This window comes from Protomyctophum bolini, assembly GCF_963924005.1.
Source record: "Protomyctophum bolini genome assembly, chromosome: 8".
In the NCBI taxonomy this organism is placed as follows: Eukaryota; Metazoa; Chordata; class Actinopteri; order Myctophiformes; family Myctophidae; genus Protomyctophum; species Protomyctophum bolini.
The window spans coordinates 29,379,044-29,487,648 of record NC_137869.1 but is presented as its reverse complement, the minus strand read 5'-3'; the positions used below and the strand labels follow the sequence as shown (position 1 = coordinate 29,487,648).

At 39.3% G+C, this 108,605-nt stretch overlaps 2 protein-coding genes across 2 annotated transcripts in view; one reads left to right on the top strand and one right to left on the bottom strand.

Annotated features, from left to right (window-relative positions):
- Window positions 1-49,863: 49,863 nt before the first annotated feature.
- Window positions 49,864-97,450, top strand: hcn2b (hyperpolarization activated cyclic nucleotide-gated potassium channel 2b; the record flags this gene model as incomplete). Its single annotated transcript, XM_080769538.1, has 8 exons — window positions 49,864-50,654; window positions 52,084-52,507; window positions 61,886-62,047; window positions 66,543-66,761; window positions 87,380-87,526; window positions 87,682-87,922; window positions 90,645-90,809; window positions 96,438-97,450. 8 exons carry the CDS (start codon window positions 49,864-49,866, stop codon window positions 97,448-97,450), a joined length of 3,162 nt encoding a protein of 1,053 aa, XP_080625664.1.
- A 10,212-nt stretch (window positions 97,451-107,662) lies between these two features.
- polrmt (polymerase (RNA) mitochondrial (DNA directed)) overlaps window positions 107,663-108,605 on the bottom strand; it is a gene marked incomplete at its 3' end in the record, with an annotated part of 63,518 nt that continues 62,575 nt past the window's right edge. Inside the window, exon 19 of the mRNA XM_080770514.1 lies at window positions 107,663-107,712. Coding sequence (XP_080626640.1) covers window positions 107,663-107,712 — 50 coding nt within the window. The remainder of the gene's footprint in view (window positions 107,713-108,605) is intronic.

Below are 108,605 nucleotides of genomic sequence, written 5' to 3'. Positions count from 1 at the left end.
CATTTTTCATCATTTTTGAACATGGGCTATAGCCCCTACCGTACGGCATACTATAGCACGCCGTTTTTCATCATTTTTGAGGATTTGAAGAAAATTCAAAATTTCAAAAAACATGGGTTATAGCCCATTGTTTTTTGAATTTTTGAAAAAAATGTTATCCTCATTTTTCATCATTTTTGAACATGGGCTATAGCCCCTACCGTACGGCATACTATAGCACGCCGTTTTTCATCATTTCTGAGGATTTGAAGAAAATTCAAAATTTCAAAAAACATGGGTTATAGCCCATCGTTTTTTGAATTTTTGAAAAAAATGTTATCCTCATTTTTCATCATTTTTTAACATGGGCTATAGCCCCTACCGTACGGCATACTATAGCACGCCGTTTTTCATCATTTTTGAGGATTTGAAGAAAATTCAAAATTTCAAAAAACATGGGTTATAGCCCATCGTTTTTTGAATTTTTGAAAAAAATGTTATCCTCATTTTTCATCATTTTTGAACATGGGCTATAGCTCCTACCGTACGGCATACTATAGCACGCCGTTTTTCATCATTTTTGAGGATTTGAAGAAAATTCAAAATTTCAAAAAACATGGGTTATAGCCCATCGTTTTTTGAATTTTTGAAAAAAATGTTATCCTCATTTTTCATCATTTTTGAACATGGGCTATAGCCCCTACCGTACGGCATACTATAGCACGCCGTTTTTCATCATTTTTGAGGATTTGAAGAAAATTCAAAATTTCAAAAAACATGGGTTATAGCCCATCGTTTTTTGAATTTTTGAAAAAAATGTTATCCTCATTTTTCATCATTTTTGAACATGGGCTATAGCCCCTACCGTACGGCATACTATAGCACGCCGTTTTTCATAATTTTTGAGGATTTGAAGAAAATTCAAAATTTCAAAAAACATGGGTTATAGCCCATCGTTTTTTGAATTTTTGAAAAAAATGTTATCCTCATTTTTCATCATTTTTGAACATGGGCTGTAGCCCCTACCGTACGGCATACTATAGCACGCCGTTTTTCATCATTTTTGAGGATTTGAAGAAAATTCAAAATTTCAAAAAACATGGGTTATAGCCCATCGTTTTTTGAATTTTTGAAAAAAATGTTATCCTCATTTTTCATCATTTTTGAACATGGGCTATAGCCCCTACCGTACGGCATACTATAGCACGCCGTTTTTCATCATTTTTGAGGATTTGAAGAAAATTCAAAATTTCAAAAAACATGGGTTATAGCCCATCGTTTTTTTAATTTTTGAAAAAAATGTTATCCTCATTTTTCATCATTTTTGAACATGGGCTATAGCCCCTACCGTACGGCATACTATAGCACGCCGTTTTTCATCATTTTTGAGGATTTTAAGAAAATTCAAAATTTCAAAAAACATGGGTTATAGCCCATCGTTCTTTGAATTTTTGAAAAAAATGTTATCCTCATTTTTCATCATTTTTGAACATGGGCTATAGCCCCTACCGTACGGCATACTATAGCACGCCGTTTTTCATCATTTTTGAGGATTTGAAGAAAATTCAAAATTTCAAAAAACATGGGTTATAGCCCATCGTTTTTTTTATTTTTGAAAAAAATGTTATCCTCATTTTTCATCATTTTTGAACATGGGCTATAGCCCCTACCGTACGGCATACTATAGCACGCCGTTTTTCATCATTTTTGAGGATTTGAAGAAAATTCAAAATTTCAAAAAACATGGGTTATAGCCCATCGTTTTTTGAATTTTTGAAAAAAATGTTATCCTCATTTTTCATCATTTTTGAACATGGGCTATAGCCCCTACCGTACGTCATACTATAGCACGCCGTTTTTCATCATTTTTGAGGATTTGAAGAAAATTCAAAATTTCAATAAACATGGGTTATAGCCCATCGTTTTTTGAATTTTTGAAAAAAATGTTATCCTCATTTTTCATCATTTTTGAACATGGGCTATAGCCCCTACTGTACGGCATACTATAGCACGCCGTTTTTCATCATTTTTGAGGATTTGAAGAAAATTCAAAATTTCAAAAAACATGGGTTATAGCCCATCGTTTTTTGAATTTTTGAAAAAAATGTTATCCTCATTTTTCATCATTTTTGAACATGGGCTATAGCCCCTACCGTACGGCATACTATAGCACGCCGTTTTTCATCATTTTTGAGGATTTGAAGAAAATTCAAAATTTCAAAAAACATGGGTTATAGCCCATCGTTTTTTGAATTTTTGAAAAAAATGTTATCCTCATTTTTCATCATTTTTGAACATGGGCTATAGCCCCTACCGTACGGCATACTATAGCACGCCGTTTTTCATCATTTTTGAGGATTTGAAGAAAATTCAAAATTTCAAAAAACATGGGTTATAGCCCATTGTTTTTTGAATTTTTGAAAAAAATGTTATCCTCATTTTTCATCATTTTTGAACATGGGCTATAGCCCCTACCGTACGGCATACTATAGCACGCCGTTTTTCATCATTTTTGAGGATTTGAAGAAAATTCAAAATTTCAAAAAACATGGGTTATAGCCCATCGTTTTTTTAATTTTTGAAAAAAATGTTATCCTCATTTTTCATCATTTTTGAACATGGGCTATAGCCCCTACCGTACGGCATACTATAGCACGCCGTTTTTCATCATTTCTGAGGATTTGAAGAAAATTCAAAATTTCAAAAAACATGGGTTATAGCCCATCGTTTTTTGAATTTTTGAAAAAAATGTTATCCTCATTTTTCATCATTTTTGAACATGGGCTATAGCCCCTACCGTACGGCATACTATAGCACGCCGTTTTTCATCATTTTTGAGGATTTGAAGAAAATTCAAAATTTCAAAAAACATGGGTTATAGCCCATTGTTTTTTGAATTTTTGAAAAAAATGTTATCCTCATTTTTCATCATTTTTGAACATGGGCTATAGCCCCTACCGTACGGCATACTATAGCACGCCGTTTTTCATCATTTTTGAGGATTTTAAGAAAATTCAAAATTTCAAAAAACATGGGTTATAGCCCATCGTTTTTTTAATTTTTGAAAAAAATGTTATCCTCATTTTTCATCATTTTTGAACATGGGCTATAGCCCCTACCGTACGGCATACTATAGCACGCCGTTTTTCATCATTTTTGAGGATTTGAAGAAAATTCAAAATTTCAAAAAACATGGGTTATAGCCCATCGTTTTTTTAATTTTTGAAAAAAATGTTATCCTCATTTTTCATCATTTTTGAACATGGGCTATAGCCCCTACCGTACGGCATACTATAGCACGCCGTTTTTCATCATTTCTGAGGATTTGAAGAAAATTCAAAATTTCAAAAAACATGGGTTATAGCCCATCGTTTTTTGAATTTTTGAAAAAAATGTTATCCTCATTTTTCATCATTTTTGAACATGGGCTATAGCCCCTACCGTACGGCATACTATAGCACGCCGTTTTTCATCATTTTTGAGGATTTGAAGAAAATTCAAAATTTCAAAAAACATGGGTTATAGCCCATTGTTTTTTGAATTTTTGAAAAAAATGTTATCCTCATTTTTCATCATTTTTGAACATGGGCTATAGCCCCTACCGTACGGCATACTATAGCACGCCGTTTTTCATCATTTTTGAGGATTTTAAGAAAATTCAAAATTTCAAAAAACATGGGTTATAGCCCATCGTTTTTTTAATTTTTGAAAAAAATGTTATCCTCATTTTTCATCATTTTTGAACATGGGCTATAGCCCCTACCGTACGGCATACTATAGCACGCCGTTTTTCATCATTTTTGAGGATTTGAAGAAAATTCAAAATTTCAAAAAACATGGGTTATAGCCCATCGTTTTTTGAATTTTTGAAAAAAATGTTATCCTCATTTTTCATCATTTTTGAACATGGGCTATAGCCCCTACCGTACGGCATACTATAGCACGCCGTTTTTCATCATTTTTGAGGATTTGAAGAAAATTCAAAATTTCAAAAAACATGGGTTATAGCCCATCGTTTTTTGAATTTTTGAAAAAAATGTTATCCTCATTTTTCATCATTTTTGAACATGGGCTATAGCCCCTACCGTACGGCATACTATAGCACGCCGTTTTTCATCATTTTTGAGGATTTGAAGAAAATTCAAAATTTCAAAAAACATGGGTTATAGCCCATCGTTTTTTTAATTTTTGAAAAAAATGTTATCCTCATTTTTCATCATTTTTGAACATGGGCTATAGCCCCTACCGTACGGCATACTATAGCACGCCGTTTTTCATCATTTTTGAGGATTTGAAGAAAATTCAAAATTTCAAAAAACATGGGTTATAGCCCATCGTTTTTTTAATTTTTGAAAAAAATGTTATCCTCATTTTTCATCATTTTTGAACATGGGCTATAGCCCCTACCGTACGGCATACTATAGCACGCCGTTTTTCATCATTTCTGAGGATTTGAAGAAAATTCAAAATTTCAAAAAACATGGGTTATAGCCCATCGTTTTTTGAATTTTTGAAAAAAATGTTATCCTCATTTTTCATCATTTTTGAACATGGGCTATAGCCCCTACCGTACGGCATACTATAGCACGCCGTTTTTCATCATTTTTGAGGATTTGAAGAAAATTCAAAATTTCAAAAAACATGGGTTATAGCCCATCGTTTTTTGAATTTTTGAAAAAAATGTTATCCTCATTTTTCATCATTTTTGAACATGGGCTATAGCTCCTACCGTACGGCATACTATAGCACGCCGTTTTTCATCATTTTTGAGGATTTGAAGAAAATTCAAAATTTCAAAAAACATGGGTTATAGCCCATCGTTTTTTTAATTTTTGAAAAAAATGTTATCCTCATTTTTCATCATTTTTGAACATGGGCTATAGCCCCTACCGTACGGCATACTATAGCACGCCGTTTTTCATCATTTTTGAGGATTTGAAGAAAATTCAAAATTTCAAAAAACATGGGTTATAGCCCATCGTTTTTTGAATTTTTGAAAAAAATGTTATCCTCATTTTTCATCATTTTTGAACATGGGCTATAGCCCCTACCGTACGGCATACTATAGCACGCCGTTTTTCATAATTTTTGAGGATTTGAAGAAAATTCAAAATTTCAAAAAACATGGGTTATAGCCCATCGTTTTTTGAATTTTTGAAAAAAATGTTATCCTCATTTTTCATCATTTTTGAACATGGGCTGTAGCCCCTACCGTACGGCATACTATAGCACGCCGTTTTTCATCATTTTTGAGGATTTGAAGAAAATTCAAAATTTCAAAAAACATGGGTTATAGCCCATCGTTTTTTGAATTTTTGAAAAAAATGTTATCCTCATTTTTCATCATTTTTGAACATGGGCTATAGCTCCTACCGTACGGCATACTATAGCACGCCGTTTTTCATCATTTTTGAGGATTTGAAGAAAATTCAAAATTTCAAAAAACATGGGTTATAGCCCATCGTTTTTTGAATTTTTGAAAAAAATGTTATCCTCATTTTTCATCATTTTTGAACATGGGCTATAGCCCCTACCGTACGGCATACTATAGCACGCCGTTTTTCATCATTTTTGAGGATTTGAAGAAAATTCAAAATTTCAAAAAACATGGGTTATAGCCCATCGTTTTTTGAATTTTTGAAAAAAATGTTATCCTCATTTTTCATCATTTTTGAACATGGGCTATAGCCCCTACCGTACGGCATACTATAGCACGCCGTTTTTCATAATTTTTGAGGATTTGAAGAAAATTCAAAATTTCAAAAAACATGGGTTATAGCCCATCGTTTTTTGAATTTTTGAAAAAAATGTTATCCTCATTTTTCATCATTTTTGAACATGGGCTGTAGCCCCTACCGTACGGCATACTATAGCACGCCGTTTTTCATCATTTTTGAGGATTTGAAGAAAATTCAAAATTTCAAAAAACATGGGTTATAGCCCATCGTTTTTTGAATTTTTGAAAAAAATGTTATCCTCATTTTTCATCATTTTTGAACATGGGCTATAGCCCCTACCGTACGGCATACTATAGCACGCCGTTTTTCATCATTTTTGAGGATTTGAAGAAAATTCAAAATTTCAAAAAACATGGGTTATAGCCCATCGTTTTTTGAATTTTTGAAAAAAATGTTATCCTCATTTTTCATCATTTTTGAACATGGGCTATAGCCCCTACCGTACGGCATACTATAGCACGCCGTTTTTCATCATTTTTGAGGATTTGAAGAAAATTCAAAATTTCAAAAAACATGGGTTATAGCCCATCGTTTTTTTAATTTTTGAAAAAAATGTTATCCTCATTTTTCATCATTTTTGAACATGGGCTATAGCCCCTACCGTACGGCATACTATAGCACGCCGTTTTTCATCATTTTTGAGGATTTTAAGAAAATTCAAAATTTCAAAAAACATGGGTTATAGCCCATCGTTCTTTGAATTTTTGAAAAAAATGTTATCCTCATTTTTCATCATTTTTGAACATGGGCTATAGCCCCTACCGTACGGCATACTATAGCACGCCGTTTTTCATCATTTTTGAGGATTTGAAGAAAATTCAAAATTTCAAAAAACATGGGTTATAGCCCATCGTTTTTTTAATTTTTGAAAAAAATGTTATCCTCATTTTTCATCATTTTTGAACATGGGCTATAGCCCCTACCGTACGGCATACTATAGCACGCCGTTTTTCATCATTTTTGAGGATTTGAAGAAAATTCAAAATTTCAAAAAACATGGGTTATAGCCCATCGTTTTTTGAATTTTTGAAAAAAATGTTATCCTCATTTTTCATCATTTTTGAACATGGGCTATAGCCCCTACCGTACGTCATACTATAGCACGCCGTTTTTCATCATTTTTGAGGATTTGAAGAAAATTCAAAATTTCAATAAACATGGGTTATAGCCCATCGTTTTTTGAATTTTTGAAAAAAATGTTATCCTCATTTTTCATCATTTTTGAACATGGGCTATAGCCCCTACTGTACGGCATACTATAGCACGCCGTTTTTCATCATTTTTGAGGATTTGAAGAAAATTCAAAATTTCAAAAAACATGGGTTATAGCCCATCGTTTTTTGAATTTTTGAAAAAAATGTTATCCTCATTTTTCATCATTTTTGAACATGGGCTATAGCCCCTACCGTACGGCATACTATAGCACGCCGTTTTTCATCATTTTTGAGGATTTGAAGAAAATTCAAAATTTCAAAAAACATGGGTTATAGCCCATCGTTTTTTGAATTTTTGAAAAAAATGTTATCCTCATTTTTCATCATTTTTGAACATGGGCTATAGCCCCTACCGTACGGCATACTATAGCACGCCGTTTTTCATCATTTTTGAGGATTTGAAGAAAATTCAAAATTTCAAAAAACATGGGTTATAGCCCATTGTTTTTTGAATTTTTGAAAAAAATGTTATCCTCATTTTTCATCATTTTTGAACATGGGCTATAGCCCCTACCGTACGGCATACTATAGCACGCCGTTTTTCATCATTTTTGAGGATTTGAAGAAAATTCAAAATTTCAAAAAACATGGGTTATAGCCCATCGTTTTTTTAATTTTTGAAAAAAATGTTATCCTCATTTTTCATCATTTTTGAACATGGGCTATAGCCCCTACCGTACGGCATACTATAGCACGCCGTTTTTCATCATTTCTGAGGATTTGAAGAAAATTCAAAATTTCAAAAAACATGGGTTATAGCCCATCGTTTTTTGAATTTTTGAAAAAAATGTTATCCTCATTTTTCATCATTTTTGAACATGGGCTATAGCCCCTACCGTACGGCATACTATAGCACGCCGTTTTTCATCATTTTTGAGGATTTGAAGAAAATTCAAAATTTCAAAAAACATGGGTTATAGCCCATTGTTTTTTGAATTTTTGAAAAAAATGTTATCCTCATTTTTCATCATTTTTGAACATGGGCTATAGCCCCTACCGTACGGCATACTATAGCACGCCGTTTTTCATCATTTTTGAGGATTTGAAGAAAATTCAAAATTTCAAAAAACATGGGTTATAGCCCATCGTTTTTTTAATTTTTGAAAAAAATGTTATCCTCATTTTTCATCATTTTTGAACATGGGCTATAGCCCCTACCGTACGGCATACTATAGCACGCCGTTTTTCATCATTTCTGAGGATTTGAAGAAAATTCAAAATTTCAAAAAACATGGGTTATAGCCCATCGTTTTTTGAATTTTTGAAAAAAATGTTATCCTCATTTTTCATCATTTTTGAACATGGGCTATAGCCCCTACCGTACGGCATACTATAGCACGCCGTTTTTCATCATTTTTGAGGATTTGAAGAAAATTCAAAATTTCAAAAAACATGGGTTATAGCCCATCGTTTTTTGAATTTTTGAAAAAAATGTTATCCTCATTTTTCATCATTTTTGAACATGGGCTATAGCTCCTACCGTACGGCATACTATAGCACGCCGTTTTTCATCATTTTTGAGGATTTGAAGAAAATTCAAAATTTCAAAAAACATGGGTTATAGCCCATCGTTTTTTTAATTTTTGAAAAAAATGTTATCCTCATTTTTCATCATTTTTGAACATGGGCTATAGCCCCTACCGTACGGCATACTATAGCACGCCGTTTTTCATCATTTTTGAGGATTTGAAGAAAATTCAAAATTTCAAAAAACATGGGTTATAGCCCATCGTTTTTTGAATTTTTGAAAAAAATGTTATCCTCATTTTTCATCATTTTTGAACATGGGCTATAGCCCCTACCGTACGGCATACTATAGCACGCCGTTTTTCATAATTTTTGAGGATTTGAAGAAAATTCAAAATTTCAAAAAACATGGGTTATAGCCCATCGTTTTTTGAATTTTTGAAAAAAATGTTATCCTCATTTTTCATCATTTTTGAACATGGGCTGTAGCCCCTACCGTACGGCATACTATAGCACGCCGTTTTTCATCATTTTTGAGGATTTGAAGAAAATTCAAAATTTCAAAAAACATGGGTTATAGCCCATCGTTTTTTGAATTTTTGAAAAAAATGTTATCCTCATTTTTCATCATTTTTGAACATGGGCTATAGCCCCTACCGTACGGCATACTATAGCACGCCGTTTTTCATCATTTTTGAGGATTTGAAGAAAATTCAAAATTTCAAAAAACATGGGTTATAGCCCATCGTTTTTTGAATTTTTGAAAAAAATGTTATCCTCATTTTTCATCATTTTTGAACATGGGCTATAGCCCCTACCGTACGGCATACTATAGCACGCCGTTTTTCATCATTTTTGAGGATTTGAAGAAAATTCAAAATTTCAAAAAACATGGGTTATAGCCCATCGTTTTTTTAATTTTTGAAAAAAATGTTATCCTCATTTTTCATCATTTTTGAACATGGGCTATAGCCCCTACCGTACGGCATACTATAGCACGCCGTTTTTCATCATTTTTGAGGATTTGAAGAAAATTCAAAATTTCAAAAAACATGGGTTATAGCCCATCGTTTTTTTAATTTTTGAAAAAAATGTTATCCTCATTTTTCATCATTTTTGAACATGGGCTATAGCCCCTACCGTACGGCATACTATAGCACGCCGTTTTTCATCATTTCTGAGGATTTGAAGAAAATTCAAAATTTCAAAAAACATGGGTTATAGCCCATCGTTTTTTGAATTTTTGAAAAAAATGTTATCCTCATTTTTCATCATTTTTGAACATGGGCTATAGCCCCTACCGTACGGCATACTATAGCACGCCGTTTTTCATCATTTTTGAGGATTTTAAGAAAATTCAAAATTTCAAAAAACATGGGTTATAGCCCATCGTTCTTTGAATTTTTGAAAAAAATGTTATCCTCATTTTTCATCATTTTTGAACATGGGCTATAGCCCCTACTGTACGGCATACTATAGCACGCCGTTTTTCATCATTTTTGAGGATTTGAAGAAAATTCAAAATTTCAAAAAACATGGGTTATAGCCCATCGTTTTTTGAATTTTTGAAAAAAATGTTATCCTCATTTTTCATCATTTTTGAACATGGGCTATAGCCCCTACCGTACGGCATACTATAGCACGCCGTTTTTCATCATTTTTGAGGATTTGAAGAAAATTCAAAATTTCAAAAAACATGGGTTATAGCCCATCGTTTTTTGAATTTTTGAAAAAAATGTTATCCTCATTTTTCATCATTTTTGAACATGGGCTATAGCCCCTACCGTACGGCATACTATAGCACGCCGTTTTTCATCATTTTTGAGGATTTGAAGAAAATTCAAAATTTCAAAAAACATGGGTTATAGCCCATTGTTTTTTGAATTTTTGAAAAAAATGTTATCCTCATTTTTCATCATTTTTGAACATGGGCTATAGCCCCTACCGTACGGCATACTATAGCACGCCGTTTTTCATCATTTTTGAGGATTTGAAGAAAATTCAAAATTTCAAAAAACATGGGTTATAGCCCATCGTTTTTTTAATTTTTGAAAAAAATGTTATCCTCATTTTTCATCATTTTTGAACATGGGCTATAGCCCCTACCGTACGGCATACTATAGCACGCCGTTTTTCATCATTTCTGAGGATTTGAAGAAAATTCAAAATTTCAAAAAACATGGGTTATAGCCCATCGTTTTTTGAATTTTTGAAAAAAATGTTATCCTCATTTTTCATCATTTTTGAACATGGGCTATAGCCCCTACCGTACGGCATACTATAGCACGCCGTTTTTCATCATTTTTGAGGATTTGAAGAAAATTCAAAATTTCAAAAAACATGGGTTATAGCCCATTGTTTTTTGAATTTTTGAAAAAAATGTTATCCTCATTTTTCATCATTTTTGAACATGGGCTATAGCCCCTACCGTACGGCATACTATAGCACGCCGTTTTTCATCATTTTTGAGGATTTGAAGAAAATTCAAAATTTCAAAAAACATGGGTTATAGCCCATCGTTTTTTTAATTTTTGAAAAAAATGTTATCCTCATTTTTCATCATTTTTGAACATGGGCTATAGCCCCTACCGTACGGCATACTATAGCACGCCGTTTTTCATCATTTCTGAGGATTTGAAGAAAATTCAAAATTTCAAAAAACATGGGTTATAGCCCATCGTGTTTTGAATTTTTGAAAAAAATGTTATCCTCATTTTTCATCATTTTTGAACATGGGCTATAGCCCCTACCGTACGGCATACTATAGCACGCCGTTTTTCATCATTTTTGAGGATTTGAAGAAAATTCAAAATTTCAAAAAACATGGGTTATAGCCCATCGTTTTTTGAATTTTTGAAAAAAATGTTATCCTCATTTTTCATCATTTTTGAACATGGGCTATAGCTCCTACCGTACGGCATACTATAGCACGCCGTTTTTCATCATTTTTGAGGATTTGAAGAAAATTCAAAATTTCAAAAAACATGGGTTATAGCCCATCGTTTTTTTAATTTTTGAAAAAAATGTTATCCTCATTTTTCATCATTTTTGAACATGGGCTATAGCCCCTACCGTACGGCATACTATAGCACGCCGTTTTTCATCATTTTTGAGGATTTGAAGAAAATTCAAAATTTCAAAAAACATGGGTTATAGCCCATCGTTTTTTGAATTTTTGAAAAAAATGTTATCCTCATTTTTCATCATTTTTGAACATGGGCTATAGCCCCTACCGTACGGCATACTATAGCACGCCGTTTTTCATAATTTTTGAGGATTTGAAGAAAATTCAAAATTTCAAAAAACATGGGTTATAGCCCATCGTTTTTTGAATTTTTGAAAAAAATGTTATCCTCATTTTTCATCATTTTTGAACATGGGCTGTAGCCCCTACCGTACGGCATACTATAGCACGCCGTTTTTCATCATTTTTGAGGATTTGAAGAAAATTCAAAATTTCAAAAAACATGGGTTATAGCCCATCGTTTTTTGAATTTTTGAAAAAAATGTTATCCTCATTTTTCATCATTTTTGAACATGGGCTATAGCCCCTACCGTACGGCATACTATAGCACGCCGTTTTTCATCATTTTTGAGGATTTGAAGAAAATTCAAAATTTCAAAAAACATGGGTTATAGCCCATCGTTTTTTGAATTTTTGAAAAAAATGTTATCCTCATTTTTCATCATTTTTGAACATGGGCTATAGCCCCTACCGTACGGCATACTATAGCACGCCGTTTTTCATCATTTTTGAGGATTTGAAGAAAATTCAAAATTTCAAAAAACATGGGTTATAGCCCATCGTTTTTTTAATTTTTGAAAAAAATGTTATCCTCATTTTTCATCATTTTTGAACATGGGCTATAGCCCCTACCGTACGGCATACTATAGCACGCCGTTTTTCATCATTTTTGAGGATTTGAAGAAAATTCAAAATTTCAAAAAACATGGGTTATAGCCCATCGTTTTTTTAATTTTTGAAAAAAATGTTATCCTCATTTTTCATCATTTTTGAACATGGGCTATAGCCCCTACCGTACGGCATACTATAGCACGCCGTTTTTCATCATTTCTGAGGATTTGAAGAAAATTCAAAATTTCAAAAAACATGGGTTATAGCCCATCGTTTTTTGAATTTTTGAAAAAAATGTTATCCTCATTTTTCATCATTTTTGAACATGGGCTATAGCCCCTACCGTACGGCATACTATAGCACGCCGTTTTTCATCATTTTTGAGGATTTGAAGAAAATTCAAAATTTCAAAAAACATGGGTTATAGCCCATCGTTTTTTGAATTTTTGAAAAAAATGTTATCCTCATTTTTCATCATTTTTGAACATGGGCTATAGCTCCTACCGTACGGCATACTATAGCACGCCGTTTTTCATCATTTTTGAGGATTTGAAGAAAATTCAAAATTTCAAAAAACATGGGTTATAGCCCATCGTTTTTTTAATTTTTGAAAAAAATGTTATCCTCATTTTTCATCATTTTTGAACATGGGCTATAGCCCCTACCGTACGGCATACTATAGCACGCCGTTTTTCATCATTTTTGAGGATTTGAAGAAAATTCAAAATTTCAAAAAACATGGGTTATAGCCCATCGTTTTTTGAATTTTTGAAAAAAATGTTATCCTCATTTTTCATCATTTTTGAACATGGGCTATAGCCCCTACCGTACGGCATACTATAGCACGCCGTTTTTCATAATTTTTGAGGATTTGAAGAAAATTCAAAATTTCAAAAAACATGGGTTATAGCCCATCGTTTTTTGAATTTTTGAAAAAAATGTTATCCTCATTTTTCATCATTTTTGAACATGGGCTGTAGCCCCTACCGTACGGCATACTATAGCACGCCGTTTTTCATCATTTTTGAGGATTTGAAGAAAATTCAAAATTTCAAAAAACATGGGTTATAGCCCATCGTTTTTTGAATTTTTGAAAAAAATGTTATCCTCATTTTTCATCATTTTTGAACATGGGCTATAGCCCCTACCGTACGGCATACTATAGCACGCCGTTTTTCATCATTTTTGAGGATTTGAAGAAAATTCAAAATTTCAAAAAACATGGGTTATAGCCCATCGTTTTTTGAATTTTTGAAAAAAATGTTATCCTCATTTTTCATCATTTTTGAACATGGGCTATAGCCCCTACCGTACGGCATACTATAGCACGCCGTTTTTCATCATTTTTGAGGATTTGAAGAAAATTCAAAATTTCAAAAAACATGGGTTATAGCCCATCGTTTTTTTAATTTTTGAAAAAAATGTTATCCTCATTTTTCATCATTTTTGAACATGGGCTATAGCCCCTACCGTACGGCATACTATAGCACGCCGTTTTTCATCATTTTTGAGGATTTTAAGAAAATTCAAAATTTCAAAAAACATGGGTTATAGCCCATCGTTCTTTGAATTTTTGAAAAAAATGTTATCCTCATTTTTCATCATTTTTGAACATGGGCTATAGCCCCTACCGTACGGCATACTATAGCACGCCGTTTTTCATCATTTTTGAGGATTTGAAGAAAATTCAAAATTTAAAAAAACATGGGTTATAGCCCATCGTTTTTTTAATTTTTGAAAAAAATGTTATCCTCATTTTTCATCATTTTTGAACATGGGCTATAGCCCCTACCGTACGGCATACTATAGCACGCCGTTTTTCATCATTTTTGAGGATTTGAAGAAAATTCAAAATTTCAAAAAACATGGGTTATAGCCCATCGTTTTTTTAATTTTTGAAAAAAATGTTATCCTCATTTTTCATCATTTTTGAACATGGGCTATAGCCCCTACCGTACGGCATACTATAGCACGCCGTTTTTCATCATTTTTGAGGATTTTAAGAAAATTCAAAATTTCAAAAAACATGGGTTATAGCCCATCGTTCTTTGAATTTTTGAAAATAATGTTATCCTCATTTTTCATCATTTTTGAACATGGGCTATAGCCCCTACCGTACGGCATACTATAGCACGCCGTTTTTCATCATTTTTGAGGATTTGAAGAAAATTCAAAATTTAAAAAAACATGGGTTATAGCCCATCGTTTTTTTAATTTTTGAAAAAAATGTTATCCTCATTTTTCATCATTTTTGAACATGGGCTATAGCCCCTACCGTACGGCATACTATAGCACGCCGTTTTTCATCATTTTTGAGGATTTGAAGAAAATTCAAAATTTCAAAAAACATGGGTTATAGCCCATTGTTTTTTGAATTTTTGAAAAAAATGTTATCCTCATTTTTCATCATTTTTGAACATGGGCTATAGCCCCTACCGTACGGCATACTATAGCACGCCGTTTTTCATCATTTTTGAGGATTTGAAGAAAATTCAAAATTTCAAAAAACATGGGTTATAGCCCATCGTTTTTTGAATTTTTGAAAAAAATGTTATCCTCATTTTTCATCATTTTTGAACATGGGCTATAGCCCCTACCGTACGGCATACTATAGCACGCCGTTTTTCATCATTTTTGAGGATTTGAAGAAAATTCAAAATTTCAAAAAACATGGGTTATAGCCCATCGTTTTTTGAATTTTTGAAAAAAATGTTATCCTCATTTTTCATCATTTTTGAACATGGGCTATAGCCCCTACCGTACGGCATGCTATAGCACACCGTTTTTCATCATTTTTGAGGATTTGAAGAAAATTCAAAATTTCAAAAAACATGGGTTATAGCCCATTGTTTTTTGAATTTTTGAAAAAAATGTTATCCTCATTTTTCATCATTTTTGAACATGGGCTATAGCCCCTACCGTACGGCATACTATAGCACGCCGTTTTTCATCATTTTTGAGGATTTGAAGAAAATTCAAAATTTCAAAAAACATGGGTTATAGCCCATCGTTTTTTTAATTTTTGAAAAAAATGTTATCCTCATTTTTCATCATTTTTGAACATGGGCTATAGCCCCTACCGTACGGCATACTATAGCACGCCGTTTTTCATCATTTTTGAGGATTTGAAGAAAATTCAAAATTTCAAAAAACATGGGTTATAGCCCATCGTTTTTTGAATTTTTGAAAAAAATGTTATCCTCATTTTTCATCATTTTTGAACATGGGCTATAGCCCCTACCGTACGGCATACTATAGCACGCCGTTTTTCATCATTTTTGAGGATTTGAAGAAAATTCAAAATTTCAAAAAACATGGGTTATAGCCCATCGTTTTTTGAATTTTTGAAAAAAATGTTATCCTCATTTTTCATCATTTTTGAACATGGGCTATAGCCCCTACCGTACGGCATACTATAGCACGCCGTTTTTCATCATTTTTGAGGATTTGAAGAAAATTCAAAATTTCAAAAAACATGGGTTATAGCCCATTGTTTTTTGAATTTTTGAAAAAAATGTTATCCTCATTTTTCATCATTTTTGAACATGGGCTATAGCCCCTACCGTACGGCATACTATAGCACGCCGTTTTTCATCATTTTTGAGGATTTGAAGAAAATTCAAAATTTCAAAAAACATGGGTTATAGCCCATCGTTTTTTGAATTTTTGAAAAAAATGTTATCCTCATTTTTCATCATTTTTGAACATGGGCTATAGCCCCTACCGTACGGCATACTATAGCACGCCGTTTTTCATCATTTTTGAGGATTTGAAGAAAATTCAAAATTTCAAAAAACATGGGTTATAGCCCATTGTTTTTTGAATTTTTGAAAAAAATGTTATCCTCATTTTTCATCATTTTTGAACATGGGCTATAGCCCCTACCGTACGGCATACTATAGCACGCCGTTTTTCATCATTTTTGAGGATTTTAAGAAAATTCAAAATTTCAAAAAACATGGGTTATAGCCCATCGTTCTTTGAATTTTTGAAAAAAATGTTATCCTCATTTTTCATCATTTTTGAACATGGGCTATAGCCCCTACCGTACGGCATACTATAGCACGCCGTTTTTCATCATTTTTGAGGATTTGAAGAAAATTCAAAATTTCAAAAAACATGGGTTATAGCCCATCGTTTTTTTAATTTTTGAAAAAAATGTTATCCTCATTTTTCATCATTTTTGAACATGGGCTATAGCCCCTACCGTACGGCATACTATAGCACGCCGTTTTTCATCATTTTTGAGGATTTGAAGAAAATTCAAAATTTCAAAAAACATGGGTTATAGCCCATTGTTTTTTGAATTTTTGAAAAAAATGTTATCCTCATTTTTCATCATTTTTGAACATGGGCTATAGCCCCTACCGTACGGCATACTATAGCACGCCGTTTTTCATCATTTTTGAGGATTTGAAGAAAATTCAAAATTTCAAAAAACATGGGTTATAGCCCATCGTTTTTTGAATTTTTGAAAAAAATGTTATCCTCATTTTTCATCATTTTTGAACATGGGCTATAGCCCCTACCGTACGGCATACTATAGCACGCCGTTTTTCATCATTTTTGAGGATTTGAAGAAAATTCAAAATTTCAAAAAACATGGGTTATAGCCCATCGTTTTTTGAATTTTTGAAAAAAATGTTATCCTCATTTTTCATCATTTTTGAACATGGGCTATAGCCCCTACCGTACGGCATACTATAGCACACCGTTTTTCATCATTTTTGAGGATTTGAAGAAAATTCAAAATTTCAAAAAACATGGGTTATAGCCCATCGTTTTTTTAATTTTTGAAAAAAATGTTATCCTCATTTTTCATCATTTTTGAACATGGGCTATAGCCCCTACCGTACGGCATACTATAGCACGCCGTTTTTCATCATTTTTGAGGATTTGAAGAAAATTCAAAATTTCAAAAAACATGGGTTATAGCCCATTGTTTTTTGAATTTTTGAAAAAAATGTTATCCTCATTTTTCATCATTTTTGAACATGGGCTATAGCCCCTACCGTACGGCATACTATAGCACGCCGTTTTTCATCATTTTTGAGGATTTGAAGAAAATTCAAAATTTCAAAAAACATGGGTTATAGCCCATCGTTTTTTGAATTTTTGAAAAAAATGTTATCCTCATTTTTCATCATTTTTGAACATGGGCTATAGCCCCTACCGTACGGCATACTATAGCACGCCGTTTTTCATCATTTTTGAGGATTTGAAGAAAATTCAAAATTTCAAAAAACATGGGTTATAGCCCATCGTTTTTTGAATTTTTGAAAAAAATGTTATCCTCATTTTTCATCATTTTTGAACATGGGCTATAGCCCCTACCGTACGGCATACTATAGCACACCGTTTTTCATCATTTTTGAGGATTTGAAGAAAATTCAAAATTTCAAAAAACATGGGTTATAGCCCATTGTTTTTTGAATTTTTGAAAAAAATGTTATCCTCATTTTTCATCATTTTTGAACATGGGCTATAGCCCCTACCGTACGGCATACTATAGCACGCCGTTTTTCATCATTTTTGAGGATTTGAAGAAAATTCAAAATTTCAAAAAACATGGGTTATAGCCCATCGTTTTTTTAATTTTTGAAAAAAATGTTATCCTCATTTTTCATCATTTTTGAACATGGGCAATAGCCCCTACCGTACGGCATACTATAGCACGCCGTTTTTCATCATTTTTGAGGATTTGAAGAAAATTCAAAATTTCAAAAAACATGGGTTATAGCCCATCGTTTTTTGAATTTTTGAAAAAAATGTTATCCTCATTTTTCATCATTTTTGAACATGGGCTATAGCCCCTACCGTACGGCATACTATAGCACGCCGTTTTTCATCATTTTTGAGGATTTGAAGAAAATTCAAAATTTCAAAAAACATGGGTTATAGCCCATCGTTCTTTGAATTTTTGAAAAAAATGTTATCCTCATTTTTCATCATTTTTGAACATGGGCTATAGCCCCTACCGTACGGCATACTATAGCACGCCGTTTTTCATCATTTTTGAGGATTTGAAGAAAATTCAAAATTTCAAAAAACATGGGTTATAGCCCATTGTTTTTTGAATTTTTGAAAAAAATGTTATCCTCATTTTTCATCATTTTTGAACATGGGCTATAGCCCCTACCGTACGGCATACTATAGCACGCCGTTTTTCATCATTTTTGAGGATTTGAAGAAAATTCAAAATTTCAAAAAACATGGGTTATAGCCCATTGTTTTTTGAATTTTTGAAAAAAATGTTATCCTCATTTTTCATCATTTTTGAACATGGGCTATAGCCCCTACCGTACGGCATACTATAGCACGCCGTTTTTCATCATTTTTGAGGATTTGAAGAAAATTCAAAATTTCAAAAAACATGGGTTATAGCCCATCGTTTTTTGAATTTTTGAAAAAAATGTTATCCTCATTTTTCATCATTTTTGAACATGGGCTATAGCCCCTACCGTACGGCATACTATAGCACGCCGTTTTTCATCATTTTTGAGGATTTGAAGAAAATTCAAAATTTCAAAAAACATGGGTTATAGCCCATTGTTTTTTGAATTTTTGAAAAAAATGTTATCCTCATTTTTCATCATTTTTGAACATGGGCTATAGCCCCTACCGTACGGCATACTATAGCACGCCGTTTTTCATCATTTTTGAGGATTTGAAGAAAATTCAAAATTTCAAAAAACATGGGTTATAGCCCATCGTTTTTTGAATTTTTGAAAAAAATGTTATCCTCATTTTTCATCATTTTTGAACATGGGCTATAGCCCCTACCGTACGGCATACTATAGCACACCGTTTTTCATCATTTTTGAGGATTTGAAGAAAATTCAAAATTTCAAAAAACATGGGTTATAGCCCATTGTTTTTTGAATTTTTGAAAAAAATGTTATCCTCATTTTTCATCATTTTTGAACATGGGCTATAGCCCCTACCGTACGGCATACTATAGCACGCCGTTTTTCATCATTTTTGAGGATTTGAAGAAAATTCAAAATTTCAAAAAACATGGGTTATAGCCCATCGTTTTTTTAATTTTTGAAAAAAATGTTATCCTCATTTTTCATCATTTTTGAACATGGGCTATAGCCCCTACCGTACGGCATACTATAGCACGCCGTTTTTCATCATTTTTGAGGATTTGAAGAAAATTCAAAATTTCAAAAAACATGGGTTATAGCCCATCGTTTTTTGAATTTTTGAAAAAAATGTTATCCTCATTTTTCATCATTTTTGAACATGGGCTATAGCCCCTACCGTACGGCATACTATAGCACGCCGTTTTTCATCATTTTTGAGGATTTGAAGAAAATTCAAAATTTCAAAAAACATGGGTTATAGCCCATCGTTCTTTGAATTTTTGAAAAAAATGTTATCCTCATTTTTCATCATTTTTGAACATGGGCTATAGCCCCTACCGTACGGCATACTATAGCACGCCGTTTTTCATCATTTTTGAGGATTTGAAGAAAATTCAAAATTTCAAAAAACATGGGTTATAGCCCATTGTTTTTTGAATTTTTGAAAAAAATGTTATCCTCATTTTTCATCATTTTTGAACATGGGCTATAGCCCCTACCGTACGGCATACTATAGCACGCCGTTTTTCATCATTTTTGAGGATTTGAAGAAAATTCAAAATTTCAAAAAACATGGGTTATAGCCCATTGTTTTTTGAATTTTTGAAAAAAATGTTATCCTCATTTTTCATCATTTTTGAACATGGGCTATAGCCCCTACCGTACGGCATACTATAGCACGCCGTTTTTCATCATTTTTGAGGATTTGAAGAAAATTCAAAATTTCAAAAAACATGGGTTATAGCCCATCGTTTTTTGATTTTTTGAAAAAAATGTTATCCTCATTTTTCATCATTTTTGAACATGGGCTATAGCCCCTACCGTACGGCATACTATAGCACGCCGTTTTTCATCATTTTTGAGGATTTGAAGAAAATTCAAAATTTCAAAAAACATGGGTTATAGCCCATCGTTTTTTGAATTTTTGAAAAAAATGTTATCCTCATTTTTCATCATTTTTGAACATGGGCTATAGCCCCTACCGTACGGCATACTATAGCACGCCGTTTTTCATCATTTTTGAGGATTTGAAGAAAATTCAAAATTTCAAAAAACATGGGTTATAGCCCATTGTTTTTTGAATTTTTGAAAAAAATGTTATCCTCATTTTTCATCATTTTTGAACATGGGCTATAGCCCCTACCGTACGGCATACTATAGCACGCCGTTTTTCATCATTTTTGAGGATTTGAAGAAAATTCAAAATTTCAAAAAACATGGGTTATAGCCCATCGTTTTTTGAATTTTTGAAAAAAATGTTATCCTCATTTTTCATCATTTTTGAACATGGGCTATAGCCCCTACCGTACGGCATACTATAGCACGCCGTTTTTCATCATTTTTGAGGATTTGAAGAAAATTCAAAATTTCAAAAAACATGGGTTATAGCCCATTGTTTTTTGAATTTTTGAAAAAAATGTTATCCTCATTTTTCATAATTTTTGAACATGGGCTATAGCCCCTACCGTACGGCATACTATAGCACGCCGTTTTTCATCATTTTTGAGGATTTGAAGAAAATTCAAAATTTCAAAAAACATGGGTTATAGCCCATCGTTTTTTGAATTTTTGAAAAAAATGTTATCCTCATTTTTCATCATTTTTGAACATGGGCTATAGCCCCTACCGTACGGCATACTATAGCACGCCGTTTTTCATCATTTTTGAGGATTTGAAGAAAATTCAAAATTTCAAAAAACATGGGTTATAGCCCATTGTTTTTTGAATTTTTGAAAAAAATGTTATCCTCATTTTTCATCATTTTTGAACATGGGCTATAGCCCCTACCGTACGGCATACTATAGCACGCCGTTTTTCATCATTTTTGAGGATTTGAAGAAAATTCAAAATTTCAAAAAACATGGGTTATAGCCCATCGTTTTTTGAATTTTTGAAAAAAATGTTATCCTCATTTTTCATCATTTTTGAAAATGGGCTATAGCCCCTACCGTACGGCATACTATAGCACGCCGTTTTTCATCATTTTTGAGGATTTGAAGAAAATTCAAAATTTCAAAAAACATGGGTTATAGCCCATCGTTTTTTGATTTTTTGAAAAAAATGTTATCCTCATTTTTCATCATTTTTGAACATGGGCTATAGCCCCTACCGTACGGCATACTATAGCACGCCGTTTTTCATCATTTTTGAGGATTTGAAGAAAATTCAAAATTTCAAAAAACATGGGTTATAGCCCATCGTTTTTTGAATTTTTGAAAAAAATGTTATCCTCATTTTTCATCATTTTTGAACATGGGCTATAGCCCCTACCGTACGGCATACTATAGCACACCGTTTTTCATCATTTTTGAGGATTTGAAGAAAATTCAAAATTTCAAAAAACATGGGTTATAGCCCATCGTTCTTTGAATTTTTGAAAAAAATGTTATCCTCATTTTTCATCATTTTTGAACATGGGCTATAGCCCCTACCGTACGGCATACTATAGCACGCCGTTTTTCATCATTTTTGAGGATTTGAAGAAAATTCAAAATTTCAAAAAACATGGGTTATAGCCCATCGTTTTTTTAATTTTTGAAAAAAATGTTATCCTCATTTTTCATCATTTTTGAACATGGGCTATAGCCCCTACCGTACGGCATACTATAGCACGCCGTTTTTCATCATTTTTGAGGATTTGAAGAAAATTCAAAATTTCAAAAAACATGGGTTATAGCCCATTGTTTTTTGAATTTTTGAAAAAAATGTTATCCTCATTTTTCATCATTTTTGAACATGGGCTATAGCCCCTACCGTACGGCATACTATAGCACGCCGTTTTTCATCATTTTTGAGGATTTGAAGTAAAATTCAAAATTTCAAAAAACATGGGTTATAGCCCATCGTTTTTTTAATTTTTGAAAAAAATGTTATCCTCATTTTTCATCATTTTTGAACATGGGCTATAGCTCCTACCGTACGGAATACTATAGCACGCCGTTTTTCATCATTTTTGAGGATTTGAAGAAAATTCAAAATTTCAAAAAACATGGGTTATAGCCCATCGTTTTTTGAATTTTTGAAAAAAATGTTATCCTCATTTTTCATCACTTTTGAACATGGGCTATAGCCCCTACCGTACGGCATTTGTAAGTGTAAGGCTTAATTGGGTCGTCCACTCACAGTTAACAGTCTTTGTATTGAGTTTGTGCTTGAAATGTAGGCCTACTGTAATTCTGCAAACTGGTAATAAATATTTCAATCAATCAATCAATCAAAATTGACATTTCAACTATTGATCAGACGCTGTGCATTGACGACACCTAGTGGTCATTCATTTTAATTGCATGCATGCAGAGAAATCACAACATTGTGAGACGCACTGGGTCGTTGCCATGTTTTGCCACGGAAACCAGCGACCTGCCTTGTGTAAGTAAGTAAGTAAATTTTATTTATAAAGCACCTTTCTTAACAATGTTACAAAGTGCTGTACAGTGACACAATAAAATCAATCATAATTAAAACAGGACAGTACAACAAGCAAATAAGAACAACATAATCAAGTCAAATAAAATCAGAAAAATGTTCCCGAAATAAAAACGTTTTCAGTGGACGAAGCCAGGCTTCATACGAGCAGACGTGGCAACGCGATCGAAACACAGGGGCAATCTCCCGTTGGCCGAGAGGTTGGAACTCACGGGCCAATGGGAGCCTGTGTCGTGTAATTTCTCCCTTTACACTGACTATAATTCTATCTATTTGAGACAGAAACGGCTAAGCAATACGGCAGGCTGTAGGCTGTAGTCAAAAGCACCGGACGAATGAAGGCAGGCAGAGAGTGTTCTGAAGTGTAGTGTAGAGTCGATCATTTTATTGCAACCGAGACCAAGACAGAGAGCTTCGCCATTGTCCCTGAGCCTGGAGCTCAGGGACTCCCTCGTACTGAACCGCTGCCGCGGCCAGTTTAAGACTCCGTAAACGTTGCATTTTACAGGACATATATACAGTGTTTTTGCATAGACACAGATATACGGAGGTGGAGACTGAAACTTTACATACCGGTATTCATCAACATATTGCCACTTGGTAAGCAAAGGTCTCTCCTGGATACAATAGAATGCTAAGTTCCCTATCACACCTGGCCAGGCCAAGCTACTTGACTAAGGCCCACGACACCTTGACTTTAAATATCAAAGACAGGCCTCTGCAGACACAGTGACTGCAGATAGTGACAGTTGACTTATTTAGCATGCCCTTAGCACAGTGACCAAATGTATAAGTCGGACATTTTAACATGGCTTATATATGAATATCATGAAATATAGATACCACACCTGCATGCTTTTGGGCGGCCAATAAGGGCAGGGGTAAAACAGAGAATTGTTTCCGGATCCTTAACATCAACTAGCACAGAAAAGCTGTGTTGTATTAACCAGCAGTTAGCTCAGTCTGATGAGTGTCTGTGTTTGTGATCCACAGGTCCAGGGTTCAAATCCCACATTATTCATGTGTCTCTGTGATTCTTTGCTTTGCACACTGACTTTCAGAAGGACAACTTTAAAGCAGCACAGAAATTCCCAATGATTGTGTGCCTCAGTGGACCAACGGATAAGTCAAATGATATCCGTAGTATACCTAGTAGAAGTGTGCCGGTTCGAACCCCGACATACTCAAATCTTTACTGACACTTTGCATTCCACACTAACATCAACTAGCACAGAAAAGCTGTGTTGTAGTAACCAGCACTTAGCTCAGTGTGATGAGTGGCTGTACTTAGTTGTGATCCACAGGTCCACGGTTCAAATCCCACATTATTCATGTGTCTCTGTGATGCTTTGCTTTGCACACTGACTTTCTTGAATAAAAAATAAAAACTCAAAAGCACCAGGAGACATCTGCTGAATGCCCCAAGGTGCCTTGGCTCAATGGTGTGGAGCGCTTGACCCAGTTGCCAGCTTCAGACAGTTGGCCGGTTCAAGTCCCATGTCATGACATCAAGGTGCTGGAGGACCATCGGGAGTTCCTCCTACAGCTCAATGCTGCAGTAATTTGAACTTTTCAAGGCTAGAATAAAAAATAAAAACTCAAAAGCACCCGGAGACATCTGCTGAATGCCCAAAGGTGCCGTGGCGTAATGGTGTGGAGCGCTTGGCCCGTTACCTCTGCTACAGTCAGTTGGCCGGTTCAAGTCCCATGTCATGACATCAAGGTGCTGGAGGACCCCTGAAGAACATTTTCAATGTCCATCTAAATTCTAAAAGGCTTGTTAAATATGAGTTCCCGGTAATTCCTTACATGCCAGTGTGGCGCAGGTGATAAACCGGGGGTTTGTAAACAGGACATTCAGGGTTCAAGTCCCCTGAAGAACATTTTCAATGTCCATCTAAATTCTAATAGGCTGGTTAAATATGAGTTCCCGGTAATTCCTTACATGCCAGTGTGGCGCAGGTGATAAACCGGGGGTTTGTAAACAGGACATTCAGGGTTCAAGTCCCCTGAAGAACATTTTCAATGTCCATCTAAATTCTAAAAGGCTGGTTAAATATGAGTTCCCGGTTATACCTTACATGCCAGTGTGGTGCAGGTGATAAACCGGGGGTTTGTAAACAGGACATTCAGGGTTCAAGTCCCCTGAAGAACATTTTCAATGTCCATCTAAATTCTAAAAGGCTGGTTAAATATGAGTTCCCGGTTACACCTTACATGTCAGTGTGGCACTTAGCTCAGTGTGATGAGTGGCTGTACTTAGTTGTGATCCACAGGTCCACGGTTCAAATCCCACATTATTCATGTGTCTCTGTGATGCTTTGCTTTGCACACTGACTTTCTTGAATAAAAAATAAAAACTCAAAAGCACCAGGAGACATCTGCTGAATGCCCCAAGGTGCCTTGGCTCAATGGTGTGGAGCGCTTGACCCAGTTGCCAGCTTCAGACAGTTGGCCGGTTCAAGTCCCATGTCATGACATCAAGGTGCTGGGAAGGACCATCGGGAGACGGTGCTCTCTCCCCCTGTTTCCTGAAAAGTAACGGTTGGGGGTTATGCCGTACGATATAGGCTATAGCCCACCGTCCAAAATGATGAGAAACGAGGATTATTTTTTTTTCAAAATTTCAAAAAACATGGGCTATAACCCATCGTTTTTTTATTTTTTTCATTTATTCCGCAATTTCCGCAAATTGCGGAAATTGTGGAAATGGAAATCGCGGAAATTGCAAAATTGCGGAAATTGTAATTGCGGAAATTGCGGAAATGGTAATTGCGGAAATTGCGGAAATGGTAATTGCGGAAATTGCGGAAATGGAAATTGCGGAAATTGCGGAAATGGAAATTGCGGAAATTGCGGAAATTGCGGAAATTCTAATTGCGGAAATTGCGGAATTGTGGAAATTGCGGAAATTGCGAAATTGCGGAAATGGTAATTGCGGAAATTGCGGAAATGGAAATTGCGGAAATTGAGGAAATGGAAATTGTGGAAATTGCGGAAATGGAAATTGTGGAAATGGAAATTGCGGAAATTGCGGAATAAATGAAAAAAATAAAAAAAAAACGATGGGTTATAGCCCATGTTTTTTGAAATTTTGAAAAAAAAAGTTATCCTCGTTTCTCATCATTTTGGACCGTGGGCTATAGCCTATATCGTACGGCATAACCCCCAACCGTTACTTTTCAGGAAACAGGGGGAGAGAGCACCGTCTCCCGATGGTCCTTCCCAGCACCTTGATGTCATGACATGGGACTTGAACCGGCCAACTGTCTGAAGCTGGCAACTGGGTCAAGCGCTCCACACCATTGAGCCAAGGCACCTTGGGGCATTCAGCAGATGTCTCCTGGTGCTTTTGAGTTTTTATTTTTTATTCAAGAAAGTCAGTGTGCAAAGCAAAGCATCACAGAGACACATGAATAATGTGGGATTTGAACCGTGGACCTGTGGATCACAACTAAGTACAGCCACTCATCACACTGAGCTAAGTGCCACACTGACATGTAAGGTGTAACCGGGAACTCATATTTAACCAGCCTTTTAGAATTTAGATGGACATTGAAAATGTTCTTCAGGGGACTTGAACCCTGAATGTCCTGTTTACAAACCCCCGGTTTATCACCTGCGCCACACTGGCATGTAAGGTATAACCGGGAACTCATATTTAACCAGCCTTTTAGAATTTAGATGGACATTGAAAATGTTCTTCAGGGGACTTGAACCCTGAATGTCCTGTTTACAAACCCCCGGTTTATCACCTGCGCCACACTGGCATGTAAGGAATTACCGGGAACTCATATTTAACCAGCCTTTTAGAATTTAGATGGACATTGAAAATGTTCTTCAGGGGACTTGAACCCTGAATGTCCTGTTTACAAACCCCCGGTTTATCACCTGCGCCACACTGGCATGTAAGGTATAACCGGGAACTCATATTTAACAAGCCTTTTAGAATTTAGATGGACATTGAAAATGTTCTTCAGGGGTCCTCCAGCACCTTGATGTCATGACATGGGACTTGAACCGGCCAACTGACTGTAGCAGAGGCAACGGGCCAAGCGCTCCACACCATTACGCCACGGCACCTTTGGGCATTCAGCAGATGTCTCCGGGTGCTTTTGAGTTTTTATTTTTTATTCTAGCCTTGAAAAGTTCAAATTACTGCAGCATTGAGCTGTAGGAGGAACTCCCGATGGTCCTCCAGCACCTTGATGTCATGACATGGGACTTGAACCGGCCAACTGTCTGAAGCTGGCAACTGGGTCAAGCGCTCCACACCATTGAGCCAAGGCACCTTGGGGCATTCAGCAGATGTCTCCTGGTGCTTTTGAGTTTTTATTTTTTATTCAAGAAAGTCAGTGTGCAAAGCAAAGCATCACAGAGACACATGAATAATGTGGGATTTGAACCGTGGACCTGTGGATCACAACTAAGTACAGCCACTCATCACACTGAGCTAAGTGCTGGTTACTACAACACAGCTTTTCTGTGCTAGTTGATGTTAGTGTGGAATGCAAAGTGTCAGTAAAGATTTGAGTATGTCGGGGTTCGAACCGGCACACTTCTACTAGGTATACTACGGATATCATTTGACTTATCCGTTGGTCCACTGAGGCACACAATCATTGGGAATTTCTGTGCTGCTTTAAAGTTGTCCTTCTGAAAGTCAGTGTGCAAAGCAAAGAATCACAGAGACACATGAATAATGTGGGATTTGAACCCTGGACCTGTGGATCACAAACACAGACACTCATCAGACTGAGCTAACTGCTGGTTAATACAACACAGCTTTTCTGTGCTAGTTGATGTTAAGGATCCGGAAACAATTCTCTCTGTTTTACCCCTGCCCTTATTGGCCGCCCAAAAGCATGCAGGTGTGGTATCTATATTTCATGATATTCATATATAAGCCATGTTAAAATGTCCGACTTATACATTTGGTCACTGTGCTAAGGGCATGCTAAATAAGTCAACTGTCACTATCTGCAGTCACTGTGTCTGCAGAGGCCTGTCTTTGATATTTAAAGTCAAGGTGTCGTGGGCCTTAGTCAAGTAGCTTGGCCTGGCCAGGTGTGATAGGGAACTTAGCATTCTATTGTATCCAGGAGAGACCTTTGCTTACCAAGTGGCAATATGTTGATGAATACCGGTATGTAAAGTTTCAGTCTCCACCTCCGTATATCTGTGTCTATGCAAAAACACTGTATATATGTCCTGTAAAATGCAAGGTTTACGGAGTCTTAAACTGGCCGCGGCAGCGGTTCAGTACGAGGGAGTCCCTGAGCTCCAGGCTCAGGGACAATGGCGAAGCTCTCTGTCTTGGTCTCGGTTGCAATAAAATGATCGACTCTACACTACACTTCAGAACACTCTCTGCCCGCCTTCATTCGTCCGGTGCTTTTGACTACAGCCTACAGCCTGCCGTATTGCTTAGCCGTTTCTGTCTCAAATAGATAGAATTATAGTCAGTGTAAAGGGAGAAATTACACGACACAGGCTCCCATTGGCCCGTGAGTTCCAACCTCTCGGCCAACGGGAGATTGCCCCTGTGTTTCGATCGCGTTGCCACGTCTGCTCGTATCAAGCCTGGCTTCGTCCACTGAAAACGTTTTTATTTCGGGAACATTTTTCTGATTTTATTTGACTTGATTATGTTGTTCTTATTTGCTTGTTGTACTGTCCTGTTTTAATTATGATTGATTTTATTGTGTCACTGTACAGCACTTTGTAACATTGTTAAGAAAGGTGCTTTATAAATAAAATTTACTTACTTACACAAGGCAGGTCGCTGGTTTCCGTGGCAAAACATGGCAACGACCCAGTGCGTCTCACAATGTTGTGATTTCTCTGCATGCATGCAATTAAAATGAATGACCACTAGGTGTCGTCAATGCACAGCGTCTGATCAATAGTTGAAATGTCAATTTTGATTGATTGATTGATTGAAATATTTATTAACAGTTTGCAGAATTACAGTAGGCCTACATTTCAAGCACAAACTCAATACAAAGACTGTTAACTGTGAGTGGACGACCCAATAAAGCCTTACACTTACAAATGCCGTACGGTAGGGGCTATAGCCCATGTTCAAAAATGATGAAAAATGAGGATAACATTTTTTTCAAAAATTCAAAAAACGATGGGCTATAACCCATGTTTTTTGAAATTTTGAATTTTCTTCAAATCCTCAAAAATGATGAAAAACGGCGTGCTATAGTATGCCGTACGGTAGGGGCTATAGCCCATGTTCAAAAATGATGAAAAATGAGGATAATTTTTTTTTCAAAAATTCAAAAAACGATGGGCTATAACCCATGTTTTTTGAAATTTTGAATTTTCTTCAAATCCTCAAAAATGATGAAAAACGGCGTGCTATAGTATGCCGTACGGTAGGGGCTATAGCCCATGTTCAAAAATGATGAAAAATGAGGATAATTCTTTTTTCAAAAATTCAAAAAACAATGGGCTATAACCCATGTTTTTTGAAATTTTGAATTTTCTTCAAATCCTCAAAAATGATGAAAAACGGCGTGCTATAGTATGCCGTACGGTAGGGGCTATAGCCCATGTTCAAAAATGATGAAAAATGAGGATAACATTTTTTTCAAAAATTCAAAAAACAATGGGCTATAACCCATGTTTTTTGAAATTTTGAATTTTCTTCAAATCCTCAAAAATGATGAAAAACGGCGTGCTATAGTATGCCGTACGGTAGGGGCTATAGCCCATGTTCAAAAATGATGAAAAATGAGGATAACATTTTTTTCAAAAATTCAAAAAACGATGGGCTATAACCCATGTTTTTTGAAATTTTGAATTTTCTTCAAATCCTCAAAAATGATGAAAAACGGCGTGCTATAGTATGCCGTACGGTAGGGGCTATAGCCCATGTTCAAAAATGATGAAAAATGAGGATAACATTTTTTTCAAAAATTCAAAAAACAATGGGCTATAACCCATGTTTTTTGAAATTTTGAATTTTCTTCAAATCCTCAAAAATGATGAAAAACGGCGTGCTATAGTATGCCGTACGGTAGGGGCTATAGCCCATGTTCAAAAATGATGAAAAATGAGGATAATTTTTTTTTCAAAAATTCAAAAAACAATGGGCTATAACCCATGTTTTTTGAAATTTTGAATTTTCTTCAAATCCTCAAAAATGATGAAAAACGGCGTGCTATAGTATGCCGTACGGTAGGGGCTATAGCCCATGTTCAAAAATGATGAAAAATGAGGATAACATTTTTTTCAAAAATTCAAAAAACGATGGGCTATAACCCATGTTTTTTGAAATTTTGAATTTTCTTCAAATCCTCAAAAATGATGAAAAACGGCAAGCTATAGTATGCCGTACGGTAGGGGCTATAGCCCATGTTCAAAAATGATGAAAAATGAGGATAATTGTTTTTTCAAAAATTCAAAAAACGATGGGCTATAACCCATGTTTTTTGAAATTTTGAATTTTCTTCAAATCCTCAAAAATGATGAAAAACGGCGTGCTATAGTATGCCGTACAGTAGGGGCTATAGCCCATGTTCAAAAATGATGAAAAATGAGGATAACATTTTTTTCAAAAATTAAAAAAACGATGGGCTATAACCCATGTTTTTTGAAATTTTGAATTTTCTTCAAATCCTCAAAAATGATGAAAAACGGCGTGCTATAGTATGCCGTACGGTAGGGGCTATAGCCCATGTTCAAAAATGATGAAAAATTAGGATAACATTTTTTTCAAAAATTCAAAAAACGATGGGCTATAACCCATGTTTTTGGAAATTTTGAATTTTCTTCAAATCCTCAAAAATGATGAAAAACGGCGTGCTATAGTATGCCGTATGGTAGGGGCTATAGCCCATGTTCAAAAATGATGAAAAATGAGGATAACATTTTTTTCAAAAATTAAAAAAACGATGGGCTATAACCCATGTTTTTTGAAATTTTGAATTTTCTTCAAATCCTCAAAAATGATGAAAAACGGCGTGCTATAGTATGCCGTACGGTAGGGGCTATAGCCCATGTTCAAAAATGATGAAAAATGAGGATAATTTTTTTTTCAAAAATTCAAAAAACAATGGGCTATAACCCATGTTTTTTGAAATTTTGAATTTTCTTCAAATCCTCAAAAATGATGAAAAACGGCGTGCTATAGTATGCCGTACGGTAGGGGCTATAGCCCATGTTCAAAAATTATGATAAATGAGGATAACATTTTTTTCAAAAATTCAAAAAACGATGGGCTATAACCCATGTTTTTTGAAATTTTGAATTTTCTTCAAATCCTCAAAAATGATGAAAAACGGCGTGCTATAGTATGCCGTACGGTAGGAGCTATAGCCCATGTTCAAAAATGATGAAAAATGAGGATAACATTTTTTTCAAAAATTCAAAAAACGATGGGCTATAACCCATGTTTTTTGAAATTTTGAATTTTCTTCAAATCCTCAAAAATGATGAAAAACGGCGTGCTATAGTATGCCGTACGGTAGGGGCTATAGCCCATGTTCAAAAATGATGAAAAATGAGGATAACATTTTTTTCAAAAATTCAAAAAACGATGGGCTATAACCCATGTTTTTTGAAATTTTGAATTTTCTTCAAATCCTCAAAAATGATGAAAAACGGCGTGCTATAGTATGCCGTACGGTAGGAGCTATAGCCCATGTTCAAAAATGATGAAAAATAAGGACAACATTTTTTTCAAAAATTCAAAAAACGATGGGCTATAACCCATGTTTTTTGAAATTTTGAATTTTCTTCAAATCCTCAAAAATGATGAAAAACGGCGTGCTATAGTATGCCGTACGGTAGGGGCTATAGCCCATGTTCAAAAATGATGAAAAATGAGGATAACATTTTTTTCAAAAATTCAAAAAACGATGGGCTATAACCCATGTTTTTTGAAATTTTGAATTTTCTTCAAATCCTCAAAAATGATGAAAAACGGCGTGCTATAGTATGCCGTACGGTAGGGGCTATAGCCCATGTTCAAAAATGATGAAAAATGAGGATAACATTTTTTTCAAAAATTAAAAAAACGATGGGCTATAACCCATGTTTTTTGAAATTTTGAATTTTCTTCAAATCCTCAAAAATGATGAAAAACGGCGTGCTATAGTATGCCGTATGGTAGGGGCTATAGCCCATGTTCAAAAATGATGAAAAATGAGGATAACATTTTTTTCAAAAATTAAAAAAACGATGGGCTATAACCCATGTTTTTTGAAATTTTGAATTTTCTTCAAATCCTCAAAAATGATGAAAAACGGCGTGCTATAGTATGCCGTACGGTAGGGGCTATAGCCCATGTTCAAAAATGATGAAAAATGAGGATAATTTTTTTTTCAAAAATTCAAAAAACAATGGGCTATAACCCATGTTTTTTGAAATTTTGAATTTTCTTCAAATCCTCAAAAATGATGAAAAACGGCGTGCTATAGTATGCCGTACGGTAGGGGCTATAGCCCATGTTCAAAAATTATGATAAATGAGGATAACATTTTTTTCAAAAATTCAAAAAACGATGGGCTATAACCCATGTTTTTTGAAATTTTGAATTTTCTTCAAATCCTCAAAAATGATGAAAAACGGCGTGCTATAGTATGCCGTACGGTAGGAGCTATAGCCCATGTTCAAAAATGATGAAAAATGAGGATAACATTTTTTTCAAAAATTCAAAAAACGATGGGCTATAACCCATGTTTTTTGAAATTTTGAATTTTCTTCAAATCCTCAAAAATGATGAAAAACGGCGTGCTATAGTATGCCGTACGGTAGGGGCTATAGCCCATGTTCAAAAATGATGAAAAATGAGGATAACATTTTTTTCAAAAATTCAAAAAACGATGGGCTATAACCCATGTTTTTTGAAATTTTGAATTTTCTTCAAATCCTCAAAAATGATGAAAAACGGCGTGCTATAGTATGCCGTACGGTAGGAGCTATAGCCCATGTTCAAAAATGATGAAAAATAAGGACAACATTTTTTTCAAAAATTCAAAAAACGATGGGCTATAACCCATGTTTTTTGAAATTTTGAATTTTCTTCAAATCCTCAAAAATGATGAAAAACGGCGTGCTATAGTATGCCGTACGGTAGGGGCTATAGCCCATGTTCAAAAATGATGAAAAATGAGGATAACATTTTTTTCAAAAATTCAAAAAACGATGGGCTATAACCCATGTTTTTTGAAATTTTGAATTTTCTTCAAATCCTCAAAAATGATGAAAAACGGCGTGCTATAGTATGCCGTACGGTAGGGGCTATAGCCCATGTTCAAAAATGATGAAAAATGAGGATAACATTTTTTTCAAAAATTAAAAAAACGATGGGCTATAACCCATGTTTTTTGAAATTTTGAATTTTCTTCAAATCCTCAAAAATGATGAAAAACGGCGTGCTATAGTATGCTGTACGGTAGGGGCTATAGCCCATGTTCAAAAATGATGAAAAATGAGGATAACATTTTTTTCAAAAATTCAAAAAACAATGGGCTATAACCCATGTTTTTTGAAATTTTGAATTTTCTTCAAATCCTCAAAAATGATGAAAAACGGCGTGCTATAGTATGCCGTACGGTAGGGGCTATAGCCCATGTTCAAAAATGATGAAAAATGAGGATAACATTTTTTTCAAAAATTCAAAAAACGATGGGCTATAACCCATGTTTTTTGAAATTTTAAATTTTCTTCAAATCCTCAAAAATGATGAAAAACGGCATGCTATAGTATGCCGTACGGTAGGGGCTATAGCCCATGTTCAAAAATGATGAAAAATGAGGATAACATTTTTTTCAAAAATTCAAAAAACGATGGGCTATAACCCATGTTTTTTGAAATTTTGAATTTTCTTCAAATCCTCAAAAATGATGAAAAACGGCGTGCTATAGTATGCCGTACGGTAGGGGCTATAGCCCATGTTCAAAAATGATGAAAAATGAGGATAACATTTTTTTCAAAAATTCAAAAAACAATGGGCTATAACCCATGTTTTTTGAAATTTTGAATTTTCTTCAAATCCTCAAAAATGATGAAAAACGGCGTGCTATAGTATGCCGTACGGTAGGGGCTATAGCCCATGTTCAAAAATGATGAAAAATGAGGATAACATTTTTTTCAAAAATTCAAAAAACGATGGGCTATAACCCATGTTTTTTGAAATTTTGAATTTTCTTCAAATCCTCAAAAATGATGAAAAACGGCGTGCTATAGTATGCCGTACGGTAGGGGCTATAGCCCATGTTCAAAAATGATGAAAAATGAGGATAACATTTTTTTCAAAAATTCAAAAAACGATGGGCTATAACCCATGTTTTTTGAAATTTTAAATTTTCTTCAAATCCTCAAAAATGATGAAAAACGGCATGCTATAGTATGCCGTACGGTAGGGGCTATAGCCCATGTTCAAAAATGATGAAAAATGAGGATAACATTTTTTTCAAAAATTCAAAAAACGATGGGCTATAACCCATGTTTTTTGAAATTTTGAATTTTCTTCAAATCCTCAAAAATGATGAAAAACGGCGTGCTATAGTATGCCGTACGGTAGGGGCTATAGCCCATGTTCAAAAATGATGAAAAATGAGGATAACATTTTTTTCAAAAATTCAAAAAACGATGGGCTATAACCCATGTTTTTTGAAATTTTAAATTTTCTTCAAATCCTCAAAAATGATGAAAAACGGCATGCTATAGTATGCCGTACGGTAGGGGCTATAGCCCATGTTCAAAAATGATGAAAAATGAGGATAACATTTTTTTCAAAAATTCAAAAAACGATGGGCTATAACCCATGTTTTTTGAAATTTTGAATTTTCTTCAAATCCTCAAAAATGATGAAAAACGGCGTGCTATAGTATGCCGTACGGTAGGGGCTATAGCCCATGTTCAAAAATGATGAAAAATGAGGATAACATTTTTTTCAAAAATTCAAAAAACAATGGGCTATAACCCATGTTTTTTGAAATTTTGAATTTTCTTCAAATCCTCAAAAATGATGAAAAACGGCGTGCTATAGTATGCCGTACGGTAGGGGCTATAGCCCATGTTCAAAAATGATGAAAAATGAGGATAACATTTTTTTCAAAAATTCAAAAAACGATGGGCTATAACCCATGTTTTTTGAAATTTTGAATTTTCTTCAAATCCTCAAAAATGATGAAAAACGGCGTGCTATAGTATGCCGTACGGTAGGGGCTATAGCCCATGTTCAAAAATGATGAAAAATGAGGATAACATTTTTTTCAAAAATTCAAAAAACGATGGGCTATAACCCATGTTTTTTGAAATTTGAAATTTTCTTCAAATCCTCAAAAATGATGAAAAACGGCATGCTATAGTATGCCGTACGGTAGGGGCTATAGCCCATGTTCAAAAATGATGAAAAATGAGGATAACATTTTTTTCAAAAATTCAAAAAACGATGGGCTATAACCCATGTTTTTTGAAATTTTGAATTTTCTTCAAATCCTCAAAAATGATGAAAAACGGCGTGCTATAGTATGCCGTACGGTAGGGGCTATAGCCCATGTTCAAAAATGATGAAAAATGAGGATAACATTTTTTTCAAAAAATCAAAAAACAATGGGCTATAACCCATGTTTTTTGAAATTTTGAATTTTCTTCAAATCCTCAAAAATGATGAAAAACGGCGTGCTATAGTATGCTGTACGGTAGGGGCTATAGCCCATGTTCAAAAATGATGAAAAATGAGGATAACATTTTTTTCAAAAATTAAAAAAACGATGGGCTATAACCCATGTTTTTTGAAATTTTGAATTTTCTTCAAATCCTCAAAAATGATGAAAAACGGCGTGCTATAGTATGCCGTACGGTAGGGGCTATAGCCCATGTTCAAAAATGATGAAAAATTAGGATAACATTTTTTTCAAAAATTCAAAAAACGATGGGCTATAACCCATGTTTTTGGAAATTTTGAATTTTCTTCAAATCCTCAAAAATGATGAAAAACGGCGTGCTATAGTATGCCGTACGGTAGGGGCTATAGCCCATGTTCAAAAATGATGAAAAATGAGGATAACATTTTTTTCAAAAATTCAAAAAACGATGGGCTATAACCCATGTTTTTTGAAATTTTGAATTTTCTTCAAATCCTCAAAAATGATGAAAAACGGCGTGCTATAGTATGCCGTACGGTAGGGGCTATAGCCCATGTTCAAAAATGATGAAAAATGAGGATAATTTTTTTTTCAAAAATTCAAAAAACAATGGGCTATAACCCATGTTTTTTGAAATTTTGAATTTTCTTCAAATCCTCAAAAATGATGAAAAACGGCGTGCTATAGTATGCCGTACGGTAGGGGCTATAGCCCATGTTCAAAAATTATGATAAATGAGGATAACATTTTTTTCAAAAATTCAAAAAACGATGGGCTATAACCCATGTTTTTTGAAATTTTGAATTTTCTTCAAATCCTCAAAAATGATGAAAAACGGCGTGCTATAGTATGCCGTACGGTAGGAGCTATAGCCCATGTTCAAAAATGATGAAAAATGAGGATAACATTTTTTTCAAAAATTAAAAAAACGATGGGCTATAACCCATGTTTTTTGAAATTTTGAATTTTCTTCAAATCCTCAAAAATGATGAAAAACGGCGTGCTATAGTATGCCGTACGGTAGGGGCTATAGCCCATGTTCAAAAATGATGAAAAATGAGGATAACATTTTTTTCAAAAATTCAAAAAACGATGGGCTATAACCCATGTTTTTTGAAATTTTGAATTTTCTTCAAATCCTCAAAAATGATGAAAAACGGCGTGCTATAGTATGCCGTACGGTAGGAGCTATAGCCCATGTTCAAAAATGATGAAAAATAAGGACAACATTTTTTTCAAAAATTCAAAAAACGATGGGCTATAACCCATGTTTTTTGAAATTTTGAATTTTCTTCAAATCCTCAAAAATGATGAAAAACGGCGTGCTATAGTATGCCGTACGGTAGGGGCTATAGCCCATGTTCAAAAATGATGAAAAATGAGGATAACATTTTTTTCAAAAATTCAAAAAACGATGGGCTATAACCCATGTTTTTTGAAATTTTGAATTTTCTTCAAATCCTCAAAAATGATGAAAAACGGCGTGCTATAGTATGCCGTACGGTAGGGGCTATAGCCCATGTTCAAAAATGATGAAAAATGAGGATAACATTTTTTTCAAAAATTCAAAAAACGATGGGCTATAACCCATGTTTTTTGAAATTTTGAATTTTCTTCAAATCCTCAAAAATGATGAAAAACGGCGTGCTATAGTATGCTGTACGGTAGGGGCTATAGCCCATGTTCAAAAATGATGAAAAATGAGGATAACATTTTTTTCAAAAATTAAAAAAACAATGGGCTATAACCCATGTTTTTTGAAATTTTGAATTTTCTTCAAATCCTCAAAAATGATGAAAAACGGCGTGCTATAGTATGCCGTACGGTAGGGGCTATAGCCCATGTTCAAAAATGATGAAAAATGAGGATAACATTTTTTTCAAAAATTCAAAAAACGATGGGCTATAACCCATGTTTTTTGAAATTTGAAATTTTCTTCAAATCCTCAAAAATGATGAAAAACGGCATGCTATAGTATGCCGTACGGTAGGGGCTATAGCCCATGTTCAAAAATGATGAAAAATGAGGATAACATTTTTTTCAAAAATTCAAAAAACGATGGGCTATAACCCATGTTTTTTGAAATTTTGAATTTTCTTCAAATCCTCAAAAATGATGAAAAACGGCGTGCTATAGTATGCCGTATGGTAGGGGCTATAGCCCATGTTCAAAAATGATGAAAAATGAGGATAACATTTTTTTCAAAAATTAAAAAAACGATGGGCTATAACCCATGTTTTTTGAAATTTTGAATTTTCTTCAAATCCTCAAAAATGATGAAAAACGGCGTGCTATAGTATGCCGTACGGTAGGAGCTATAGCCCATGTTCAAAAATGATGAAAAATGAGGACAACATTTTTTTTCAAAAATTCAAAAAACGATGGGCTATAACCCATGTTTTTTGAAATTTTGAATTTTCTTCAAATCCTCAAAAATGATGAAAAACGGCGTGCTATAGTATGCCGTACGGTAGGGGCTATAGCCCATGTTCAAAAATGATGAAAAATGAGGATAACATTTTTTTCAAAAATTCAAAAAACGATGGGCTATAACCCATGTTTTTTGAAATTTTGAATTTTCTTCAAATCCTCAAAAATGATGAAAAACGGCGTGCTATAGTATGCCGTACGGTAGGGGCTATAGCCCATGTTCAAAAATGATGAAAAATGAGGATAACATTTTTTTCAAAAATTCAAAAAACGATGGGCTATAACCCATGTTTTTTGAAATTTTGAATTTTCTTCAAATCCTCAAAAATGATGAAAAACGGCGTGCTATAGTATGCTGTACGGTAGGGGCTATAGCCCATGTTCAAAAATGATGAAAAATGAGGATAACATTTTTTTCAAAAATTCAAAAAACAATGGGCTATAACCCATGTTTTTTGAAATTTTGAATTTTCTTCAAATCCTCAAAAATGATGAAAAACGGCGTGCTATAGTATGCCGTACGGTAGGGGCTATAGCCCATGTTCAAAAATGATGAAAAATGAGGATAACATTTTTTTCAAAAATTCAAAAAACGATGGGCTATAACCCATGTTTTTTGAAATTTGAAATTTTCTTCAAATCCTCAAAAATGATGAAAAACGGCATGCTATAGTATGCCGTACGGTAGGGGCTATAGCCCATGTTCAAAAATGATGAAAAATGAGGATAACATTTTTTTCAAAAATTCAAAAAACGATGGGCTATAACCCATGTTTTTTGAAATTTTGAATTTTCTTCAAATCCTCAAAAATGATGAAAAACGGCGTGCTATAGTATGCCGTACGGTAGGGGCTATAGCCCATGTTCAAAAATGATGAAAAATGAGGATAACATTTTTTTCAAAAATTCAAAAAACAATGGGCTATAACCCATGTTTTTTGAAATTTTGAATTTTCTTCAAATCCTCAAAAATGATGAAAAACGGCGTGCTATAGTATGCCGTACGGTAGGGGCTATAGCCCATGTTCAAAAATGATGAAAAATGAGGATAACATTTTTTTCAAAAATTCAAAAAACTATGGGCTATAACCCATGTTTTTTGAAATTTTGAATTTTCTTCAAATCCTCAAAAATGATGAAAAACGGCGTGCTATAGTATGCCGTACGGTAGGGGCTATAGCCCATGTTCAAAAATGATGAAAAATGAGGATAACATTTTTTTCAAAAATTCAAAAAACGATGGGCTATAACCCATGTTTTTTGAAATTTTGAATTTTCTTCAAATCCTCAAAAATGATGAAAAACGGCGTGCTATAGTATGCTGTACGGTAGGGGCTATAGCCCATGTTCAAAAATGATGAAAAATGAGGATAACATTTTTTTCAAAAATTCAAAAAACAATGGGCTATAACCCATGTTTTTTGAAATTTTGAATTTTCTTCAAATCCTCAAAAATGATGAAAAACGGCGTGCTATAGTATGCCGTACGGTAGGGGCTATAGCCCATGTTCAAAAATGATGAAAAATGAGGATAACATTTTTTTCAAAAATTCAAAAAACGATGGGCTATAACCCATGTTTTTTGAAATTTAAAATTTTCTTCAAATCCTCAAAAATGATGAAAAACGGCGTGCTATAGTATGCCGTACGGTAGGGGCTATAGCCCATGTTCAAAAATGATGAAAAATGAGGATAACATTTTTTTCAAAAATTCAAAAAACGATGGGCTATAACCCATGTTTTTTGAAATTTTGAATTTTCTTCAAATCCTCAAAAATGATGAAAAACGGCGTGCTATAGTATGCCGTACGGTAGGGGATATAGCCCATGTTCAAAAATGATGAAAAATGAGGATAACATTTTTTTCAAAAATTCAAAAAACAATGGGCTATAACCCATGTTTTTTGAAATTTTGAATTTTCTTCAAATCCTCAAAAATGATGAAAAACGGCGTGCTATAGTATGCCGTACGGTAGGGGCTATAGCCCATGTTCAAAAATGATGAAAAATGAGGATAACATTTTTTTCAAAAATTCAAAAAACGATGGGCTATAACCCATGTTTTTTGAAATTTTGAATTTTCTTCAAATCCTCAAAAATGATGAAAAACGGCGTGCTATAGTATGCCGTACGGTAGGGGCTATAGCCCATGTTCAAAAATGATGAAAAATGAGGATAACATTTTTTTCAAAAATTCAAAAAACGATGGGCTATAACCCATGTTTTTTGAAATTTTGAATTTTCTTCAAATCCTCAAAAATGATGAAAAACGGCGTGCTATAGTATGCCGTACGGTAGGGGCTATAGCCCATGTTCAAAAATGATGAAAAATGAGGATAACATTTTTTTCAAAAATTCAAAAAACAATGGGCTATAACCCATGTTTTTTGAAATTTTGAATTTTCTTCAAATCCTCAAAAATGATGAAAAACGGCGTGCTATAGTATGCCGTACGGTAGGGGCTATAGCCCATGTTCAAAAATGATGAAAAATGAGGATAACATTTTTTTCAAAAATTCAAAAAACGATGGGCTATAACCCATGTTTTTTGAAATTTAAAATTTTCTTCAAATCCTCAAAAATGATGAAAAACGGCGTGCTATAGTATGCCGTACGGTAGGGGCTATAGCCCATGTTCAAAAATGATGAAAAATGAGGATAACATTTTTTTCAAAAATTCAAAAAACGATGGGCTATAACCCATGTTTTTTGAAATTTTGAATTTTCTTCAAATCCTCAAAAATGATGAAAAACGGCGTGCTATAGTATGCCGTACGGTAGGGGCTATAGCCCATGTTCAAAAATGATGAAAAATGAGGATAACATTTTTTTCAAAAATTCAAAAAACAATGGGCTATAACCCATGTTTTTTGAAATTTTGAATTTTCTTCAAATCCTCAAAAATGATGAAAAACGGCGTGCTATAGTATGCCGTACGGTAGGGGCTATAGCCCATGTTCAAAAATGATGAAAAATGAGGATAACATTTTTTTCAAAAATTCAAAAAACGATGGGCTATAACCCATGTTTTTTGAAATTTTGAATTTTCTTCAAATCCTCAAAAATGATGAAAAACGGCGTGCTATAGTATGCCGTACGGTAGGGGCTATAGCCCATGTTCAAAAATGATGAAAAATGAGGATAACATTTTTTTCAAAAATTCAAAAAACGATGGGCTATAACCCATGTTTTTTGAAATTTTGAATTTTCTTCAAATCCTCAAAAATGATGAAAAACGGCGTGCTATAGTATGCCGTACGGTAGGGGCTATAGCCCATGTTCAAAAATGATGAAAAATGAGGATAACATTTTTTTCAAAAATTCAAAAAACGATGGGCTATAACCCATGTTTTTTGAAATTTTGAATTTTCTGCAAATCCTCAAAAATGATGAAAAACGGCGTGCTATAGTATGCCGTACGGTAGGAGCTATAGCCCATGTTCAAAAATGATGAAAAATGAGGATAACATTTTTTTCAAAAATTCAAAAAACGATGGGCTATAACCCATGTTTTTTGAAATTTTGAATTTTCTTCAAATCCTCAAAAATGATGAAAAACGGCGTGCTATAGTATGCCGTACGGTAGGGGCTATAGCCCATGTTCAAAAATGATGAAAAATGAGGATAACATTTTTTTCAAAAATTCAAAAAACAATGGGCTATAACCCATGTTTTTTGAAATTTTGAATTTTCTTCAAATCCTCAAAGATGATGAAAAACGGCGTGCTATAGTATGCCGTACGGTAGGGGCTATAGCCCATGTTCAAAAATGATGAAAAATGAGGATAACATTTTTTTCAAAAATTCAAAAAACGATGGGCTATAACCCATGTTTTTTGAAATTTAAAATTTTCTTCAAATCCTCAAAAATGATGAAAAACGGCGTGCTATAGTATGCCGTACGGTAGGGGCTATAGCCCATGTTCAAAAATGATGAAAAATGAGGATAACATTTTTTTCAAAAATTCAAAAAACGATGGGCTATAACCCATGTTTTTTGAAATTTTGAATTTTCTTCAAATCCTCAAAAATGATGAAAAACGGCGTGCTATAGTATGCCGTACGGTAGGGGATATAGCCCATGTTCAAAAATGATGAAAAATGAGGATAACATTTTTTTCAAAAATTCAAAAAACAATGGGCTATAACCCATGTTTTTTGAAATTTTGAATTTTCTTCAAATCCTCAAAAATGATGAAAAACGGCGTGCTATAGTATGCCGTACGGTAGGGGCTATAGCCCATGTTCAAAAATGATGAAAAATGAGGATAACATTTTTTTCAAAAATTCAAAAAACGATGGGCTATAACCCATGTTTTTTGAAATTTTGAATTTTCTTCAAATCCTCAAAAATGATGAAAAACGGCGTGCTATAGTATGCCGTACGGTAGGGGCTATAGCCCATGTTCAAAAATGATGAAAAATGAGGATAACATTTTTTTCAAAAATTCAAAAAACGATGGGCTATAACCCATGTTTTTTGAAATTTTGAATTTTCTTCAAATCCTCAAAAATGATGAAAAACGGCGTGCTATAGTATGCCGTACGGTAGGGGCTATAGCCCATGTTCAAAAATGATGAAAAATGAGGATAACATTTTTTTCAAAAATTCAAAAAACAATGGGCTATAACCCATGTTTTTTGAAATTTTGAATTTTCTTCAAATCCTCAAAAATGATGAAAAACGGCGTGCTATAGTATGCCGTACGGTAGGGGCTATAGCCCATGTTCAAAAATGATGAAAAATGAGGATAACATTTTTTTCAAAAATTCAAAAAACGATGGGCTATAACCCATGTTTTTTGAAATTTAAAATTTTCTTCAAATCCTCAAAAATGATGAAAAACGGCGTGCTATAGTATGCCGTACGGTAGGGGCTATAGCCCATGTTCAAAAATGATGAAAAATGAGGATAACATTTTTTTCAAAAATTCAAAAAACGATGGGCTATAACCCATGTTTTTTGAAATTTTGAATTTTCTTCAAATCCTCAAAAATGATGAAAAACGGCGTGCTATAGTATGCCGTACGGTAGGGGCTATAGCCCATGTTCAAAAATGATGAAAAATGAGGATAACATTTTTTTCAAAAATTCAAAAAACAATGGGCTATAACCCATGTTTTTTGAAATTTTGAATTTTCTTCAAATCCTCAAAAATGATGAAAAACGGCGTGCTATAGTATGCCGTACGGTAGGGGCTATAGCCCATGTTCAAAAATGATGAAAAATGAGGATAACATTTTTTTCAAAAATTCAAAAAACGATGGGCTATAACCCATGTTTTTTGAAATTTTGAATTTTCTTCAAATCCTCAAAAATGATGAAAAACGGCGTGCTATAGTATGCCGTACGGTAGGGGCTATAGCCCATGTTCAAAAATGATGAAAAATGAGGATAACATTTTTTTCAAAAATTCAAAAAACGATGGGCTATAACCCATGTTTTTTGAAATTTTGAATTTTCTTCAAATCCTCAAAAATGATGAAAAACGGCGTGCTATAGTATGCCGTACGGTAGGGGCTATAGCCCATGTTCAAAAATGATGAAAAATGAGGATAACATTTTTTTCAAAAATTCAAAAAACGATGGGCTATAACCCATGTTTTTTGAAATTTTGAATTTTCTGCAAATCCTCAAAAATGATGAAAAACGGCGTGCTATAGTATGCCGTACGGTAGGAGCTATAGCCCATGTTCAAAAATGATGAAAAATGAGGATAACATTTTTTTCAAAAATTCAAAAAACGATGGGCTATAACCCATGTTTTTTGAAATTTTGAATTTTCTTCAAATCCTCAAAAATGATGAAAAACGGCGTGCTATAGTATGCCGTACGGTAGGGGCTATAGCCCATGTTCAAAAATGATGAAAAATGAGGATAACGTTTTTTTCAAAAATTCAAAAAACGATGGGCTATAACCCATGTTTTTTGAAATTTTGAATTTTCTGCAAATCCTCAAAAATGATGAAAAACGGCGTGCTATAGTATGCCGTACGGTAGGGGCTATAGCCCATGTTCAAAAATGATGAAAAATGAGGATAACATTTTTTTCAAAAATTCAAAAAACGATGGGCTATAACCCATGTTTTTTGAAATTTTAAATTTTCTTCAAATCCTCAAAAATGATGAAAAACGGCGTGCTATAGTATGCCGTACGGTAGGGGCTATAGCCCATGTTCAAAAATGATGAAAAATGAGGATAACATTCTTTTCAAAAATTCAAAAAACGATGGGCTATAACCCATGTTTTTTGAAATTTTGAATTTTCTTCAAATCCTCAAAAATGATGAAAAACGGCGTGCTATAGTATGCCGTACGGTAGGGGCTATAGCCCATGTTCAAAAATGATGAAAAATGAGGATAATTTTTTTTCAAAAATTCAAAAAACGATGGGCTATAACCCATGTTTTTTGAAATTTTGAATTTTCTTCAAATCCTCAAAATTGATGAAAAACGGCGTGCTATAGTATGCCGTACGGTAGGGGCTATAGCCCATGTTCAAAAATGATGAAAAATGAGGATAACATTTTTTTCAAAAATTCAAAAAACGATGGGCTATAACCCATGTTTTTTGAAATTTTGAATTTTCTTCAAATCCTCAAAAATGATGAAAAACGGCGTGCTATAGTATGGCATGAATTGAACAAAGGGCATTGTTCAATTCATCAAAACATTTAGAGACAAACAAATAGACACTTATATGTAGTTAAAGCAACAGAGTTAAGCAATAGAAACAAACAACAATGGATTCTACAGTGTAAAGACACCAATTTAATTATAAATGTCAATAAAGTTGAATATCTAATAATATCAATTTAAAATGTATTATCCAATACAAATTTCCTTACCATTTTTAATGTTTTAGTTTTGTATTGCTATTTTTATTTGCCAATTGTAGATTGACCTACTTTTTGTTTCTGGCATTCCGCTGCTTGTTATTTTTTATTTTATTTTCATGTGAAGTACTTTGAGTGCTATATAAATAAAGTTTAATATGTGAAGTACTTTAGTTGTCAAGGATGCAGACAGAGTTGAACCCAGGAGCAAAGTCACAACAAACTAGAGTATAATAATAAAGTATTTAATAAAGAATTACGAGATATCTTACACAGGGGAATGCAGGTAGGAATCAGGCATGAATCAGAATGACATCAAAGTCAACACATGAACAGGCAGGACATCTGTGACACAGGTTATGAACTGACAATGAGTGTTTGTACTGAGTCCAGTTTTATAGTGAGCAGGTTGATTGGAGAAGTGTTCACTGCTGGGCTGATTAGGTAGTTGACAGGTGTGTAAATGGAACTGGGTGTGCTGGAATGGGATATGGGAGGCCAGTGTGGAGACTGAGGGAGAGACAGAATGTGACAGAGTTGCATTTTATGTATGAAATGTGCTATATAAATAAAGTTTACACCACTGACTGTCCCTCCATATAAAATAAAGGCGAAAGTCACAAAAGAAAATTGATCAGTTACAATTCCAGACTATGAAGAATCATTTAATAAAGGAATACTTCCAGATTCAGTTAGATTAGCTACAATAATTGTGATATTAAAAGTTAAATGCTCGTCATATGACATAACAGAGAGGAATGGGCCGGACCCTGCGCGCAAGGGGACAATTTACAATTTTACAATTTAGGCATTTAGCAGACGCTCTTAATCCAGAGCGACTTACATTAAGCAAGAACAAAAGCATGGGAATACATCACATAAAAGCATTTATCATGAAACATGCGTGCGTATATATAATTGCACCACTGAAGAATCCCAACAATGTGAAGTGAGGGGTGCTCTCATCGTCAGATTCGCTGCATGGAGCTGGGGGGCGATGGGCTGAAGTCCAGGGGCGATGAGCTGGATAGGGGGAGGAAGAGGAGGAGGAGGAGGAGGAGGAGGAGGAGGCAGCAGGTAGGCTGGCGGATGATGAGTGGACGGAGACTGATGGCAGCCATTGGACGGTGAAGAGAGAGGCTCGGAGCTAATGTCAGAGACACTGGGCTGGTCCACAGTCAGGTGAAGGATCATTTAAAATCACAATAAAGTGGAAAACAGGAAACAAGAAATGGGTAATACATTTTAAATTGATATTGTAATCACAGACTATCTTCTTGGTGTCTTTGAACTATAATTTGACATTTGATTTAAACATACAAAAGGACAAAAGTGTCATCAAAGCAGGTTATTGAGCAATGCAGGGCCTCGCACCCCATATAGGTCAGCAGAAGCTGGCTAATAGTACTATTACCATCGCTTTTCGTGTTGCTTTGCTTTGTGACACTTGAGTTCATTGCATGTGAATAGGCCTAGACAGTTAAATAAATAAAACAAGAAAAATACTAAAATAGCCAATCTACAATCTGGCTCATATTACATAATTTTCACATTTTGTGCCCATATATGGAGCTGAGTGGACCTGGCCCCTTTTGTGGCCATATATGGAGCTGAGTGATTGCTGATGCAACACACTCCATATTTGGATAGCGGGACAGACACACACACAGACAGACAGACAGACATGAACAAAAACACTATGAGCTTGTAGATCTGCTCTTTTTCAATAGTTAAAGTATAACATATTGCTTAACACCAAAAAATCACACCTGTGTGAAGTGAGGGGCACTCATTGTACATCATCATCAAGAATGGTGGTCCCTATAGTGGTCCCTATGTAATTAATGTTTAATTTACATCATATTTGGCGGAGATTTGACCTAATTTCTCCTCTCATTGTCAATGAAATGAGACAGTAATGAAATTTTTCAAATTAACGTAGTGGAGTAAAAGTACATGATATTTGCCTCTGAGATGTAGTGGTAAAAGTACTGGAAATTGAAATACTCCAAGTAAAATATATATTCTTTTATTATGTTTTTCCTATATTACAACCGTCCAAACGTGTGTAACTATCATGCCAGAATGGTATACCCCTGCTTTAAAGGAATATAATGTCACGTTTTTCTGGACGGCGAAGATATGCTCAATTTTTGTCCGAAATAATTTCAAATGCTTGGTTTATTTTCAAGGGGCGTTGGCCCCTCCTATATTCGGCTTTAATTGACAATTAATGTTGAATTTACGTCTTTTCAAATCGATTATGTTACGTCATGATGACACCCCTCACTTCACACGAGTGTTTTTTTTTATACAGCTTTTGTACACACACACACACACACACACACACACACACACACACACACACACAGTATGTCAAATTGGAAAAACTTCAGCAAATAAAAGCTTCACATCACATCACACAAAACAACAATGCTTCTAACTAACTAGTTGCTGCTTTATCAATTGGAAAATCAAAGTGAAATTACACACAGGCAATTCCATCAATTCCTTAATGATAATTAAGCAGTTAATTATAGATGTGCACCATTGGTCCTTCCAGCCAGGTGGTCCCCAACTAAATGAATGATGAGTTTGTAACCAAATAGACACTTATTAAATCTGTTCTCTTGATAGAATGAAACCAAATGGACCCATCAGAGTAAATATCTGCATTCATTAATGTAATACCAGAAGTCTACACAATTAGATGTAAAATAATTGTCATTTTGATCAACGTTTGCCTGTTATCTCTCCTAATGGTACCAACATCAATACAGAATGGAATTGTGGACAAACTCTTTTTATAGAAAATATGTTTTAGTCTCTAAATGGTCTGATGAATTGAAAATTGTGGACCCTGTTGTAAACAATTAAGTGTAATGCTGTATCAGTGTGCCTCCACAGACCACAGTAACAGTCTTTGTATTGAGTTGTGCTTTCAAATGTACCCATTCTGCAAACTGTTAATAAATACTGCAATCTTATCAAACAACAACAAAATATTCTAATAGTTTTGGGTCTGACGTTTGTCTCAAAATGATTCAACAGGAAAAAGGAATGCCAAATGCAGATTTACAATTCACATGCACAATTGAGGATTTACAAATGGTATTTTAGGATAAACGCACACGCAAATATATTTTTTTTTTGTAAAAATACAAAATACATTTGTAAATCATAGAAAAACATTTGCAAATCTTGTAAAAACATTCTTAAATCTTGGAAACACATTTGTAAATCATGGAATAATTGTGAATACTTTCGAGACATTTTCCTCCCCATACAAATCTAGTCTCAGAATTTGACTCAAGGTGGCGCCATTTAGCCATCGGAGAACAGACTGATCAACGGGTGATCATTTTGTTTCCGATTATATGTGTAGTTCAACAGTTGAATAGATAACAGCCAGTCTCTAGACTAGAGTCTGGACGTGTTGAAGTTGAAGTTCAGACTCTAGTCTAGAGACTGGCTGTTATCTATTACAGGGGTCTGCAACCTTTTTGAAATTAAGTGCCTTGTTTTTATTTTCCAGAATCTAGAAGATGTGCCATCAACATGCATTTTGACAAGACGACATTAAGAAATCCAACATTTATGTCCATGAAGGGAAAAGGTTATGTCCCCCATTTTTTTAATATTTTATTTCACATTGTTATAATAATCATTACTCCCGCAGCCAGAGCAATAATCCACCTGTAGGCCTTTTTATTTATTATTAGGCCTAGTTTATTTTAAACCAAAAGTCCTCTCTCACACTTATGCCCATTGTGCCAGTGATCACCCTCCTCTGTGGCAAAAATAAAATAAATACAAATAATAAGGTAATAATAATAATAATAAGGTGATGATGGTACCATTAACAACCTAACGGCTATAGCCGTCACCCGTCATAGCCCAATAAGGAGTGTTTTTTGTGCAAAACTAAATAATGCTTGCAATTTGGACTTGCGAATGACATGCGAATGAAAATTGAGAAATTTTCCTTTATAGGTTGTTAATGGTATCACCTAGGCGATTTTAGCACTTTTGAGTGGTGCAACCACTCTTTGCTTTTACGGAGCAAATGTGTGTGTGTGTGTGTGTGTGTGTGTGTGTGTGTGTGTGGGTGGGGCTGGCTGGGTGGGTGCGCCATTATCCGCCATAGCATGTTTGTTTTTCACCACCTGTGCGCACGCAACCTAACACACACACGCACGCACGCGCACACACACACACACACACACACACACACACACACACACACACACACACACACACACACACACACACACACACACACACACACACACACACACACACACACACACACACACACACACACACACACACACACACACACACACACACACACACACACACACACACACACACACACACACACACACACACACACACACACACACACACACACACACACACACACACACACACACACACTGTATATATCATTTCGGGTGTGCCAGTACAGCACAGTGACAGTAGCCTACAGTATAGTAGCCTAGTAGAGGGACCCCCACACGGTAACTCTGTCATTTCTCAACCGTTTCTGACGCGGGGCGGCCCGCCGGAATCGGGCCGGCACCCTGGGTGCGTTCCTTTGGGTCTGGAACTTCCCCCCCTCCCACACACACCCCCACACGGATTTGCACCACTCACTTGTGATTTTTCAATATGTCCCACCATTGGGATTTCTTAGGATGTTAATGTTGTTACTATATTTATGAAGCAAGAAAGTTGGTCTGGTCTGGTTTTTGTTTGCGGTTGTTTGAGGCTTTAATTATTATCCGAATGCCACAAAAGAAGCCTATATGCTTCTCGTTTACTTTAGTAATAGTAGGCTATACTTTAGTAGGCCTAATAGTAATAGTAACTTTAATAACTAATAACTTTAGTAATAGTATATTACTAAAGTTAAGTGCCAAGTGCAGTAGTAATAATGGAGTATACATATAGGCATGACGCCGCCCATTCTCGCCAAGGTTCCTCCTCCAGGTACGCGAGGAGGTGGAAACGTAAAGCCATGGTGACGCGAGGTTAACGCGCGCGGCCGGGAGGAACAGCTGTGATGGACGAGGCGTCGGAAGATGGCGAGGACGACTCCAAATTCCATCAGCTTCAGTTAACACCATGCATGGTGGCACCAGTGTCAACTCAGCTGGATGCGAGGATGGGCACAGTGGGAGTGGAGCCTGTGGACAGTGTGGAGGCATCAAAATGAAGCAATTTACGCCAGGAGGGGGAGCCGCGTCCACTGCGCGTAAAAACTCCAATAACAATGAGCTGTGGCTCGTGCCACTGCCAGACGAGGAGTGTGCACCTCTTACTACCGCCACAACCTCCTCTCTGCCATGCCAGAGAGATGCTGCTGCTGGCGGCCGAGGTAGCTCAGACTGCAGGGGCGGAGGGCTCCAAATCCCACAGACATCTGCGAGCGACCGAGGCGAGGGGGCCACCGGCATGATATGCAACAAAAACGGAGATTGCAGAAGGGACCCGAACAGTTCAGGGAGCCTCTCCTCTCTCCTCTCTAGACAGGAGAAGCAGACAGGTGGAACAGTTCCAGCTGAGGTCGTTAACGTGCAAGCTGCATGTAACTCCACTGTCGCCGGCATGGACGGTTCGATCACCTCAGCGGGCTCCTTGACACAGGGGGTCGAGGAGGTGGCCGGGGTCACTGCGACTGCAACGGAGAAGAACTTCAAGGACTCAAGAGTTTCCTTCTCCTATGCCCCCAACAGTAGAGACTCCACTATGGTCCCTGGGCAGACCCCGAGTGAACAGTCCAGGAATTCTGTCACATTTGTTAAACGCGAGGATGGCTCCCAGATTGTGCCGGATGACGGGGACAGTCGGACATACATGCAGCGGCAATTTAGTTCCATGCTTCAGCCTGGAGTTAACAAATTTTCCCTGCGCATGTTTGGCAGCCAAAAGGCAGTGGAAAAAGAACAAGAACGCGTTAAATCAGCGGGTAATTGGATTATCCATCCATACAGTGACTTCAGGTACGGCTTACATTATATATGACTATACGAGTTGTTATATTAAATATTGCCTGGCCTATATGACCGAGACAGTCCCCTTAAATCTTAATATGAAGTATAGGCTATAGTCACATTTCCATGACGGCTTTATCTGTTATTTTTGTTTTATTTGTTTGTTTTTTAAACAATGGAAATCAAGAGTATAGGCATATACATTTTAAAATGTATATGGCTAGGCCTACTCTTAATATTGCTGATGTTCCCAATTTGGTCCATTACGAAATCTATGAAACACTGACTATGACTTGAAGCAAATCAAGCCAAGATCAACTTAGAAAAAGTCAGTTGAAATCAGATTCAGCATCCACGCAGCAGTGGCAGCACCAAGGACAGCTCCTATTAGGACAATCAAACATACGCTTCCGTATCGTGGATCCAAATAGCATATAGCCTTCCAATCTTAGTTCTCCTGGTCCTAGATAAATATTAGGCTCCAACGAAAGCAACTTTTGCGATAGGAAACGTCTTTCTAAAACCACCCACGTCACCGTCACAACGTCGAGTCATTGGCGTTAGAATGGGAGCTCATGACTCAGCGACACGCCTTATCAGCTCCAATCAGAGGATCTTCTTACTTGTCTTAAGATAAGCAACGATGCATTGATTCACTGAGTCTGAAATCATACAACAATTGTCTGTCTCAATCATTCTCGTGACATATTTCTTTAACGCATAGGCCTATGTCTCCACTGTTCTATCTATGTAGGCCTAATGCGAAATAGATTTTTTTGTGTGTCCTTTTCCATATACAGTAGCTTTGGGTAAATTGGGTTTATAATCACCAGTCTACCGTACACAACATCATTGCTTTGACCTTGGGATGACCTTAATGATGCAGATAGCCATATATGCTCTACACTAAAAAAGTAATTGTTGTGGTGGCAGTTGAGTGAGTGAATGGTGGCGCGCGTGTGCGTGTGTGTGTGTGTGTGTGTGTGTGTGTGTGTGTGTGTGTGTGTGTGTGTGTGTGAAACGACCTACTAGTTGCCACAAATAAAGTAATACCAGCTTCTCTTGTCTTGTGATATGCATAGCCAGGGCCGGTTCTAGGAATAGGCGAACAAGACTTTGTGCAGTCTTCAGGTTCATTTGATACATGCATTGCTTTCAGTTGATTCTCTCTCTCTCTCTCTCTCTCTCTCTCTCTCTCTCTCTCTCTCTCATATATATACTTTTACTATTTGATACTATTTGTGTCAGTATATGTTTGTTTTTATACGTGTTTGTGTATTTGTACCTGTGTGTCTTTCACACTTTCAGCTTTTTCCTCTGGTAGTTACTTAATTCAGCTCATTCACAGGCCTGCTTTGCTCTGTTCCCCTGTCTGTTTCGTCCTGCCTCGTCTTTTTCTCTAAACCTCTCCCCCTCTCTGCCCCTGCACCACTGTCAGGTTTTACTGGGACTTCACCATGCTACTGTTCATGGTAGGTAACCTAATCATCATCCCTGTGGGAATCACCTTCTTCAAGGACGAGACCACCACACCCTGGATCATCTTCAACGTGGTCTCCGACACCTTCTTCCTCATGGACCTGGTGCTCAACTTCAGGACGGGCATCGTGTTCGAGGACAACACTGAGATCATCCTAGACCCCAAGAAGATCAAGATGAAGTACCTGAAGACCTGGTTCGTGGTGGACTTTGTCTCCTCCATCCCCGTGGATTATATCTTTCTCATCGTGGAGAAAGGGATCGACTCGGAGGTGTACAAGACGGCCAGGGCGCTTCGGATCGTGCGATTCACAAAGATCCTCAGCTTGCTGCGCCTGCTGCGGTTGTCCCGCCTCATCCGCTACATCCACCAGTGGGAGGAGGTACGTAGGCTCAGGCCTTTTGGGAATTGTTTGAGTGCTTCAGTAAGGAGGAAGGCTGGAATGGTATTGATGCAATGCTTATGATGACGTTGAAGAAACCGTGTGATAATATGTATTTAGAACTTTAAATACAAACTACAGTGTCATCCCCTTGTACAGGGACACATGCATCTCCTACCTCAATTAAAAAATAAAATATTCTGGTGACATTTTGCATAATTTAAAAACAAGCCAAGCCCATGCACTGACAGAAGTGGGCTTTTGCTGTCAGCTCAGTGCTGTGACTGTCATACTGATAGTGATAGAAGAAGTAGCTTTGGGAACCAACATTTCCAGAGCCATGTGGAGTGGACCATAGGTCAGAACTTGAAGACTATCTCGCGTGTCTGTAGTAGTATGACTCAAGTACATCCCCTGGACATGACGCTATTATCTCAGGGAGCCCCAATCGAATCCTTGTTGGTGGTGAGTGCAAGCAGAGAGGTATTGTAGCTGAGGATTAAACCCCAGGCAGCCTCCCAATCTCAGAGATGACCCTCAAACCACACGGCCACTGAGCTGGCATAGGGTGGTAATCATAATTTAATCGTTCTTTAAAATGCACAACATAGTACTTGAAAATGCGATTAAATACGAGTTACCTGCCCTACAAACAAGGTTGGAATCCGTAGTAATCTAATCTATTTCAAAACTGCACACAGTACTTGTGTTACTTTACATGAAAGTAAATGAGACTATTGAGTTGACAATGTCCACATCTAGAAATGTTGATTGAAATATATGCATGATCCCAATTGTTAACAAACCTTTATACTAGCTGTTGTAAGTGTGAAATTAATCGATATTGAGCAAGTTGAGCCTATTTCTCAGCTCAAATATTATCGGAATACTATACATTTTCAAAACATTTTCTCATAACAAAAATGTCAAGGACAGCTGGGTCATGAAACCTTCTCAACCTTTTCTGGATCAGGGCCCACTTGAAAATCAGGTGTTTCTGTGTTTGCGGGCCATTCTTCTGAGCCACATTTGGCTGACATGGTGTGTGGTGTGTGCATGCGTGCATGCATGCGCTTGTGTGTGTGTGTGTGTGTGTGTGTGTGTGTGTGTGTGTGTGTGTGTGTGTGTGAGTGTGTGTGGAATAGGTGAAATAGCACAGATTGGCAATTGTGTACATACAGTACACGCCTAGAAAACCACAAAATCTGTACATATTATTGTCTCCACCAGGCCACCAGGCCGAAGTCATGGGGAGAGTATGTTTTGCACTCCGTCTGTGCGTCTGTCCGTCTATGTGTCTGTCCTTCCGTCCGTCCGTTCAAGGTTCAAGGTTCTTTATTATTTGTCTCCCGAGGAAGAAATTTGTCTTAGACAAGGGGCCCTTATGCCCATGTCACCACAGTGCAGCGCCAAGGGGCCCTTATGCCCATGTCGCCACAGTGCATAGACAAGGGGCCCTTATGCCCATGTCGCCACAGTGCATAGACAAGGGGCCCTTATGCCCATGTCTTAGACAAGGGGCCCTTATGCCCATGTCGCCACAGTGCATAGACAAGGGGCCCTTATGCCCATGTCGCCACAGTGCATAGACAAGGGGCCCTTATGCCCATGTCTTAGACAAGGGGCCCTTATGCCCATGTCGCCACAGTGCATAGACAAGGGGCCCTTATGCCCATGTCGCCACAGTGCATAGACAAGGGGCCCTTATGCCCATGTCTTAGACAAGGGGCCCTTATGCCCATGTCTTAGACAAGGGGCCCTTATGCCCATGTCGCCACAGTGCAGCGCCAATACATCTTTCTTGCATCAAAGAAAACGAAAACAGAGGTGGGGGGAGAGGGGGGGATGCGGGGGAGGGAGGCAGAGTTGGGGTGGGGGAGTTGACAGAGAGGTACGGGGGGGGAGGGGGCATACATCACATCACATTACAATTGTCATTGTATCGTGCAGGCACAGACTGTACTTGGGTGGGGGGCAGGGCGGGTTGTAGGTCTGGACAACAATAAAAAAAACACTACCCACACGCAACCCTTCTGGATGGAGGGGCTGCGTGCTTGCCCTGGCTGGAAGCACAGCCAGGGCAGCAGGGGGAGGGGCGGGTGAAGGCGGCGTGTAGTGTAGGAGTGTGTGTGAAGTGTCATGATAAGTTCATTGTTGATGTAAGCGTATCCTGAGCAGCCCTCCCGGATTTGGGTCCCAGGGTCGCGTTGTCTCAAAGTCCAGATAGTGAGTCAGTCCGTTAACAGCTAATCTCCGGCACCATTGGCCCGGTCGATGCAAAACGTTGCACACACACTCCCTGGATGCCAATGACGATTTTCCAGAACGGCCTGTTATAGCGCCACCATGAGGCAGCTTTTCACATTTTTACATTTAAACTGTATCGATCTGCGTGAAACGTTGCATGCACACTCCCTATTATAGCGCCACCAGGAGGTCGACTTTTGTAAAACTATTTTATTTAAATATTACTCCTCCAGATTCCGTCCAAAAATCCCACAAATCGTTACACAGTATCTCTATAGTCATGTGCTCAAGACGAATATGTCCGATATTTCATATTCCATAATTGGCTAACATTCCAAAGTTTGCAGGATTGGCCCGTTATGAACAAAAAGCCTCAAATCATGAACACAGCGTGTTTTCCTATAGGCTGAGGAATAAATCCCACCCTTTTCACATTGGCCTGTTATAGCGCCACCAACAGGTGGATTTTTTCATTACCCAAAACATAAACAACCCCAAACATGCGCCACAAATCGGTGTGTGTGCATGTGTGCGTGTGTACTGTACGTGCCTGTGTGCGTGCATGTGTGCCTATATTTGCACACATGCAAATGAGTAGAGGAGAGGCAGTTGGCTTTTTAGTCTTGCCATCTGCAGGCTATGTTAGTCCATCATCAGATATCTACAAAACAAATTGACATGACATGGAATTTGCTGCTTACGTTTATACTGCCTGTAGGATGACTCCTACTATATCGTAGGTGACTTGGCTAAATGTCCCACATGCATGCAAGATATCTCACATATTGCCATGAAATTTGCTATATGCAATAATGACTCAGTGACTACAACAATGACGTAATAAGTTACCATCCGCTCCCGACCGGATCACAAAAGCAAAAAGGAATGCTTCCCAAGCTAATGTGTGAGAGAGGGCAGATGACAGTGGTGCCGCACCATTGGTTATTATTCGGACAGAGTACCATTCATTTGATATAACTAACCCTAATCCTAATCCAAACCCTATACCTCACACTAACCTAAAGTAAATGTAACAGTACTTCGTTACTGTCCAACATTGTAAGCCATACGGTCTCAGGTAACCCAGACAGGAAAGGAGGAAACAAGCCATGAGACCCTGCCCTGTGATTAGGAACTATTAACATCATGATTAATGAGCCTGTAGAACTAATGTTCCCCAAGGCACCACAATGGCACTGGGGCATGTGTCACTGTCATGCCACAATGTGGGTCACGGCATGGGGCTTTGTCCAGAACCCATAGACTAGAAAACACAGATAAAGTGGTTCCACTTTTCTTTTGCACTATACAGGCCCTGATGAGATATGGGATGTTATTGTAGCAGATGAGACATGGAGCGATGCATCTCCCCACAGACGCACACACACGCACGCACGCACACATTGGTCATGAAAAAAGCATTTAATACATATCAGCATATGGAAACGTATGATACATGCTTCCTCTGTCCATGTACATATAGTCACATGCACACACAAAACGTCTGTACAAAAACGATAACAAAGATGATGACAGTGGTGCTAAAAATACAGTTGCCCTGCTGATTTCTCATTCTATATGGATTTAGACTTAGTGGGGGGGAGCAAATCTCTCATTCTTGACTGGACTACAGCTGAGTTAAACAGGGACGAAATCATCTTAGTAACATGATCATCTTTCACAAAATCCCATCCTGAGCTGAGCTAAGCTGAGCCGAGCTGAGCAGGGCAGAGCAGAACACAGCCAATTGAGGTGATCTGAGCCAAGGCATACTTCGTTGACAGTTTCTTAACGTGATATATAGATTTCTATTTCTAGATTTCTGTGGAGCGAGTTGGTCTGGAAAACGTATAAATGAGCTATGCTGATCAGAGAATAAATAAGAGGTGAGCAGAGCTGAAAGGTGGCAGAGCAAGCACACAAGGTTGAATAACTAATTATGGGTTTTATCAAGTTCAAATTACCACTCTCTAATTAAGAACGCAGTCATTTATTTTCATTGGAGCAAATTAGCACACACTTTTGAATCATAGGGTGAGGGTCATCTAGGTGAGATAATGTGGTCCAAGGACGAAGCTGTGTTTGATGGCTGTATTCTGCCCATCAAACAAATTTGGTCAAACCACGTGACTCCCATTGAAAAAGCATTGAGGCGGCCATCAAACACAGACAGAACACAGAACATGTGTTCTGCATGTGTGTATGAGGCCTTACAAGTTGATCGGGATCCTGCTCAGCAGGGTGCGGAACTGGGAGAGATAAGGTGTTCCTACTCTGCATGCGCTAATCCCGGTGAAATTAATCACTGTCAGGTGAGAAGAAGCGACTGGTGACTTCCATGTGTAACAGGATATTGTTTTATGTAACCTTGGGGTAAATGATGGCTGATAATGTTTCTGTGTTTCCGATGTGTAATTTGAACGGAGCTGTCTGTGTTCCTAGTTCAAACAGTCATCCCACACTAATTAAGATAGACCTGAGGCCCATTCTACAAATGTCTTCTAAAACAGTTTTCTGAAAAACGTATATCAGTATGGCTGCAGACCCCTATCTTAATATTTTTGTTTCAGGGACCTCCTCCAGAAGCAAAGATTTTAGTTAATAATAATAATAATAATAATAATAATATAATAATACAAAAGATAAAAATTATATATATATACATTTTCAAGGTTATTCAAAAATAGCTGATCTACAAGCTCATAGCACGGCACAAAGTGACACGCTATGAGCTTGTATATATGCAATATCTGAATAGCCCAAGTAGAAAACCCCACTTTGAGAACCAATGTGCTGTATAGCTCAAATCTAAAATGACACAGATGCTTTCCCGGTTTTAAACGTTCTACAATGTTGTCATGCCAAAAAATATTTGATCTACAAGCTCTCAACAAATCATGTCACGTTGCCTGCTCTGGCATTTTGGCATTAGACAGCATCATACAACGGAGTAGCAAATTAGCATTACAAATTCAGAACTGCATGTGGAACTGCTTACAAGGTAACTTTAGCAGGGGAAGAAAATGACCACTAATGTTCCCAAGAACATTCCCCTCCTCGCTTTTATTGGATTATGTCGTAAATTAAAACTGAAATTGTAACACTGGAAAAAATGGAATGTATGGCAGCAGTACAACACAATCATTAAATCAATAAATGACGTTGGAATCAAATTGTTGTGATGTTTAATTAAAATGTGTTCTGTACCATGGTTTTATAATTAATTCCCTAAAGTTATTTATTTTGTTACTGAGCTCTGAGCTCAACCGTGGAAATCCTCTCTCTATAGTATAATCAATCCACGTCTCTGCTTTTGATAACCCTCCACCGACCGGTCCTTCATTTCTGCTGGTCAGACTTAATTACATACTGTATAAAATGTATGTAGGCCTAAACCACATTAACCCTGGCATCCCTATTTTGTTCAAACCTTTGTTTAAATGGTATAGGGTTTAGTATACGATAGGGTACAGTAGGGTTATGGTTATAGAACCTATGGACTATAATCCAATCTCGTTACTGTTAAGTTTAGGGCACAAAGTCAGAGCTAGTGAGCATGCTGTAGCATCTTGTTCACATATCAAGACTGAAGCTTTAATTAGTACAACAGCATCAGCATTCAGACAACGTTGTCATTATACAATGAGCTCTGATCTTTGGCAGCAAGAATGGAGGACCAGAATGTGATTACTGTCCCTCAGTTAAATGCTGCTAAGGCCCTTCAGTGGTATGCTGTATAAACAGGCTCTACACAGTAAAATCCTCTGTGCTAATTTAACTCAGAAATTGTAAAAAAGAATAGGACCGATGGCATGAATGTTACATTTGCACACTCTCAAAGTTAAATGAACACTATGGACTTGTGTACTTTCTTGCAATCTCTGCATGCCTTTGAGAATGCTGTGTGGGTCAATATGACAGAGAACTATTGACATTAAAGACGGGTCAAGAGATCATCATAAATGCTGGAATGTCTTCTTCTTTTCCATTTCGGCTGTTCCCCTCACCACCCCTCCTCGTCCAAACCATCTCAGTCTGGCCTCTCTGGCTTTATCTCCAAAACATCTAACATGCGCTGTCCCTCTGATGTACTCGTTCCTGATCACATTTCCCATACTCAAGGCTGTGATGTCGGGATTGGAAGTAGCATTACCTTGCTGCTGCTTGACTGCACAACATGACAAGGTGGAACTAGAGGCGTCCCTCACATCTAGAGTACGGGCCACTACGTGGCCCTCACACCTACTCCACATCACACCGCCAACTGATGTGCCCATGTATGGAGATCTCTGTATCTGTCAATCCTTGTCCCTGGAGATCTGTCAGTCTGTGTCCTTTTTATGCCTATATATGGGCATGCTGATATGCCGAAATTATGGAGATCTTTGTATCTGTCAGTCCTTGTCCCTTTTTATGTCCAACGAATTCCTCCAAACAGATATGTGTTGCCAATGCTGCTCTACTGCACCCTATACTGGCTCACTTGCCAGTGAGACCCCACTGGGAGGATCAGCTCAGTGGCCGTGTGGTTAGAGGGTCATCTCTGAGACTGAGAGGCTGCCTGGGGTTCAATCCTCGGCCACAATACCTCTCTGCTTGCACTCACCACCATCAAGGATTCGATTGGGGCTCCCTGAAATAATAGCGTCATGTCCAGGGGATGTACTTGAGTCATACTACAGACACGCGAGACAGTCTTCTGACCTATGGTCCACATGGCTCTGGAAATGTTGGTTCCCTTACTACCCTATCACTATCAGTATGCAACTTAGACAGCACTGAGCTGACAGCACGGCCGACACACAGGGCTCAAGCCCACTTCTGGCAGTGCATGTGCTTGGCTTGTTTTTAAATTATGGAAAATGTGACCAGAATCAAAATGGTAGAATTTGTGTGTGTGTGTGTGTGTGTGTGTGTGTGTGTGCGTGTGTGTGTGTGCGCGTGTGTGTGCGTGTGTGCATGCGTGCGTGCGTGTGTGTGCCTGTGTTTCCATATATGTGTGTTTGCATGCATGTAAGCGTGGCCATGCATGCGTACATGCATGCGTGCATGCATGTGTGTTTAAGTGCAGTTGGGTTGATGGTTGATAATATGATAGTTATTTTCTTCCTTAAGAGGGATGGTTCCATCTAGAGACCATAGTAATATTCATGGATCACTATAACATTGTGAGTGCGTGCATGTATTAAACACCTGGTGGAAAATCTGACCTGAGGGTGACACTTCAGGAATGGCCATGAGTCACCACAATTGGTAGTGTGCACTTTGCAACATGCCCATTAGATTATTAGATTGCGTGCAAGTGGAAGTGTTGCCACAAGGATAAGGTACTAGAAGAAAGACCACAAAAAGCAGTAGGGTAAGGGTCCTACACCAAGCTTCATGGCAATTATATATATTTTGAGATATTGTGTGTGCAATTGTAAATCTTGGCCTAAGGGTGGTTCTAGAGAAAAGACTACCAGTCACAAAAATGAATAGGGTTCATCCTTCAGGGGGCATTAATGCATATAGCAAATTTCATGGCAATACTGTATGTCTTGTGAGATATCTTGCATGCATGTGGAACATTTAGCCAAGTCACCTACGATATAGTAGGAGTCATCCTACAGGCAGTATAAACGTAAGCAGCAAATTCCATGTCAATCCAGACAGTGGTTTTTGTAGATATCTGGTGTTGGACTAACATAGCCTGCAGATGGCAAGACTAAAAAGCCAACTGGCTCTCCTCTACTCATTTGCATGTGTGCAAATATTGGCACACACGCACACAGGCACGTACAGTACACACACACACACACACACACACACACACACACCGATTTGTGGCGCATATTTGGGGTTGTTTATGTTTTGGGTAATGATGAAAGAAGGTACACAGTGTATCTCCCTTAAGTGTAATCTATTGGCCCATCCACAAGTTTTAGGTAACAAAATGTCCCTCCTAGGCCTCTAATACACACAGTGTGATGACATAGGCTGGCAAATGGCCATTTGGCCAGAACAGGAAAGCCACAGTGAGTGAGGGCTGTTTACAAGGCCGTGACCACAGCACCATGTCCCTGAGCTCTATACCAATAAGCGTTCTCACCTGACGACAGGCCTGCTGAGGCTAGGCAGTGCTTTATTTACAAAGCTCGTTATTCACATTCTGTCAGGCAAAACCTATTCTGTATGAGATTTTAATGGGAATTAATGGACTCAATTATTGGTCTTCTTTTTTTTAATTAAGAATGCCATCTCAACCTGTCCATACAGAAACATTAACAACAATAAAATGCGTATTACTAGTATTTGTTTTAGGAGGAGATATATTGCTGTGTTTGGAAACCCTGGGAGCAGGAAATGTTTTACACACCCTGAACTTGGACTGACACTCTATAGAAGAGCAGTGGAGCTCAACCAGTGGGGCCGGGACCCCCAGATGAAAGAGATATTTCACATTTTGACATCAGTATTTGTATTTAGACCTAAGATTTAAAGTCTAGATGCAATTTACAAGCTGAGGGAAGTGAGGAGATCAGTGGGTGAGCTATCATGGGTTGATTGTCAAACGTGTTGTCAAAAGTGTCAAAACGTAATCTCATCTATAATACTCAACTCCTTCTCTAATTAGCCACTAGTATGTAAGGCCAGCTGCATGTACATTTGACATGATGTATCACAGCGATGATGTTAAAAAAAATCTTCTCATCAAATAAATCAAAATCAAAGCTCAGTGGCCTTGGCCCTTGTGGTGAGAGTGTCCACCCTGAGAGTCGGAAGTTACAGTCACACCAAAGACTATAAAAATGGGACCCAATGCCTCGCTTGGCACTCAGCATCAAGGGTTAGATTGGGAGTAAGTCCCTGTGCCATAATAACATAATGTCCAACTGGTGTACAGTACATGCAGTGCTTGTATGCCAAGCTACCTCACGCCCCATGGGCCACACGGCTCAGCAAGGCTTACTTATTACTCATCAAATAAAATAGTATTTTGATGATGTTGGCTACATTGTATAATGTCCTCTCTAGCTCTCTTTCCACTGGGCATATTCGGTTCACAGAATGAAAATTTCACTATTCATTAGTACTATAATGCATGAACACCCCTTTTATTTTGCCCCCTCCCTTTCCTCTGTCTGGCAGATCTTCCACATGACCTATGACCTGGCCAGTGCTGTGATGCGTATCTTCAACTTGATTGGCATGATGCTGCTGCTGTGTCACTGGGATGGCTGCCTCCAGTTCCTGGTACCCATGCTGCAGGACTTTCCTTCCAACTGCTGGGTCTCCCTCAACAAGATGGTGGTGAGTTCAGTGTTCTGGCTATGCGCTGTTTGTTGGTGTGCCTATGTCTGTTGTCTGCTGCATGTCTATCAGCATTAGGCCTTAGGCCTTGTTTGTCTCCTTATTAACCCATTTTGACCTGAGATCAGATTCTAAAAATGTCTTCTACATCCTGACAGTTTTCTGAAAAAGCTATGTTTCTATGTCAGTCGTTCTTCGATTTGACACAGACAAAAATAACACACCGACACATGCACAGTTGCACGCACAGAGGATCTGCTCCAAATTGCTTCTAGATGGACTCAAACGAGCTGTCACAGCACACACGTAGAAGTGAGAGGAAAAAACACTGAAGTTTGCACACTGCGCTTCTTTTCATTTCTCATTTGTTTTGTTCCTCAGCCATGATCCTTTCTCCCCTTTTGTTCCTTTCTTCACTAATACTGTAGGTAGACCTAATATGTCTGCCTATTAGCAGATGGCCAGATGACCTCAATCGGAGGTGTTTCATAATCCAAAATGTTTTCTGCCACGAAAGCAAAATCCCCTGCAGAGAGAACCTAGTGCAGAACTTTATCTTTATGATAAGAATAATAAGAATAAAAAATAGATCTGATGAACATTAAGAAAATGTGGTACTAAAATATATGGTATGCCACGACAAGGTGAAAACAGGTGAAACTATTGATCTACTAACGGGGCTGCAGAGGTCTAGAATTACTTGGGCTAGCCAGACATATAGTACACGCCCCATAATCAATCATTATCTGCAGGGACATAGCCTATACCACAAGAGCAACATTAAACCTCTCTGAATATCACTGCTACTCTGATCTGTAGTAGATGAAACAGTACTTTATTAGTATTTCAGCTAGATTGGAACATGCAGTATAATTCAGCCGTCGGGATAACTCCTCCTGTGTGTTGTTCCATCATGTACTCGCTCAGTTTACAGAGACTGTTCGTTCTGCAGCTGGTTGATGTTGCCACGGTTAAGACATGATGCTACGTTTAAATATTCAGATGTCAGATGTGCATATTGGCGAGATTTCTGTCCCAAGAGTTTGTGGAAAGCACAGTGTGTTAAGACACGTGTCTGCTCTCTCTGTGAGTTTGTGAGTGTGTGTGTGTGTGTGTGTGTGTGTGTGTGTGTGTGTGTGTGTGTGTGTGTGTGTGTGTGCATGTACAGTATGTCTCAGGTCTCCAGTAACAGATGGAACTCACCATCTCTCCCTCTGTTTCCATCTCTCTCTCTCTCTCTCTCTCTCTCTCTCTCTCTCTCTCTCTCTCTCTCTCTCTCTCTCTCTCTCTCTCTCTCTAAATGGTGAATTTATATAGCGCCTTTATCCAAGGCGCTTTACATAGATTGTGCATTACATTCACCCATTCACACACACATTCATACACTAATAATAATAATAATAGCTCAAGTTTATATAGCGCTTTTCTGAATACCCAAAGCGCTTTACATAAGAACACTAGGAACAGAATTTATTAAGAAAGAAAACAAAGCAAAACATAGCATTAAACAACAGTACAAGGTTAAAAAGATAAAAAGATAAACGAGGGAAGGGGCGGAAGCAATTAGGGTTCAGTAGAAGAACACTTCTACACTAATTCTGGGGGAGCCCGGGTTCGAACTGGCAACCTTGCGGTTACCACCCCAACCTCCCTCCCTCCCAGATCTCTCCCTCACTCACTCACTCACTCACTCACTGCACTAACTCACTCACTCACTCACTCACACTCTCTATCTCTCTCTCTTTCTCTCTCTCCATCATCACACCACATCAATATTCATATTCTGCGTTCACACTGGCAGATGCAATAGATTCAAAGATGCAAAGCTAAACAGCATATTTGTAGCTTTGTATCTTTGTAGCTGAAGTTAAAACTTGAAAAGGGTTTTGTAGCTGTTGTAGCCTTTGCAGCAGCTACAAACATCGGATGTATCTTTATGTCGATGGCTTCCATTGAAAATGAATAGTAGACTGTATCCTGCCTGTGTGAAGGCAGCAATATTTGGCAGCAATAAAACTAGTATATATAGTGAATATGATTTCAACATAGAAGCCTTTTTCCAAAACAGTTTAAAATGAAAGTATTTCTACATTAATACAGATAATTAAGATGTGTATTATGATTGCGTGCGTGCGTGCGTGCATGCACTGCATTCGTTTGTGCGTGTGTGTACTGCTGTCTACTGCACAGAGCAACCAAGGTCAGCACTTCTCTTCAGATGGGGCTTTAAATAAGAGACACAGCGTTAAATGATCCCATCCCCGTTAAATGTGCCACTGGAGACTACTTCAGTGGGAGCAGATCCTCTCTGCATGGGCATCTCACTGCAATCTGCCACCCTCACTCTCTGCAGTATGTGTATACAGTACGTGCTGCCCATGCAATGACTATCCTCCATGTTCATTAAACTGGGAAATATAGGGAAATATTATTTTTCTCATCTTGAGGAATAGTAAACAAAGTTCTGTGTAAGTATGCTTGCATTGTATGCTTACAATGTTTGAATTGTGGAATTGTCTTTATACTGCTCAGGCATCATGGCCACATGTAATTCTATCTTAAATAAACACAACCACAGCCACTGTCCACTGTTGACCACTGAGGAGCTCCGCTGGGTCCAGATCAAGTAAATCGAAGACTAGTCAGATCTGACCCAGAATATCACCTGATTTCAACCAACATCAATTCTGCCCACTATGACGGATGTCCCTGGATCAATCAGAGAGAGTCCGATCGAGGCCAGATCAACTTAAATCATATCACTAGTCAGATCTGGCCTAGAATAAGAGAAATGACGTAAAGATCATCCCCATATGGGCTGTGATCTGGCCTAGTCCTGAACGTCACCGGATTACGTCATCATATTGTCATCATGACGTCATTTGGCCTGCTGGGTTAACTTGCATGCCCAGATTTCGCTATTCCAATTCAACTGTTACCTCCAAAACTTGAAGGTAACAGAAGAATTGAAGTTGTTTCATTTACTATTTTTAAAAGACTCTTAACTAACCTCACATACTAGAGGAAGGCATATGCACCTGCTTTTTGTAATATTTACTTATAAGGTTTTGTTTCTGTGTGTATGTGTTTTTGTATTATATCTTTTGTGCTTTGTGTCCATGTCATGTATGTAAAATCATTGTTGTAAATGTGTTCTTGTTTGTATACAAGGCGCCATTGAAAAAGAGACCCTGGTCTCAATTGGATTCCCCTGAAATAAAGGTTTCAATCAATCAAACAACCCAATTCAACTGATACCTCCAAAACAACCCAATTCAACTGATACCTCCAACAACCCAATTCAACTGATACCTCCAACAACCCAGGACAGTGGTGGATTGGGCATGCATGGCGGTCGGGCACGAGTGTGTGTCTGCCACCTCCTGACATTAACTACAACTAGACGCAGACTTCAGTAGCTGTAAATCCCTCAAAATCTCATCCACCTCCTGTGGAAAATCACAAATCACCATAGTTTATAATTTCCTCACATCTCTGCTCCCCCTGTCACATCTGAAAAACACGCATCTTGCATCATGTCCTCTCTCTCTCTCACACGCACGCACGCACGCAGACACGCACGCACGCAGACACGCACACACACACACACACACACACACACACACCCCTGCCCCCCTCCAAAAGCTCCTGCATTTGAATCTCAAATGAAATGCAAATAGGCAGGCGAAATACAAAACAGATATAAATCTACCAGTATCTAGAGGCAGTTAATCAGGGCAGTTAATCAGCGACTGAGAGTGCTCTGACCACAGGAGGACACACACACACACACACACACACACACCCACACCCACACCCACACCCACACACACACACACACACACACACACACACACACACACACACACACACACACTCCACCTCAGCAGATCTATATGCAATGCACACATGATCGACTCAGCCCCTGGTTGAAGAGCTGGGGGCCTGAGTCGTAGTGCGAGAGTTGAACACTGTGACAGAGTTTCCATGTGCGTGTGTGCCAGAGACAGACTGGAGCAGTCAGATCTCAGGGCTCTTCATTAACAACAAGGTTTCCTCCTCTTCCTCTACTCAGCTGAGACAAGACTAGGCTGATGATTAGGCTCTTCACCGACCCTGCAACAATCACAGGAAAGGAGACAGGCGCTCCAATGGGAATATGTTGCTCCATAACCCTCTTATCCTCTCACTGTTTCTCTCTCTGTCCTTTGCTGTCGCTTTTTCCGTCTGCGCCTGTCACACTCTTGAACTTCATTTCCATAACACTGGCTTAGGTCATTTAGTTAAAATAATTATATTCTTTAAAGCGACGTGAAAGGAAAATTGGGCTATTAAAAGTGAGCTGCAAAAGAGCATTTCTCTTTCTTTTTGACACATTTTCTGGAAGAAATCATACCTGATCAAATCTGTTTCTTTTCTCTTCCGACTCCTCCATTTATCGCTTGTTCCTACCCTCATTCTCACACCCTTTGTTCATATCTCTCTCTACCTCCAGAATGACTCGTGGACTGAGCTGTACTCCTTTGCACTCTTCAAGGCCATGAGCCACATGCTGTGCATTGGCTACGGGCGACAAGCCCCAGAGAGCATGTCTGACATCTGGCTCACCATGCTCAGCATGATCGTAGGGGCCACCTGCTATGCCATGTTCATCGGCCACGCCACCGCGCTCATCCAGTCCCTGGACTCTTCCAGGCGACAATACCAGGAAAAGGTAAGGCCAGAACAGATTGCTTTGGTTTTATTTCAATGTTTTACATTCCCAAACTTTTCAGGCCGGGACTACCCAAAAGAATCATATTTGAACTGGGGATACCCCCACCCTGACAAGCACTTGGAATTGTAGTTCCCGACATCCAGTTTGAGAACCACTGCCATAGACCACAGCTACACCACACATCCCTGAGTTTCTTTGTGCTGTGGATGGACAGGGGAATATAGAACAGGTATCAATGTCAGCTATCATCATCTAGGTTGTCACACTACAGAAAACATGCACATGCTTAGTAACACTACACTTATGCCGCAGACTCGCAGAGCCAAAGATTGAAGGTCAACATTTGCACTTTGTGAGATGCCATCATCAAAGAATGTAATTGAAGTGACTCTGCAAAATAGGCCTACAGGAAAATAATAAACAGTTTCAGAGAAGTACACACTTCTGTTCCACTTGCTGATAAATGGAACAATCCACTTATATAAGGATGGTGTTACGACTGATCTCAATAATGACGTATTATGTAGAGCAGCATAGAGAGATATTATGTCTGTCTCTGCTGTCAGGAAATAATTGTAACTTTATAGTTCCAATTAGAGAGAGACATACTAGCGTGTCCTAGGAGTTTGCTTTATACTTTTCCTATGAGACTACATTTAATCTACATGAATTCCATATCAAAATATTAGGTGTAGACCACATCCTTGCCATTTACAGTGATGTTAGTATAGTGCTAAAACATTTGATAAAAAATCACACCTGTGTGAAGTGAGGGGCGCTCTTATCATCGTACATCATCAGGACGTAAAACAGACACTATGGGCTGTATTTTGCGTGTCTTAAGTACCAGGTCTTATTGCCTAACTTGAGTAAACTAAAGACCTGGAGGCGTGATCAATGCTCTTTGGCCACTCAGAATAGCCAAATGGCATTGATCACGCCTCCAGTTCTTTAGTTTACTCAAATTAGGTAATAAGACCTGGTACTTAAGACACGCAAAATACAGCCTTATGTGCCTATTTGCTCAGACACTATGACGTAGAATTCTCTATTCATTATCAATGGGAATTAAATGTCTTGTTTAAGACGAAGTTTGTAGAGTGTGTAGACGGTAACTAAAAGCTGGATGTAGGAGGGGCTAGCGCCTCTCAAAAACATGGACCAGATGAGATGAGATGAGACAATTCATCTCCCCCTGTTTCTGTTCTTAAAGCCTCCTGTGGAGTTACTTACTGGCTGCCCTTTATGCCATTCTGAGTCTTTATCAGAACCCCATTGTGATGCAGTGTGGACAGGTGTTGGAAATTAGCACTTGTGTTGGGCTAGATGACCAATGCACCTGGTCTGTCTAATGTGATTGTGATGTCCATGTCAGATAAACATCAATCAATCAATCAATCTGGCCACAAAGGATCCTCATTTAATTTTCACATACTTTGAGAGAAACACCATCTGTTGATCAATTCAGCATGCATGTGGACCAGCTCTTTGGTCGGCTCCCCTCTCCCTACACTGGCAGCAGTGGTGTCAAGTAACTAAAGTAATGTATACTTAAGTACAATTATGACATTATTTTTCCCAGGTTGCTGGAAGCAAGCCTGGTCTCTATACTAGTACAGAGACAAAACACCTTATCGTCACAGGTGAAACACAAGATGAATAAATCATAAATGTACATTAAACGATACCATTTTAACAGAAAAGCTCAACACTGTAAAAACGATCTCCACAAATGCTTAATCAACTTCCTTGAGGATGTCCGTGGCAGACAGACAGTGTTCCAAGAAACCACAGACGCATGGACACAGCGCCACGCACCACCACACTTAACAGAATAATCTGTGACTGTGACTGATAGCCTCTTTTGATTTGATTTGATTTACTGCCTCAACAAGTCAGCCGAGCCACGTTATGAAGGATTAGTCTGAACTCTGAAGTGGTCATTTTTGTGCAACCAATATCCTAATAAATCCCAATGATGAATTATTGAGAAATTATATGCACGTAGGATGCACAGAATGCACAAATTGTAATTTAGCTAATGAATCTATTTGTGTAACATATGGCTCGCCAGTGTGCCATTGTGTGGAACATATAAATGTTTACACTAAGTCTGATTAAAACTCTGTTACACCTGTAACCAATTAAAGCACATGGTCGTTGTGCATTTTTTTGAGGTTTTAAATTTTGTTTTTCATAAATCAACACTATTGAACACCCTGTGTTGGTTAAGAAAACTAGAACTCGACCGGCCTTTGACCGGTCTTGCTCTAACGCCACGCAACGCCACGCCACGCCATCCAGGCGGCCAGTTGTCCGGGTGGCCAATTGTCATGGGCTCAAACGGTCTGTAAAAGCAACTAACTCCGCCCCTCTCCTGAGGCAGGCACACACACAGAGCAGCATGGCTGCAGTGCAGATGCGGAGCGTGTTGCCATGAAACGGATGACGTCATATCACCATCATATAAGGTGCAGAGAATAGAAGGGATCAATAATTTAGCACAGTATTAGAGCAGTGTTAGTAGTACATCAATTAGAAGTATAAGAAGTATAAGAAAGGAGGTAAGATTTCTGGGAGAACCCAAGCCCAACTCATAGAACTGTACAAGAGGCAGATGCTTAAGAGAGCCTCCTCCCTCCTGGAGGTATCGGATCACGCACTTCGGTCTGAGTTTGAACTGTTGCCCTCATCGGTCATCGGCTGAGGGTGCCCACTACAAAGACTAATTGGTTCAAACTATCTTTTGTCCCGGCTGCTATTCAACTGCTGAACAGCAGATAGCACTTTATTCTTGCCTCTTTGTACATACTGCCCACTAATGCACTTTTGCTGACTTTGCTACTATTGTACGTCATGAATTCTCTGTGCCCTCTTCTTAGATCTTAGTCTTGTATTGAATGTTGTTGTGTGTATTTTTACTATGATGTGGCTGCAAACCAATTTCCCACAAGGGACAATAAAGCTAACCTTGACCTTGACCTGTATCTAAAGGTAGACCTTAGACTCAAACGTGACCAGCTCCGTTGAGGGATTAAGCCATAAGGCTTCCCCTATAGGAGTCTTCATAGACTTCTCTGACGGTTCCCTATACAAGTATAGGAGCATTTCGGTTATAGAGCGGAAAATAAACAAATCAAAAGAGGCAGCTAGGATTTTCCCTGTAGTCTGTTAAAAGTACGATACCTGCAACATAGCACTGACACTAATGTTATGAAAACAATTAATCTATTTCTAAAATCTATGTAGTGTTTGTGTGATAGTTGAGTCTTTTTTCACTTTCTCCCCGGCGTTTGGTGCCCAGTGATGCAGCATAAAGCCCTTCCATTACTGACAATAGGGTATTGATGCTTTTACTTAAGTAAAATAAATGGGCTATACTTCTTCCATCACCAACTGGCAGATCAAAGCACTGAAGTCTACGGACTGGACTGCACAGTGAGGAACACTCCTCCTTTATAAGCACATGATGTCGTTGTAGCCGTGTGTCTCGTTAGCTTCCTTAGATCCTAGATGACGCACGTGTAGAGAGGTGCCTTATGTTATCTGTCAGGAGCACACACACACACACACACACACACACACACACACACACACACACACACACACACACACACACACACACACACACACACACATCAAGCTTTGTTGTTTGCAGATGTATCTGTTGAGACCAAGATCTACCAGGGGTTTGACTTTCTCAGTGTTTTTGGCTTCCACTCAACATTTATGTTTATCCTGTGATCTGTCTCGGGCTTGGCTTTAAATAGATTTGTTTTATTATTAAAGTATATACATCTAATAATAATATTCATGACATGCAATCCCTCAACTGGTCACTATACAGTTATGAAAGTAATTGTTTTCATCACTGTTAATACGCTTGACGGCCAGAAGTATAATATCATGATCAGGCTCTTCTCAAAATAGGTCTCAAGTCAGTCTCATGTAAACAAACACCAATAGCCCCAAAAGCTCCCTGTAGCAGGCTACTGTATACTGTAGATCAAATCAACAGCCGCTGTATTTTGAACCAGCTGATCGTAATCACTGCAAAGAGAGCATATCGCAGAAGCCACTTTATGGTGCATCTGTTGTTGTAACAGTTGCGTGTAGAGATGCACCCTCTGTGGCATATGACTCACACAGTTATCACTTATCACCCACCCAGGGACTATCCTCAGCTTCACGCTCCACTTCCTCCATGATGTGAAGCAGTGAAATGATGAAGGATGGGCCATGAACTGTGTGTCCAGCCTAGGACAGAGCAGGACAGCTCACCCCACATCCTGCCCTGCTCTGGGGCTTAGTTAAGCAATATTACACGAGAGGGTGTGGTTTAACGTGATTATTGCCATGATGAAGTGGCAATAATCATGTTAAACCACACCCTCGAGTGTAATATTGCAATTATACAAAGAAATATATTTTTAATGACAGATGTAGTCACTACGACCACGACCAGAAACTATAGCCTAGCCACCGAGTTTGCTATAGCGCTCTGGGAAAACAGAGCTGAATTCTTGGTTTTGATTAGGTGGTGAATGGTGCTGGTTTGATCCATGGCTAGAAGCTGTTTCAACCAATCAGATTGCTTCCTTGAAACGACCTGTTGTATAATAGCTGTTTATAGCCAGGCACGTTAGCTTAGCTGTGCCTATCACAAAAAGATCCATATACATTCTAAATCGATGCAACACTACAACAATTTGAAGAACATTTTGCCATATGGCAAGATATAACTGATTGACTTTCAGTTTTAGATGTTTTCAGTCCCACCAGTGAGAGTGTGCATGTGGATCTAAGGATGGCAGTGTTGGCCCGTTCAAACCACTTACTGTATAGGTCAGTAATGGACACCAGCAGTCCTTTAGCATATAAGTCTTGTTTCATCATTCACTTCATCCGTAGTCTTGTCTCATCATTTCAACCATGGTCTATCTCTTATGCTAAATGCAGCCTGCAATAGCTCTAAACTTTAGATAACAGTCTGGAGCTCAGAACTACCTACGCAGATCCACATAAAAAAGATTCTTTACACAAGATAGTCTAAGTGCCAGTGCCAGTGACAGCATGCAGTTATGTTGACAAAGCACAGAGTAAACAGTTAGTGTCGTCCTTTATATGGAGAAAGAAATGTAATAATAGCTGCAGGACAGAAAATATCTTCCTGTCTGTATCCAAAGACGCCGTCGCCAGCGGCAGATGAAGATTGTAACTGTGTACTGTGTGTCCATGTGCTAGCCAAATGCATCCGTTTTTCTTTTACTTTATCAGAATGCACACAATGCGATGTGAGTCCTTGTGTGTTTAGCAGGTTCATGGTGCTGTGGAGTCTGATTGGAAGCACAAACACAGTACGGAACAAAGGCAGCCAGATGATAATGATGCTACAACAGATGGAGAAGTACAGTGTTCCTCTTTACGCACAAGCAGAAATCATATACTTATGTACAGTATGTGCACACACGCATGCACTCTAATTGAAAATGATCATGGCCTTTAATTGCCTTGGGGTGATAATTCAATCTGTTTATTGAAATTCTGTATCTGATGGTTTGCACTGGAAGAAGCTATTAAGGTTCGGTATAGTACAGACTTTGAATATTAACGCTTCTGTGAAAAAAGAAACCCAATAAACTAAAGTTTTCTTAAAAATAAATAAATAAATAAAAGATCTTGGTAGAAATTAGTTAAATGTTATTATACAACAGGTCGTTTCAAGGAAGCAACCAGGTGCTCAACGGAGACGTGCAGGTATACGAAAAAATATTAAAAAGGTGCTCCTGGGCTCAAACGGGATAAGAAATCTATAGAAAAAAGCCGAGATCCGGGCACATTAAAACTCATTGACTGCCAGAGTTAAAACATCGTCTATAGCTGCCCTTGCCAGCCATTCCGGCCGTTTTCACTAACCTTTGAAAAATCATAGATCCTCAATCATATAATTTATTATACAGGTAGTTCCGACGAAGGCTCACAAAGCAATCTGATTTGTTGAAATAGCCATCTACCCGTGCTTCAAACCAGCATGATGGAACACCTAGCCCTGGGCCTAATCACATTAAATACGGTAAATCACTCCGCACTGCAGTCCGCACCTGATTAGACCATATATGGAACAGCTGCATGCCTGCGTCGCGCCGTCCTAGCCTACTGGAGGGAACCCCTTTATTTAACCAGTAAAATCACATTGAGACCAAGTCTCTTTTACAAGTGGGAACTGGCCAAGAGGCAGAAATAAAAATTACACTTCAATACCACATCGTCAATGTTACAATTTGAACCAGCAAATACAACATCCATAATACACCTTAAAGTACCTATGCATAAATACAACAAGTCACCTGTCCTACTTTTTAGTAGCAGGGCAAAATACACCATATACAGTATACACAATCTACACGATCTTAACCGATATAACATATAGGCATGAACATAGGCTAGTACATATCCAAACATGTGCAGGTGTTGGATTGTACATCAAAGATGATCCTTTTGAAACTTCTCAAGGGAACTTTCAAAGCCAATTTTAGTCTGGACTGTAGATCATTCCACGACCAAGGGCCAGTACCCCGTTCAGAAATGGATTATATTATTAATTGTTATTTATTTGGTGGACTTACTACTTGGAAGAAGAGGATGAGAAGGAGAACGCAAAACCAAACAACGAGAGATATGTTGCATTGTCAAAATATGTCCTTGATAACTGAGAAATGTCTAGGAATTAAGTCAGTAAAGCCAACTACTTGGGCAATGAAAATAGCCAGTTATTTTGGCCACGCGACGCGCAAGATCTGTAAGATCAGTTATTTTGGCCATGCGACACGGTTGTACGATGGAGCATGTCTTGAATTCCTCCCACTGCACATTCCTCCCGGCTTTGACAGCTCAGAGCTCAGCTGTGTTGATGAGACAGAGCCTGAGGCTCAGAGCGCAGGGGACTATTATAATGTCTCAGTCAAATGAACTCTTCTATTTACAGGCAAACAGACGTTGAAACAGTACTTGTCCGTGTTAACCTACGTATGTGACTATGTTACTATGAGTACCAGTAGGGGCAAAAGTGGCGCTGTTGTGCCAGAAACAGAGAGAGAGATAGTGCTGCAGTCGGGGGGAAAGAAAACTGTGCCGTCGCGATAGTTCCATAGTTATGGGCATATGAGAGGTCTATCTATGCCGGTGTCATGGCCATGGGTCTCATCTCCGAGCCATGGGGCTGGATATCACACAGCCCATGAAGCCTTTAATTTATGGAGAGTTTGTTTGAGACTCCACCGGTCATCAATTTATTGGTTTAGGCTTAAAAAAAGATAGGCGTCTATAAATTCAACGCTTCATGAGGTGTGTAATTGACAGTAAAAAAAGGGGCCATGCTGCATTCAGTGCCAATGTTGATCTGTTCTAAACACTTAGGTCATGATCTCTAGGGGTCGCTTCGCTAGCAGGGCTTTTAGACTGTGAGTCTTGTTTCATCATTCATTACATCATGAGTCTTGTTTCATCATTTTAAACCACGGCGCTCTATATTCGGACTGCAGTGTGCCATTTACGCATGCACCTTTAGATAACAGTCTGGAAGACAGACGGAGCTGTCCCTACAGATCCCGGAAAGAAAATGTACAAGATATAGCCTAAAAAATGTGCTTATGTTGATACTGTACAGCGCAGAGTAAACAGTTAGGGCTATGTGCTCTGCTGCCACTAGCCAAAAGCGGATCATTTTTTTCCCTTTATCTACTAGTAGCAATTTCATGTATGTACTGTATGATGGAATGATCACTGATTGGAAATGCAAACAGTGTGGAACAAAGACAGGCAGATGCAGTCATCCCACCCCTGGATAATCTCATTTCAGGGACTAATATTAGCAAATTATGCTACAAGCAGATGGAGTAATAATACAGTGTTCCTACTTCCTCGCTGCTTTATGTACAAGCAGAAATTATACACTTATGCATGTGCACAGTCTGCACACGTGCGCACACTAATTGAAAACGGTAATGGCCCACCCTCCTGTATGTCTGCTAACTCAATAAATATTGTGCTGGCACGTGCGTGCGTGCGTGCGAGCGCGTGCGTGTGTGAGACAAGCTCCCATGAGCATGCCACAGTTAAAACGAACAAGGCAGCTTCAGTGGCTTAGTGGCTTACTGTCCCATTGTCATCTCCTCTTTCATGCTGAGGTGACAGGTGCCTTCATCACTTTTTCGTCTACAATACCCTTCCCTACCTCCCGTCTCTCCCTCCCATCCTTGATCCGTCAATTGGTCCGTCCGTCCTCGAATGGCGGGTGATAGGTCATCTGCCAGAGGACACTGCACACGGACAGGGAGAGCGTTAGGCATTATGTAACTACACTCCTGCTTCTCCTCCCCCAATCACTTCCTCTCCCTCAGGGGTGTTAAAGTCAACACTGGTAAATAGCTCAGGGAGGACAGGGACGTGACCCTGGGGGACGCCAGTGATCAACACTGATCCATCGGAGCTCCTCTGTCCCATCACACATACGGTGACTTACTGAACCACTCACTAACCCTAACCTGGACAGCCTCTTAACGCCCTTGGCTTGAGACCTTACCTCTGAAACACTTCCAAACTTGTGGTCATTTAATTTAAATTTCTCTTTCCATATAAGAGGTACCAAGAGGTAGGCCGGGCGGCTATAGCCAAGTTGCGAGAGAGGCTGTCTGGGAATCAGAAGGTCCCCTAGCTGTTCTGTACCCCCTGAGCAAGACATCTCTGAACTGGAACCCGGATGCTGTATTAATACTAGTGCACACTGCTCCTAATAGTTATAGAAAAGGGTAAATGCAAACTGCATGCTAGCCATGCCTTTCAATGTAAAAGTTTGCAGTGGAAATAAGAGCAAGAAATAAGGACAAGAGACAAAAACACATCACGACAGAGACTCTTTGTGTACTTGCCTGACTTCTAACCCAGGATGAAACGTCTTCCACGTCTTCACAATGAGTCACTCATTATGTAAACAAAGCTAGTGTGGGCTGACAGATTTAAAAAGGGAACAGTGCTGCAAATAAACCTTCCCCAAACTCATACTCAAGACTAATATGAGAGCCATACAAATAGGGTGGCTTCGTTATATCAATTTAGAAGTTGAATTGAATATTATGTAAGTTTTAGTAGTTCAACCAAGTGTTGTGTGAAATAAATTTGCATGACTGTCTGAATTATTCTAGGCTATTTTCAAATACGTTTGTTCATGTGTGTGATTTACTACACATTTTCTTTCTCCCTGAGTCCACTTCAATGGACACACAATGTTCACTGTGTGCATGTACACATGCATGTGTGCCGGCACAGCACGGCGTGTGTGTGTGGACACAGGTGCTCACTTACAGGCATCACACACACACACACACACACACACACACACACACACACACACACACACACACACACACACACACACACACACACACACACACACACACACACACACACACACACACACACACACACACACAGATATACTGTAAATCTTGTCCCATCCTGAGCCCTGACACTCAGTGACATGGCCCATTAATAGGAGGGCCAATTCAATTTGCCCCTCTCCCACAGTGGCAGCTTAAGCCTTACACTGACAGCCATGCATCATGCGTGTACGGCACCGAGCAGCAACTTATATCCCATAAAAAGCCCCATGGCTGCCTCCACTCTCCCTCGCCTAAATCCACATGCTGTGAGGAACAGATTGGATTTCAGAAATGTACCAAATCTGTTAGTTTTGTAAATTATATAAACACTGTAGGGGGGGTCTCACTGCAGCCTCTGTACTCTGTAAAAATGGTGCCTTACACTTGCAGGTCCATTTGATTACATTTGTACACTCCCAGTGAGTGTTACACGTGGATAAATTGAGAGAACATAAAGCCACACACTCATACTAGCTTCAGTGCCAAAGTCTCATTTTATTAGCTGAGTAAAAACAAAGGAGCCAACGTTCCATTCCTTCCTCAGGGTACCTTTCAGTCACATGTTGTTTCTACTCCCTCTACTAGAGGCATACAGGTGACCTTTCAGTCACATGTTGTTTCTACTGAGACTAGAGGCATACAGGTGACCTTTCAGTCACATGTTGTTTCTACTGAGACTAGAGGCATACAGGTGACCTTTCAGTCACATGTTGTTTCTACTCCCTCTCTAGAAGCATACAGGTGACCTTTCAGTCACATGTTGTTTCTACTCCCTCTAGAAGCATACAGGTGACCTTTCAGTCACATGTTGTTTCTACTCCCTCTAGAAGCATACAGGTGACCTTTCAGTCACATGTTGTTTCTACTCCCTCTAGAAGCATACAGGTGACCTTTCAGTCACATGTTGTTTCTACTCCCTCTAGAGTCTAGAAGCATACAGGTGACCTTTCAGTCACATGTTGTTTCTACTCCCTCTCGTCCGCTAATAAAACAAGACTTTGGGGACTGAAGCTATGAGTGTGCGGCTACTTTGATCTTCTCTCGGTTCTCCACCCGCAGCCGACAACCTCAAAAGGTTTGGTTTGCGTTACACCTCTTTGAACAAATGGATGAATGAACACTTCTTTCTCTGTGGCTACGTGCCTCAATCATTTTCACTCTGGGTTTAGAATATACATTTTTGAGGGGCGCCCCTCCTATGTCCAGATTTGAGGGTGCGTGTAAACACAAACATTGTCCTAACACAAACATTAGATGCCATTGACAATGAATGGCCAGTTTTGAGTGTTTGTGTAAACACAAACATTGCGTAAACACAAACATTGAAGACGAAGGTGAGGACGTAAATTCGAATTGCCCGGAATGAGATGATGTACGATGATGTATGATGATAAGTGCGCCTCTTATCTGTGTATATGTACAGTATACATTATGTAATGTATTACATAGATATTACTGTACACAAGGGCTGTCATGGGGGAATTTGTATGTATTTTGTATGCCATTAAAAAGAGTTGGATGAAATGGGGCATGATCCTGATTGTGTGTGTGTGTGTGTGTGTGTGTGTGTGTGTGTGTGTGTGTGTGTGTGTGTGTGTGTGTGTGTGTGTGTGTGCGTGCGTGCATGTGTGCGTGTTAACACTGTGTGACAGTGGAGTTGACATTCACTGTTGCCCATGGACCTGTTCACTGTCAAACTGCAATGAGGATGACCACTGCTTTCAACTACTCCCTCTCTATCAGTGGTTCAAAGTAGGTTCTGGACAGGACCCCCAGGGGATCCTTGGAAGGCTTCCAGGGGGTCCCCATCTGAATGATTGATAGTTAGGAACAAACCAAATGGAACCATACCAGTCTGTAACACTGGGTGTGTGCAAATCTGTACACTCTCAGTCAGTTAATCGGGGTCCGTGGCCTAAGAAACGAAGCGGGAGCGGGGAGCCTGCAGCAACTCACTTTTGAATGCTCCAAATAGTTATTAATTTGCGACAAACAGCTGATGATACTACACAACGTTTCAATTCTGTGGCCTAATGCATACCGAACTGGGGGTCAACGTTTGAGAACCACTGCAATGAGTACATAATGAGGTGCGGCAACAGAACAGTAACTGTAAATAGTCTCACGTGCAGGTGCGTCAAGGAAAGTGCAACATTTTAGTGATTTCTTCTCCTTGCCGTTGAACTCTACTGTTAGCATAAACTCTCCCTGTGGCTGGATTAACTTGCTCACACATTCATCTTAAGAGCTCACAGCTGTGTGACTGAGGTGATTATGAGGGCATCTGAGCTCATTGACTTAAGTGACACAGTCACTACAGAGTTCAATGGAAAAGTCAATAAAATTCAGCATCTTCCCAGGGAGAGAGAGAAAGAGAGAGATATTCTCAGTTTAATTGAGATTGTTGCAAAGTGAATGTTACTATTACCCCCCTGCTTGACTTAATGAGGTGGATCCACCTGTTACCACTACATCACTGTCTTCATTGTTATTGACGGTTTGGATGTGGGTGGTCCTCTTTCCTAGTTTCCTTGGCCTTTTTCTTTCTGATGGGACAGTGTTACGACCCCCTGTCTAGGGTAAGGGGAAATAACATAATAATGGAGGAGCCAGTTTTCAAAGAGAACTTTACGTTTTATTATCGCTCTTTTCTTTGTCAACAGAGACAATATTGATTCAATTATTTGTATTGTAATACAAGCCATCCACAGAAGACCAACATTTCCATACTATAAATATTATTCACAGCTTAACTAATTACCATCATAACAAATAACCATGACAATATCAATAACAAATACTCAGAAGGACCGTGGTCCGTAACAGACGGAGTCATTGAATGTATAAAAACAGGTGGCCGGGACCTCTGTAAAAGATCCGTAGTCTCCTGAGATGATAGAGGTGTTGCTATGCCTTCCTCACTAGCTTATGTGTACGTACGTCCCATGTGTGAGACTGAGTTTCTGTGAGTGCCAAGGAATTTCAAAGGAATTTCTAAGTTTGACCCTCTCCTCTGCGGCACCGTCCATGTACAGTAGATGGGCGTGTGCTCTTTTCATTTATTTATAATAATTGTCTTTTTGCAAAATGAAAAGAATAAGGATCTATAAAAAATATCTAAAAAGTATTAAGAGAAAAAATAGTAAGTGAAAAAACAATATCAATATCAGTCACCAGAACGGGTGTTTTCCATGAATCTATCATGGTTAAAAATGTCTGAAGTGGGTTTGTATACTGTAGGTTTGTATAGGAAGGGGGTGGGGCAGCTAAAATCAATATGAAATATCTAAATAGTAAATACTGAATCAAACAACTGTCTGAATCAAACAACGGTCTGGGGTGTTCACAAAAGCCTGAGTAGACGATAAAATGACCAAAAGTTTTTTTAAATCCCTTTAAACATGATTGATTGGCGGGCCGGACTTTGGACTTTACATGATCTACACACAGCACTAGAAATACTGCCACTGCTGCATTTTGATTAAACCAATATGGCCACTGGTTTACTCGGCTCAAAGCCACTCATCATTAAACCAACTACACCTGTCAGTCACTCATATTTGATACCGTCTGTTTCTAGCGAAAATGTAACTAATTCAGCAGCAGTAACATTAGCGTTTTCTCTCAGTCAGTTGATTCTTCATATTCATATGGGTGAAACGGCCCGGGATGACATGTTTCTTTTATCAAAATCCTTCTTTGGGGATTACAATGCAAATAAAAAGTACATGAACCTGTGGACTTGCGCCCTCTACCGATATTGACGTCAGACTTCGGTGCTCTATACCTGTTGTCATAGCACCCATTGTAACCATCTGTCTGTCTGCCTGTGTCTGAAGAGTGCAAACTGTGAAAAGTGGACTGGTTAAGTAATCAAAATAATGGCAGGTGTGGGGTTGCCATGGCAATCAATTGGCTGAGGCAGAGGCTGGGAATTATACATTAGGTCCACTGGCAGAGCCTGACCTTTTGTGGCGGTTCTGGACAACCGTGAATCCGACTGACTCAAGGCTGTGCTTCAACACCAACATCTAAGCGTTCCTCCTATACGGAGCAGAAACATGGAAAACTACAGCTGCCACCATCAAGGAAGTGCAGGTCTTCATTAACAGCTGCCTGCGGAAGATTCTCCATATCCGATGGCCAGACACCATAAGTAACAATGAACTCTGGCAGAGAACAAAACAGCTTCCGGCGGATGAAGAAATAAGGAAACGCAGGTGGCGATGGACAGGCCACACCGTACGAAAGCTTGCAAGTACCAAGTACAATAGAGGTAACACATATACCTGTGATAACTGTCACACTAATGTCGGTTTTTATAGGATATTAGGATAAAATGCTGAAAATAACCCCCCAAAACACTGCATGCATGTATGATATTCATGCACCGTGGTATTCAGTGCATGTGGACTGCGGATTAGGGAGAGATATTATAGTTCACACAAGCGTACGGAGGGGGGGGGAGGGGGGACTCATTTCTTGCCCATATGTCACCTTTCATTGTGACAACATTTAATTTCCTGGACAGTCCTTCCAATGATGGTGTCACCATGTAAATCTTGTGTGTTGCATGAAGCAGATGACATATAAGGAGATAACAGCACTCTGAATGATTAAAGAATAGACTATATGGAGCAGTCCCACTGTCCCTCATCTCTTTTTCATCTGACTGCTACAGTGTAGTGGAGTTCTCAATTTCAGCCCGAGTGCCATGGGACCCAACCGGTTTGGACCCACAATTTACACAACATTATAACAAAAAAACCTTTGACTTGATTACTTGAAACAGCAGGTCTCCCTAAACATCTATCTAACAGCAGTTGATTCAGAACTCTTGGCGGGCTCTAAAGTGCTCTCTAAGCCTAAAGTGTTCCAAACAAACATTGTAATATCCTCAAATCCCATAGACTTGGCTGCCTTATGACGTAATCTTCAAAAGCCATGCATTGGAGGGGCTAGCGCCCCTCAAATAAAGGAATAGGAATTATTTTTCTGAATGCATGGCCAGGGCCCGTGACCTGCAATACCAGACCTATCACAAGTCAGACAAGGTCATGTCTCCCCCCTTCTCCATTGGCTCCCGGTCGCTGCCCGCACAGAATACAAAACTCTGATGCTGGCATTCAAAGCAACCAAAGGTATGGCTCCCCCATATCTTGCAGGTATGATCGAACCCTACAAACCCTTTCGCTCACTCAGATCAGCCAACGCAGGGAAGCTGGAAGTACCCTCACTAAAAATGCCGGGACAACGCTCCACGCGTCCCAAACTCTTCTCCCTTCTGGCTCCAAAACTCTGGAATGCACTTCCCATCACAGTCAGAACTGCAGCATCACTCCCAATCTTCCGCTATAGTCTGAAAACCCACCTGTTCAGACTCCATCATGGCCCGTAGCACTTACCCTAGCCCCTTAGATAGCACTTTTGTAGACTTAGATAGCATTTTATACAGACTTATAGCACGTGATGTAGACAACACTAGAATTGCATTGTATGTAATCATAGCACTTTATAGTATATAAGTATAGTATAGTATATATGTATAGTTTATATGTATAGTTTCATTATATAGAGATTCCACTGTTACGTGAATATGTGAAATCGTGAATACTACTTTTTATGTATGTGATGTATTGCCATGCTTTTTGTTCTTGCCTTCGCTCTGGATTAAGAGCCGCTGCTAAATGCCTAAAATGTAAATTGTAAATTGTCAGAGAGAGAAGGATGAGGCTGGCAAGGCACTGCGTCAAGCACCCAGAACTGGTGGGGAGAAAACTGACACTGTGGGAGCCTCATTATAGTTGGTTGAAATGGGCTGATTTAGACTAGTTCATTTGGAATGTCAAGTTGACGTGTTCTAAGTTTGTAAACAGACAAACTGTTCTGTGCAGTACGTGCTGGGGTCTGCCTCACACTGAGGGGACTCCATACAGAAACACATCTGTCTGTTGAAATAAATGAGCAAATCAATCATGGGGGCAACAGAATCAAAGATCAATGACAGATGAGAGGACAATGAAAGAAAGAAAGAAAGAAAGAAAGAAAGAAAGAAAGAAAGAAAGAATAGGCCTACATAGAGACATTCTTTGCCACCATGCCAGTCATGAACCAATACAGCCGTCAGCCACCCTGTTACAACTCACAATGAACCTCAGCAACCTGTTGAAAATTAACATTTTGGAATTGATAGCTGTTATAAAGCCCAAAACCTCTAGCTTGAACCAAAAGCAAATAGCAAATTCTTCAAAAAGTGATCAAGAGGAGAGCCAGATACACATATCATCATCATCATTTTTCGACCGCGGTCGAGATCATGGATTTCACAATGCCATTTCACGTGCCATGCACGCCAGACTTTCCGGTCCTTCATTGCCATCCCCAGTTCCTGCTTACTGATGCATGTGTCCCTAGCGATGACATCAGGGAACGACAGTTCTGCTTTGAGGCAGGGCCCCATAGAAGAAGGGAAGATATAAACTCATTGTCAGCTCTGTAGCAGTTGCCGGCAAACTGTGTTCTTCTGGATCGGACTAGTGAAGAAACACAGGGAAGGTTGCCGTATATTAGATTAGTCGATGGGTGGCTCTTCCAAGACAGATTTTGCGCTATCATTAGAAGGCGGGTGTAAGTGCCATCCAACCGTTTCTCTAGTTTCTTTGAAAGTGTCCATGTCTCGGAGCCATAGAGTAGAATCGGCTCAACGGTCGTCCTAAATAACTTACTAAACTGGGTCTGACCAGATCTTATGCATGTCATTGCAGGCTGACCAGGCCATACCCTTCCTAGTTTGAAAGTCCTTTTGGGAAGAAGATATATATGAACCCAAATACTTGTATAGTCATCAAGCTGTTTCAGAGGAGTGTTGTTAAGTGTTTTTTATAATGTGGCTATTGTTGGATTTTGCATTTACGTATTCAGTTTTTGTCTCATTAAGATAAAGACAAACACAGTTGGAGGCTGAAGGAGAACCTGGGCGTATTCCAATGATTGACTGATAAGCGCGATGTCATCAGCGAAGTCAGTGTCGGTTAGGTATTTAGCACATATACACTGTTCCTGTAACTCACATATACCTTCAATGGCAGATACAACACAACATACCAACTGTAGATTCACATCAGCATTCAATTCCAGAGCCAAACAGTTACTGAACATGTTTCATTGCCACCAAGTCATTGGGTCCAAAAATTACAATAATAGCACACCAGCTTGAATCACACTATAGGCCTACACACAGAGCAGACAACACAAGCTGCAGCAGCAAAGAAGCAAACAACGAAGTTCCTACCTTGAGCCATCCGGCTCTCTCTCTAGTTCATGATGAGCACTCCAGCAGCATCTCCAGTCATCTCCATCTTCCATACAGCTGGCTAGCTAGTCAGTTCAGTAGTCAGTACTTTCCTCCAAGTATCAATGGCACTGACCAGCCTCATTCTCCTGGCTGCCATCTTCTCACTCAGCCTTGGATGTTTAGTACTGCACATAGCATTCTGGTGTAGTGCAGTGGCCAGGGATTTAGGGCAGGCTCTAGGGTGCAGCATTCACAGCATGTCACAGGAGAATGGACTCAGGGTTGAGAAGAAGCTGAGCTTGGGGGTCTGGGATCGTCACCATGGCTTGTGTACCTGTGGAGCAGGTTGAGAGAGACACCATGCTTTGAGTATAAGTAAGTAAGTAAGGTAGAAAGAAAGAAAAGGGGTCCCAGTGGCACAGTCGGTAGTGCTGTCGCCTCACAGCTAAGGGGGGCGTGTTCCCTCCTCCAGTGCCCATACCTGAGGCGGGGTTGGCGAAAGGGCCTTTCTATGTGGAGTTTGCATGTTCTCCCCGTGTCCCATAGGGTAGGTACCATCACAAAAACATGCAGTAATCCTGGTCTCTAAAACTACCTCCCCTCACCAGCGGAATAACATAACAATAACGTGTTCCCCCCACGCGCTACGTCCGGCCGGGGAAACTCTCCCCCATCAGGTGAAAAGAAGCAGCTTGGACTCCTCATGCATAGAAGGAAGAATGAGGTCAGTCTGCTGCCCCCCCCCCCCCCCAGGATTACATTAGATAATTGACACTGGGTGAAAAAAATGGGTTACAAAATCGTGGGATAAAAAGAAAAAAAGAAAGAAAGAAAATGAGCTGACCAAGAGCCACATACTGTATGTACACTGTACACCAAGGCTATTCAACTGGCGGCCTCGCAGGCCAAAAGAATAAATACAAAAATAAAAATATAATTTAACTTGAGATGGCGTAAAATGAAAAATAATTACCCATAAGGGTCCATTTGGTTTCATTTTATGCTCTCAGGAGTTAAGATTTATAAGGGTACATTTTGTTACCAACTGGAGACCACCTGGAACCCCTCAAGCCTTGGTTGAGAGCCACTGCATGGTTTAGGGCCAAAATACATTTCTGATCTTCACATCAACATCCAGACCTCTCAGGTCATCTGGGAAAGGTCAGCTTTCTGTTGCCAAAATCACAACTAAATGTGGAGAATCAATATTTTGCTTTTATGCACTACATAATAGTGCAAACTCTCAAATATTTTGTTATATTCAATTGTCCTTTATTTTATTGTTTATTTTGCAGTCCTAATTTTCTCTGTCTTGCTGTCTTATGTTGTGTTGAAAGGTGCTATACAATTAACTTATGGTATTTCCTTTCCTTGCCTATGTTGTATACACACACCCACACAAACCGATGGATACGATCTTTTGGTATAATCAACCACACTAAATATTTTTGCTTCATCCTGATTTTCAGTTAAAACGATTGGATGGAATCACTTGAACAGTGGTCACACTTAATGTCCAAGACTAGCCAATCAAGTCAAGAGATAAAACACTGAAGATGTTTTCCATAATCTCTCATCATCTTGACTGTGACAGTGTGAGGCTTACGCCATCAGTACACAGTAAACGCTTTAAATCACATTGTAAATATTATGAATAGACATCAAACACTTGAGCTTCTGTTCAGTGTCAGCATTTCTCAACTGAGTCATGGTGGCTGTTCTGTGTACTTTGCTTGGATGCATTTACTGTACACAACTATCTGCTACGGTGATCTGAAGATGAACAATTCCTTATTCCAACCTTATCAAGGTGCAGAATAATAAGGGCAGAGTTCTTTGTTGTTGTATTGTGTGTGGTTTCATTGAGGGAGTATGGTACTGGAGAGGATTTCCCTCACACTCTGACTTAATGTGGAGGGTAGTATTTGCAGAGCAAAAACTTCAAAATACTGGAAAAAGCAGCAGACAGAATCATCGATGCAATCAAGAAGTGGGTTTTATTCACCTTTGTCACACTCCAGGAAAATTCACCAAAGAATGACACAGCAAAAGTAATTACAGCAGTGGACAGATTGCCCTGGGTCTCTCCTCAACAGTACTTCCTTCACTGCAGAGCCAGGCAGTGGCACAGGTCTCCCTTCTTAAATAGGCTAAGCCCCTCCCACTGGACCGTACCAAACCTGAATGGAATCCTCAATTAACCAGTTAATTCCCCAAATGTCCAGAGACATTACAATTCATATACACATTTTAAAGTGTCACATATTACACAACGAATTACCCACATAATAATATAAACATAATAATTAGAGTACCCAATTTTCCACTTTATATAAACCCACAGTTGGTAGGTCTGTTTATGAGTGAAAGACTAACAGAGACACTGAAAGAAGGGTATGTATGTGGCGTAAAGTAACAAAGTACCTTTACTCAAGTACTTGTCACGTTCCGGTGGAGTGGTGAGGACCCAAATGCAGGACAGCAAGCAGACAGAGTTCAAGATGCAAGATGGGTGATTTATTATAAAATAACTGGGAAGACAACACAGACACTGAACTGAACAAGGAGTGACACCAAACAATGACTGGACAAGGACTGACTGGGGAACAGGACTAATATACACAGGAGGGCTGATTAGTGATTACACATGAGAAACACCTGGGGAAGACAACATAGAACCAAAACAACTAGAACATAACATAGAATTACAAGAGCTAGACAGGCAGAGTCTGTGACTGTGACAGTACTGCACTAGAGTACATTGTGGTTATGGGTATACTTTTACTTCAGTACAACATGTGAGTCTGCAGTCAGTCAGTCAGTCAGTCAATCTTCCTTCTCCTCTGTTTATGAGTGAAAGACTAACAGAGAGACAGACAGAGTATCTTCCTTCTCCTCTGGATACTGTAGAGCATTACGAATCCTCCTGGGCTTTAGGAGAGATGTTGCTTTAACTTTATCACAATTCCCTTCCACTCGTCGGACACAATATAAATAAGTCACAAGAGATGCTCTTGCTATTTATATCATGTCCGGGTGGATGGAGGAGGACAAGTCGTCTCACTCTCTTTAAGGGTCTCCAGAGATCCAGTTAGTCTGCAGATCTACAGGATAGCATGGCCCGTAGGCGTAGCACTTACCCTAGCCCCTTAGATAGCACTTTATACAGACTTATAGCATGTTACGTAGACAGCACTAGAACTGTATTTTATGTAGTCATAGCACTTTATAGTATACAGTATATGTACAGTATAGTATAGTTTGTATGTATAGTTTCATAATCATTATATAGATATTGGCACTGCACTGCGGCGACATGGACTAGGGGTACGCATGCATGCGGGCCCTTTGTCTAAGACAAATTTCTTCCTCGGGAGACTAATAAAGTATACAATACAATATTCCACTGTTACGTTCTTAGCTTAAACTACTTTTTATGTATGTGATGTATTGCCATGCTTTTTGTTAGGCTCAAGACTTCCCAAAACAAACTGGTCAGGCTACTACTTGGCCTCACTCCCCGAACCCACCTCACCCCTGCCCACTTTGACAGGTTGGAATGGCTTACGGTTGACGACAGAGTACAGCATCTTGCTATATAGAAGTGTATATTCGTACCTCTCTAAATGTTTTGATGAAAATGGTGGGCCCTGTTGTAAACAAGTGTAATGCTTTATGGTGTCCACTCACAGTTAACAGTTTTTGTATTGAGTTTTGAGCCAACATTTAATCATCTATTTATTGCAGAATATGGCTGATTACAATACCCTGCCAGGATAATAACGCACTTCTCTGGTGATGATCAAAGAAAGGGCTCACATTTATTTTTCACATGATTAATAAAAAGTATTCTCTTTGTCTTTGTCTACCCTTCCATCTCCCAGTATAAACAAGTGGAGCAGTACATGTCCTTCCACAAATTGCCGGCTGACTTCCGACAGAAAATCCATGACTACTATGAACACCGGTACCAGGGCAAGATGTTTGATGAGGAGAGCATACTGGAGGAGCTTAATGAGCCTCTGAGAGAGGTAACCATGCAAACACACACACACACACACACACACACACACACACACACACACACACACACACACACACACACACACACACACACACACACACACACACACACTAACGAATGACACGTTTCAACAAATCACATTTTCACCCAATTGTCAATCAGCAAATTGTCAACTTCAACTGCCGTAAGCTGGTGGCGTCCATGCCCATGTTTGCCAACGCTGACCCAAACTTTGTGACGGCCATGCTGACCAAGCTGAGGTTCGAGGTGTTCCAGCCTGCAGACTACATCGTCAGGGAGGGCACCATCGGCAAGAAGATGTTCTTCATCCAGCATGGCGTGGTCACTGTGATAACCAAAGGGAGTGTGGGAATGAAGCTGATGGATGGCTCTTATTTTGGAGGTAAGATGACACACATTGGTGTGTTGTTTTGTTTTCATGGACTATATTATGCTCACTGCCTGTCTATTTTTTCACAGTTTTTACGTCTCCAGGCGTAAAAACAGAATACAGTTAAATGCATCGTTATTTGAGCAATCAAATCGTTTTTTACCCCTAATGCAGACAAGAAAAATAACTTGTACCTGAGTAATTTATTAACCAGGTACTTTTTTTTAAACTTCTGCTTGCGTAGGTTTTCTTTTTTTACTTTCACTTGAGTACATTTGTATGGTAGTAATTGTACTTTTACCTAGTGGAAGAAAACAAACTCCGACTCCCAGAAGTGTGAGAGGTTTTTTTTCTTCTTTTTTTCTCCATGGAAATGGAATGGTGGCAACAACAACTAGAATAAAAGCCACCCTGAGTGCAATCTAGGAACCCATCAGCAATTGTTTTTGTCTGTCTTGAGAGATTACCCTGAGTGAGACTTGGTTGTGTGGTCTCTCGCCTTTCAACCTCTCCTGTCCCACCTTTCCAAGCTGTTCTCCATCTGGGGACTATATTGCACTGCTGTTGCTGCATGCTATTCACACATAAACACACATGACACATGCGTGCAGGTGCAGGTGTGTACACACAGATATAGTACACAAACATGCATGCATGTGCGCCTGACCGCCTGTGTGGGCAGTCACGCTTGCACGCACACAATTTCCGGCACATTCTGTAATTTACATTGTGAAAATGGTGCAGATGTATTTTCAAATGACATGATATCAAATTACCAATAAGTACTACAAACGGGATGCATGCCTTTAAAATAATATTTAAAAAGATTTCCATTTAGTCACTGACCCTTGTACTGCAGTTTCATTAACAGTAAGGTTTGGGTTAGAGTTAATCCATTAGGGATATTTTAGGGTGTGTGTGTGTGTGTGTGTGTGTGTGTGTGTGTGTGTGTGTGTGTGTGTGTGTGTGTGTGTGTGTGTGTGTGTGTGTGTGTGCGTGCGTGCGTGAGTGAGTGCGTACTATACAGTCACAGTGGCTCAGTAACTTCAACATCCTGTGTCTCTGTACAGTCTAGTCACTAGACTGTACAGAGACTAATTTACATCTTCATCACACCTCTGTACACACCTCTAGTCTCGAGGAATATGTAAATTAGATGTAAATGATGTAAACGCGCTGCTCTGTCTTGTGTGAGGATGAATGTCCGGTGTAGACTGGCCATCTTGCTGCAGTGGCTGTCATTTTACTTCAGTGGTTCTCAGACATTTTCATGTCAAGGAACACCAACATTTATATGTACTGTATTTGGCCGTGGATCCCCATGTGAAAATAATTTGTGCCAGGGACCCCCTAAAGAAGATATGTGTCGATAAAATAAATTATTCAAATTTGTCTGAATGTTTTGCAAAACAGATGATCTGCAAGCTGGTATATTTTCGAATAGCTGATAAAATGGAGTCATTTTGACCCCTGGGGGTCCCCAGACCCCACTTTAGCTCCACTAGGTCTAGAACTCCACCTCCCTGTACTGTACGTCTGCTTCCTAATCCTGTCTGCTCTGCTCGCTTCTGGATACGCCTGAGCTCTATGGAGATTGGAACAGCCCCCCCCCCCCCCCCCCCCCCCCACCACCCCACCACAGACACTTCAGATGGAATCTCCCGGCACTCCACTCTACTCCCCACTGTCAGTGAATGTCAACCCCTCCGTAGGCAGGAAGCCAGCCAACGCGAGGGAGAGGGGACACGGTTGTCAGGACAACATCCAGCCCCAGCCCGGAGAAGTGATACAGAGGGAAAGCCAGAGCGAGAAGGCAAAGGGGAAGGGGGGGACAAGTGAATGTAATGAAGCATAGCTGTATATCTTAGAATATGAATGAATGTGCTCCCCTCACCCAGCTGTCTGGGTGAGGGGAGCAGCTACAGTATGTGTGCTGGAGGCAAACCTGAGGCGTTACTGTCCACAGGTCATTCTGACTGTATATGCCTCAAAATTGTATAGTCTGTGAATTAAATTGAATCTAAATCTGTATTAATTTATGCCTTGAAAGGTTCTATGTTGATGCATAACTCTGTATGTTAATTATGCTCTGCTTCTGGAGGGGTTTATGATCTCAGATACCGTGTCATGCGTGTGCAGGTTATCTGTAGTATCAGAGGAGCAGTCACACCACTAAACTGAATGCAATATCATTGCAATAAATGGTAAATGGTTAATCTTGAACCAAAGTGTCTAACTGAACTGTTTTACATTGAAACGGTGGGACTAATCTGTCAGGTTTGCAATGCATATCTGCACAGCTAGATTAATTATTATATTGTTTATAGCAAACAAACTCCTATACATGTTCTGAAATGTATTCTTGTATTTAATTTTACATTTTCTCTAGTCTGCCAGCTGTTTTCCAGTTGATGATTTGTATATCATGTACTATTTTGTACCACTTGTGGTTTGTCAGGGATTGTATACTGTATACTGTAATCCTATTATGTGTATAATGTTGGAGTGCAGTGTAATGGAGCAGGGCTCATGCAATATAAGAACACAGTGGTGCAAAGCAAAACAAAAACAGACTTCATAATGAAAACTAGCATTGCAGCTTAACTATATGTGTATTGTTATAATGACACACACACACACACACACACACACACACACACACACACACACACACACACACACACACACCCGGCTGTAACATAATAAATTGTTACATTTCTTTTTCTGTTTCCAGAGATCTGTCTGTTGACCCGAGGCAGAAGGACAGCCAGTGTGCGATCGGACACCTACTGTCGTCTCTACTCTCTGTCTGTGGACAACTTCAACGAGGTGCTGGAGGAGTACCCCATGATGAGGAGGGCCTTCGAGACAGTCGCCATCGACCGCTTGGACAGGATAGGTAAGACCACAGTTCATTTACTAGAACTTTGATAGTGAACAGTACTGCAATATCAACCAGTGGTCTTTGAGAGGGTTCCAGGTGGTCCCCAGCTAAAGGATGGAGAGTTGGTAACCAAAGGACTTTAACTCTTGAGAGTGTAAGAGTGTTTACGCTCTCAAGAGTTAAATAATTAAACATCTGCATTGCTTAATTTACAAGTTAGAGAATGTTCTCTACACAATTAGATAATGTTATTATCTCTCCTATGGTACCACATCAATACAGCATGGAATTGTGGACAAAATGTCATCCAACAATAACAAAATGGTCTGAGAGGTTATATCTCATGAAATGGTGGTTCATGGCTCAAATGCTGAATAAATGGACCTTGATATGAAAATGGTTGAAAGCCACTGGTGTACAGAAATGGACTGGGACGGCCCAATTCTCCAATATGGCCGGTGGCTGTTTTTGTTTTTGCGCTTGGCCGTGGCCCCAGACTACAGTCTGGGGCCATGGCCACTGGGCGTTAATGATGATGATTGATCACCTTCTGAGGAAAACGCTGAGTAACTCTCCTGGTGTTGGTTGGACCAATGGATTAATGCAGATTGGTCAGCAGCATGTTCCATCATGGTCCATTCTTGGTCTGGACACACAACAGTGCAAGCGCTCAGGCAGACACGCACACACAGAGTGCTCTGTCTAACAACTTCTTTCCTGAGAGTTGCTTACCTGCACCTAATATCGTCTACAAGACTACGACTCTACGTCAACTGTTTTGTCTTAGCTGCTCAGCCAGTGACTGGTATTCTGCTAACATGCTATACCAGCTTCTCCTCTCCTCTCCTCCCATAATCAGTCTTGCCAAATGTTCACGTCTTTGGGTTTGTTTTTCTGTAAAGTTGCTTGTAAATGTTGGTAGTTGCACGTTTCCCCCCCCCTTTGCTGAACATTGCTGTTTAATGTTTCAACCTGAAGCGGTCTTCACCAGGGCTAAAAATGCCCTGATGAAGACCGATTCAGATCGAAACATGTTGGTGTTGTATTAAATAAAGGCTGTTAACTTTGTGCTGTATATGTGCTCATGTGGCCTATAGGCACTTCTTTTGGGCTTGTTGTAGACCTGGCCGCTTGTTTCTCTTGCAAAGAATCAACACTCCTCTCTAACCTTAACCCAGGTTACAACAACCCAGCTACTCACATTGTCCTGTCACATGATCACACTTCACATGTTCTGATGCCAGGCCGCCACCTGCCAGCTGTTGCCATAGCAGCCTGGATTCCACCCTTGAGCAGGCTTCAGTCACACATCCAGTGGGAAAGTAGAGACCCATTCATACTTCGTCTCTCGGTGTCGTGCGCAGAGAATACCAGATGTACAAGTTGTTCAGCAGATGTTGCTACTGTACATGGCAGCAACAACAAAAAATGGGTTCCCATCCTGGGTTAACTAACTAGCTGGCAGATAATGCAGCTTGATCAAAGAGCACCAATCAATGCCAGGGGAATAGACAGCATAGTCAAACGACAAAAAGAAGTGTGCAAATGATGATTAGCTCACATCCCATTAGCAATGCAATGTTTTGTTCTTTGAAACAAAGAGTGTCATTGACTAACACCCCCCCCCCCCCCCCCCCCCCCCCCCCAATTTCAATATGAATTTGTTTACATTTAATTAGACGTTTTCGTAAAAAAAAAAAATCTGTGATTCGTTCAGGACTAAAACCCTGGTCTGGTATTTTGCTAAGCCTCTATGATAAGGGCTGCTAATCTAGGATGAGTAACACATCATGATTAGTGAACTCAATTCTGGCCTGTGTTCCTCTCCTTCTCAGAGGAATGCAGGATCATAAATGTGCCCCTTCCTTTATTGATTATTCATGAAACTGAATCCACTTAGAGGATGAGATTGTCTCGTCACGTATTCCATATTGCAGTATTATTACATACACGAATTACATGTCATTACGTTGACACTCTTGCTAACTTACTTAGATTTAATTCCTCCCGTTCCTATTGGAACATTGGGTGATGATTCACCTCCATTTTGGTCCTGGTCCTCCCTTCTTGCTCCATGCCAGCCAACACCCATCTCACTTAGGTCTTCCTTGGCTGTCTGTCTTCAATGCTCTTTATGTCTTCTCTTCCTCTTTCTGCCCTCTGGCATCAAGTCCATGCATTGCCACACTTGCCGGTCTCTCTCTTGGCGCTTGGCAGTCGGAGATACAGTACGTGCCCAGCCATTCTCCTTCTCCTGTCGGAGACAATGTCAGACAGTTGTGCTACCCCTGCCCTTCTTATCACCTCCTCATTGGCGATGTGGACTCTCCATGAGGTCCTCAAGTAGTTGCCTCAACCTGAGGCATCGTCGATGGAAGACATCCAACTTGTTGGTGATTGGCGTTGGTTGTGAACACAAATGCTGCAAATGATACTAATATGCACTCTACACTGGTGTATTAAGAGAGATAAAGGAACTGATTAGCAGGCCCTTTACTAATTGTGCACAGTAGGTAAACATCAAATAAATGATTAAAGTAGCATGCAAAACAGACTTTCATGAGGAACAGTTGCAGCAAATAACCCACTGAATAAAGGCAATTTAGTGGGGAACTGGGGATGAATGGCGTCTAATAAGTAACCCACTGAATAAAGGCACTTCATACAGTGGGGATGAATGGCTTCTAATAATTTTGTTTGTCACTTGAGGACATATTTAGCTTGCTATTTTTGTGCATTAGCTAAATTTGGCATGACCTGATAAAGATGCATGCCTTGAAATCCTCAAAAGACTGACAATATAAGATTGTAAAATATGGATGGGAGGGTAGGAAAAAAGCTTCTTTTGTAACCAGCAAAATAATTAGTTCATCATCGTGAGTCTGCAAAAACATATATAAACATATATTTATAATCTTCAAGAGCTTATTTATCATTGACCTAAAATGAAACTGAAATCGCTTTGTAAATATGAAAAGATTGCATAATAGGTCAGGTTTAGTTCTCTATTATTTCACAGGAGAGAGCTGATCATAAAAGCATGCCGAAATGTTATAAGATCAATCCCTCTCTTTTTCTGCCAAGTAAGAATTTAAATAAATTAACCACTAATTAACCCGTCCCAATTTGGGCATGTCATTATAGGCAAAAATAAAACAAATCGAATAATCTCTAGTGTGACACATGATGAGCTTGCAGATCTCATATTTCAGAAATAAGAATGTTTGTTAAGTAACTACTCTACATGGCGGCGGGCATGAATTGAAGACGTTTTGGAAGCTGTTAAGATTTGAGTGATGGACTCATGATCTCTGCCGCTGCTGCCATGAGCTCCGTGAAAGAAGCAATTTCAGCTGCAAATTGGTTTCTCCTTCAGCACCAACGCATGCCCACCAACAAGAACACACACACACACACACACACACACACACACACACACACACACACACACACACACACACACACAGTCACCCTCCCAGGAAACAGATATCCCATGGCCTGCACAGATGTGACTCTGCAGATCAGCGGAGGAGATGGTCTCTATATAAATGATTCTCTCGTCTTCCCCCTGCCCTCTCCCGTTCTCTACCCCACCCCATGCCTGTATACATGTATGTATATCCTTTCAGTCCCCCCCCGCCAAGTCTCTGTCTCATCTCTCTCCATTTTCTTTCCCTTATGCTCCCTCTCTCTAGGGAATGGGTCATGACAAATAGGTCATTGCATGCATTCATTTAAGATTCAGTGAGGTTAAAGGGATGTCAAACTCAAATACACAGTGGGCCGACATAAAAACATTGATACAAGTCGAGGGCCGGACTGGCTCAATGTTTATGAAAAACGTATTGGAATGATTGCACAGATTAATCATTAAATTAATTAAGTAAAACCTAAATAAAATCAGTTGCAATATTTCATTTCAAGTGAAAACGTTTTTCAACAGGCAAATAAAATGTCCTTCAAAAATAAAATAGCCTGTTGATTGACCTCAGAATAATACATAGTTAGTCATGTAATTCCCTATAATTGATATGAATAACACAATGGCTTTTCTCATGACAATGTCATCCAAGTTGTAATCGATTCTCAGCATTGATATAATATAATCTTGTATAAGAATGAACGATACAGTAGAGAATAGACTGTTAAAACACATGCATACAGTACATGTGTAGTACACATGTGTACAAAAGAAACCAAGTGGACCCGTTCCATTTAGAGAGCTTGGAGTGCAAAGGGCTTAAATGTGACTTTTATAAATATGATCATTATCATTTTTACTTACTTAACCCATTTAGGCCTGACCTCAAAATATTTTTCAAAAATAGCAGACCTACAAGCTCGTAGCGCGCCACTCGGTGGCACACTATGAGCTTGTAGATCTGCTATTTCAATAGCTAAATTATAACATAATGTTTAAAACACCAAAAGGTTGAAAACCGAAAGGCGTAAGAAGCACCATAGGGAGCACCGTATGACAGGGGAAGACAACATTTTAAATATTAAAACAAATATCAAATAATATACATACAATATACTGTACTTGACTTACTTAAGCCCGTTGCTCCTCTGGGGTGCATAGGCCGTTGACAAATGTCCTCCATTTCACTCGGTTTTTAGCCGTTTTTTCGAGATCTCCCCAGTTAAGCCCTCTCTCTGCCATTTCTGCCTCGATACTTCTTCTCCAGCTGTTCCTGGGGCGACCTCGTTTCCTTTTTCCTTGGGGGTACAATATAATACAATATACTGTAGCTTTATATCAAATTGCAGACACACAGTCAGATAACAGCTACCTGGTAAGAGGATGAACATAACTTTGATTATCAAGTTAACTGAGTTCCAGCTATCTCTTATCCTCTTATGTTTCACTGATCTGCATCTCCACCCGGGGAGTCAATTGAGTGGAATTGATGTGTTATTTAACAGCATCGTAAGGCTTTATATAACCATTGGGAGCTTTGTTTGAACGCTGTTCTGAATAAATACTGACTGGGAATAATAACTTTGAACTATATTGGCCATCTGCCTGGGATTTGCATGTTGTATGAGCTATGACCAGGTATATAAAAAAAAACAATAGTCAAAGTACACTGACAGTTTATCGAGTATTAAAGGTAGTGTATAAGACAAGTTATATTATTTTCTCCAGCTTTGAAATCAGAAAATGCATTTTCAGGTCGAGAGAACGAACAGGACAAATATATGAAATATATATGAAATTGGAATTGATGACAAAAAGAAAGGAGCAAACTAAATTAGAACTGGAACACCCACCTGTAAATGTATTTTCTGTTTATTAAAGAGCTGGAGAGATGGGGAGACCCCCGTTTACTAAACCATAGCAATTATCACTCCGAACAGAATGCTTTAACCTTTCAACAAAACACATTTAGTTGTAACGCAAAAATATCACTTGACCTATACGTTTAACAGTATAACACAATTACAATTACAATTATAGTCAAAGTGTAACATAAACATTATCTTAGTGGATGACTAGTGGAAGTCAATACACAGTGGATAGTGAGAAATACTGTATTCATACAAGTATTCCAAAGTACACAGTATCCCACACAGATAAACACAAACCCTTCTCTCCTGTCATTTAATAGAACATCCCTCCATTGTCTTTGTTATCTACAGGCAAGAAGAACTCCATCCTGATGCACAAGGTGCAGCATGACCTCAACTCGGGCATCTTCAACAACAGGGAGAACGAGATGATCCAGGAGATCGTGAAATACGACCGTGAGATGGTCCAGCAGGTGGACGTCCCGCGGCAGCGCTCCATGTCCATGTCCATGGCCCCCTCCTCGGCGCATCCAGGGGGAATGTTTGCTTCTCCGGGGTCTTCCTCCCAGACCCACAGCTCAGCGATCGCCACCCTGCAGCAGGCCGTGGCGATGAGCTTCTGCACCCCGATGACGGCGCCCTCGGTGGGGCCCGGGAAACTGCAGTCACCCAGGATGCCAAGACGCTTCCAGATTATGCCAAATGTATCCAGCCCGGTCCCGGCCTCTCCGCTCCCATCCCAGCAGCCCCTGCAGCCTCAGCTCCACGGTGCTGCTGCGGCTGCCTTTGCTTCCGTCCTGTCCAGTCCCCCGATCCACAGCCCACGGGCAGTGGGAGGACGGTCCTTCCGGTATGGATCCAGTGCTCTCGGGGGACCCGCCTCGACCTCCCAGCTATCTTTAGCACATCAACATTTTGGTAGCCCTGCGTACAGGCCCAGCACACATAAAAGCAGCACCCATTCTTTAAACATGGCCAGTCTGAGCCAGGACGCCAGGGCGTTGTCGGCTTCTCAGCCCTCGTTGCCCCACGACGGGGCCTGGCCAGTAGGCCCCAGTCCGCCCCAGTCCACCAGAATCTCCTCCGCCTCTATTGGACCCCCTCAGATCCCGCCGGGCCCCCTGGGCTTCCGGGGCGCTATAATACCACACAGGGTGATGTTGCCCCACCAGATGTCCGTGGGAGCCTTTCCGGTGGCATCTCTGCCGAGTTGTGTGCAGGGGTCTGGGGCCGGCACGGGGCTCGCCGTGCAGGGGGCCACGGGGACAGCTCTGGTCGACTCGGAATCAGGACGGAACTCCATTGTCAGCATGCCTGAAACAGACCACATCAAAATCAGATCCAGGCTTTCTTCAAACTTGTGACCCTAATTCACCTCTTTTTATAAGAGGGAGTCAAGCAAAGGGGATATCCGTTTTGGCTGGAGGCACTTTTGTGAGGTTTGCTTTTCCCTCCTACAGTTCGTACAGTAGACCCCTTAATCCACAGCAGGCTGACACTGGCTAGATGAATGTATGAACACTGTGTGAGTGGTATAGCAAGGAGAAAGTAAGGCTGAGACTGTGTTGTGATGATTCTACTCTAGTAGCAGACGTACTGACAGTAGTAACATAGCATCTACCCACATCTGCCTCCTTTATTTACTTCATTACATAATACCAACAGCATATGAGCAGCTATATCTGTGTTTAGCACTTATCTCCCTCATCTGCTAATCTGAACAATGCACACCTGGCGTAGGATGGGACTAAAAGAAAATCAGGGACCCACTTCAGATGACAAATTAAGTTGGCACTACTTGGATATCATATCTACCACCTTTTTGTCAAAACAGTGTAAAATAACATCAGTGCAAACTGCAAAGTAATAATCCATCTGTTTCTTGGTCCACTGTTTCAAATCACTTGCCTATCGTCAAATCAATGCATAAAAAAAACTAAAACGGGAAATGCTGTGTTTTGTTTCTCTTTCCTTGTTTCTTGAAGGAACCTGTTTGAAACTTCTGTCTTTGTGTCTCTGAGGCCTGTGCATACTGTGGCTCTAAAATGCATCTTCTAATGACATCGTTGGCAGAGATTTGTTGTTAATGCAACTACAAACGTTCTCTTCAAGTTTGCTTGAGATGTAGGCCTACTGTAGGTCATACAATTGAACTCCAAACCTAGCAGTCAGACATATTATGTAATCATTTTCAGAATCAAGATAAATTAATTGTTTTTACATATATTACTTATCTTGACTCTTGAGTGATATCCAACATTCTCTTAAAATATTTATCCACGATACATCAACATTGCAGAGTCACTGCCAATCAAGTACGAGAACATTCATATCAGTTAATATGCTAAATAGGGTCATCAAAATGTAAATCCAATCTTTGCTGTTCCCAAATCTCTCACTCATACTGCAACACAGTTTAGGCGGCGTGCCTGTATGCAGCGATGGATTTATGAAGCCGATAATATTCTGCAGAGCTAAAATCTACAGTGCTGTAGAGGTTCCTCGTTATGCTCAGAAGCCAAAGACAGCGGTGGCATTATGGAGGAAGTATTTCACAGCGGAGCAATTGATGCTGCAATAGGAGTTCACCCGACGCAACTGATTTGTGTCGCAAAGCATTAGGGATGGGCGTGTTCTCACCTGATCCTAGCATCCTAGCCACCCTAAGCTCTCTAATGCCTCAACCATTGCCGGGAAATGAGTGTGGAGATTGGAATCCCCCTGGTCTCTTTGACACTTTTGTTATTCTCTTTCCACTGAAGTTCATTATATGCTATAATGAGTCCCCCTTTGCATTTTTTCTTTTTCTTTTCATGTCAGTTTCATTTAGATTTAGTGTTGTTCACCTTGAGAGTTGTGAGATCAGATGGCACAACATCGACGGTTTAGAGGGGATGCCAGATTTCTGTTTGTTTTGTATTTCCTTTTATGCCAAAATGATTAGATGCCCCGTGGAACCTGTTTAGGAACTCCACATCGATGACGATTGACATCATCCACTGGCCATTATCATGAAGATTAAAAAATAAATAAAACAACAGTGACACTTTGTGGTGAAAAAAACTCTATTGCCATGCTCGGACCCAGCCAGCCAACCAGGGACACACATTGCTGGGCAATGGAGTGGCTGCACCACTCAAAAACAGACAGGGCTCAGACAGATTTTTCCAGGCCCAGTCATTAGGCATGTTCTGTATCTGCCACTGGTACCTGGGTTAACACGGTTTGAATATCTACCTGTCTGGCAGTGTCTTTATTAGAGGGTTAATGTCAATGGGCATTTGGGAAATCCATTTACTGGCATGGAATAATTGTGGGCTCTCTCCAATGAGTACACACCACTGCGCAAAAAACAAGGATTACGGGCAGATATACTAAATGTAGAGGCCATGTGAATCCAGTAAATTTAGTGAGTATACGGTTGTTTACCAGCCTGGAATCAGCAAATCTACGGGTATGTAGAGGTCCGAATTGTATCAACTTAAATATGCAAGGCCCCCTGATGTGGGTGCTTGCTACCAGTCACACCTCTTGGGTATGAATCCCCCCCACCCCCCTCCCAATTCAATTCAATGGAGCTTTATTGGCATGAAGAAAACGTAAATTTACATACTACCAAAGCATTTCTGGGCATGCTCAAAAAACCACATCTGATTGGAAGTCTGTTTCATGCCCCCACTCCACTGGGGGTGGTGGTTCATAGCCACTGATATGCATCAGATTTAAATGGATTAACCAGGTTGGACCAACTAAACCAAATGTAAGGTTAATGATTAATGATTAACCTTGCTTTATTGATTAACCGTTAATCAATAAAGCATGCTGTGTGTGTGTGTGTGTGTGTGTGTGTGTGTGTGTGTGTGTGTGTGTGTGTGTGTGTGTGTGTGGGGATACAGGAGATACAATTAGGATTTATTTAGTTTATCTACAGCTCCTATGCTGTTGAGCATATTAACATCTGGTTCTTCATTGGACGTGTGTGGAGGGCTGTAAGGGACCTGAATATGGGATAATAGGGGGATAAGGAGGGCTGTTAGGAGGGCTATTAGGGACCAGAACATTGGATAATAGGCAGAACTGGCCCAAAAAAAGGTTGAGAAACACAAACACTGTTGTAGGCGAAGCAGTTAGTTATAGTCCAGCAATCCAGCGTGTGTGCATATTTACACTATAGAGAATCTGAGAAGGGCACGTGCCCAAACACGTGCACAGCACACGCATACTGTATTTTTCTAAAGTCATTGCTTAGTCTTTGCCTGAATTTAGAGCCAATTGCAGAGCTCTAGCCAAACTGGAGCATAAGTTAAATAAATCCGAGAAGGTCACACGCCAAAACACATGCACGCATATTATATTTTCCACATGCTTTTTCTAAAGACAGTTAGCACAGTTTAGAGCCAAACTGGGGCTCTGGAGAACGTTTTGAGCACATGTGACAGTCTGTCTAAAGGACAGTGACATACAGTATGCCTAGGCTATGTAGGCTTACTACGCACTTTGTATAGATGCCATATAGTAATGGGGAAGAAAGACCATACATACTGTAGTCGGCGTAGTTGGTAATTAAGTCTGAAGAAGTATTTACACTTAGGCATACAGTATTTGTAGCTACTAGAAATACATTGAGCAACACTCGACAGGTATTCAGATTATTCGTAGTGGAGGTAAAGAGAGGCTCTGTAATTTATGTAATTCACACTTTGTCTGTGACAGTATAATGTACAGGTCAGGAAGGTGCAGTGTACTGTATAATGATGTGGGCATCAGGGGGATCTCAGGCTTATGATGCTAGTCTGTGAGGTCAGTCGTCTATGATAGACGTCTATGACATATGACTCCATTATCACGCTAATACCGTGATCTGACCGCCATTTACTTACTAAACAAACGGTATGTGAAAAACAAATGCATGGAGATACTTCCTTGGCCTACTGGCAACTTGCACAAGAAATTTGTCGGTCCAGCACTTCGCGAGATCAGCAAAAGATATTTTCAGCAAGCAATACAGTTGTGCATTACATAAATTAGCAATAATGACGCCAGGGAAAGACAGGCCACTGCTGTTGCTTGGAAATTAGATTGGCTCTGCAAGTTGTCACAGAAGTATCTTAGTAACTCCAAACTAAACAGAATCAAAGGCTCACCTGATTCTTCAGCGCTGTTGTTTTCATGGTAGTCAGAGGTTCCATGTCAAAAAGGCTTGTCTTAGAGTTCACTGCTGAAAGTAAACGAGGAAGAAGTTGTGATGATTACCTTCTGTCCAAGGGCCGTTCTTTGGAACCAAGAAAGATTTAGAAATGTCTTTGAAATAAGGTTGGATCAGACTTTGAAGATATGAGTGTGCCATACCCATACCTGGGTTGCTTTGTAGGCCAACATCAGTGTTTTGTACTCTGTGCGGGCAGTAACCGGGAGCCAATTATGGAAGGAGCAGAGAAGGGGGAGACATGTGAGAATTTTGGCTGGTTGAAGACCAAGTGTGCTGTGGCATTCTGGATCATTTGGAGAGGCTTAAGAGCACATGCCGGAAGGCCAGTAAGGAGAGAGTTACAGTAGTCAAGTTTTGATATGACTGATGTCTGGATTAAGGAGCTGGGCTGACTCCTGGGTGAGGAAGGGTCTAATCTTTCAAATGTTATAATAATAATAATAATGGGCCATTCATTCATACATTGGGAGGCGAACAGTCAACGCCAACGTCCTCACTTCCCACTGGGAAGAAGAGAAGCTCAGTCTTGTCTGTATTCAGGGAGAAGACATCAATAGCTAGTCCTTCCCTCCCCGTTAAGCAAACAATAGTCACAGCATTAAATGAATATTTGATCCGCACATATTATTTATTCTGCCCAACCTGTTTTATTTATTATTATGACTTAGAATTTGCCCACTTTTGTTTTCTGACTGACCGTCTGAGAAATAGAATCAAAGGGAATTCATAATGCAATAAAGCACTGATCACATTAGCAGCAGCATCTATTTTCACCACTAACTCTCTACTGACGCTGGCCAATGAGTCTGAATACTGAGCTCAGAAACAGAAACAAACCACTCTCACATGAAGCAAATTGCCTGTAAATGGAGGCCAGTCTGAAGTAATCAAAATCTTACTTTTTCCATTCTTTGTGTACACAGCAAAAACAATAGCAAGATCTCATAGTGCTAACTCTTGTTGTGACTTAGGCCTGCCCTATATTCAATTCAATTCAAATGTATTAAAGTGTCAAATCACAACAAGTTGTCTCAAGACACTTTACAAACCAACAAAGATCCACCCAGAGCAAGCAATATTGCGACAATGTGGTACTGCAGCTAAAACAGCTTCAGAAGCAAAAAGGAAATGCCATGGACTGGTTATATCAGAGTGGTGATTGAGGCTCAAACCATTAAAAATAAATAAGTTTGAGGGACATACTGTCAGTCAATCTTCAGGAGTATTCCAAGTGTATGCTACAGTCTCTGATCCACCTATCAGTCAGAATCAAGGTCATATCAAGGAGACTCACAGCTTGCTCACACACACACAGACACACACACCCCTCTTCCCGTGCTATACGTGCACCTCACTTCAACCCATCACCAGTCCCCTTCCTCCTCTACCTCTCCTCTGCCGAAGGAGAGCCTCATTCATTCCCTCCCTCCCTCCCTCCCGCCTGTACTATGTTCTCCGAACATCACCACATCACCCCCAGGGGTGCCGAGTGGTGGCCCCTCATCATCCCCGGTGCAGGTCTGCAGAGTGGTGGCCCCTCATTGGCCCCTGATCACGCCACAGGACAGGAGATAGACAGGGCATGCAGGGGAGAGCCCCGGAGCCTGCTGGCAGGGAAATCAAAGAGCTCTCAGAGAGAGCGAGTGGCCTACTTATCAAAGAGTGACTAACAAGCAACTGGCCTGCATGGCAGATATGGATGGAGTAACACTCCAAGTTGTGCACTTTCCGGTGGTCCTATACATTATAGGATGAGGAGAGGGTTTGCTAAAAGCCCCACACTGCCGCCTGTAATCAAAGTGATAATATGTCATGTATCCGAGTCTGTATGTATGTACTTGTACATCGGTCCTGCAACGGTGGTCTGTTTTCATTCAGTCATGTTATGTTATGTTATGAAACATCTACTCTACAGGACATGTCATGGCCTCATGTACAGTAGGTACCGTAGTTGTCATTGTGAGACATGTACAGTATGTGATACATACAGTATCTTGGAATTTGTGCCACTATGAATCATCGAATATTATATTTCAATATTGTTCAATTAAAATAACCAGATGTATAATTGGGGAATTCATCTCCGGAGATGAGACAATGAGATAATCAGCCAACAGTGTGAATGAATGAGCTTTGCCTTATATCTATTATTGTCTATAATGCAATTCTTCAGTAAGTGACCATGCCCTCATCAAATAGCTGTACTGCTAGCGCCTGTCTCTAATAGTGCTAAGGATCTCATAATGGAAGCTCTCCGACTATTGACTACAGTAACTGTTCCATTACTATAGATCCATTATAGGCATTGTTAGACAGAGACATCTAACCATTATAGCAACAGCAATATGCCATTTGCCTATAAAGGGCATCTGCAATGTACTGTTTAGTGTTCAAAAGCTCAAACTTAAGTCAAGTTTATCTATGCCCTTGACAGCACCACTGCCACCCAATCACGTTACTGTCGTGTCAATACTCTCCAGCCATGACAACAGGTTTATATTGTAATACGGTACTTCCACATTGAGACAGAAACATATAACACCACTTCTTGTGTAGACATTCAGGGCTTATTGATCGAGTCACTTACCATCCAGGCATCCATCTAATCCATCTAATCCATGAATCCAGGCTTGACCACTCGCTGGTGCTCACTGCAAGTCAAGTCAAGTGCAGCAGTGTTCAGAGTCTGACAACCAGCCTAAGTTGTGAGAGGTAAAATAATGTGTTAAAGTGTCTGAGATCCTGAGAGCACTTTATACTGGAGCCATGAGGAGAGCACTCCGTCCTTGAGCCCCGGGACAGGAACAGATCAAGACCTGCATGGGAACACTGACACAGCATGCACTGCTTAGCCCCTTTCAACCTGGCGGCCACATTTCAGTGGATGCCAAATATCTCACAGAGATATAAGTTAAGTTAGTGGCCTACTTGATCATACTACAGTACAGCGTCACACAAAATATATAAGTTAACTTAGTGCCCTACTTCATACTACAGCGTCACACAAAATATATAAGTTAACTTAGTGCCCTACTTCATACTACAGCGTCACACTAAAGCATCAAAAGTAGCAGATCCACATGCAAGCACAAAACTCATTTTGAGCTTCTTATGCTATTTTTGGAATTTCAATCCGGAAGAGTATGTTTTGGATGCAATGCACTGTGAGGTTGTACATGGGCTATTTTCATCAAGTGATACTGTCATCAAAGTACAAATAAAATATGACTCAAGACACTCACATCAACCTTAATAAACGATTGGGATTGGTCATGTAAAATGGATTTCATGGTCTAATGGTGTAATATGAAGAGGCTGGAGAGATGCGCACATGAGTCAAGTCAATATTGTTAGGGGTCAATATAGAGATTGAGAGAAAGCCGAACACTGAAATGAAACCACTCTATTCATTCTAACCAGCAAGAAGCATAAAGATAAAAACCAAGTTTCGTCAATTTCACTTAAATGTATAATGTTAAAATGGAGCATCCATGTCCTAATTTTAATCCAACAGCCAATTGCAGACCAACATTTTAAGCAGAAAAGGACACTTTGGCAACATTTGTTTATCATCATGGCCAGCATTGCTTGTCTCCAGCCTAAATGTGCTTTTGGCCACCTGAACACCTTTCGTCTGAAACGGATGTTTCCGGGCATAGTGATCAGATAGCATGTCTGCTATTTTTACTACTCCTGTAGATGTGGGCGCTCGCCCAGAAACGGAAGATATGAGTTGATTAGTGGAGCCTTCAAACCCCTGCGTGGCCCGTTACAAACGGAGCCCTTCATCATCATTTCACAATGCTCAGTAGAATTGAATTATGGAGATATAATTAAAAACAAAGACAGGCCCTTCCAGTTATATTTGAAACATGCAGAGAACATCAAGTACCCGTGATAGACCATTAAATTAAGCAGAAGATAGTCTTTAAGAAAAAACATTTACTTCAGAACAATCAGTACCAAGTACTTGGTACAAGCTACTCCAAAAGGGAGTCCAACAGTACAGAATGTAACCGTCTGCTTAAGTTTCTCTGTTCATTCTCTAATCACTCTTCTCCACATTTTACTATCATCTCTCCTCTTGAAGTAATCACTGAAAGTCTCATGGGGTGATTCCAGTCCCAGTTGAAATGTCTGAATGTGTCATCATGTTGGTGTTGGGTGGGTTATTATCATAGACTGTAAAAAATATGGACAAAGCATTCTCTGGGGCTAACATGAACGTAAAATGAAGCCTGTCAGTCCTTGTATTGTAAGTCGCCATCTTTCTAGATCCGTTTTGGCCCAGCTGGCCATTGGCTGGCCCAGACAACGAGGCGGGACTTCCCCCCTTCTTCTCCGTTGGTTTTTATTTTGACTCGAGTGGGAGGGGAATCCCGATAATAGAATGTAACGGTAGCCACGCCCCTCAGAACATACGCGACTTTATGGTCATTTTTTTAATAAATGGGACCATAATTTTCCAAAAAGAATATTATGACATTAGAAATGAGACTTTAAACTAGTGACTGGAAGCAGAAAGTATTCATGACCATGTTTATTAAGGTAATACAGTCTAGGTGAAGTTGGGCCCAAATACATGGACTTCTATGGGGCTATGGGTTTATCTGGGTCCAATGACAGTGCCACAACAGGCCATTATATGAACTTTCAGGAAATCCCGATTTCCTCAGTGGCTTCACAAAATATCTGTCTGACTGCCCCCCTGGTTATTATGGAGATCCTCCTCCAGTTGGCAAGGGGATAAATCAGATCTGGTGTGGTTGGCAAAAGCTAAGAGAGACTGGGCTGGTTCAATTGGCCCCCTGCAGAGTCTTCTCAATCACTGACGTGCACGCACGCACACACGCACGCACAACAAATCCCACGCTTATTGCAGGCAACTGCACTCTCCAAATGGAAAGATCAGTTTGAACCAGGGCGCTGTCATTGGGCCCAAAAAAACCCATAGCCCCATAGAAGTCCATGTATTTGGGCCCAACTTCACCTAGACTGTATTACCTTAATAAACATGGTCATGAATACTTTCTGCTTCCAGTCACTAGTTTAAAGTCTCATTTCTAATGTCATAATATTCTTTTTGGAAAATTATGGTCCCATTTATTTAAAAAATGACCATAAAGTCGCGTATGTTCTGAGGGGCGTGGCTACCGTTACAACGGAGAAGAAGGGGGGAAGTCCCGCCTCGTTGTCTGGGCCAGCCAATGGCCAGCTGGGCCAAAACGGATCTAGAAAGATGGCGACTTACAATTCAAGGACTGACAGGCTTCATTTTACGTTCATGTTAGACCCGGGGAACGCTTTGTCCATATTTTTTACAGTCTATGGTTTGAACTCAGTTCTATTAAAGTGGTGAAAGAGAGCACACAATCTGCATGTGACACACACACACACACACACACACACACACACACACACACACACACACACACACACACACACACACACACACACACACACACACACACACACACACACACACACACACACACACACACACACACACACACACACACACACACACACACACGTCTTAAAAACAGGAACAAGACAGTCTACAGTGGTAAGAAAGTGGGGTCCAGAGATTCTCAGGGATCCTTGAGGGGCTTCCAAATGGACCTTTAAAGCTTACAGGTCCTCAGAGTTAGTGTGTGTGTGTGTGTCCTTGAAATTAAAACGGTTTGAGCACCACTGGTCTAAGCCTCTGCTCTGACTCAGTGGTTCTCAACCTTTCCGGACTGCAACCCCTCAAAAGAATCATATTGGAACTGGGGACCCCCCACCCCGACAACCACCTGGAATTGTAGAAGTTGAGGCACAGATAAATATGAAAATAACTGATCCACATGCTCACAACACCTTGCATTGCGAGCTTGTAGACCAGTTATGTTCAATTATTTTGCCTGAATTGCCTCTTTCCTATATTATTTATAAATTTGTTTCATTATGTTTGACCAGTTTTTATAGTATAGTTTGTTGATTACTTGTTGATTCCTTTTCCTTAAAATATCACTTTACTGTCACCAGGGACCCCCCCCCCCATGTGTGTGGGGGTGTGCTCTAACTGATGCCCACTACTGACAGATGAAAGCTCGTCTTTCACACCGAAGGTCTTCAGTCCATCCTTCCCTTCACCTCCACCCAGCAGTCAGGCAGAGTTAGTGTGAGTGAATGACCCCACTAGCTTCCGCAGGAGGCCTGGACCAGCCTGCGTCCCAGCGGGCAGCCGGGGCGGGGCTGGATCAATGTGCTGATGTCTAAGGGAGACGAGGCCGGCCCAGACCACGGGCCTCGCCGCCTCCCACAGCTGCAGTCTGTCAATCCTACTCATTTCCGTCCAATTGGGTCGCCCCCCAGGATGCTCTCAGCTGAAGAAATATGTGGATGCCTTCACCTGCTGGAGATCAAAATCACCTGGAGGGAGGTGAGAATGATGGGAGGAGAGAGAGGAGGGGGGGGGGGGGTTAGGTTAGTTCAATGTATTCATTCAGGACACAACATGACAGATTATGTTTCTATTATGAAAAATAGAAACATATGCTGCTTGGATGTAAAGCAAAGCAAAGTTAAAGCAAAGTTACCATGTTTACCCAGGGTAACAGGGCCTGCTCATAGAACATTTCATGGTAGGGGTTCAATGCTTTGCTCAAGGGCACTTCAACGGTGGTAATTTTAACGTGCCGGTCCGGGGATACGAACTAGCGACCTTCCGATATCAAGACCGCTCCGCAAACCGTTCGGCCACCGCTGCCCCTTTGTAAACCTTTGTGCAGTATGTCCGAAACGACATTCAAAAACATTCAAAAGTAGTGAAACCAGACGATCTGCAAGCTCACAATGCATCACATCATGACATATTGTGAGATTGTAAATCTGCTATTTTCTTTTTTTGTGATGACACCAGGAGGGGGTTCCCCAAATTACTTGTGGGGGTCCCCAGATGATTATTAATGTGCAACATTGTTTGCACATTAATAATCAACAGTTGACTCAACAGTAAACTAAAGAGAAGTTTTCCCTTGGTTTTGCAGATGGCTTCCCAGATTGACAGTAAACAAACCAACATACTGTAGGTGTATACAGGGTATCATTTCTAAAGGGCTTTTTAATACCAAATTGGCCAAATGATTACGTAAGAAATATTGTGAAAATAGCCAAACTACAAATGCCTCGCACTGTGTGGCGTTGGCTTTTTGTTTATCTGTGGAACTGAATCAAACTAAAGTGTAATGCCTACAATTCCAAGTGGGATCCGGAATATGATTCTTTCAGGGGGTCGCGACCTGAACAGTATATTACTTGAAGTA